The 122,698-nt window shown below is 50.2% G+C and overlaps 6 protein-coding genes, 1 long non-coding RNA gene, 1 other non-coding gene and 1 pseudogene across 10 annotated transcripts in view; 7 read left to right on the plus strand and 2 right to left on the minus strand.

The window, feature by feature from the left end:
• The first annotated feature begins 2,289 nt into the window (after positions 1–2,289).
• On the plus strand, positions 2,290–15,358 carry BATF2 (basic leucine zipper ATF-like transcription factor 2). Of its 2 annotated transcripts, XM_055315009.1 has the most exons (4): positions 2,290–2,366; positions 8,777–9,057; positions 10,311–10,412; positions 13,722–15,358. In XM_055315009.1, exons 2-4 carry the CDS (start codon positions 9,019–9,021, stop codon positions 14,397–14,399), a joined length of 819 nt encoding a protein of 272 aa, XP_055170984.1. In that variant the 5' UTR covers positions 2,290–2,366; positions 8,777–9,018; the 3' UTR covers positions 14,400–15,358. The 2 variants fall into 2 exon arrangements, with proteins under 2 accessions (XP_055170984.1, XP_055170985.1); XM_055315010.1 differs by lacking the exon at positions 2,290–2,366 and having other exon boundaries at positions 7,797–9,057; positions 13,725–15,358.
• Positions 15,359–21,391: 6,033 nt separating this feature from the next.
• Positions 21,392–21,843, minus strand: LOC129498961 (nucleoside diphosphate kinase A-like; annotated as a pseudogene).
• Positions 21,844–29,921: 8,078 nt separating this feature from the next.
• On the plus strand, positions 29,922–57,804 carry MAJIN (membrane anchored junction protein). 2 transcript variants are annotated; one of them, XM_055310781.1, is made up of 11 exons: positions 29,922–30,644; positions 37,319–37,436; positions 46,717–46,762; positions 49,494–49,569; positions 49,740–49,865; positions 50,700–50,731; positions 51,050–51,135; positions 52,340–52,403; positions 56,134–56,206; positions 56,951–57,068; positions 57,673–57,804. In XM_055310781.1, the coding sequence occupies exons 2-11, from the start codon at positions 37,336–37,338 to the stop codon at positions 57,716–57,718; spliced, it is 768 nt and encodes a 255-aa protein (XP_055166756.1). In that variant the 5' UTR covers positions 29,922–30,644; positions 37,319–37,335; the 3' UTR covers positions 57,719–57,804. The 2 variants fall into 2 exon arrangements, with proteins under 2 accessions (XP_055166756.1, XP_055166747.1); XM_055310772.1 differs by lacking the exons at positions 29,922–30,644; positions 56,134–56,206; positions 56,951–57,068; positions 57,673–57,804 and adding exons at positions 32,114–32,537; positions 53,001–54,469.
• On the plus strand, positions 46,246–46,349 carry LOC129503265 (U6 spliceosomal RNA). Its single transcript, XR_008663146.1, has one exon. It is a non-coding gene; the product is annotated as a U6 spliceosomal RNA (small nuclear RNA).
• A 2,204-nt stretch (positions 57,805–60,008) lies between the features above and the next one.
• GPHA2 (glycoprotein hormone subunit alpha 2) lies at positions 60,009–61,417 on the plus strand. The gene is made up of 4 exons (XM_055310793.1): positions 60,009–60,046; positions 60,592–60,694; positions 60,857–61,041; positions 61,153–61,417. The coding sequence occupies exons 2-4, from the start codon at positions 60,598–60,600 to the stop codon at positions 61,252–61,254; spliced, it is 384 nt and encodes a 127-aa protein (XP_055166768.1). The 5' UTR covers positions 60,009–60,046; positions 60,592–60,597; the 3' UTR covers positions 61,255–61,417.
• A 137-nt stretch (positions 61,418–61,554) lies between these two features.
• Positions 61,555–74,340, minus strand: PPP2R5B (protein phosphatase 2 regulatory subunit B'beta). The gene is made up of 15 exons (XM_055310758.1): positions 74,219–74,340; positions 69,619–73,518; positions 68,694–69,148; positions 67,748–67,944; positions 67,052–67,153; positions 66,821–66,913; positions 66,561–66,691; positions 65,445–65,504; positions 65,236–65,344; positions 64,643–64,696; positions 64,520–64,570; positions 64,277–64,396; positions 63,297–63,424; positions 62,970–63,071; positions 61,555–62,261 (listed from the first exon to the last, which is right to left on the minus strand). Exons 3-15 carry the CDS (start codon positions 68,890–68,892, stop codon positions 62,114–62,116), a joined length of 1,494 nt encoding a protein of 497 aa, XP_055166733.1. The 5' UTR covers positions 68,893–69,148; positions 69,619–73,518; positions 74,219–74,340; the 3' UTR covers positions 61,555–62,113.
• A 298-nt stretch (positions 74,341–74,638) lies between these two features.
• Positions 74,639–94,477, plus strand: ATG2A (autophagy related 2A). The gene is made up of 41 exons (XM_055313102.1): positions 74,639–74,889; positions 77,030–77,192; positions 77,317–77,469; positions 77,625–77,727; positions 78,130–78,265; positions 78,404–78,502; positions 78,778–78,874; positions 78,963–79,127; positions 79,234–79,374; positions 79,896–80,133; positions 80,217–80,361; positions 80,458–80,550; positions 80,970–81,128; positions 81,232–81,475; positions 81,866–81,962; positions 82,087–82,246; positions 82,894–83,036; positions 83,142–83,281; positions 83,448–83,608; positions 84,297–84,447; positions 84,542–84,741; positions 84,845–84,925; positions 85,135–85,241; positions 85,323–85,415; positions 86,420–86,490; positions 86,704–86,780; positions 87,314–87,484; positions 87,621–87,747; positions 87,834–88,045; positions 88,589–88,797; positions 89,059–89,194; positions 90,496–90,702; positions 90,888–90,989; positions 91,074–91,158; positions 91,248–91,380; positions 91,466–91,538; positions 91,746–91,828; positions 92,081–92,202; positions 92,352–92,506; positions 93,573–93,725; positions 93,805–94,477. The coding sequence occupies exons 1-41, from the start codon at positions 74,719–74,721 to the stop codon at positions 94,039–94,041; spliced, it is 5,793 nt and encodes a 1,930-aa protein (XP_055169077.1). The 5' UTR covers positions 74,639–74,718; the 3' UTR covers positions 94,042–94,477.
• A 3,059-nt stretch (positions 94,478–97,536) lies between these two features.
• Positions 97,537–98,649, plus strand: LOC129502859 (uncharacterized). The gene is made up of 2 exons (XR_008663061.1): positions 97,537–98,166; positions 98,400–98,649. It is a non-coding gene; the product is annotated as an uncharacterized LOC129502859 (long non-coding RNA).
• Positions 98,650–108,867: 10,218 nt separating this feature from the next.
• EHD1 (EH domain containing 1) overlaps positions 108,868–122,698 on the plus strand; it is a 20,417-nt gene continuing 6,586 nt past the window's right edge. Inside the window, exons 1-2 of the mRNA XM_055314995.1 lie at positions 108,868–109,430; positions 113,124–113,221. Of these exons, the coding sequence (XP_055170970.1) occupies positions 109,027–109,430; positions 113,124–113,221 (502 nt within the window). The 5' untranslated portion in view covers positions 108,868–109,026. The remainder of the gene's footprint in view (positions 109,431–113,123; positions 113,222–122,698) is intronic.

The following is a 122,698-nucleotide window of genomic DNA, read 5'->3' on the forward strand; positions in this document are numbered from 1 at the left end:
TTCCCCAAATCATTTACTTAGCTCTGGATACCCCAAGACACTTAAGGCCTTCTACCAGCCCGTATGTGTATGTGTATGTGTATGTATGTGTGTGTGTATTTTTTTTTTTAAGATTTCATTTATTTGGGGATCCCTGGGTGGCGCAGCGGTTTGGCGCCTGCCTTTGGCCCAGGGCGTGATCCTGGAGACCCGGGATCGAATCCCACGTCGGGCTCCCGGTGCATGGAGCCTGCTTCTCCCTCTGCCTGTGTCTCTGCCCCTCTCTCTCTCTCTCTCTCTCTCTCTCTCTCTATCTCTGTGACTATCATAAATAAATAAAAATTAATAAAAAATTAAAAAAAAAGATTTTATTTATTTATTCATGAGATACAGAGAGAGAGGCAGAGACACAGGCAGAGGGAGAAGCAGACTCCATGAAGGGAGTCTGATGTGGGACCCAATCCCAGGACTCCAGGATCATGCCCGAAACCAAAGGCAGATGCTCAACCACTGAACCACCCAGGCGTCCCTGCCAGCCTATATAATTTCCTTAAGTTGTTACATTTATTCTCCCTTACCCCTCCTTCCATCCTAGGATGGAAGCTTCACAAGGACAAGGATATGGATTTTTTTCCAGTTTTATTGCAAAAAATTGACTATATATAATAATAATTCACAGTGTTTCTGGTATATAGCATGAGGGTTTGATTTATGTATCTTCCAGAGTTAATAATATCCATCTAATATCTGTCTTCTCATATAAATACAATAAAAAAAAAGAAGAAAAGGGAAAAGGAAAAAAATTCTTCCTGTGATGAGAACTCTTAGGATTTATTCTCTTAACTTGCCTATATCTCATGCAGCACTGTTAGCTATAGGTCTGGGGTCACACATTACATCCCTAGTACTTAGTTATCTTGCAACTGGAAGTTGGTATCTTTGGACCACATTCCTCCATCTCCCCCTCCCCTGATCATCCACATCTGGTATTGGATCTAGATTTTTTTAAATGCTTTTTTAAAAAATATTTTATTTAGGGGGTGCCTGGGTGGCTCAGTCGGTTGGGCATCTGCCTTCGGCTCAGGTCCTGATCTTAGGAGTCCCACATCAGAGCTCTCTGCTCATCAGGGAGTCTGCCTCCTCTGCCTCTTACCCCTGTACCCCATCATGCTCGCTCGCTCTCTCTTTCTCTCTCTCTCTCTCACACACACAGAGAGACAAGCAGACTCCCTGCTGAGCAAGGAGCCTGATGAGGGGCTCAATATCAGAGCCCCAAGATCAGGACCTGAATCCAAGGCAGATGCTTAACCATCTGAGCCACCCAGGTGCCCCTATTTTTTTTTCTTTAAACAAATGTCTCCCAGAACCTAGAGCAGGGCTGCCACATAGTAGATGCTCAGTAAATATCTGCTGAGTCAAAGAGACAGAGGTGGAGGTCCATTAAGTGCTTCCTAGCTGTTGTTAGCCTTGTTCTTAACTATCAGGCTTCTTGGCCTCCAGACCAAGGCAGGCCTGGCCCCCACCTCTGCTGCTGAGATCTGACAGATACCAACTCCCAGACCAAGCCAACACTGAAAAGGGCATCTCCTGTGTACCTCCCTACCCCCAGTTGTACAGCAGGGGAGCTGAGGCCTACAGTGGGAGCCGGGCAGATGGCAGGGCCAGGAGAGGGCCAAGGCCTCCTGTGCCTGGATACCCACCCTCAGTTCGAAGTCCCCTTGCCTGATAGAAAGCTTCCTCTGTTGTCTTAAATGGCAGTCTCCTCTGGCTACAAGGTGATCATCTCCCGGAAGGCCTCAGGCTGGCCCCAGCCTCCAGCCACAGCAAGAGGGGCCCAGGAAGATGGGTTATCACAGTCTTTCACTGGCTATATGGGAAAATTGGGCCCCAGGGCCTGAGTGGCTTAGATGTTGAGCGCCTTCTCTTGGCCCAGGGTGTGATCCTGGAGTCCTGGGGTCAAGTCCCACGTTGGGCTCCCTGCATGGAGCCTGCTTCTCCCTCAGCCTGTGTCTCTCTCTCTGTGTGTGTCTCTCATGAGTGAATAGATAAAATCTTAAAAAAAAAAAGAAAAAAGAAAACTGGGCCCCAGAGAGGGCACCTGGCTGCCCGAGGCCTCGTGCCTGTGGCACGTGAGCTGCGGATGGATCCGGTTTTCTTGGGAGCCTTTCCTGACCATTGTTCTGCATGGGGATCCCCTTTCAGCCCAGGACCTGTGGGAGGCCCCATCTTCATAGGTGCCTCATTTTTCCCCCCGCAGGGGGGAAAACCATAGCAGGTTTCCTCCACAGGAAGGGGGAACGTGCGCTGTCCTCCCAAGGGTGCTCTGTGCCCTCATTATTTCTGCTCTGGAGCCAGGAGCCGTGAGTTGGATCCAGAGGAGTGTGAAGGTAAGAGAACCTCTCAGCCTGATTCCGCCATGTCCTTGCCCCGGGCCGAGTCCCTTCCTCTCTCCGAACTTAATTTCCCCACAGATAAAGCAAAGAGGCTGGATGGCCAGTCTAGAATCTTCTGACCATGACTTGTCAAAGATCTTGGTGCCCTTGGTGCAGCACCTGGGATGGGTCAGCTAGGCAAGCACTCTCTCGTCTCCTGTTTGGGAGACACCAGCCACACTGAAGTGGGCTTTTGTGTCCTACCCCTCTCCAGCCCTCCGGGCTCTTGCTCGTTACCCTGGCTGGCTGTTTCCCTCCACCAGCCTCCAGGTAAGGCCTTCTTGCCTCTCTGAGCCTTTGTAGGAACCCACACCAAAGCAAAAATGAGGGAGAGCCATTTGAGGAGTGAAAAGCCTCCCTCAAAGGTCAAGGTGACAGTCCTTCCTCTCCAGTATCTAGGATCTTAGCAGGGTACCCAGCCTGGGCTTCTCTGCCATCTGCAGTGGACAGTGGAGTGGTAACATCACAAGGGAGAGCCAGCCAGGGACACTGGGCCAAGAGGGAACTTGCTGATGGCTGCTTTCTCTCTTTCTTTTTATTTTTAATTTTTTTAATTTTTTAAATTTTTATTTATTTATGATAGTTACACACACACAGAGAGAGAGAGGCAGAGACACAGGCAGAGGGAGAAGCAGGCTGCATGCACCGGGAGCCCGACGTGGGATTCAATCCCGGTTCTCCAGGATCACGCCCTGGGCCAAAGGCAGGCGCCAAACCGCTGCGCCACCCAGGGATCCCTCTCTCTTTCTTTTTAAAAAATATTTTATTTTTATTTATTTTGAGAGAGAGAAAGAGTGTGGGGGGGGTGTTGGGGGAAGGGCAGAGAGAGAGAGAATTTCCAGCAGACTCCTCTCTGAGCACAGAGCCTGATGTGGGGCTTGATCCCATGATCCCAAGATCACGACCTGAGCCGAAACCATGAGTTGGACACTCAACCCACTGAGCCACCCAGTGGGTGACTGCTTTCCATATGTGGTTTCATCGAGACTGCTCTGGCAAAAGAGGGTATTATCCTCATTTTACAGACAAGGAAACTGAGACCCAAAGAAACCATGGGCCATGTCTAAGGTCGCACAGCTGGAAGTGGCAGTGAAGGGATTTGAACCTTAGACTGCCTGGGACTAGGACCACCTGGAAAACCCAGGAGCTGTGGTCACCAGAGTCACATCCTGCAGAACCCTGGGCGGCTTGCTGACTCTAGACTCTAGCACTCAGTTGTTTATTATTTATACTCCCTGATCACTTCCAAAAGTTTGAATCAGTTTCCTGGAAAGATGTGTATGTGAAAGGAATAGCCGAGAATCAGCAGCACAAAGCTTTGGGGGCAGCCGAGGGCCCGGCAGGACGAAGGATGGACACATATAGCAGCTCCTACTAACAACCGATCAGTGACAGCATCACAGAACCCTGGGGAAGTCACCTGGTTCCTGGGAAGCCTGGATATTTGCAGATTGCAGCTTGTGGAGCACTCACAGGGTACTGTGCTGAAATGAAAGTCAGTCCTTTCCTCCCTCTGCCCTGGGGAGTCCCCACAATGTCACGGCCCTAATCCCTGCACAGCATTCATTTCATCTGGAGTCTTCCCCTTGCTCAGCCTCTGCTTTCTCACCCATGGGTCCCCATGAAACAATGGAAAGAGGGTGTAGGGTCGGTGTCAGAGACACATGGGGGCATTGAGTCCATCCCACCTGGGGATGCGACTCTGCAAAGGGATATACTGCTAGTAGCAGCTTCCTCATATCCGAATTTGAGCCAAGGTGGTGGCATCAGCCCAGTATCCATTCCCTCTTCTCCTGCCAACAGCCTTTGGGGGTTGCCCTTCCCTCACCCCTAGTCCCTAGGGCTGACCCTTCCTCCTAGGCTCCAGGATGGGCCAGGGACCCCAGCCTTGCCTATCTTACTTTATCTCCTGGCCACAGTAACTGATCAGGAATAGCTACATGATTTAAGCCAAACCAAGTTCTGGCCCTTTGTTGGGAAAGTGGCAGAGGTGGAGGGATGCACTCTCCTCATGGTCATCTTACTAGAACAGTGAGGATGAGACACTGGCTCTTGAGGAAATTGTTTGGGCATTGTGATCCAGCTGTGCATGAAGCTGGTACACTCTAGACTTGTCTGTCAGTAACTTAAGCTTGAGTTTAGATCATTTAGAAAACCAAGAATTCTCCTATTGATGATACTCCTTTATAAGCATGAGAAATTTTGAGCAATTTTCATCAAATATTAAGTGCTTCTGCTTACACATGGGCACCAACACTTTTTTCCCACTAAAAATATATTATATTGGAAAAAAAAAGTCATCCATCATGTACTCCACCATTTTTTTCTTAAATAATAATGAAATAAAATACAAGCCTTTGGTTGGGTGAACAAAAATTTATCAAATATTTATTGAGTGCCTTTGTTAGAAGTTTAACAGATGTTTATGTGACTCTCTGTTGCCGGGCACTGTTCTAGCCCTTTGCAACTATTACTTCATCAAATCCTTATATTATTATGCCCATTTGACAGAGGGGCATGAAGAGTTAAATGACTTGCCCGAGATCAAGTTCCAGGTCCCAGGATGGAGCCTGTCCATCCTCTGATGTCCTTGCTAAAGAGTTTCTTCAGTGGAAAGATCTCCCCAGTAGGAAGTGCCCTCTGCGGCCATAGACTCCCTGTCCCACCCTGCCAGCTGACCTGCTGGGTGTGTGTCTTACACCCCGGTGGGTTGTGGGCTTGTACCAGCTGAGGTTTAGCTCTTAAGTTGCAAGTGGGAAGTCGATAGCCTCAGTCCCACCAGCAGCCTCTTGGCCTCTTTCTCTGCTATCTACCAGCTGAAGCTCCCCTGAGAACACCAAGCCTCAAATAAGGGGTACACAGGGTGGGGAGACCTAGAAAGAGAATCCTCATTCCTGGACATCTGGAGATCCCCAGCATCTCTCCAAACCTGGAAGGTGTGGAAAGGAACTGGGATGGGGCTTCTCCCAAACCAGCTGTGTGACTGCCTCCTCACTGTGCCTCAGTTTCCTCACCAGTAAAATAAGGAGGTTGGTCAAGGAGAGTTCCCCCCCACCCCAGGAAGCCAGGGCAGGCCCAGTAGGAATGAGTAATTCAGAAATTTCTTTACTCATCAAGAAGGCTTTTGGGGTTTCTGGCAAGCTGTCTGCAGGACTTGTATTCATTTATTCATTAGCTGAACACCTATTATGCAGAGGCAGTGTTTGAGACCCTGGGGATACTTCAGAGGGTAAGAAGGGTAATGACTTTGTTGCCCAAGAGCTCACTCTGTAACTCTGGTTTAGGGAGGCCTCCCAGCCTTCACCCTTGGGGGCTGCTGGCTTTAAACTGGATGATCAGGAGCACCTGGGTGGCTCAGTGATTGAGCATCTGCCTTCGGCTCAGGTCATGATCCCTGGGTCCTGGGATCGAGTTCTGCATTGGGCTCCCTGCAGGAAGCCTGCTTCTCCCTTTGCCTATGGCTCTGCCTCTCTCTGTAGGTTTCTCATGAATAAATAAAATCTTAAAAAATAAAAATAATAAAAAAAATAAACTGGAGGATCAGGCCCTTCCTCACTGCCTGTGGACAAGAGAGGTGTGTCCTCCCTCCAGCCCTGCCGCCTCCCTCCAGGCCACCTGGCATTAGTCTCTCCAGGCATTAGTCTCATCACCTTCTAAGTAAGAGGTTGGACCGCATGACCCCGAAGCCTGCCCTGCCAACATGGGAGGCCGTCCACCCCTTGGGGAAGCCATGCACAGCCATTCATGGTTAAACATTACCCATCCCGTGTCCCTCATCCCTGCCACTCCTCAGGGAGAGCAAGCCATAAACGCTGCCTCCTCCAGACTTCCTCCAGGGCTGTAGCCTCCTGAGAGGGGCCACAGGCACACTTGCTGACTGTGTCCTTTCCACCCAAAGCTAGAGTCTGCAGAGGAAAAGACGGGAGGTCCAAGCCTGGGGCTGGGGGCTGAGGTGGAGAATAATTGGGCCCTAGCCACTGGCCCCCTGCCACACAGATTCTTTTTTTCTTGGTTGTATCCTGTGTGTGGCTTCTCCAGATCCTTCCCTGTGGAGCTCATGGACTGGTTTAATGAGTCCCATAGGTGCCTGCCTCAGGCAAGATGACCTGGCCCTCTTGGTTTCCGAGAAACAAAAATCATCCAGAGAAATCGAGGCAGCCCACTGAATGGGGGTGCTCCACTGTAGTCTCTGCTCCCAGGCTCCTTTCAAGCAAGGAGGGCCAGGCCCAACTGTTATGCCAAATCCACCCACCTGGGCATTTAAAATGATGAGCCTTCGTTAATCCTGTGTTCCCACAAATCTCACTACTGGGAATGGATTCTAGGGGGAAGCACTTTACAATATACAAAGTGCTTCTTAGCTCATTCTTTTTTTTTTTAAGATTTTATTTATTTATTCATGAGAGACACAGAAAGAGACAGAGGCAGAGACACGGGCAGAGGGAGAAGCAGGCTCCATGCAGGGAACCCGACATGGGACTCGATCCTGAGTCTCCAGGATCACTCCCTGGGCTGAAGGTGGCGCTAAACCGCTGAGCCACCGGGGCTGCCCAGCTCATTCTTTTCCATCTTCAAAACAACTTTGTAAAATGGGTACGGTCTCTTTGTCATCTACAGTGTACATGTGACAACGTTGAGGCTCCTGGTCATCGACCTTTAAGTGCCAAGTATCAGAGTCAAGTCTGATTCTAAAGCCCAGAGCAGTTGCCTGCCCAATTCTAGGCAGAGCAAGCCGGTGGTCACTCTCCATGCCCTGCTCAGGACAGACATCACTAATCAATCGTGGTATGGCAGATGCTGCCACTCACCTGCAGGGCTCTTTCCTAAGAAGCTCGGACACAGCAGCTGTGAACTCCTCCACACAGCATTGCAGGACACCATTACCTATTGGAAGATCACATCTACACTCTTTGCCATCCCTGTGATCTCACAGCATCAGCCATGAGCCCTGAGGACTCAGGCACTATCCCCAGGTGCTCTAGTCACCAGACCATGGAACCCTGGGCACTGCACATCTAGTTACTATGTTCCAACTGGGGTTACTGGCTCCTCTGTCTCCCAAACAGATGTCCCGTCCAAGCATGGTCTCTGTTAGAGAAAACACCATGCGGGTTTGCCTGAGGTTTCAGGCCTTGCTAGGTCGTTAATAGAGGTTTTTATTAGGAAACAGTTCAGGTATACCCCAACATGTGGATAATAATATTACCATAGAGTTTAAGCTACAAAACACCACAGACATAACTGAAATCCCTGTGTGTCCCCCTTGGTGCACCCTGCCCCACACCACCACATTCTGAATTTTGTATTTCTCATTCACATGCATATTTTTTAGGCTTTTATTACATATATACATATCCATATTATTAAACATATTATTACAGAAATGATGTCAAAAAAAAAAAAGGAAATGATGTTGTTCAGATCTCGTTGCAGCTTGTGATTTTCCAACAACTGGACATGACAGACTCTCAGGCATGATGCTAAGTGCACCTTTGAATTGCCCACCAGATCAAAATTGCAAATATTTGTTGAATTCTTTTTTTTTTTAATTTATTCATTCGAGAGAGAGAGAACATAAGCAGGGTGAGCAGCAGAGGGAAAGGTAGAAACTGACTCTTCGCTGGGCAGGGAAGCCAATGCAGGGCTCCACCTCAGAACACTGGGATTGTGACCTGAGCCCTTTGCAGGTCTAGACTGCAGCCACCCAGGCGCCCCTGTTTGTTGAACTTTTATTTTGCACCAGGCATAGTTGCAAGTGCCTTGCCTGCTCAACTAACTTCATGTTCACGACAGAATTATTTTCATCCCCACTTTATAGATTTGAAAACAAAGGCATAGAAAGGTGAAATTATGTACCCAAGTCACATAGCTTGGAAGCTGTTCTCCTAACTGCTAGACATCACTCTCTCTACTGCTGCGTGGTCTGTTGAATGAAAACACAGTAATTTATCCATCTGTTCTCCTATTTAAGGGGCATTGCTTATTTTTGCACACTTGCCTCAACATGGGCTCAGAGGGTTTGGAGGTGGTTGTATTATCTTGCTTGGTTCCTACATGAAGCTGTGAGTAGATATTTGTGCCATCCCCCTACATCCTTCAGAGATGAGGAAACTAAGACTCAGGTTGAATCACATTCTCAAAACAGCACAGCTCCAACGGGCCAGAGATGGGCTGTGAACCTGGATTCCTATAATTCCAGAGCCCAGAGGCTCTCCCATGTCCCACATGAGCCCTGGGTTTCCCATCAGCTTTGCCTCTTGGCTCTGCACCTGGCAGCCTGCCCTCCCTCCCCCAGAACACCCTCCTGGTAACAGGATTTTGGTCTCCCCTCCCCTGGCCATTCTCCCTTGTTGTTCTCCTTTCAGAGAAGGGGCCCAACCGGAAGGCCAGTTCGTGTTAGGAAATTCCAGCCACGTGAGCCAACCCGAGCCAGGGATTCTGAGCAGCCAGTGGCTTTAGAAGAAACTGAAACTGGGTTTGCTGGGGGCGGAGTGGTCACCAGGGATTTAAAAGAGCTGCCACTTCCTTGGGCCCCCAGAGGGCATTGGGAGGTCACAGTGACAGAGGGATACCTGAATCAAGCCTCTGCCCACACCCTGCCTGAGCCATGCACCTCTGCAGGGACAATGAGCTTCTGCCCAGGACAGTGAGTACAGGGAACCAGGGACAGGGGATGAGAAGGGGCCAAATATCCCCAGTTCCCAGGCAGGGAGGGATGTGGTCAGAGCTTCTAGTCCCTGCTCTGTACATAGAGGCGGTGTGATCGTGGGCTCCACATACCCCCTTTCTGGGCTTCAGTTTCTCCAGGTGATTGAAATGAGGGCTTTCTGGCTCTCAAATTGCATAGCCAGCCGCCAGTTAGAATGCAGCCTCCTGAATAATGTGTCTCCTCACCCTAACCCTTCCTGCATTGCCCTTATGGGAGCATTCTCTCCCCTCCCCAAATTCTCCATCTTGGCTCCCCTTGGAGGCCCTGCTCCTCATCTAGGACCCAAGGACCAGAAGCCCACCCCTTGCTATCCACTGCAAGTCTTTCCCCCAGGCTTTAGTGTCTTGGCACTTCCAGCACCTGGAATGGGCCTGTTGTGACCATGAGCAGCATAGGGTTTTCAGCCAGGGAGGGCAAGGTCTTGCCTGAGCTCCCTACAGTCAGAATACAGCCCCAGAGTGACATAGAGGAGGGGGATTTGGACTGTGGGGTCTCCAACATTCTCTCTTGCCTGACCTTCCAAAACTTTGGGCATTTAGGTTAAATATTTTGTGTAAGTTTCATGGATCTCCTAATGTGGGGTCCAGGGAATCGGGAGGGCACTGCTGGGAAGCTCTGAGTCCGCTCATGCATTTTTGCCTGTTTTATTTGCTCTTCTGTCCCCTTAGCTCAGCACCTGGCACATAGTAGTTGCTGAATAAATATTCATTGAGTAACTGAATATCAGCTTTGGGTCAGAGCTGAGCACGGGCTCATGGAGCTGAACCAGACCATGGCCCTACCCTTAATGATAAGCTCGTGGCTGCTTTATGGCCCGTGAGGAAGGCACCAGTGCCTCTCTGTACAGATGAGGCAGCTGGGCTCAGAGAAGGGAGTAATTTTCCCAGAGCCAGATGGCTGCTAAGGAGAGTGTGGGTGTCAAGTCAGTTCTGTCTGCGTTCCCATTGAGGCTTTGTCCTTCCCCATCATGAGCTGTAAGCAGGACGTGTGGGTGAGGCAGGTGTTTCCACAAAGGTGTGCCACGCGAGCGATGCTGCATGTGGGTGCCCAGGGAGCCACCAGAGGAGACCTCTAGGAGAAAGGAGACCTTCAGGGAATTGAACTGGGAAGGGTGTAGCTTTACAGATGGCTTGGAAATACGGTGCAAGCACCTGCCAGGACCCCTGAGCCCTCTGCCTCACACCCTGCAGGACCCTGAGGAGCATCAGAGGCTGAAGAAGAAACAAAAGAACCGCGCAGCCGCCCAGCGCAGCCGGCAGAAGCACACAGACAAGGCAGATGCCCTGCACCAGGTGGGGTCCTTTCCCTACCCTGTCTCCCCTTACCTGGCCTGGTCCCCTCTTCTCCATCCCTAATTCCATGTGAGCAGCTCCCCCTCCATTGCTGTATGTTTCAGGTCACCTGAGTTTGAGAGAGGTGCTGACATGCACTGGGTTCTGGGGACACAGAGGTGTGTCTGTGGCCCAGCCCTGTACTTGAGGCGCCCCAGATCTAGGGAGAGGAGACAAGCACGCACCCTATGAGAAACTGGTTCAGGTTAAGATGGGCTGGCTTTAGAGTCCCAGCTGTGGCACTTGTAGCTACAAGTCACTTCCTTCGCTGAGCTTCACTGTCCTCATCCAAACAACCAGAACAATAATCCTTGCCCACTGGAAGGACCCTCATGGAGGCTAAAGGAGGTAAAAGAGCCCAGTGGGGGCGCAGGAGGGCTCCACTATACTTGCCTCTTTTTTTTTTAATTTTTAAAATTTATTTATGATAGTCACACACACACACACAGAGAGAGAGAGAGAGAGAGAGAGAGAGAGAGAGAGAGGCAGAGACTCAGGCAGAGGGAGAAGCAGGCTCCATGCACCAGGAGCCTGATGTGGGATTTGATCCCGGGTCTCCAGGATCGCGCCCTGGGCCAAAGGCAGGCACCAAACCGCTGCGCCACCCAGGGATCCCCTATACTTGCCTCTTAACCTTGGATGGTAACTTGACCTTGGATGGTAACCTGACCCTTGGAGCTTTTCTTCTTCCTCTGGGCAGAGAGAAAGGACATCACTGGTTCCATCCCAGGGAAAGGATTAAGAGCTGGGCTTAGGACCTGGCCCTTGGGAAGGCTGCATACGCCTTAGTGCCTTAGCTTATGAGTGAAATTCCCAGCCCTCCATGCCTAAGGCTCTGCGCTGTCTGCGAGGCCCCCCATCCACCCTCCTCCCCTAACGGCCCACATCCTCTTCTCCCTGTTCTTTCACTGAGCAAGCACATCCAGCCCAGGGCCTCTGCAGAGACTCTTCCCTCTATCCTCAGACCACAGTCTGGCTAGATCCTCCCTTCTTTCCAGCTGTTTGGTTTAAACATTACCTCTGCAGAAGTGCCTTTCTAAGCCACGTGATCTAAAGAGCTGGGTACTTATTACTCTGCTCTACTTTTCTTCTTAGGCCTGAACTTTGATTACATGTGTAGAGGTCCGTTGCTTGTCTTCCTCCCGGACTGGAAGTGCCATGAAGTCAGGGAACTATCTGCTCCTGCTCTTTCCTTTTCCCCATCACCTGAAACAGTGCCCAAAAAAGAGAAGGAACTCAGTCATGCCCTGTGGAGCAGATGCTGGTGTCAAAAGAAAGTGCTCTAGGAGCACATAGGTGGGGCAACACACAGGTAGTGGCATCAGAGTGATGACAGAGAGGGAGTCTGAGCTGGTCTTGAAGGATGCATAGGAGTTTTCCAAACGATTGAAGGTAAGAAAAAGGATTGCCAGCAAATGAAGTAGGGTTGGCCTGGACACAAGGAAGCAGCACCTAGTACACTGTATGAGTGAGGACCAGGATAATGCCTGCCTGACAGGGGTAGAGACTTCATGCATTCATGTGTTCATTCCTTCTGGAAAGGGCCTATTGAGTGTCTCCTGTGTGACAGGTACAGTTCTAAGCATCCGTGATACATCTGTGAACGCAGCAGACAAAAGCCTACCCCACACTCTCTAGGGCTTGTATTTTCATTGGGGAGCCAGACAGACAAATAAATTATCCATGAGGGATTGGGGAATGTCAGCTGGTGATAAGTGGTGTGGGGCCAAAATGCAGCAGGGACGAGGCAAGGGAGGGGGGAGTGATGGAAACCTAACTGGGGAGGCCTTCCCTGAGGAGGTGATCTGTGAGCAGCCTGGAGGTGGCAAATGAATGAAGGAGGGAACCATCAAGTGATTCCGTTTCTACAGGTAAATTGAAGCCTTTGGAAAATTTAGGTGATTGGTGACCTACTGATAATGTTTTAAAAACATCATTTCCCTTGCAGAGATCAGCCTGGAAGTTGGGCTGCTAGTGGCTTTGAGGCCTGTTAGAACTTTGAGTTAAAAAAAAAAAGAACTTTGAGTTCATGCCCTAAGCAACATTTTTACGTAAAACACCCTTGTGGGTTCTCTGTTTAAAAACTGTCCTGGAAGGGCTCAGTCAGATAAGCATCTGGCTCTTGGTTTCGGCTCAGGCCATGATCTCATGGGTTGTGAGGCAGAGCCCCGCATGAAGCCTGGAGTCTAGGGCCCTGTGCTAGACAAGGAGTCAGCTTGAGACTGCATTTCTGCGCCCCCCCACCCACCCACACACGCACACACGCAGTCTCTCTCTCTTTCTCAAATACATGAAAAAAATAAAAAAATAAATAACAATTGTCCACAAAAGGGATGAGGTTGGGAAGGGAACCAGAGGAAGTCATTCAGCCTTAGTTGCTGTGGAAAAAAAGTTCTTTCATTGCTGTCAGTATAAATGGTTGTTTTGAGCTGCATGCTAACTCTCAGTGGGTTCTCAGAACCTGGAGTCCAGAAGAACAGAGCTTACCAGATGCTGATTCAGGGGTGCCAAATAGAACATACCAGTGCTGCCACCCTGTGAAATACTACTCTGGGCTCCTCCCACAGTGCCTCAGTGAATAAGTTCTGGGCACTGGGGAGGTCTGATAGTGGCATGAAGCAGCCTAGAGGTGTGCAAGACAGAATGACCTCTAAGTTGCCATGACAAGGTCAGGATTAGGCCAGGGGAGAAGGTGCTGGCAGAGTGTCCAGGCAGAGGAGATGGGAAATATGGTGAGGAAGCAGAGTTCATTTGAGGGACAGAAAGTTAAGGGGAGCTGGAGAAATCAGAGAGATCAAGCTGGTGGTGTGAGCTGGGGCAGCTGTGCCCAGGGAGGCGGGGAAGCCTTTAAAGGACTTTAATGTTCAGTTGATGATATAATTGCCAAATGGTTCCTCTGGGCCAAGAAAACAGAGTGGTTTCAGAGGCACCCCAGGTAGGAGGCTGATGGGGTTCTCAGGTGAGTGGAGTTGGCTGGCTTGGTAGAGACCAGCTGGCTTAGGGAACTGGTGGCAAGGATGCACAGCAGGCCAATCTGAGCCCTGGTAGAATGGCCTGGTAGAATGGCCTCAGGGGTAGAATGGACAGGGTGGGCTGGGTAGTTGTGCAGAGTTGGCCAGAGAGGAGTCAAGGGGCCCTAGTTCAGACATTTGGATGGCAGCAGTATCTTTCCCCCTAAGTTAAGGACTCTGGAGACAGGGGACAGGACTCATGCTGGGCTCTGGATGCTGGCTGACATCCCTTTCCCCACCCATCTGCTTCTTCCCCCAGCAGCACGAGACACTGGAGAAACACAACCATGTGCTGCGGAAGGAGATCCAGGCCCTGCAGACGGAGCTGCTGTGGTGGAGCCGGACCCTGCATGCCCATGAGTGCCGGTGCCGGATGGACTGTGCCACCTGGTTGGCTCCAGTGACCCCTGGCCGCTGGGCCCAGACCCAACAGCCCCCGGACCCTGTGCCCCACGGACAACATGGCTGCCAGGAGCAGCTGGGCCTGTTTCAGACCCCAGTCTCTTCTCCCTTGGCTCACCGGCTCTCTCCAGACCCACAGCCTCATAGTTCACCTAGCCTCCCCCTGTCCCCTTTGCCCTCTCTGTCACTTAGCTCCACTGAGCTCACCGCACCTCCTGCCCAACTGTCCCCTAGCCCCATCCAGTCAGCCTCACCCATTGGCTCCAGCCTGCTGAGGCCTTCCTGCAATCTCGACACTCTACTGCCCAGCCCCTCAGCCCAACCCTCCCCTCTACAGCCCCCTGTGATGGAGCACCCCACCAGAGGGAAGCTGGGCCCTGACAGCCTCTCAGCTGCCCTGGGGCTGGCCTGCCTGGAGGGTGGGGAGCACAAACCAGCGTTATTGGCAGCAGACCAACAAGGGCTGGGTGTGGATCCCAGCCCCCACCTACTCTTGGCCTTCCCCCTGCTCTCCTCTGCTCAAGTCCACTTCTAAGGCATCCCTGGGAGCTGAGCTAGCCCCTTCCTTGGGCTGAAGTGGCAGCCTCAGCACACAGGCATCTCCTCCCTTACCATTGGCAGTTGCCTTTCTTGGCTGACCAGCTGACCCGGCATTTCACCAGGAAAAGAAAGTCATCGCTGCTGCCCAGCACTCTACCAGGCCCTGTCACAGCCATTATCTTATTTTGACTTCATGGTCATTCAAAATCCGGATTATCACTCTACTTTTTAGATAAAGGAGACAGTGGCCAGAGAAGCCATGTGACGTGCCCAAGGTCACACAGCCTTTTTTTGGACCTGAAATACTACCATCTCCTCCTCCTCCTGGTGGGATACCCTAGGAGTATCTCCTGGTCTAGGCACCCTGGGAGTTGAAGTCCTAGAAATTGGGGGCTGGTGTGAGAAGGTTTAAGTGCTGGGCATGGGGAGGAGCTTTTTCTTCTGGTTTGTGATTCCCAGGGCCACAGAGCCCTGCAGTTCCTGAAACCTCGCCCTAGCTGGGGCTAGTCCAGAGTTCAAGCCTGGGTGGGGAGAGGCCAATCAGGAGCCCAGAAGTGGACTCTTTCTTCCCTAGCAGTGCTTTCAGTGCCAAGGAACTGAACCTGTGGGTTGGATTTGCAGAGAAGCCTGGAACAGTCTCCCCAGGGATTTCTGCAGGAGAGGCACCCATAGCCATACCAAGACCTCTGGGAGATTCTCCAGGGTCAGCTCTGAGGGCTATTCCCAAAGAGCCCCCTCCTTCTCCCAGGCTAGAGGTCAGCAGCAGTATCTGGTGGGGTGGGGGCATGGGGGACTGAGTTCTATATAAGGGACCAGAGATGAGAAACTCCAGTTCATCACCCAGATTTTCATACACCTGTAAACAAACACTATGCTAGTATTTGATACACTCCAGGATGCTGAGGACACGTCTCAGCACACATGTTATAGCAAATAAAGTGTTTTCCAATTCTTTTTGCTTTGGTCAGTTCTTTAAAGCTCTGGTTGTACTCTGCACGGTTGAAACTGAAGAGCCTTTGAAAAAAGAGGGAATAGTCTAGAGTTTAGAGGTGGGCAATCCTTCGTGGGCCTCCCAATCTAGCCCTCTCCTCATATTGCAAATGAGGAAGCTGAGGCCCAGAGACGGGATGGACATGCCCAGGGCCACACAGCTAGAGCAGGTGTGATGGTTGCAGGATTGTGGAGGAAGCCAGAGCCAGGGTCACCACAGGTTCTTGGAGAGCGGACTCATGGGAGGAAAGCCAAGGTGCTTTTGATTGGAAGTCAGCTGGAGTCTGGGACAAGAGTTGATATAATGTACCATGGACCAGGACCCAACGAGGAGCAGGGTGTGTGTGTGAGGATATTGTGGTCTGGCTTGTGTCCACATACCCTAAAATTTATCAGATACTGTACTGTTTTACTTGGATTAACTCCAGGTTATGCCTCTAAAAACTCTGTGAGGTAGGTGTGGTTACTATTCCCACTGTTCAGGAGGGGAAACTGAGGCCTAGGAGTGTTAAGCAACAAGCCTAAGGACACATACCTAGGAAGTGGTACAGACTTGATGTGACATCAGGAGACTTAGACACAGATGATCCTGCCTTCTACCTACCTCATACTCCTCCTGTAAGCCCAGCTTGATGCGGTCAGGAAGTGCTAATAGACATGACCCAAGGAGTTAAAACCCTCCCTTAAGCTCAAAACATAAGAGAGAGGAGTGACTAAATTAACGTGGGTACACTCCTATAAGGGGCTGCTGAAGAGGTGCTAGGAATAAAGAATGCTTTGAAGAATAGTTAATGAGATTGGAAATGCTCACAACACAGGAGGCAGAATAAAATAGAAAGTGTAACTGTCACTATAGTTTGATATTATGTTTCCTTAAAATATAAAAGGAAAAGGAGTGGGAGGAGATGTTGTAGGTTCTTGAGAAAGGATATGAGCTAATATCTGTGAATCCTCAAATTTGTAAATAGCATGAGGCTTCCACATGGTTGAATATATCCTAGGAATTTATATCTGAGTGTATCTATCACTGCAAAACAAATTGCTCCAAAACTTAGTGGCTTAACTGACAAATGTTTTACTATCTCACAGTTTTTGTCGGGGAAGATCTGGGTACAGCTTAGATGGGGGCATCTGGTTCAGGATCTTCTTCCACAGGCTCCAAAATGTCGGCCAGGAAAAACGACAGCAAAAACAATAAAACAAAGTGGTGGCCAGAGCTGCGTCATAAGAAAGCTCAACTAGGGCAGGGAGGTCAGCTTCCAAGCTCACACATATGGCTGTTTGTGGGCCTTAGAAGGTCCACTTCCAAGCTCACACACAAGCTTGTTGGCAGGCTTCAGTTCCTTGAGGACTGCTGGACCAAGGACCTCAGGTTCTTGTAGGCTATTGGCTGGAGAGATTAGTTCCTTGCCACATGGGCCTCCCCACAGGGCAGGTTGACATAGGAGGTGGCTTCCCTCAGAGCAAGAAATCTAGAGAGTGAGAAAAGATGAACAATACAGAAGCCATAGACATTTCCGAAATAACACCTTGACACTTTTACTGTATTGTATCCCTAGCCCATGCCTGAGGGAAGGGGATGATACAATGGCATAATAACCAGAAGAGGGGGCTCACTGGGGAACACACATTGTAAAGGCTGCCTACCATCCTTGGTAAGAACCAGCACTTTCTTGGATCCCTTCTTTTTCCTTTTGTCACCAGCAGAGCAAATAGCTAGCTAGCTAGCTCTCTTTGGGGAGGTCATTTTTCAGAAGGAAACTATTTGACCCCTTAGTAGCAGTGGCAATACCTCTATCAATGATCTGGTGGGTTTGAGGTTGCAGCAAGGTCGCTGGCTAAACTCACAGCCCCAAGTTAGCCTTGCAGCAAGCACAATGCAGACACTCCCTCCTCCGAATGACCTTTGAAGTGACGCATGGACAGTCAGTGCTGAGAGAGCAAGTCTGTGCGGGCCAAGAGTCTTCTATGCTTTGAAAAGTAATCACTCACTGGAGGACTAAAGTTTAAACTCAATTTAAACTCTTTCAGCTTCTGAGATTCACCTCTGTACCCAGTTGAATGATGATTCCATAAAAGATATGTCCACCCAGGACCTATGAATGTGACCTTATTTGGAAAAAGGATCTTTGCAAATGTAATTAAGTTAAGGATCTTAAGATGAGATCATTGTGGATTATCCAGGTGGATCCTAAATTTAATGACCAATAAAAGGAGGTCATCAATAATGGGAAGAAAAGGTGCAAGAGGAGGCCTTGTGGAGACAGAGGTAGAGATTGGGGTTAGGAAGCCCTAAGCCAAGGAACATCTGGAACCACCAGAAGCTAGAAGAGGCAAAGAAGGCTTCTCCCTGTGGCCTTCAAAAGGAGTGGGGAGGGGATCCCTGGGTGGCGCAGCGGTTTAGCGCCTACCTTTGGCCCAGGGCGTGATCCTGGAGACCCGGGATCGAATCCCACGTCGGGCTCCTGGTGCATGGAGCCTGCTTCTCCCTCTGCCTGTGTCTCCGCCTCTCTCTCTCTCTCTCTCTCTCTCTCTCTCTGACTATCAAAAATAAATAAAAATAAAAAAGAAGCTGAATATAAGGAGCATATCACAGTCTCTGGCACTTATTAAGTGCTCAATAAATGCTAGTTATCACAAACGAATGAATGAAATAACCCATGCCTTGCCTTCCAGTGAAATCTATTAACAATCAGAACCATGGACAGATCAGAGTCTGCTCTCAAGGAAAGCTGAAGGGAAAGAAAATTGATCTTAGGTCAACTACAAAGGACTGGAAGCAGGAGAAAATCTGATACCTTTCCTCTTGGATTAGTGCATCAGTGCCTTCTGGGTGGGGGGCATCTTACAATGCAGAAAGGAGACTATTCTTAGGGGACTGTGGGTATCTGTGTGTGTGCTCATGCAGAATTTTGTTCCATTTTTAAAGGTCTGCAGCCTCCTGCTTTTCTAAGCCAGTGAATACTGAAATCTCCCTAGAAAAGACATTCCTGGATCTAGCATATCCAACGGCTTGCTCAGACTCTACAGGCTTTGCTCACTGTCATGGGCTTGTGTTTACCTGGTTAGGGGAGACAGGGAAGAGACCCCAGGCAGGGTAAAAATAACTTATGACAGAAGATCTTCTCTCAGTCATGCGTAGGCTCTAGGAAGAAAGGCACATTTTGTTATCAATTTAATGAGCTGCTTTATTTGATAGTGAGTTCTCTGTCACTAGGAATATCCACACAAAGGCTGCACAACTACCTATCAGGATATTGCAAGGAGGACACCTGCAAAATGAAAAACTTACATAGGTGACTGCCAAACCTAAAATTCTGTTATTTAATTCAACACAATATTTCTTTTTTTAAGTTTTTTTTAATTTTTATTTATTTATGATAGTGATCACAGAGAGAGAGAGAGAGATAGAGAGAGGCAGAGACTAGGCAGAGGGAGAAGCAGGCTTCATGCAGGGAGCCCGACGTGGGATTCGATCCTGGGTCTCCAGGATCGCGCCCTGGGCCAAAGGCAGGCGCCAAACCGCTGCACCACCCAGGGATCCCTCAACACAATATTTCCTTGAAGGCATGAATTGCTTCTCTATGCATTGCACTCCCCGTCCCCTGTCAATACTTTTCTTTTTTCCTAAGAATTAAAATATTTCATGCTTAGTAGGAACTTTGAAAATTGTGTGTGTGTGTGTGTGTGTGTGAGGGGGGGGGATTATCCATACTGTTGAATACTACTCAGCAGTAAAAAGGAATGACTACAGATACACCTGATAACTTTGATGGGTCTCGAGATCATGATGCAGAGTGAAAAATGCCAATCTCAAAAAGCCACATACTGCATGATTCCACTTATGTAACATTCTCAAAATGATGAAATTATAGAGATGGAGCACAGATTAGTGATTGCAAAGGGTTAGGGATGGTGGTGGAGATGAATGTGGCTATAAAGGGTTGCATCTTTGAGGATGGAACAATTCTGTACCTTGCATGTGATAATTACATGAATTTACACACCTGATAAAATTATTCTGAATCACACACACAATTTATAGCAATGACGTTTTTCTAGTTTTAATATGGTACTAGGTCATGTAAGATGTAATCATTGAGGACAACGGATGAAATGTATAGGACTTCTTTATACTACCTTTGCAACTTCTTGTGAATCTATAATTATTTGTAAAAATAAATAATATAAAACTAATTAATAAAAACAAGGTTTTAGAGCATAGCAAAGCTCACTTTAACATTTTAGCATATTTACTACAAATTATTTTCTTCACACAGTTAGGATCATATTGCATATAAATTTTGTATCATGAAATGTTTTCTTAATAGAATAGCGTAGGCATTTCTTATGTCATTAGCTACTCCACAATGCAATTGCAGTAATAGTTATGGCTATCAATTGGAAAAATGCACAAATGAACTGTAGTGTATTCATACAATAGCATATCATTTAGGGATTAAAAGGAACAAACTGCACTGATATGAATAAAGCTCAAAAATATGCTGAGTGGAAAAAGCTTTATGCAAAATAGTATACACTATATGCTTTCATTTATATAAAGTTCTAAAATAAGCAAACAATTTATGATAGATAAAAATTAGGATAGTGGTAACTTCCAGGGGTGGTGGTGGTGGTGGAAGTGAGGGCAGGGATTGACTGGGAAGGGGCATGAGGGAGTTTTCTGGTGTGTTGGTAGTATTCCATAGCTTGATAGGGATTTGGGTTATTACATAGGTGTATGCATTTGTTAAAATGTAGCAAATGTACACTTAAGATTTAGACATTTCATTTTATGTAAATTTTATCTCAAAAGAAAAAACTCATAAATCAATATGATTCCTATTTAATGAAGTACATGATAAAGTATTTATGGGAAGTATACCAATATCTGTAGCTTCTTTGAAATTCTCAAAAAATAATGGCTTGATAGATGGCCGAAGGATGGGTAGATGAAAGGGTATGAGATGAAGCAAGTAGAGTTAAATAAGAATGATAGTCCAGGAAGGTAGGTGTACAACTTTTCTATATGTTTGAAGATTGTCATAATAAGTATATATTTTAATTTAGACAAAACCCACTTAGAATCCTTGGTACAGGAGCATCTGGGTGGCTCAGTGGTTGATCGTTTGCCTTTGGCTCAGGTCATGATTCTGGGGTCCTGGGATTGAGTCTTTTATCAGGCTCCCTGCAGGGACCCTGCTTCTCCCTCTACCTATATCTCTGCCTCTCTCTCTCTCTGTGTCTCTCATGAATAAATAAATAAAATCTAAAAAAAAAAAAGAATTCTTGGTACAAATACAGAGTGCTGCCCAGCCCCCAGCAATGTGATGCCCTGGACTGGGCCTGGGACCTAGTGTCTAGATTAGGTTCTCTGGAGAATTCTTGGCACACTTGAGCATCTAAGGGCTCAGTCACCCAGCTAGGTCCAAACACAAAGCCTTTCCAAGGGTAAGTCTTCTAAAGGGGTCTCTCCAGAGTCTCTCTCAACTCCTTTTTTTTAAAAAATATTTTATTTATTTATTCATGAGAGATACAGAGAGAGAGGCAGAGACATAGGGAGAAGCAGGCTCCATACAGAAAGCCTGATGTGGGACTCGATCCAGGGACTCCAGGATCACATCCTGGGCTGAAGGCAGCCGTGCTTAACTGCTGAGCTAGCCAGGGGTCCCTCTCTCTCACCTCCTTGCTGGAGTTCTCTGTTTCTGTCTTGTGGCAGCCACAACTGGCAGAAATCAACTCTCTTTACTAAATCCACAAAGGCCTCCAAGGTCTAAGCTGAGCCTAGAAATATTCTCTTATTTTGGGGTGAGGGGCTGAGGGGGATGAAACATTTTAATCTGATGGTAGCACATAATACTGAACAGGGAGCACTCCCAGTTACCCTCCTGTTTATAAGGAAGTTCTCAAAAATAACTGGATTTGTTAGAGCCTGGCCCCCTGCCCATAAGAGGGAAAGGGAACAGAGTGGGCAAAGCACTAAGGTCTGCTCTCTTGTCACTCATAGAACCAGTTCTGTGCACAGTTCTTCTAATCCACCAACTCTTCAGGCCGAAACCATAAGCCAATCTCCTTTTCTGCACTCTACATGGAATTGTTGCCGTGGGTAATGTTCTTGACAACTTGGATGCAGAAGTCCCCAGGGATGGTCCCAGGCTTGGAGTACGAAGGGGTGGTCTCCCTGAGCATCACTTGGCCTGTCTTCAACACATTCAGCCCTTCCCAGGCCATGGCAACCACAGACTCTGACTGCAAGTACTTTACCAGGACGGCAGAGAATGAATGGTCCTTCAAGTCGGTGTTCTTTGAGAAGGTCTTTCGAAGCCTGAATTAATTTCATAGCAATGAGGAATAATCCCTTTTGCTTAAAATGCTTGATGATCTCTCCAAAGAGGCTGCACTGGACTGATAGTCTTGATGGCAATGAAGGTGCATTCACTGTTGGCCATGGACCTCGAGATAGACAGCCCACCAGCTGCTTGGGTTGCAATTCCATCTAGGGCTGCTGGCACTGGAGGAGCCAGGAAGGATTCTGAGGCCTCTTTGAGCAGACCTAGCCCAACGCATTGCATCCCTGAGCTCTACAAGGCTCACGCTTGAGTAGTCTCAGGGTTTTACAGCCTTGCAGAGAACCTAGACAACCAAAACGCAAAGCAGAGAAAACCAGCCGATCAAATGAGTTTCCCTTAGGAAACCTCCCTGCTCCTACCCCTAGGACTGCCTCTCTGCACTAGTCAGTTTTCCTGTGGCCCTGCCAGGCCAGTCTCTGGCCTCCAGCCTTCCCCAGCTGAGTGTTGAAGATGTCACCTGGCTCTGGTAATTGACTTGGGAAGCCCAAAGAGCCCAAAGGGAGGTGGCAGGAGCTCAGGGGAGGGGAAGCCCCAGGTGCTGCAGGAAGTGGAGCTGTTAATTAAGCAGCTTCTTCCCACCCAGGAAGAGGGAGATGGGGAGCTGCCAGAGGCCCAGGAAGCAGGGCTCTTAAAGGGGACAAGACCCCTTTCTGAACCTATTAGGAAGAGCCATGATATATCCCAGGCTTCTTCACAGGTCACACTCGGGATTTGTCCTGTCCTCTGGAGCTCACTGGTGAACTACTCAGTGGGAGAGAAGACTGTTAAGGAACCCATGTGATGCCCTGGGAGAAAAGGAACAGGAGAGGGCACTGTAATGCCCAGCTCCAGCTCTAAGGGATGGAACAGAGTCAAGACTAAGGAAATCCTGTGAAGGGATCGTCTGAAAGGTCAGGTGGTCAGACAACTGTGATAAACAGCAGCGATGAGGGCCCCATGACAGTGCCTGGCTTAGGGCTTGGCTATGAGAAGCATGTGAATTGTAACCACAACCACATCAAAGGTTCTCTGAGTGTGGTCCTCTCCAGCAGCATCATGATCACCTGGGAACTTACTTGTTCAACATGCAAATTTTTAGGCCCCTGAAATTTAGAGACTAAGCTTAGCAATCCACAAGCCCACTAGGTGATTCTGACACATGCTCAAATTTGAGAAGCACTAGTATAATCTGACAGATTCTGGAACTGGGCTGCCCAGAAAACTTCCTCCATTCACAAATTCATTCACATTCATCAGATATTTATTAGCACCTTCTATGTGTTGCCCTGTGTCAAGTGTCATGAGGAGCCCGAAGTAGGATAAATCATAGTCCCACCCTACAGGCAGACTGATTAGTAAGTACAAAGTGGGCAAAGAGCCCTAGGAAGGAGCCAATCTTTCTGGTTAGGGGGATTGGAGAGGACTTCCCAGAGGAGGTGGACTTTGAGATGTGCCTTGAAGGATGAGTTAGCAAAATAGAAAAGGAAGGCACTTCTAAATCCAAAATCTAAATTTTATTTTAATTATTATTATTGGTGGCTCAGCGGTTGAGCATCTGCCTTTGGCTCAGGGCCTGATCCCGGATTCCCTGGATTGAGTTCCACATTGGGCTCCTTGCATGGAGCCTGCTTCTCCTCCCTCTGCCTGTGTCTGCCTCTCCCACTCTGTGCCTCTCATAAATAAATAAAGTCTTTAAAAATAATAGTAATAATAATTATTATTTTTGAGAGAGAGAGAGCTCATAAGCGGGTGGGGTGGGGGCTGAGGGGGAGGGAAAGAGAGAATCTTAAGCAGGCTCCACATGTGGAGCCCAATACGAGGCTTGATCTCAAGACCCTGAGATCATGACCTGAACCGAAATCAAGAGCCAGACGCTTAACTGACTGAGTCACCCAGGCACCCCACGCCAAATCTAACTTTCAAAAGTACCTTACAGCTTTGGGGATAAATTCAAGATTGTCAGCACAAGCTTCTCCATGATCTAGCCCCTATCACCTTCATTGTCCCCATCTCCTGCCATGCCACACCTCCACACAGAGATCTGAGGAAAGCTGAACTTCTCACAAAAGTGCACACACAGCTTGCTATTTCTTATTGCTAGGCCTTTGTGCAGCCTGTCTTTCCGCCTAGAATGTCCTCTTTGTGTCTCTTAGCCCAAGAGCCACCCATCCTTCAGGACTCCTTGCAGCTGTTTTCTCTTCCAGGAAGCCCTCTCAACTCCTGGCTGGTTAAGAATCATCGTCTAGGTCCCCAAAGGCCTGGAACACTGATGTATCAGTGCCCTTACTGCACTGCATTTACAAATCTGCTTTATGTCAATCCCCCCATTAGAATGAGAACCTACTGTGAGTTGGCATCTTCTTCAACTTTGTGATCCTAGAGCCTAGCACAGTGCCTGGCATGTAGTGAGCTTCCAATAAATAGTTATTTAGCAAAGGAAAGAAGAAAGGGAAAATGTTAAATAGGAGGCCCAAGCAAAAAAAACCAAAAACAAAAAAACTCATAAAACATTGCAGTGATGATGTAGAGTCTGACAAGGAGCACATCCCAAAGGCAAAGGCAAAAAATATCTTCCTCTACTTAAAATCTGGAACAGAGGAGACAGTGCTAGCAGCCAGGAGCCTCTTGCCGCCTGCTTGTTGGCTTGACAGATCTGGCATGTGTGCTTTCAAGCCAATTGTCATCTGCTAAGCATTGCTGCTAAAATGTTCCAGTATGCCAGGCCAAATACGAATCCATATAAGTCTCTGGGCAGCCTGGGTGGCTCAGCGGTTTAGCGCTACCTTCAGCCCAGGGCATGATCCTGGAGACCTGGGATCGAGTCCCATGTCAGGCTCCCTGCATGGAACCTGCTTCTCCCTCTGCCTGTGTCTCTGCATCTCTCTCTCTCTCTCTGTCTCTCATGAATAAATAAATAAAATCTTAAAAAAAAAACAAATATGAATCCACATAAGTGTCTTTAGCACTGTAGGTTGGTTTGTGAGTTGGGGTACAGGTTTATCAATTCTCAAGAATCCCAAGAACACATGAAAAGATGCTCAATGTTAGTAGTCATTAGGGAAATATGAATTAGATCTACACCAGATACCATTAACATCTATTACAGTGGGCAAAAAAAAAAAAAATTAAAACTAACATACCAAGTGCTGACAAGGATGCACAGCAATGAAAACTCTCATACTCTGCTGGTAAGAATGCACAACGATACAGCCAATCTGGAAAACAGTTTGGTAGTTTCTTATAAATCCAAACACACACTTGCCATACAACCCAGAGATCCCCATCCTAAGTATTTACTTGAGAAATATGAAGACTTAAGTTTAAACAACTGGTATGTCAATCCTTATAGAAGCTTTATTCAAGATTGCCAAAAATTTAAAACAACCCAAATGTCAAGAGGCAAATAATAAAAAAGTGGTGGAATATCATGCAATAGAATACTTCTCGGCAGGGGCGCCTGGGGGGCTCAGTGCTTGACTGTCTGTCTTTGGCTTAGGTCGTGATCCTGGGGTCCTGGGACGGTCCTGCATCGGGCTCCCCACAGCGAGTCTGTCTCTCCCTCTGCCTGTGTCTCTGTCTCTGCCTCTCTGTGTGTCTATCATGAATAAACAAATAAAATATTTAAAATTAAAAATAATAAAAAAGAATACTTCTCGGCAATAAAAAGGAATGAGCTATGGATATATACAACAGCATGGATAAATTTAAATGTGTCACCCAGAGAAAGAACCCAACTCCAAAAGGTTACATCCTGTATGAATCCATTTACGTGACATGCTGGAAAACTAGGAATGGGGGAACAGGTTGCCAGTGGTTGGGGTATGAGAAGGGTTTGACTACAAAGTGGTAACCTAAGGTAATTTTTTGAAGTGACAAAACTATTCTTTCTCTCTCCTGATCTACCCTTGAATTTATGCATATGTTAAAATAACAGACTTAATACACCAAAAACAGTGAACGCTACTACAGGGAATTTTTTTTTAAAGATTTTATTTATGGGGATCCCTGGGTGGCTCAGTGGTTTGGTGCCTGCCTTTGGCTCGGGGCGCGGTCCTGGGGTCCCGGGATCCGGTCCCACGTCGGGCTCCCAGCGTGGAGCCTGCTTCTCCCTCCTCCTGTCTCTGCCTCTCTCTCTCTCTCTGTGTCTCTCATGAATAAATAAATAAATAAATCTAAAAAAAAAAGATCTTATTTATTTATTCATGAGAGACACACACACACAGAGAGAGAGAGGCAGAGACTCAGGCAGAGTGAGAATCAGGTTCCATGCAGGGAGCCGATGTGGGATTCGACCCGAGGCCTCCAGGATCACGCCCTGGGCTGAACGCAGGCTCTAAACCACTGAGCCACCCAGGGATCCCGAATTTTTCTTTTTAACGTAATGCCAGTTTGGGGCACCTGGGTGGCTCAATCAGTTAAGTGTCTCCCTTCAGCTCAAGTCATCATCCCCAGAGTTTTGGGATCAAGCCCCACGTTGGGCTCCCTGCTCAGCAGGAATCCTGCTTCTCCCTCTCCCTCTGTTTACCTCTCCCCCTACTTGTGCTCTCTCTCTCTCTAATAAATAAATAAAATCTTTAAAAAAAATAAATGCAATACCAGTTTAAAGTAAAAAAGAATATCAAGGTACAAGGCAGCCCTCAAGCCCACAAGCATTGCCCCTTCCACTGTCTTGTCTATGGTGGCCAGTGAATGGGCCACCTGTAGCTCTTTAAGCAAGGTCAGTCATACAGCCCTCCTGGGTAGCTCACGAAAGCAAGCTACGATTCTCCCATCCAGTTTAATCTCAGGGTTATCTCCATAATGACAGTTAATTTTGTCTTCTTCACCAAGGTATCCCCAAAGGGCTAGAATAGTGCTTGTTAATAGTTACTCAAATAAGTATTTGTTGATTAAATATTTGTTATCCCTTTATCTGACTGGCTCCAAATTCCTGAATCCACTCTCTTAATGGAAATACTCACTGCAACCTCCCTTCTCTAATAATATTACTTGCTCTAAGTTCCTCCTGAAATTCTGGGCACTTAACATTCCTGCTCAGGTGTCAGCTCTGCCCCTTCTCTGGGCCTTCTCTGCCCCTTCTCTTCTTAATTCAGGTAAGAATTCCTCCCTCTAGCTGCATCCCATTAAGGGCCCTCAGCCACAGCCCCAGTGGAAGCAGCCTTGGCCTCATCATAAAAGAAAGTGCCCAACATGTAGTTGCTACCCTGTGCAAACAGGAAGGAAATAACAGTGGACCACGTAGGCTGGGAAGCCACCTCTGGCTTACCAGGTGCTGCTCCCAAGCCTCAACAGCAGTGTGTGGGTCTGCCAGGAGACACTTCAGTTCCATCTTACTCAAAGTGTCAGTGTGTTCCTTTTATTTCATTTGGCACCTCATAATTGTAGATGGCAAGAAGTGGGATGTTTGGTCATTTGGGTTGTAATAAGTAAGGCTTTTGGTTAGAATCCCCTGGGTTTCTGCCTATTTCCCTTCTGGCTGGTTGTAAATAAAGAGTATTTGTGTCCAGTGATTATTTCCTCTGTCCTTCACCCTTGACCCGGGTCTTCCTCCATAGGAAATCATGTATATCACAAGTGGCCATTTAAGACTCACAACCTTGTTTACCACAATCTTAGGTACAAGTAATATCCAGTTAGGTGGATTATAAGTAAACAGCACAGGTACAGAATAGTTTTCTCCAGCCTCACCAGAATCCTGATTCCTTTACCCTGCAATGGACCCCATCCCCACTCTGCCCAAAGAAGGGTCTTTCTCTTGGTTCCCCAGCATGGATTGTGCAAGGGATGTGTTCACAACAGCTGTCAGAAGGCTGCCCTTCTCTGGGGCTCACCTCCAACTAACTTGGTCAAACTACTCTTTGCCAAACAAGGTCAGAGTCACAAATGGGTGGCTTAAGACCTGTGCACACAAATGTGTTAGTTTCAGTCCACAAATCAGCTGCCAACATTTTTAAATTGGGAGATTTCCCATGAAAATCAGATCTGGCATTACCAGTTCACACTTCTCAAAAGGCCTCCCTTCAGTGGGACACTGGGTAACACATGCCTTATTTAGGTGGGGCAAGTGCCTCTTCCCCCTGCCCTCCATCCACTTCTTTCAAAGAGTTGGGCATGTGAAATAGTTTTTAAGTGGGGTGAAGGAGGCATTCCAAGCATGGGAACAGCAAGAGCAGTGAAGAGGACCATTCCCGGGACTTTTTAAAATTAGGATATATATATATATATATATATATATATATATATATATATATATATATATATAAAGATTTCATTTATTTATTCATGAGACAGAGAGAGAGAGAGGCAGAGACACGGGCAGAGGGAGAAGCAGGCTCCATGCAGGGAGCCCGACGTGGGACTCCACCCGGGTCTCCAGGATCACGCCCTGGGCTGAAGGCTGCGCTAAACCACTGAGCCACCCGGGCTGCCCTAAAATTAGGATATTGATGACTGCTTTACAACATGGCGGTCAGGGTAGAAGGAGAGCGAGTATGGAAGTGCCTGCACGACGTTTGACACGTAGTAGGTGCCCCGCAGGAAGCAGCTCCCGACCGGACCACGCAAGGGACAGAGCGTGCGCTAATCCAACAATTGGTGGACAGGCTGCGTAAAAATAACAATAGGCAGACAGGCTGCGTAGAGACCAAAAAAAGCGCCCGGGGCCGGTGCTCCGACGGGGGGGGCCGGAAGGCCTCTCCCAACCCCGGCTTCGCGCCACGCAAGGGCGGTGTCGCCACGCAGCGCACGCGCACATCGTGGCCAAGCCTGCGCGCGTTCCCGCCACGCGAGGCGAGGAAGCGCGTTTGCGCATGTGCCGAACGCCCGGCTGGCGGGGAGGGGGAGCGCAGCTACGCGTGCGCTGAAGGCCTGGCGGGCGCGCGGCAAAAGCCAAAGCGCCCGCGGGGGTCTGAGAGAGTTCCGGAGTCGCGCTCCTCGGGCTGTGGACGCCCGGCGCTTTTGGGGGCGCTCTCTAGTGGCAGCTTCGGCTGAGGCCACTTTTACGAGGCGCGAAGAACTCTAAGCCTGTGTAGGAGCCTGGCCGGGCCTGGGAAGTTCTTGGGTCTGAGGTAATGGCCCACAGCGGCCTGGTGCTCCCCTGAGGTTGGCGCTTTCTTGCCTTTATTTTCCGAGGGAGAGTTTGAGGCCCGGCGCCACCGTCCCGCAGATACCCCCAAGGGCCAGGCGGGGTGGCCGCTTGCGGGCCGCGGGAGTGCGAGAGAGTCCGGGGTGGGTGGGGGTGGGGGGCGCCTCGTACAGAACCGCTTCCCGGGCTGAGCGCCCCGGGGCCCCAGCAGTCAGTCAGACCCTGGCCGCTCGGCGCCTTAGAACGCCTCCGCCTCCCTTTTGCCCCCTCCCTCCGCCTCCCCATCCCTCCCCCCCCATTCCCCCTCCTTCCCCTCCCTCCACCTCCGTGCCCTTCTCCCCTCCCTGCCCTCCCTCTCTGTCCCCCTTCGCTTTCCCCCACCAAGGAAAACACTTGCTCTGGTCTGCAGCCTTCCCTGGACCCAGGCATAGCGGTTGCCACGAAAGCAAGGCTAGTCCCTTTGAGACATTTCTTGTCCCATCATGTTTTAGTAATCTGTGAGTTTCTGCTTTTGAATGCCTGACTGAACCTCGGAGCTGAAGAGTTGAGTCCTGGTCCTTGATGAGGCTTCTCCGGGTTTTGAACCTCGGCGTCTGAGAAAGCGGGAAGATGCACACGGGCATCTTGTAGATGCACATCTACACATCTACATCCTTGGTTTTTCTGAACTAAAGTTCCTTCATTTGCACCTGTGCTGGTAGTAAATCTACCACAGTATCCCAACAGTCTACCCAAAATCTTTCTCTGGGTATCTCATGGGGCACCTTGAAATTGAGCATGTCCCAATAAGGACTTCATATCGTCCCCTCAAAAATTTACTAAGGCTACCTTTTCCGGGAAGTCGCACTTTTAAAAGTTTTATTTAAATTCCATTTACCGGGCAGCCTGGGTGGCTCAGCGGTTTAGCGCCACCTTCAGCCTGGGGTGTGATCCTGGAGACCTGGGATCAAGTCCCACGTAGGCCTCCCTGCATGGAGCCTGCTTCTTTTTCTTTCTTTTTTTAAATAAATTTATTTTTTTATTGGTGTTCAATTTGCCAACATATAGAATAACACCCAGTGCTCATCCCATCAAGTGCCCCCCTCAGTGCCCGTCACCAGTCACCCCCATCCCCCGCCCACCTCCCCTTCCACCACCCCTAGTTCCTTTCCCAGAGTTAGGAGTCTCTCATGTTCTGTCTCCCTTTCTGATATTTCCCACTCATTTTTTCTCCTTACCCCTTTATTCCCTTTCACTATTTTTTGTATATTCCCCAAATGAATGGAGCCTGCTTCTTTGTCTCTGCCTCTCTCTCTCTCTGTCTCTCTGTCTCTCATGAATAAATAAATGGAATCTTTAAAAAAAAATAAGTAAAAATAACTTCCATTTGCCAACATATAGTGTAACACCCAGTGCTCATCATATCACCTGCCCTCCTCAATGCCCATCACCAGGTTACCCCCATCCCCCCACCCGCCTCCCTTTATGCAACCCTTTGTTTCCCAGAGTTAGGAGTCTATGGTAGTTTGTCTTCCTCTCTGATTTTTACCCCCTCTGTTTCCCCCACTTCCCTTAAGGTCCCTTTCACTATTGGTTCTATTACACATAGGAGTGTCACCAAAGGATAATTGTCTTTCTCTGATTGACTAATTTCATGCAGCATAATACCCTCCAGTTGCATCCACATTGATGTAAATGGTAGGTATTTGTCCTTTCTGATGGCTGAGTAATATTCCATTGTCTTTATCCATTCATCTGTCAAAGGACGTCGTGGCTCCTTCAACAGTTTGGCTATTGTGAACATTGCTGCTATGAACATTGGACTATTATGTCATTGCACTACATCTGTATCTTTGAGGTAAATGCCCAGTAGTGCAACTGATGCATCATTGGAAAGCTCTATTTTTAACTTCTTGAGGAGCCTCCACACTGTTTTCCAGAGAGGCTGCAAAGTGGCACTTTTTTCTCTTCAGTAAGTTGCTCAAGCCACTAGGAATCATCTTTGTTCTTTCTCCCAACCCCCCATCAAGTCACCAAATCATAACTAGACAGCCTCATAGGCATCTTCCAAACCAGTCTACTACTTATTAACTTCTGCTTCATACCACAGGCTGGTCCTGGTCCTTTTTTTATCTGTTCTTGTTCTGGGTTATTTCCCACATTACAACCAGAAGTATAAATAGTATACTTTAACTCACAACTGTGTGGTAATTTACCCTTCAGTACCTTCCCATTGCTCTTAGGATAGACTCCACAAATCATAACCTGGACTAGAAATAAGGCCTTCATCCCTTCTCTGGCTATACCTTCTTAGATGATCTCATCTGTTCACTAGTCTTAAATACTGTCTAAACACTGATGACTTAAATTTGTATTTCTGGGACCCCTGGGTGGCTCATGGTTGAACATCTGCCTTTTGCTCAGGGCATCATCCTTGGATCCAGGATCGGGTCCCACATTGGGCTCCCCGCAGAAAGCCTGCTTCTCCCTCTGCCTGTGTCTCTGCCTCTCTCTGTGTGTCTCTTAGGAATAAATAAAATCTTTAAAGAAAATAATTTTATATTTCCATCCTGATTTCCATCCCTTGCATACTAGGTGACCATCCTCTTGGTATATCCACTGAGATGTCTAATGGACTTCTTGGACTTAACCAAAACAAAATGACTGAGTTTCTCCACAAATCTTTCTCTAGAATCCTTCCTCATCTTAGTAAAGGGTATGTACCATTATCCACCTAATATGATAGCAAGGGCTAAAAACATAAGAGTCATCCTTGAATCCCACACTTAGTCCATCAGTCTCAAATATACCCCAGATTCAACTATTTACTAACCACTGAGACTTTCCAGTCAAAATCAGCAGCATCTTTCTCTTGGACTACTACAAAAGCTTCCTGAGTGGTTCCCTGCTTCTACTCTTAACCTTTGTACAGTTCATCTTTCTTTTTTATTTCTTTCTTTTGTTTCTAAGATTTTATTTATTTGAGGGGGGGGGGAGAGAGAGGCAGACTCCCCACTGAGCAGAGAGCCTGATATGGGGCTCATTCCAGGATGCTAGGATCATGACCTGAGAGCCAAAGGCAGACGCTCAGCCAACTGAATCTGCCCTCCCAACTTCAATAGAAGTTTTTTGATCTTGTGAGATAGGGATAGGAAAGCATTATATACACTGAATGTGCTTTTAAATATGAGGTTTTTGTTAAGGCCTGTTCACCATTAGATCCCAATGATTTTGATGGTTTTTCAAAGTACAAAGCTTTATGTTTCTTAGCAGTTATAATTTATTTCATTATTTTAGAGCTAGGCTTAGGTGGTAAAATATAAAGAATTGAAGCTAATATGGAGTCTAGGCCAGTTCATAGTCAGCTGGACTATCTTGCTTTAGCAATACATGTGAGTTTTAATCTTATCCTGATGTATGACCTTTGCCAAGATGATGATCTCAAGTCAGGTATATCTTTTTGTAAATACAGTTCTTATCTTCCCAGTATCTCAACAGAATTGGATTAAAGTTAGTAAAATATTTCAAATTTCCTGTGTGAAATTTTCTCTCTTTACATAAAATGTAATTTTTTTTAAAGATTTATTTATTCATTCATGAGAGACAGAGAAAGGGGCAGAGACAGAGTCAGAGGGAGAAGCAGGCTCCTCACAGGGAGCACAACATGGGACTCGATTCCAGATCCCGAGACCACGACCTGAGCCAAAGGCAAATGCTCAACCGCTGAGCCACCCAGGCATCTCCATAAAAAGTAATTTGGTTTTCTTATTAACTTGATTTCTTCAGAATCTGCCATTGTTTCATGGCAAGAACACAGCTGTATATTTTAGAAGCTTTCTTTTCACACTTGCCTGTATCAGTCTTCTGTCACTAAGACCCATGACATATGTACATCATGGACTCAGAGTTTTTAGCTCAAAATTGTAAAAGTCATTCCTTTCTCTCTAAGGATACTCTCTCCATCATTTGTCCTTCTGAAACTACTGATGCTTTTTACGCTGATTTAAATTTTTCTTCCTTACATGTACTGCTTCAGGGCAACTCACCCAGTGGTATAACCGAAAAATGAAACGTCTTTTATTGCCTGCAGTTTTACATCCAAATGCTTTTTGGGTTCCTGGGGGCGGTAGGATGTTTAGAGTGCTGCAAAACGATGTGAATTCTAATAGGTTGGTTGTCATTAAACAAGCCCTACTACTGGGCAGGATGGTAAGATGAGATACCATGCTACTGCTTTTCTAGAATAAGGTGCACAGTTCTGGACCTAATGACCAATGGTAGTTTTTCCAATAGCTTTTAGGATGGTTAAGATGTAGGTGGAAGAGGTACTTAGGTGCAAAGGGTAGCTTAAGAGATTAATGTAGTCTCCTTTCTGGTCTGTTAAGTTGTCCAATAGGCCTTTTGGGTTGATTTTAGGGCATCTTCTTACCTGTTAGGTTTAGTTACTTTTCTCTCAAACAAAACAAAACAAACTCTGATACAGTTCCAAAGGCAAATCTATTCCTGAACAAATGCCAAGAGCATTTTAAAGATTGTATCTAAAGAGTAGGAAGAAACCTAATGAGAAAGAATGACATCAATAAGCATTGAAAGTGTCCTGGGTAGTCTTGGATTAGTCTCTTCTTGTCCCATATCTTAACTCTTTGTTTTGTTTTTAAATAAAGAATAACCTATGTGTAGAGCACTACAATAAGCAGTTATACCTGCATTATTTCATTAGCCATACTAGTCACCCTGAAAGGTGAAGAAACTGAGAATAGTTCCTTTTGAAAAATAGAGCTTGAAGACAAACAAATGTGAACGTAACCCTTTAACCCTAAGAAGTAATTCTAAAGCTTACGTTTTGGGTTTGTTTTTTTTTAAAGATTGTATTTATTTATTCATGAGAGACACACGGAGAGAGAGAGAAAGGCAGACACAGGCAGAGAGAGAAGCAGGCTTCATGCAGGGAGCCCGATGTAGGACTCAATCCCAGGACTCCAGGATCACACCATGAGCCAAAGGCAGACATTTTAACTGCTGAGCCACCCAGGCGTCCCTTACATTTTGGTTTGATGCCTTTGTACCCAGATTGAGTTTGTCTTGAATTATCTTGAATTACAAGAGTGACCAGGGTTACTATTTAATAAAGTGACTGACAGGGTGCTGTGTTGTAATGGAAAATATGTGGGCCAAAGGAATCAACAGTCTTGAGGAGTGCTAAACCTGGTTCCATACTGAGTTACATGACCTTGTGGAAGTTATTTCCTCTTTGGTGAAATCAGTTTCTTCTCGTACCCTAAAACAAAGGGCACTTCAGGCTATAGGCAACCATGAATCTCTAATTGGAAATATTCTCTAGTATAGAATCTCTAGTCTAAATATACTTCAGTAGACCCAGGCAGACCTCTGAGACCAGTCAAAGATTTGTGAAGGTGGAAGGAAAAGCTAGTCATGTGTCTTCAATCTCAGTTCTGAAACTTGGGTAGTAAATTCATAGTATCAGTGAGATTTCTCTATGTTGTTGCCCATACTCAGTGGTCACAAAGCCTGTCATATTAGATCTGCCCAGTAAATGTAATTTGAATAAATGCTTATGAAAGTTTTTTATTCTTTAACTGTGGAGGATTTTTGCATCAAATGTCACCAGATATATTTAGTGACAGTACTTCCTCATCATCTCCTTCCATCTCAGTAGTCAATATCATTATCCTCATATAACAATCAGCCCTGGTTTAGATTCTATGCACTGACCCAGATATTTCTTTATGTGAAAAAAATTACTAAAAAACTTTAAAAATTTAACATCATTGCCTACATGTCATTTAAATCTAATTATTGGGAATTTTCAAAGAAAGGTTCTTGATTGGGATTTGCAGACTTTTTGCACTGAGATTAAATATAGTTTTCTTCTTAAATTTGCTTTTTTTAGTGAAGCATTAAGAGAGAAACATCAAATCTATCAAAACAGCTAATGTTTATACAATACTCTAGAATTTATGAAGTGCTATTTACAATGTAATCTTATTTAATCCCACAGTAACTCCAGGGGTAGATGGGATCCCCATTTGTTAGTGAAGAAACTGAGAAATGATGAAGCTAAGTGACATGCTCAGGGTCTAATGACGAATAAGAGGCAGAGCTAGGACTCACACCTTGATCCTCCAATTCCAAATCTTATGTCTTTCCAACTGTTGCGTATTGCCTCTACACTTTTCTTTTTTGTTTTAAACCCATCTTGTTTTTTGATCACCTAAAAATGGGTTGAGAGTCTGACCCTTCATCTGTTAAGATTTCATAGTGTCATCATGACTACAGTACTCAAGTTGGAAAATAACCTTGTGAAACCTCTGAACCACTACTACTATGTGGTTCTTTTGGATTATGCTGTCTAATCTTTATTTTCAAATGAGGTAATTAGTGTGTGGTGTTTGTTTCTGAAGCAGGCAGCCAGCAATTAACAGGCAGGCCCCAGCCAGAGAGGACTGTTTTTACCTCTTTCAGACAGCCAGCTGTGGCCCAGTACATGAAGTTTCCTTGCTGGATTGTCATTTCCAGCAAATGTTCTTCATTTCCTTTGCTATGATCCCCCAGACTTCAGTCTGTGGTCAGAGGTGACTGCATTTTAGGAGAACCCTCTGAATAACTGAAAGCTAAATTTTTGTGGCAGCAACCTAAGTCTCACCAGGTGGGCTCCTTTCCTGCTACAAAATCACCCTGGCAGCAAAAACAATCAAATCTAGCTGGGTTATTGCCATGCTTTGGGCATGGGAAACAGCAAGCTTTTTTTTTTTCTTTCAGGATATGAACAATATTTCCCCTCTGGTAACTTTGCAATTGGCACCAACTATTTCTTTTCATTTTTGACTGCAATTCTAGTCTAAATAGTCTCATGGGTTCTGGCTCCAACCTCCTGTCATTCTAATCCCAAGTAGCCGAGATCAGACACTGGGATATCTCTTTACTGGCAGCCCCAGACATGAACTTTGGAAATTATGGGAAATTCCATTCTTTGGGCACATAGATCTCCTGACTCCACCATACAAGAGATTTCCCTCCTGAGTAGAAATGGGACTAGGGTAATATGAAGGAAAGAATAATGAAAATAGTCCTTTATTTGTATATAATATTTTAGTACTTACAAAATGATTTTATATTCATTGTATTATTTTTTTGTACTAACCCCCCCCCCATAAAAGCAGAGTGGAAAAGTGGATAAGAGCATCAAATCTGGCCTTATATTACCTCATTTTGAAACCTGATTCCAACATTCATATAGCTATGGAGAGGTTACTTCATCTCTCAGTACCTCAGTTTCCTTATCTATGAAATTTAGACTATTGATTTCAGGCTTATTGTGAGGATCGAGTGAGATAATATATATAAAGCACTTTAAATAGGGCAAAACAGTTGTGTTGTTATTATTGTATAAGCAAGAAAACCAAGGTTCAGAGAAACTAAGGGATATTTGACCTTAAGTTCAAACCTAAATTATTCTTTGTGTCTGTTCTGTCTGCCCCATCTTAGCTGTCTCAGAAACCAATACTTTGTGTTTGTGTGTAGGTAGTTTTTATCCTTGGGAACTCTGGATCTCTAATCTCATTATTTATTACTCAAACTTTCATATGAAGAGACAGAACATATAGGGTTTATTATCTCTTCAAGTAAAAAGGCACAGAAAAGTCCTAGTGACTTAGAAAATCACGAATCACTGTGCTTGATTCTTTCTTCTGAGTGTACCAAATGCCCTCTTGGAGGAGAAGAGACATGCCATTCTTCTTTTTTCATCTTTCCCCTTTCCTGAGTTTCCCTCAGAACCTTAAGTGAGCAGAGATTCTAGAATAGGAAAAGTAAAACTAGTAAGCTCTAGGAGGATGGTAGGCACTCTTGTGGCACAGGGCAGTCTCAAGTGGTGAAGAGGAAGAGTGGTTGAGAGGTAGGAAAGAGTGTTCCTCAGCAGAACTGGGAAACATTAGTGTACATCCTTATTTGCTGTATTAGCTGTGGTAAGAAGTTATGTTTATCCCTTAACTTTATCTAAAATTAACAGCAGAGGTCTTCCTAATTGTGCCACCTATTGGTGCATTTGGATTGTTTCAGTATTTGACCTGAGATCTCTTCACATTAGCCTAGGTTCCAGGGAAAGTGGGGACAAGGGAGGAGAATAGATTCAAGAGATATTTGAGAGATAGATTTAATCCTAACAAAAACCTTGTGAGTCGTCAGATGTTAGTATCAGTAGTCTTATGGAGAGAAGTGATTTGCCCAAGGTTGTAAGATAAACTACAAACTTGAACTCAGGTCTTTTGATTTCAAGTAGAGAGATTACCCACCATATATCATCCCCAAGTAGGTAGGAAAATGGCCCAGGTGATTAATATAGATGATTAGTATAAAAACTGAGCCTAGGACATAGGCAATGGTGCTGAGTGTTGGACATTTTACTCATGAAGAGAAGCTACAGATTGGGCAGGCTGTCTTTCACATACCATAAAGTTGGTAAGGAACCATCTTAACTTTTTAATAATTCTCTAATATTTCTGTTTTATTTAGGCTATCATTTGGGAGCAATGAGTTTAAAACCCTTCACCTACCCGTTTCCAGAGACGAGATTTCTTCATGCAGGACCCAATGTGTATAAATTCAAAATTAGATATGGCAACAACATCAGGTAATTTTAAGGCTAGGAGAGTAGTCTTTTCAAATACAGGTTAGTACATTTCCACAGGTCATCCCTTCTCTGCCTTCACTCAGTCCATGAGACTGGCTAAAAATAGCATCTTGAAGGACTCTCTTTCCCAGGTATTTTATATTCCATACGTTATTATTCATGTAAGTTTCTAAATTAGTGATGGCATACCTCTGGAGTAGTGGTTCTCAAGATTTTTTATCTCAGGATCCCTTTTTACTCTTAAGATTATTGAGGATCCCAAAGAAGTTTTGATTATGTGGGTTATACCTGTCAATATGTATCATATAAAGATTTAAAAAATCAAAATAATATACTTATTAATCTAAAATAATATTAAATATTAACAAATAACTCATTTTATTAAAAATAACTATATTTCTAGGGGCACCTGAGTGGCTCAGTTGGTTAAGTGTCTGACTCTTGATTTGGGCTCAGGTCATAATCTCAGGGTCATGAGATGGAACCCCAATCAGGTTCTGTATTCAGTAGGGAGTCTGCTGGAGATTCTTTCTTTTCCTCTCCCTCTGCCCCTCCCCTTGTTTGTTCTCTCTCTCTCTCAAATAAAAAATCTTTTTTTTTTTTTTTTTAACGATAGTCATACAGAGAGAGAGAGAGAGGCAGAGATACAGGCAGAGGGAGAAGCAGGCTCCATGCACCGGGAGCCTGACGTGGGATTCGATCCCGGGTCTCCAGGATCGCGCCCTGGGCCAAAGGCAGGCGCCAAACCGCTGCGCCACCCAGGGATCCCTCAAATAAAAAATCTTTAAAAAAAGAACTATATTTCTAAAAAAATTAATTGGCATTAAAACAATTGGCATTGTTTACATGCCTGGGATTTACCCCAGGAATGCAATGATGGTTCAACATACAGAAATCAACCAATAAAAAAAAAATCAATCAATATAATACACTGCATTAATAGAATGAAGGGGGAAAAAAACACATGATCATCCCAATTGATAAAGAAAAGGCATTTAAGGTAGATGGCTTCTCCTTTGCTGTCCTGCCTGCTGCTCCCTTTTGATGTATTCAGTAAACTCCTGCCTACTTAAAAAAAGAAAAAAGAAAAAAAAAGCATTTGACCAAATCTAGAACCCTTTCATGATAAAAACACTCAGTTAACTAGGCATAGAGGGGAACTTCTTCAATATGATAAAGGCCATATATGAAAATCCACAGCTAACATCACTCATTTATGAAAAACTTCAAAAGTTTTTCCCTTAAGATCAAGAACAAAACAAGGATGCCCCCTTTTACCACTTCTCTTCATCATAGTACTGGTTTCTAGCCAGAGCAATTAGGAAAAAGAAATTAAATCATACAAATTGGAAAGGAAGAAGTGCAGCTATATCTGTGGAAGACATGATCTTACACATAGAAAACCCTAAAGAATCCACATATGCACAAAAAAAACCCTGTTAGACCTGATCAATGAATTCAGCAGTTTCAGGATACCAAATCAACACACAAAATCAGTTGTATTTGTATGCAAAACAATCTGAAAAAAAATTGAGAAAATTCTGATTACAATAGTATCAATAAGAAAAAAAATAATTAGCAATGAATTTAACCACAATACAAAACTTGCACACTAAAATCTGTGAAAAGTTGCCAAAAGAAATAAAAGCCTTAATAGATTTATGTTTGTGTATTGGAAGACTTAATATTATTAAGGTGACAAAGCAATCTACAGATTCAGTGAAATCTCTATCAAAATCCCAATGGCATATTTTTCAAAAATGGACAAGTGCCCTCTGAGGAAGATGTGGTTGCACCTACAGTGGAGCCTTGGACACCCCACTCCTGCTCCTAACTCACCACTGTTCACTCTGGCCAAGGAACAAGTCAGTCAGGAACCACGCCACAGCCATGGCTTTTAAAAACACCAGGGAGACACTTGTGGAACCAGAGGTGGCAATTCACTGAATTAGAATTACACTCACCAGGGGAACCTGGGTGGTTCAGTGGTTGAGCATCTGCCTTTGCCTCAGGTCGTGATCCGAGGGTCCTGCTCGGGGAGCCTGCTTCACCCTCTGCCTGTGTCTCTGTATCTCTGTGTCTCTCACGAATAAATAAATAAAATCTTTTAAAAATGCCAGAATTATGGACGCCTGGGTGGCTCAGCGGTTGAGCATCTGCCTTCTGTTCAGGATGTGATCCCACAGTTAGGGATCGAGTCCCACATCAGGCTCCTTGGGGGAAACCTGCTCCCTCTGCCTATGTCTCTGCCTCTCTCTGTGTCTCTCATGAATAAATAAATAAAATCTTTTTAAAAAATTACTCTCACCAGCTACAACAAAAAATCTCTAGAAAAGGTATATGCTGACTTGATCAGAGGTGCAAAGGAAAAGAATCTCAAAGTAGAAGGACCAGTTCAGATGACTACCAAGACTCTGAGAATCACTACAAGAAAAACTTCTTGTGAAGGTTCTGAGATTTGGGATCGTTTTCTGATGAGGATCAGCCCTTCTGAGATTGTTAAACAGATTACTTACATCGGTATTGAGCCAAGAGTTAAGGTTGAAGTCACCACTGCAGATGCTCAAATCAAACTTTTTAATAAATTGTTTATAAGTTACTTAAGAAAATGGATAAGCCCATCTAAAAAATTGATAGGGAATTTCAAGAGACCCTGAATAGCCACAATAATCTTGAAAAAGAACAAAATTGGAAGACTAATACTTCCCAATTTAAAAACTTACTACAGGGATCCCTGGGTGGCGCAGCGGTTTGGCGCCTGCCTTTGGCCCAGGGCGTGATCCTGGAGACCCGGGATCGAATCCCACGTCGGGCTCCCGGTGCATGGAGCCTGCTTCTCCCTCTGCCTGTGTCTCAGCCTCTCTCTCTCTCTGTGTGACTATCATAAAATAAAAAAAAAAAAAACTTACTACAAAGCTGCAGGTAATCAAAAAGTATGGTAATGGCATTAGGACAACTTTATAGACTGTAGAATAGAATTGAGAGCCCAGAAATAAACCTTCACATCTATGGTCAGTTGGTTTTTTACTAGAATGCCAAGACCATTCAATAGAGGAGGAACAGTGTCTTTAATAAATGGTTCTGAGAAGAGTGGATATTCACATTCAGAAAAATGAAGTTAGACCCTTAACTATACTGTATACAAAACTTAACTAAAAATAGATCAGAGATCTAGGGGTACCTGGGTGGCAGAGTTGGTTCAGGGACCAACTCTTGGTTTCAGCTCAGGTCATGATCTCAGGGTCGTGAGACTGAGTCCTGTGTTCGGGTCTGTTTTTCAGCAGGGAATCTGCTTAAGACTCTCTCTCCCTCTGCTCCTCCCTCCTCTAAGTAGGTAATAAATCTACCCCCCCCCTTTTTTTAGCTAACCTTTTGGCCTCTTTATTGATCTTGGGTCATTTACTTGACTTGGAAACAATGTACAACAAATAGTTCCGATTAAGATGCCACAAACTAAATTTTTCTTCCAGATTTCTAATTGCTCATGGAGAACCAACTTCCACGGTACATGGCATACAGCATAGACTTGAGAGTCAATCCCACAGAAAATATTCATGTAAGCCAAACAAGAAAAATGCTATTTGTTTCTCAGTACATAAACATCACCTGAATTTATCTAACCAACAGACTTATTTAAAAAATTTTTTTTTAAGATTTTATTTGTTTATTCATGAGATACACAGAGAGAGGGAGAGGCAGGCTCCATGCACCGGGAGCCCGACGTGGGATTCGATCCGGGGTCTCCAGGATCACGCCCTGGGCCAAAGGCAGGCGCTAAACCGCTGCGCCACCCAGGGATCCCTCCCTAAAATTTTTTTAATTTGAAAAGAATAACAGGAATTACAGGATTCTTCTTGTTTTCAAGAGAACTTCCCAGAAGGAGGTGGAGGACCAAGAAACCACCTGCCTGCTTGGTGGCAGCTCATGAAGGGGCAGGACCAAGAATCTTCTGGATGTTCTGTCGAATTGACATGGTACAGAAAATATACAGAAAGATGAAGGAACAGTCTGTGGTGTCATCCCCCAGCAGGTTTTGATAAGGTAGACCTTGGATATAGGAGAGGGGGGTGAAAAGTAGTTTTGCTGCCACTCTACCATCAAATATGGAATTGAACATTCCCATTAGGGCAGTAAAACAAAAGCCAATTGCAAACATGGATTTCATTCGGATAGGTCCCTGTTGTTATTTTTCAGTTTTGTGTTGTCTACCAAATGACTGTCATTGTTTCCTTCTTATTTCCATTTTTTAAAATATTTTATTTATTTATTCATGAGAAACGGAGAGAGAGAGGCAGAGACACAGACAGAGTGAGAAGCAGACTCCATGCAGGGAGCCCAATGTGGGACTAAGACTCGATCCCGGGTCTCCAGGATCACGCCCTGGACTGAAGGTGACGCTAAACCATTAAGCCACCCAGACTGGCCCCGATTTTTTTTCTTTCTTTCTTTCTTTCTTTCTTTCTTTCTTTCTTTCTTTCTTTCTTTCTTTCTTTCTTCTTTCTTTCTTTCTTTCTTTCTTTCTCTTTCTTTCTTCTTTCTTTTTCTTTCTTTCTTTCTTTCTTTCTTTCTTTCTTTCCTTCCTTCCTTCCTTCCTTCCTTCCTTCCTTCCTTCCTTCCTTCCTTCCTTCTTTCCTTCTTTCTTTCCTCTTTTCTTTTCTTTCTTTTTAATTCATGAGAGACACAGCAAGAGAGGCAGAGACATAGGCAGAGGGACAAGCATGCTCCCCGCAGGGAGCCCGATGCGGGACTTGATTCCAGGACTCTGGGATCACCACCTGAGCCAAAGGCAGATGCTCAACCACTGAGCCATCCAGGTGCCCTTCTTTTCCAGTTTTTTACTCTGTTTTTCCACCTCCGCTTTTAGTGTCTTGTACTTGTCTGTCCTGTAAACCAGGACCCAAGTGATAACCTTGGCGAGAAGAGCCATACACACAGAGATAAAAACGATGAGCACTGTGTCTGCAAACATGATGTTCATCTTGGACTTTCTGCAGTCTCACCTGTCGGGGGGGAAATGCTTGAGAGCTCCCAAAAATGAAATGACAACTTCTCTGGATTTCTGGACCACCAAAGAACATGCTAGCAGACTGGGCAATAATAAAATCATTTAAAAAATAGATCAAAGAGGGATGCCTGGGTGGCACAGGGGTTGAGTGTCTGCCTTTGGCTCAGGGCATGATCCTGGGATCTGGGATGGAGTCCTGCATCCAACTCTTTGTGGGGGACCTGCTTCTCCCTCTGCCTATGTCTCTGCGCCTCTCTCTTTCTGTCTCTCATGAATAAATAAATGAAATCTTAAAAAGAATAGATCAAAGAGCTAAAACTATAAAACTGTTAGGAGGAAACAAATCTTCATGACTGAATTTGGCAGTGGTTTCTTAAAATACAATACCAAAGGCATAGGCAACAAAAGAAATTAGATACATTTGAACTTCACTAAAAACTGTGCATCAAAGGACACTATCAATAGAGTGAAAGGGAACCCACAGATGGGAGAAAATACTTGTAAATCATATATATGATAAGAGTTTAATATATAAAATACAGAAAGAAGTATAACTCAACAGCAAAAAATAAAATCAATTTAAAAATGGACACGGGACTTGAATAGACGTTCTTCAAAGGAGATATTTGAATGGCGAACAAGTACATGAAAAGATGCTCAATATCATTAGTAACTAGGGAAATGCAAATCCAAATCACAATGAGATGCCACTTCACACCTACTAGGATAGCTATATTAAAAAAAAAAGCAGAATAGCAGCTGGCAAGGATGTGGAGAAATTGGAAGCCTTGTATAGTGCTGATAGGAATATAAAATAGTGCACCTGCCACGGAAAACAATTTGGCAGTTCCTCAAAAAGTTAAACATAGAATTACCATATGACCCAGCAATTTCATTCCTAGGTATATGCCCAAAAGAATTGAAAATGGGGACTCAAGCAGATGCTTGTACAAACAATGTTCAAGCCTGTATTATTCACAGTAGCCAGAAGGTGGGAACAACACAGTGTCCATCAAATTGGTGAATGGATAAACAAAATGCAGTTCGTATGTGTGGTATATACATATATACAATAAAATAGTATTTAGCCATAAAAAGAAATTGCAAAAGCAATGAAGTTCTTTTGGTACAACATAGATGTTCTTCAGGTACAACATAGATGAACTTTGAAAACATTATGCTAAGTGAAGTAACCCAATAACAAAAGGAAAAATGTATGACTCTGCTATGAAATATTTTTTTGCTTCTATGAAATATTAAATAGGAAAATTCATAGACACAGGAGACTAGGAGTCACCAGGGGGGAGGTGGAAGGCAAAATGGGGAATTATTATTATTTTTTTTTATTTATTTATGATAGGCACACAGTGAGAGAGAGAGAGAGAGGCGGAGACACAGGCAGAGGGAGAAGCAGGCTCCACGCACCGGGAGCCCGACGTGGGACTCGATCCTGGGTCTCCAGGATCGCGCCCTGGGCCAAAGGCAGGTGCCAAACCGCTGCGCCACCCAGGGATCCCAAAATGGGGAATTATTGACTAATAATTACAGTGTTACTGTTTGGGAAGATAAACTTTGGAAATAGTGGTGGATGGTTGCACACCATAGTTATGAGTGTAATTAATACTATTGAATTGTATACTTAAAAATGGTTACAATGACAAATTTTAGGTTATATGTATTTTACCACAATTTAAAAATAATAATGCATCCATTAAATATTAACACATTTTAATTTTTTTATTTTTTTAAAATTTTTATTTATTTATGATAGTCACAGAGAGAGAGAGAGGCAGAGACATAGGCAGAGGAAGAAGCAGGCTCCATGCACCGGGAGCCCGATGTGGGACTCGATCCCAGGTCTCCAGGATCGCGCCCTGGGCCAAAGGCAGGCGCCAAACCGCTGCGCCACCCAGGGATCCCTTAACACATTTTTATTAAAAATAACCATATTTTCTAAGAGAAAATATTAATGAGAAGATTGGCATTGTTTTAAATTTTTGCAAATTTCATTAGTGTCTGGTTTAAAAGAAGGCTGCTAGATTATATCTGCTTCTGCATTCAATCTGTTGTGAATTTTTTTTTGGTAGGGGGTTGAGTTATATGAAAAAAATCCAGCCCCACATAGATTTGTAGTTGGGAAGCATAGAGATTTGGTAATAGATTTCACAAATCATTGTGAATATTCTTTTGACCCTGCATCAAAACTTAGCAAATGGTAGTTGTTTTGTTTTAACATAGGTTTTTTTTTTTTTTTAATTTTATTTGAGAGAGAGAGCAGGTGGAGAGGTGGAAGGAGAGTCTTTAAAAAATTTATTTATTTATTTATTTTAGAGAAAGAGAGAATGCATGCCCATGCATGAGCAGGGGGAGGGGCAGAGGGAGAGAGAGAGAGAGGCAAAGAATCCCAAGCAGACAGCATGGAGTCTGGCTGGGGGGCTCTATCTCATGTCCCATGATATCATGACCTGAGCCAAAAACCAGGAGTTGGACACTAAACCACCTGAGCCACCCAGGCTTCCCTAATGCAGTAAGTGTTTGTTTGTTTAAAGACTAGAGAGAGAGAGAATGGGTGATCAAGGGGGGGGGGCAGAGGGAGAGGGAAGGAAAGAGAGAATCTCAAGCTGACTCCACGCTGAGCAAGGAACACAAAGTCAGGAACCCAAGGTGGAGATTTATCCCAGGACCCTGAGATCATGACCTAAACTGAAATCAAGAGTCAGTTGCTCATCCAACTGAGCCACCTAGGTGCCCGTTAATGTGGTAATTTTTTAAAGGTTTAGTTGCAATATGGAATCTGAATTATATCAGTGAACTTTTTGAACTCTGCTACATTAAAAGCCATCGATCTGTCTTGTTCTGTGAATGAATCTTTACCGAGAATGATTTTGTAACATGATGTGATTTGTGGTCATTTGGAAAATACTGGTTTACTGACATATAGATCATTTAAATGTCAACACATTTCATTATACAATATCAAAAAATCATATTTGCTAATATCACTACCAATCTTAGAAAAACATTAAAATATTTGAAAGTTGTCAACCTCAGTGTGGTGGATAGAAGTTTTTCAAAGTTTAAATTTTTGCTTGAAATCTCAAAAGTAGGGATGCCTGGGTGGCTCAGTGGTTGAGCCTGAGCCTTTGGCTCAGGGTGTGATCCTGGAGTCCCAAGATCGAGTGCCACATTGGGCTCCCTGCATGGAGCCTTTCTCTCTCTCTCTCTCTCTCTCCTCTCTCTCTCTCTCTCTCTCTGCCATAAAATCCCAAAAAGTTATCATTGACACAAACACTTTCAGTTGTTTTTCTTGAATTGATAAGGTCACTGTTCATTTTTGAGAAAATGTCACATTCCTAAATCCAAATAACAACTATAGTTTGTCTGTTAGCTGGCCATTGAAGTAAAATAACATTCCATGAAAAGACCAGCTAGTTCAGTTTGCAATTTAAACAGTTGCACAAGTGCTTTTCCTCAAGACAATCATCATATTTCAGTATGCAGCAGAAGTGCTTTATGAGTACTTTCCGCTTTATCACGTAATGTACTTAAGGGTTGAGATTTTATAAAATTATTAATATATTTGATTTATTTTTATATTTATATTTAATATTTTTCCCCGTGTGGCAGTAAGGATTACCACAACTGCTAGTACAGTTTAGTGCAACTGGCTAGATTTGCACAAAGGCACCAGCAATTTTGCCCCCCATTGCTTTTGCAGTAATGATTGAAATGTTAACACAAGGAAAAAAAGGGCAAATAACATCTACTATAAATCTACTATAAATTACTATAAAAATAGTTTTAGTGCTCGCTTTGGCAGCACATATACTAAAATTGGAACGATACAGAGATTAGCATGGCCCCTGCGCAAGGATGACACGCAAATTCGTGAAGCGTTCCATATTTAAAAAAAAAAATAGTTTTACCCTTCGAGATCCCTTGAAAGGGTCTTGAGGATACCTGGTGGCCCACAGACTACACTTGAGTACGACTAGTCTAACAAATTATTAATTCTCACAATGGGAATTTCAGGTCTTGGCTGGTTAAAGAAGATACTTTGGTACAGCCTTCTACCAATTCTCAGACCACACCACCTAGGTGATCTCTTCTTCCTGTGAGCCCTGTGTCAACACACACAACTGTTACTTAGTCATGTTTCTGTAGCTCAGTGGAAGTGTCATTTTTGCTCTGCTGTCTTCTCTACTGACAATAAAGTCTACTGTCTTCAGAGTTTTCCTTCTTGGTTTACTTATGTCTTGTCTGTTTACCTTCTAGAGGGGAAGAAATAGAGGATAAGGAAGTCATCGTCCAGGAGCTGGAGGTAGGGAAAGAAGCAGATGACTTCTGGGAAAGTTATTCTTTAAGCCAAGGATATGTCCATATTCAGATTTTAATTATTTCCTGTGAACTGAGTCACAACCTCCATTTGATCACTTGGCTTCTCCCTGCCATGTTTTCTCTGCAAAGAAACTTCACTGTTTTTCCAGGGAAATTAAAGCCTGTATCTTTTCTCAGTTCTCCTAGTTGAAGTGTCAGCATCTTTGAGGCTGAGTTCTATTGTTTCCACCAGAGTTCCCAGCCCTCTGCAGCTCTCTTCTGTGGCAGCTGGCGTAGAGAAAGCTTCTGGAGGACTGCTGCCTTCCAGGGCCCTGGGAAACCTCACCCTCCCAACCACTGCCTGGTACTTGACGTTCAGGAAACTCAACTGTAAATAGACAAGACTGCTGTGTCTTCACTTTAATTGGAAACATTTGCAATTTGCTTTATTCCCACTTCATTTTCATTCCTTTTCTACCCAGCTTTAGGTTCTCCCACAGGAAGAAGACTGAGCAAATGAACAGCTTTGTAAATTGATAAAAGCATTGCCCAAGGAGTTAGAGCTCTGAGTGCTGGCTCTGGATTCCATCTGTGTTGAGCCACTGATTAGCCATGCGACCCCTTGCAAATAATTCTCTCTCGTGGTCTTAATTGCTTCATTAGTAAAATGAGAGTGCTAAACGAGTTTATTTCTTTTCTAACTTCACAACTCAGTGATTTATGACTGTTCTAATTTATGAAGACATATACTGCTGTATTTCAAAGAATTTGAATACAATGACATATACAAACAAAACTCCGTGAAACTAAAATTTTGAGTCATAGCCTTAATGGTATTTATGTATAGCTCTTTGGTTAAGTGTTGAAAGATGCATTAGGTTCTTACAGGAGCTCACAGACATTGTTATAAATAATAATTATTTTAATATAAGACCCTAACAGTTTTCTGCTTATTTTAATTGTGAGTAGAGCAGAGTTTATTTCACTTTGCTTCCATTAATTTGGGCAGAGAAAAGCTCAAGGCACCATAGTAAAGTGGAAAGAGTGTAAACTTAGAGCCAGTCACACCTGGATTTAAGTTCTGCCTTCACACTGGGATTTTGGGCAAGTCACCTACTTTCTCTGAGCCTGTTTGCCTACCTGTCAATGCGGTTGATAAATAATACCTATTTCCAAGATTCTGGTGAAGATTAGAAATAGATGTGTGCAATGCCTACCACACAGTAAGTAGCTCAATAAATAGTAGCATCTGTATACATTTATAATCCTACCAGATTTTTCAAAGAGCTTTTTATACATTCTTACTCTCAGTTTTGAGTCAGATGTTATCATCCTCTTTTATTTTTTCAGAAAAGGTTTGTTGATAGGCAGTGAGCCTAATGGTTAAAAGAGTAAGCTCTGGAACCCCACTGGTCCTGGGTTTATATCTTGGCTCTACCGTTACTAGCTGTGTAGCCCTCAAAAAGTTATTTCACCTCTCGTTGTCTCAATTTCATTGTCTGTAAAATGGAGATAGTAGAAGTGCCTATTTCATGAGGTCTCTGTGACTGTTAATACATGTAAAAACAATAACACTTGCTATTGTGATTATCAATAAATATTAGCTATTAAAATTATAAGCCAGGGGCAGCCCTGGTGGCACAGCGGTTTAGCGCCGCCTGCAGCCCAGGGTGTGATCCTGTAGACCTGGGATCGAGTCCCACGTCGGACTTCCTGCCTGGAGCCTGCTTCTTCCTCTGCTTGTGTCTCTGCGCCCCCCTCTCTCTATGAATGAATGAATGAATGAATGAATGAATGAATGAATGAATGAATCTTTAAAAAAAAATTATAAGCCAGGGGCTCCTGGCTGGATCAGTCAGTGGAGCATACAACTCTTAATCTAAGGCTCATGAGTTGAAGCCCCATGCTGGACATAGAGATTATAAATAAATAAACTTTAAAATTATAAGCCAGAGATTATAAATAAATAAACTTTAAAATTATAAGCCAGGTACTATGATAGTACAGAGAATACAAAGATAAATAAGGCACCTTCTGTGAGCCCTAATACAAGGAAATTGAGGCTTAGAGAGATGAAATGACAAAGCTAAGACTGAAATTCAGATGTTTTCCCCATAGAAATCCTGTAGTCTTTTTATGATACCAAATTGTTTAATTGATATATACTAATAAGCATGGATTAATTAGAGACTAATCAAGATTTTAAAAGAGTGGAAGAAAAGATTCGGCTTAAGCTAAAGTAAAATTATATATCAATAAATACCAGTATTATTCATTCATTCAGTATACATTTACTGAGGATGCTAAAATAGAAAGGATGCTAAAATAAATCAGGTATATATTCTAGCTCAAGGAGATTTCTTCATAAAAAAATAAACATAAAGTATGGATAGAATGTAGTAAAGATTCAAGACTAACTACTGTGAAGTTTGAGACTAATAGTTAATTTCCAACTTGGGGAATCAGGGAGAACTTTCTGGAGGAGATAGTTTTTGAACTGGACCGTAAAGGATAGGTAGGATTTGGACATAGGCTGATTAGTAGAAAGGGCATTTCAGGCAGAGGGAACAGACTATGCAAGAACACAGAAATGAAGAAGCAGAAGACATGTTCAGGAAACAGTAAACAGTTCAGTTTTAATAGAATATAGAGCATGTGAAAAACAGTGACAGGTATAAATGGAAATATTGGCTGGGACCAAACAATATTAAAGTTATTTCACTTTTTTTTTTCAGGATTCTATTCGTGTAGTCTTGGGAAACCTGGACAATTTGCAGCCATTTGCTACAGAGCACTTCATTATATTTCCCTGTATCCTTTCATTTCTGGATAGAAATGAGCGGCAAGCCACATTGTAGATTCAAATGGAAGAAGCAAACCCACAGGGCAAACCAGGGAAAGGAGAGGGCCTTATCCCTAAAATAGTACTGAGGGATTCACATGACTAACTTCTTTCCTCATTCCTTAGCACCATTTCCCAGATAAAAGCAAATGGGAGAGCATATCCCACCTGAAATTCAAACATGGGGAAATTGTCTTGGTCCCCTATCCATTTGTTTTCACTCTGTATGTGGAGATGAAATGGTTTCATGAAAGTCTGTCACCAGGTAAGTAGAATGTTGGAAGTGTGAGTGGAGAGAAGAAATAGGGAAGGTTGAATGTCCATGGGTTAGCAATGCAAGCTCAATATGGCAAAATGGTCAGCCAGACTGGGCCCCAATACCACACAGTGCAGAGGTTAGGAGCAAAGTGCTCCAAGCCAGACTGCCTGGTTTAAATCCTGGTGGATTTTCCACTTAATAGTTGTGTGATCTTAGATGAATTAGTTCATCTTTCTGTGTCTCTTGTGAAATGGTGAAGAAGAATAATAGTACCTATCTTGTTGGGTTCTTAAAAGGATTAAGTATATATAAATACTGGTAGATGGAAAGTAGTAAAAAGTCTGACAGTAATCACTCAATGAAAGTGATCTATTATATAAAAATACTTCCATTTTAGAGTGTGCAGTGACTTTCACCTTATGGGTATCTTAAAGGTGTCTCCCAGTTTTTAATCTCTGAAGGCTATGGCTATTTTTATTCATAGAGGGACAAATAGATGCCTGCCAGTTTGATTTGAAAAAGTGCAAATGCCTTGCCTCAAAATATCTCCCCAATTCATTTGTCACTGATATCTGAAGTTCCATTCCCTTTTAAGTGGCATATCATTAGAATACAGTATGACTGTAATACTTCTGAGCTTGTAGATGACAATAGTTCTAAAATAGGGGAGGAAGAGAATTTGAAGACACTGTATCTCTAGCAAAAGTGGTACCAGACAGAAAGGAGAAGGGCAGACACAGAGGTTTTTGTCTAGAACCAGTTCTGAGAAATAAATGATAGCCAGAAATCCAGGTGAAACAGCATCTTGATTCATTATGACATTCAAATTTCCTGTTGTAGGGAAACCAATAAAAGACAGTCCTCTTGGATTGGTAAGTTTGCCTTTTCTGTACAAGATGAAGATTGCCTTTATTGCCTTGTATTGATCAAAAGGTCCTGCTCTTATCTTTTCCTCTTACTTTGCTCTTTGGCCGCTGCTCAGATGCAGTCAGAATTGTATATATGAGACCATCTTTTTCTTCATGGCCAGAGTTCTGAGTTGGTCTCTAACAGAATATCTATTCTTACTTGAAAAGCGGGTGTTAAATGTTGCTCTTGGCAATTTAAAGATGGGGAGTTGTCCTCACTGCCCTCATGAACTGTGAGCAACTCTGGAAAAGGAGTCACAGGAGTGTGGTTCTTCTCTGAAGGTCCTCACAGAGAGGAAAGCAGCAGGAGCCAGGAAACGAAAACGAGTGGAAGTGCTCAGCTCCCCCAGCAGGCCAGGGCTGGACAGGTCAGTGGTGTTGAGAGAGTCTAAATCCTGCACCCTCGTTAGGCTTTGCCAGCTATTGCTGCCAGTTGATTTTATCCTTTAGTGAGTCACTTTTTGTCTTGGGGCTTCATTGGTACCTGCCTGTTTCTCTGGGGTGGACTACAATTTGAACACAAATCTTTCCTCAGCAAAGTAGGATTCTTCTGTTCATCAGACAATGGCTGGGAAGAAATGCAATCATATCTATACAATTGAATCCAATCCATATTCAGTGAGTATTAATATGGTCATACTACCAGAAGGCATATGACTTAAGAAATCCCAGTATATTATACAAGAATATAGAGAAACCCTCAATAGAGTGGGAAAAAATAAAGTATAATCCTACTTTAACTAGTAAGCTACTTACTAGTAAGCTTACTTACTAGTAAGTAAGTAAGTTTTGGAACTCTACCTTAAGAGATAGAATAGGCTAAATGTAAATGTCTGCAAGATTATTGCATGGAATGCTGCAATATTAGGGGCAATGTTGAACACATCCCTAACATGTTGAAGTTGCTATTGTGGAGGCTACTTATTTTCTTCTTTTGAATCTCTGTCAGGGACAGAGTGAGTCAGTCAGTAAGGTAATTCAGTCATTCTCATTAGCCCCAGAGAAGGCAGTTGGAATAATCCAAGATGTGGTTTGCTCCCTAGCCCAACATGCTTTTAGCCCATGTTCACAGAGCAACTGCTCCTTTCCGAGGACCATGTGGGCACACAAGAGCAGTGAGTGTGAACCATGAGGGAGCTGACCCCTCTACCCTCCAAATGCACATGTCAGGGAAGAGTTAGGAAATTTATTTCCCAGCCAGGTGGAATGTGAAGGTACTTGGAGGTGTGAAGCTTTGCTCAGTTCTATTTGATTGAATTTTCCATGGGGATGAGGCCTCACAGCTTTTCTTTCTATGGGTTTTGATGTAGTCAAATATTTCAAAATCTGATTACCTGATGTCCATCACATTTTCCCTTTCTCAACCCCTAGATCGCTAAATGTCTTAAATTGGGATTCTGCTGTGAATTAAAGCAGCACCCAAAGAGAATTTGGCCACACAATTTATTCTGCAGGCCAGGAGTGGTATAAAAATAGCTAACCTGCTGAAATATTCATTTGGGCCATATTTGCTTAAAAGTGGTGATGTTGCTGCTGCCAGTAACATTTCCTGGGCTTTTCCCCCCACTTCAGGGCTAAGATCGGGATTTCCAGCCAAAGCCCCAGCAAAAAGAAGCCCCTTATGGAAACCAGGAGGGTAAGCACCAAAATGGAGGCTTCAAGGCTTCTGGCTGTTCCTGCTCTGTTACAGTCAGGATTTCCATTACCAGCACATCTTCATCCTATGTACAGCCTGAACTGACTGAATTCATTCTCAAGTTTCACCATCTGCAGAACATCCAACCATTCCATCCTTGCCACAACCTGTCCCAAAAGTGGCCACGTACTATACACATCAATGAATCCTTTTGTCGAAAGGTCTTTTCTTCTCAACTTAAAAAGCTGCTTCTTATACTCTGCAGTAAGATAAGAAAACAGGTCTGTTGAATTGTGGTGAGATCCAGTAGAGAATTCCTTCATTTTAGAAACATTTTTGCTATCATCTACACTGGGGTCTGAGCCTGGGAACATGTAGTGTGTGTGTGTGTGTGTGTGTGTGTGTGTGTGTGTGTGTGTGTGTTTGGAACATGTAGTTTTTATAGATGAGGTAGGCATGTATCAGCATGGGATACTGGTAAGAGAAAACTTCATTTAGGGCAGTGATGGGCTGGCCCCAATAGTATTTTATTTCATTTGTGATATTTATTCCCCTTTTATTTTTTTTTTAATTTTTTTTTTTATTTATTTATGATAGTCACAGAGAGAGAGAGAGACGCAGAGACACAGGCAGAGGGAGAAGCAGGCTCCATGCACCGGGAGCCCGACGTGGGATTCGATCCCGGGTCTCCAGGATCGCGCCCTGGGCCAAAGGCAGGCGCCAAACCGCTGTGCCACCCAGGGATCCCTTATTCCCCTTTTAGATATTCCTGTATCTGCTGCTTCTCCATTTCAGAGCTGCTTTTCCAAAGTAGGCTCTAAAAGAACACTTTTTAAATTTTCTTTTCCTCTTGAAATAGCTGTTATTTGTGCCTTTTTCATACTTATTACTTACCTCTCTAAAGTATCTCTGACCTTAAGTATTTAAACATTCCCAGTTAGCCTCCCTCACCTTCCCGAGACCCATAACATGATCAGTTACAGAGCAAGCATCTATGTGTGCATTTATTTATTTATTTATTTAATGATAGTCACACACACACACACAGAGAGAGAGAGAGAGGCAGAGACACAGGCAGAGGGAGAAGCAGGCTCTATGCACCGGGAGCCCGACGTGGGACTCGATCCTGGGTCTCCAGGATCGCGCCCTGGGCCAAAGGCAGGCGCCAAACCACTGCGCCACCCAGGGATCCCCCTATGTGTGCATTTATTCAACAGACTTACTGTGTGCCAAGTATTAGCAATACCATGCTCTCCTCCAGGATGCCGACGGTATGAAACTAGGCAGACAGTTATTGATAGATGTGCTCTGTGTGGGAATAAAAGAAGCACCAGGAATGAAGGGACCACAAAGGAGAGCCTCACCTAATTTAGGTGGTTGTGAGGGAGAGTTCCCAGAACAGCTCAGACAACTAAGGCCAAGAGGAAAGAGTACATACAGTGAGTACATTTGGTGCCTGCAAGCCAGGGCACCTGGAGCTTAGTTAGAGTCCAGTGCTCAGACATGTTACTGAGGAGGTCAGCACAGGCTGGATCATGAAGGACTTAAGGCCACCTTCAAGTTCACAGGATTTCCCCAAAACATTTTTTACATAGAAATATAAAGCAATTTTCATTTCTAAGTGATTTTTCTGCCTCCTCTTTGCAAGGTATCATGTTAGCTGCTGAGGTACATGCTAACACATAGTTGGGGGAAGAGAGAACCCTCAGGGACTCACACTTCTGCTCCTGTGGGTAGAGGCAGGGTAGAGGACCCATTGTACCAAGGCCAGCTGGCCCACTGAGTGGTTATAGGCTGATGATTGCCCTCTACTATACTCCCATCCTTTCAAGAAGGAAGATAAAGAAATGAGAAAGTACAGGAGTACATGAAGATCTGAAGAACAAAGACACTTTATACAACCAAGATAATTACTATTAAAAGAACATTTCCCTCACTTTCTATCCTTCATACCTTCCTATTCTTAGTTTGACACATCATTTCCCTGAAGAACAGTACCCACAGTTTCTTACTCAACATAATTACCTTTCAACCTGATACTGGGTTTAGAAAAAACTGAGAAAAAAAAAAAGGAACATGTTTATTGATTTTGACTCAAAGCCCAGTGATGGTCTCCACCGTAGACCCTATTCCCAGAGAGAGGATTTCTCCTGAATTAAGTGATCACAGTGACTCTCAGTGTAAGTCACTTGAGCTGGAAAAATTGAATTTCCTCCTATGGTCCAGTGGTTAATATTTTCTCTCCCCTTTGGGGAACTCCCGGTATAGGTTCACAGTCAGTGTGGACTGTCATGTCTGAACATGACACCACTGGGAGCTGGTACAAGGAAAGCTTAGAAGAACACAGCACATATTTGAATAAGGTCTCTGTTTCATAAGAGGTGTTTTGGGGAGAATGGGAAGGAAAGGCAGACCCATTCCTTTTATTACTTCAGGCTTCAGACTAGAGATCTGGACTTTGTAAGGATAAAAAAGTGGGGGAGGGCAGATGAATGGTTCAGAAGTAAAACAGACTGTCATGTGTGTAGTTTTTTTGTTTTTTTGCCACCTCTCCCTGAACTGTACTTCCAAGCAGATCTGGCTCTGAACATACAGAGAACAACCTTGTGTTGGGTTGTAAGTTTATAATGTCTTATTGGATGTCCCAGATGATACTCTCAGTCTTATTTCAGGCTGTGTTTTTCCTTTCTTATGACACTTGTCTGAAAAGACACCTGTCAAGATTTCAGAAGAGCACAAACGCTAGACTATTTTGTGAGGGGAATCTACCCTGGTTGGGAAATCTTTACCTCTGCTCTGGGGGGCCTCTGCCCTTCTGTTTCCTTCTGCCGACCTAAGTAGAAGCTTTCATTAGGGCCAATGCAGCAGAATTTAAGCTCTAAATCATAGTTTCATTAAATTTGTAAGAATCATTTCTTCAAACCACAAATCAGAGCTATACCCCTGTAAGCCAGTACACCTGGAGACTTAGAGGTAAGAGATGGTTTCCTTCCTCCCCAGAGTTCACTTTCACTTTCACAGGAATCTGGCTTAGGTAGCAGCCGATGTGTTCTGAAATTTGAGGGTTTGTGGAAAATCTTCTCTTAGAAATACAGCTTTTGCTTTGGATGGGGGATATATCCTAACTTTCCTAGAGGCTCATCATGCCTCTGCCTGCTGACCTACCTTGACAGTCTGTAATCCTTTGCTATAGAATTCTTCACCAGCACAATGGCTCAAGGAACTTCCCAGCACTGCTGGGTAGTCAGGCCCTCAGGTTCTTTCCAGGGGAAGGTAGTGGCCAGTTGGCAGAGAATACTAAATATATGAACCATGATTCTGAATATCAGGGTGTCAACTGAAAATGTTGTGGGCTTGGAACCAGATTATAGGATGTCCCCTTCACAGTACAAAAGAAGTAGCACAGGGAGAAGATTGAGTTGTACTGTGCTGGTTGCTTAGGCCATAGTCATGTTTCCACCACCCCAGCTCTAGCCATGCTCATCACATTTACTTGTTAATGGTACTTTGCCTTTGTACATTATATCCCTATCAAAAATGCCCTGTTCTCTCTGACCATCTCCCTGCCTGGAGATTATGACAAAATCTCACTCATCCATCAAGGCCCCATTCAAATACTACTTCCCCTGTGAAGTCTTCATTGACTAACCACCAACCATCAAATAGCATTCAGACCACCAAGCTATATAGGAGTAAAGTTTAAAACTTTTCTTGATCTTCTTTTAATCAGAACAGGGAAGGAAAAACCCATCAGGAATGGCAAGAGACCCCAGCATTTAATATCACTGATGTCCAGGAACAGGGTAGGTTCTGAGAAATTTATTCTCTTTTAATAATTGTCCTGTCTTTAGTTCTCTGATGAGCAGAGCAGCATAGAGCTCTGAGTCTGGGCACACTTGCTGGGTGATGTGCCTTGCTCCCGTGGAGATGCCTGTTGGCCATCCTCTGGTCTTGGGGCCTGCCTTTGAATAGTAAAAGCTGACCCAGCACCCAAGAGAAGTGAAGGGAAATAATGCATGTCCTTCCCATGTTTCTAATGCTGAAAATGATGCTCCTGCTATTTGAAATATTTCCATGTGGGGTAATAAGTTTAACACAAAGGTTGGGAGGGATGTACTTCACTTGTCTTGTTGGAGAATAATCTTCCTACAGGGCATTAGTGTTAATATTGAAGGTGCAGTGGATATTTGGCAAGGGCTAGGAATGCATGTTAAGGTGTTGTCTAGCATAAGGCTTCAGTATGGACTGTAGATATCAGATTCAGGGATGTAAGCACATGACTTCTTCAACAAGTCATCATTCCATGATAAGACACCATCCGTGGCAGGTGGCTAGGACTTGAGCAGTGTAAAAATCTCAGGGGCCCAACTAAAAATACTCCAAGGTCAGAATAGCATCTCAGAACTGAGCTGAGATGAAACTGGGAAGGTCAGAACAAACAATTCACCTGGCTTCAAACCAATCTTGGTATGAGGCTGCCCTTGGCTCATTGGATGTCACATGAAAGTAGCCCACAGACTAATACTTTTCCCCTGTTTTCCTTGCAGATTCTAAGTCAGAGGACAGCCCAGCAGGACAGATCATCCCCCCACTACAGCAAAACAATCCACTTCCACCTAAAGGACCCACAGAGCTGGTAACTGGTGGCTTCTTTGGGTTTCTAAGGTAGGACAGATGTCTCTCCTACCATCAATCTGAGACTCTGGCTCCAGAGTCTGCCTCATTGAGTCTCCCAGGGAAATTAGAAAAGAAAGCAGATTACCTGCGTAATCTCTATTTTCCCCAAGACACATGACGGAAATGAGACTCAGCACAAGGGCCCTAACTGAATTTAATAAAGACTATGTATGTCTTGTTCATTTTTATCCAACCCACCCCAGTGTGCCTAGCAATTGGACCTCGTTCCATAAATACTGCTTGGGCAGAGACTATTCATATTGTTGGGTCATTCAGATGCTTTGGTTATCAAATGCTTCCATTCTCCCCTCTGAATCTTGGCTGTGTTTTCATAGTCCTTTTTGCAAAAGACAGTTAGCAAATCCCTTTATCTCTCTAGAGCTCAGCCCCCCCCCCCCATTGCAGTTCTCCTTCTTCATGCCCCACTCCTAAGTATAAGCTAATTTGGGTACCTTTTCAAATGCTACTCCAGACTTGAATCCATTCAGTGGTTTCCCCAAAGCAAAAATGCCCCAGGTAATGGAGCCCTAATGGGACTGGGAGAAGGGAGGGACCTTTAGAAACTTAACCCATTCTGCTCTCCTTCCCACAGCTCTCTCTTCCCCTTTCGCTACTTCTTCAGAAAGAGCAGCCTGTGAGCTTTCCAGATGCAGCAGTGGGAGAGTGTCCTCTTGCAGTGACTCTTCCCATTCCATCCTGTGTATGACATTTCAGTCATGGGCAGTGTGGGCCCCAAGCTCCCAGAGTCCTCTTGCTGATTTGCCCTGTTCTTTGCCCCTTTACAATGGATTTTTTTTTAATTTAAAACACTAAGAAAAGAATAGAACTTCCTAAAATGTTCTAGTCTGAGAACTGTACTGCTCTGAAGGCCAGTTTAGGTCTTTCATCTCCAGCACTTAGGATCTCAATGAAAATAAATTATTTATGAAGAATTATTGACTGAACTTCATGAAGTAGAAAGAAAGCAAACTCTTTCCTGAAGATACAGGGAAGCAATGCCTGAAACCTCCCATGGGTCTACCTGGTTATTGTTGGCAGGATGCTTTGGGAGTGTGGGATCTGTACTTGACCTCAAACCTTAGTCTTAGCCTCCCTGCCACGGCTTAGGGAATGGGGTCTTATAATGGGGTCTTTCCTGAGCCCTGCTGACCCTCAAGATATCATCTATTCCCAATTCACCCAGTTTGGCCCCAAAGCACACTCTCAGTAGGTAAATGCTTTCCACTCACCTATCCCTCTGGCTTTTAACAGTAACTTAGTTTAGATTCTCATATTAACTGCAAGTCAGCCCAGGTTAGGGCCCCTAGGGAGAAGACCAGGGCACCTGAGCTCTGACTTCATGTAACCCAAGGGCTGACCTGGGACAGACAGGTTAGACTTCTGTTGTGTGGCCACAGAAGATCAAATAGGTGGGAATTTAGGGAAACTCAATTTAGCTCAGAACAAAGGAATCTGTTATAAATGTCCAGTATTAGAATGGGCCACCTTGTAAGATAGTCCTTGTCACTTCTAGTCTTTAAACAGAGCTGATGGTCTGTCACATGCTGGAAGGTTCCCATGATGAATGGCAGAATTGGGGCTGGGATGTTGAGGTCCTTGGAGTCCCCTTGTTTTGGTTGCCTTACCCTGAATAGGGAGATGTGGCTGCTGTAGACAGGCCCAGGTCCTGAGAGGAATTGGGCTGAAGGGGAACTGGAGGAATAAGGACAAGTTGGGTTCATTGCCTTTGTCCTACTGTCCCGAACAAGGCCTGCTTTACAAAGCCACTGAAAGGTTCAACTCCAGAATCTAGAGATCTGCATGCCATTTTGACTCTGACTAGCTTACAGTGAAGCCTTGACAAAGTCACTTTCCTCTCTGGTTCTGATTTTCTCTTCTCAAAAATGAAGGGGTAGGATTCAATGAGCTCTTAGGCACCTTCAAGCTATAGTGGTGTATGTGGCGGGCTCTGCCTCTCTGAGCAAATCAGTGAGGCAGTGGCCCTGGTGTGTGTATGGGGGGGGGGGGTGGCAACTACCATAGAGTTCTTTCTGATCTGATCTCTGGCCTGCCCTAGCCCATGCAGCTAGTACTGACAAGGGGAATCTTTTCCAACTTGCCACATTCTTGCCCCAAGTGTAATTTAGCACCATGTATGGAGAACAGATTTGGCCTGACATTAACTCTGTTACCTTTAGTAGCTTTCCTTCTCTAAGCCTTAGATGCTTTACCTGTAAAACCAGAGCCAGAGCTAGATGAAATAATGGGATTTGCTGGGGTTGACAGCTTCAGACAGTTCTAGGAGTCAGGTCCCTGTTATTCCAGGGACTAGGAGGAGCCCCACTTTGTGCCTGACCCCCACCCAGGATGAGTCATCTGCCTAACAGTGAAAATGAAGCTCTGAAATGGACTTAGAACCCTCCATTCTCCCCAACTCCGCCACTAAGCTTATCTCAGGAGGCTCTTACTAGTGTCATTTCCCTTGTCTAAAAAAATATCCTCCCCACACTTTTCCTATATAGTGGATAAGGGACAAGCAGGAATGAGTTTAGTAGCTTCAAGGTTGGGGTAGCAAGGCCCTGAACAGGGGAGTGTCTTGGCCCAAGGCCACACAGCAAAGAAGGAAAGAGCCCTGGTGGCCAAAACGCAGCCCAACTGGGGCAGTCTCTTTCCCCAGTCACACATATGCTACCTGCTGCACCAGCTCCTAGTTTTTTTTTTCCACATCTCACTTCCTCCAACCCTGGACCTCAGGCAGCAGAAAGCAGAAGCCTCTGAGGACCACACCTCAGAGAAGAGCTGGATCTCCCAGGTGGGATTGCTCTGAGGCCTCTGGCAGGGAGGCAGGCCTGTAAGCTGATCTCCAAGAGGGCGTGGCTCCAGAATGCTGGCAAATAAAAATCCAGAGAGCCAGCACTGTCTGGAGACCAGCAGAAGACCTGAGGAACCCATTCAGCAAACCATTCAGTTCCTGGGCCTTGGAAGTGGTAAGCCCCCTGAGGAGGGAGAAGCTCTGGGAGGCCCTGGGGCCTGCAAATGGGGGAGATGGAGGCAGATGTTTGTGCTTCAGATAGTAGAAGAAATTCCAGGGAAGAATCACTGCAGTGGGCTGACAGCTGCTCACACTCACACCCATCATGAGAGATACACAGGCAAACACAACATGCACCCAAAGGCAGACACAGGGAAAAGACATCCCCACTCACAGGCTTGCCTCACCCCAGCCCGAAAGACCAGCCTAGGGGCACCTGGGTGGCTCAGCGGTTGAGTGTTTGCCTTTGGCTTGGGTCGTGATCCCAAGGTCCTGGGATCGAGTCCTACATCCGGCTCCCTGCAGGGAGCCTCCTTCTCCCTCTGCCTGTGTCTCTGTCTCTGCCTCTCTGTGTCTCTCATAAATGAATAAATAAAATCTTAAAAAAAAAAAAAAAAAGATAAGCCTAACCCTGGCTCATTCACCTGGAGGCACACAGTAAGGAACTCCCCCTCCCACCTGCACACTTATCTAGAGATAGGTATCCACCCACTGTTTCAGATACCCATGGCATCTCCCCAAACGCTGTTCCTCTGCCTGCTGGTCCTGGCGGTCACTGAAGGTTGGGGTCGGCAGGCGGCCATCCCAGGCTGCCACTTGCACCGTGAGTAACCCTGAGAGCAGACAGCTGGGTGGGAGCAGAGAGCTAATGGACAGGTCCAGAAGGGCAGGCAGCACCCTCAATGGACCTACACTGAGATTCCAGTGACAGAACTAGGTGAGGCTTCGCAGAGGCACTGTCTCCCACTCGCCTGTCTCCTTTTAGCCTTCAATGTGACAGTGCGAAGTGATCGCCAAGGCACCTGCCAGGGCTCCCATGTGGCACAGGCCTGTGTGGGCCACTGTGAGTCTAGTGCCTTCCCTTCCCGGTACTCTGTGCTGGTGGCCAGTGGATATCGACATAACATGACCTCCGTCTCTCAGTGCTGTACCATCAGTGGCCTGAAGAAGGTGAGAGGGTCCAGCCCAGCAGTGGCTCTTTGGCGGTGGGGAGACAGAAGAAATGGGAACCTAAGATGGCCCAAGGAAGGTGAGTGAAACACGGATACTTTTCTCCCACAGGTGAAGGTGCAGCTGCAGTGTGGGGGGGACCAGAAGGAGGAGCTGGAGATCTTCACAGCCAGGGCCTGCCAGTGTGACATGTGTCGCCTTTCGCGCTACTAGCTCATCCCTTCCCTTCCTCCTTTGCCTTGGTCAGAGGGTTTGAGTTGGAGTATATCTTGTATATCCCAAGCCTCATTCAGGACAATTCCAGCTTCCTTAAGATTCTGTGATTGTCCCCAGTTTCTGCCTCTCTCCTACCTCTGCCTGGCCTCCTAACCAGACTGTCATCATTTCACTCCCCTCTTTGTACCTACCCCTGAATAAAGCAAGCAGTTCTCAAGTTTCTCTCTTTATTAAGTCTACCCCCAGCCAGGGGAAGGGGGAAAGACCATGGTAACTGTGACACCCCCCCACCCCAGGACACGGGGAATCTCTTCTGCCTGTGCCCTCACCCCTCCCCCTGCCCAATAAATAAAAAGGGGACAAGGAAGTACAGGGTGAGGGAGAGGAGGGAAAGAGGATGCCCCAGGCCCAGGACAGTGTCTGTGTTGGGGGTGAGCTGGGGAGAATAAATAGACCATGGATCCCATGGTAGGGTGAGGAAGGACCTCATGCTGGCACGAGGCGGGGCAGGCAAAGGGCTGAGTCCCCTTGTTCTAGGCAGGAGCATGGTGGGAACCTGCCTGCAGTCTGGAGTCCAGCTTTTCAGGGCAGGTACAGTACCCAGTGGCAGCTTCCTGGTCAAGCCTGCCCTGGTCAAGTCCTGCCACATAGGCCTGAGAGTTCTGTTGCCAGGACCACCATCTCCTCTCCTCCTCTCCCCACAGTGAAAGCTGCCCACAGTGGGCCAAACAGGGTGCCCTCCAAGCCCACTCTGGCAAGGCCAGGGGTAGGTGTGTGTCTCTCTGGGCCCCTGGGTAGGAGAGGGGATGGAGGAGCTGATAGCTCTGGATTTAGCTCCTCCCCTTCTAGGGGATCTCTAGCTCTGACCCCCACTGGTGGCCACCTGGGGTGTAAGCCGTTGGAGGGGTGCCTCTTTGGCCCCTTGGGTCCCCTGTAACCGGCGTAGCCGTAGCTCCTCCAGGCCTTGCCATAGTTCCTGACGCTCCCGGGCCTTCTGCTGCTCCCTGGGGAGAGAGAGTGAGGCAGTTCCCCTGCCCGGGCCCACCCACAGTCCAGCCTCCCTCACCACCACCCAAGTATAAACGGACTTTAGGGCAGCCCTGGTGGCCCAGTGGTTTAGCACCGCCTTCAGCCCGGGGTGTGATCTTGGAGACCTGGATCGAGTCCCACATCAGGCTCCCTGCATGGAGCCTGTTTCTCCCTCTGCCTGTGCCTCTGCCTCTCTCTCTCTCTCTCTCTCTCTCTCTCTCTCTCTGTCTCTCATGAATAAATAAAATCCTTTAAAAAAATAAAATAAAATAAATAAAATAAAATAAAATAAAATAAAATAAAATAAATAAAATAAATAAAATAAAATAAATAATAAAATAAAATAAATAAAATAAAATAAAATAAAATAAAATAAAATAAAATAAAATAAAAAATGGACTCTATGGGATCCTCCACTTAGGAAAGAGAGCACAGGGAAACTGTCCCCTGACCGCAGTCATGAAGCTGAGGGGGAGGAAGTTCCATACCTGTAAGAAGACTTGGGAGCATGACTGGAGGGTGCAGTGGGGAGCCGGGCATGGATGGCCCAACAGGAACACAGGGAGAGACTAAACTTCTGATCACACAGGACATGGGCCATCCTCCTAGGCTCCTTCCAACCCCAAGGAGCCAGCTCCTCCCTGCCTTTTCCCCTCTCCCCCCATGCCCAGCCCAACACTCACTGCTGCTTTTCAAGCTTGTAGGAGGCTGTGAGCTCATCAAACAGCTTTCCATTCATCTCCATGAACGTCTTGAGCACATTGTAGATCAGAGACACGATGGTTCTTGGCAAGGTCCAGGGAAGGGTGAGGAAATGGGAACCACTTCAGTTTGGCGCTGCCTCCCTCCCTTGCACTCTGCCTACCCCTGTTCCCCAAAAACACATGCAGCTCTGAACACCACAGGCACTGCTCTCTCCCTGCTCCTTTCCCCTCCCTGATCCTCCCAGGTCTGAACTGCCTGGCCCTGGACCCAGCTTCTGTGGGTTAGGCCAAGGCCTAGGCACTCACTGATTCCAGTGCTCCTTAGAGACTTGGTAGAGGGTCCCAAACACAGCAGGCAGCACAGTGTGGCAGTTGTCCTCGATGAGGCTCAGGATATACTCATTGTTCCAGAAATACAGAGCCCGCTCTGCAACCTGAGGCAGCAAGATGGCAAAGGGAGTGCCTCGTAGGGGCTTCCCTGAATGTGCAAGGCCTGGTATCCACCCCCACCCCTAAACCCAGGGTGCCCTGCCCCCAATCCTCAGGGCTCATCTGACCCACCATAGGAGGCAATGTAGTGAAGAGAAAAGAGCTGGATTTGGAGTCCAATGCTCAGGGTTGAATCCTAGTTCCACTACACACTGGACATATGACCTAGGGTGAGGCATTTTAACTTCCCAGCCTCAGTGTTCTCAGCTATAAAATGGGCTAATAGTAGCTATCTCCCTAGGGCTATTGTAAGAATCAAACAAAGTGTTTAATAAATGTAAATGCCAGAGTCACCATGAGGAAGACCTGACTTCCACCACATTAAGGCCCATAAGAATGGGCAAAAGTCTGCACACATGTATAGGAATATAGCAATTACAGCCAGCCTGAGGAAGTGGAACCAAAGGCTGGGCACTGGAGGGGGACTAATGAAATCAAAAGCCACTAAGAAGAGGGGAGCAGAGTTAACAGCTCCTCTGGAGCACACCTCAGTTTACCAAACAGGCTGGCACTACACTCATCACCACCTTGTGAAGAGGTCACTGTGGTCCACTTTACAGACAAGGAAGCTTCTATCAGATTGAAGTGGCAAAGTGATTGCCCAGGGCCCCTCAGCCCATGGGGAGCATGTCTGAGGCCTGACCCTAGGTCTCCTGATCTTAAATCCAGCATCTCCCCCATCAGACCCTGGTGGGTCCAGAGGAGAAACTGAAGGTGAAGAGAGCTGCGTTAGGTGGACTGGCCAGCCCTCCTAGTCCATACCCCAGCTCCCACCCTTCCTTCTTCCCACCCCATACCTGGAAATGGGGGCTGGAAACACAGCGGGCCACCTGCTTAAAGAGGGGCTCCTGGATCTTCACAAACTGGGAGGGCTCAATGACATCAAGAATCTCTTCCATCTCCCCCAGAAACATCACCTGGGGGTAGGGACACAGGAAACAGCTGTTCCCATTTCCCCCACACACACACATTTGACTCCTCTCCAGAAACGGAGCCCTCCTGACCCCCCCTCTGGAGGACATCAGAGCCTTTCCTCATACCTCTTTCTGGGTACAGGTTTTTGGCCAGTATTTGAGCAGCCCTCGGATCACCTGTGGGAGATGAAGTAGAAAAGAGTCAGACCTGAAGGGGTGGGGCCTGCCTTTCCCCCCAGAGGTACTCACATGCTCTGTCAAGGTGGCATCCTTCTCCAGGAACTGCACCACACAGTATGCCAGCTGAGGGGGGGTGGGGGTAGGGGGAGAGGAAAACCAAGGTCAGGAGGGGACCTTGACAGGACAGATGTTTGCTCACTTACTGTGTCTCCTCTCTCATTCACTGAACATTTACTGACTGACTACCTAGGATGTACCAGGCACATGCTCTGTGTGCAGGGACACAACCATGTTCTCCCAAGGGGAATATTCAGCAAACTAGACCTTGTAAATTTTACAGAAGTTTCCATAATTGAAATCTACATCACAATCTGTGGGAATATGGAAAGAGAAGAGTTTAATCTTGCCTAGGGCAGGTCAGGAGGGAAAAGGCTGGGAAGGCTTCACAAAGCTGATGTCCAAGATCAGCCTTAAAACATCATGGAAATTCTCTAATGTAGATGATGTTTATGGAACAGAATTAGCAAAGAAAAAGAAGGTGAGGGAGGATCCTATGAATTCATGACTTAGTGTGGCTTGGAGCAGAGTGTTGGACTGACTGAATGGATGCCCTAACTCTCTCAGGATCTCTTTGCTGTGGCAGGGCCAGGCCTGGGCCTTACCTGGGCATGAAAAACAGACAGTGACTTGACAGAGTGTAGGGGAATCAGGACCCGGACCAGGAACTGCTTGTGCTCAGTCTTCAGGGGCAGTGCAAAGCCATTGATGATGCTGAGAAGGGGACAGAAAAGAGGAGGAGGGCTCAGATGACTGGGCCTCAGTCTTTTCTCCCAGAATCTTGATGCTCCAGCAGAGGCCCAGAGACAGTCACCTTCCTAAGATCTCCAGCAGTTCAGCCACACCATTGAAGTGTTCAAATTCATAGATGAATCTGTGAGAGGAACAGGAGGATGTGGAAAGGCTCAGAACAATGATAGCAGGCCCAGGCTCCTCTCAGCCATCCTGCCTGCCACCCCACCCTGCACAGTAATCCAACTCTCTCCCCACCCAGAGACTGAGCTCCCTTCCCAAGCCAGGCCCCACTGAGATCCACACCCACCTCTGAATCACCCTCCTCAGCCTAGGCACTGGTGCTCAAACCTCTCTTCTATGAGGCATTCCAACCTCTTTCTCCCCTAGACCCTAACTCTCATTTTCTGGCCCCCATCCAGTCAGCAGACACCTAGCCCGCAACCTTTTTTTATGCCTCTCAACCAAAAGAATGACAAACATAGTATCTATTCTGCATTACGAACTTCCGAAAATTATCCTGAAAGATATGGCTTATTAGATCCATTATACAGATGAAGAAATCAAGGCTCAACAGTTCAATGACACCCGCCCCAAAGTTAATAAGCAGAGGATTTAATGGACTCTGAGATCCTGGAGGACAGGGATCATGTGTCACCTATTTTGTAGCTAACAACCACAAGAGCTAATGTTTCGGAGTCCCAGCCTTGGTCAAGAAGCTACATACTGTATACTTTGGAGGCACTGTCTCATTTCACCCTGATGACTGTCCCTGGGTGAATACAGCTATCATTCCCATTCTAGAGATGAGAGAAAATTTGCCCACATTCCCCTAAACATTTGAACCAAACTCAAAAAGGCCAGTGAGCTCCAAAGCCAATCTCAACTGTAAGGCCATATGAGCCCCTATGCCCATGGGGCACTGCTGCTCAATACACACCTGCAGGAAGAATCTCTTTCTTTGGGTTTTTACGGCCTGGCACATCAAGGGTCAGAAGATTTGATCCCAGGCCCCCAGGACTGACCTAGTTAGTCTCTGAAAACCAGTTCATCACCCTCAGTCTATATTTCCTCATCTAGAAAATGGAAATAAATACCCTTCCCCTGCTGACCTCATGGGAGCCTCTGGCTCCATCTTCTCCCCTCCAGCTCTCCCCTCCCTCCCCAGAACTCAGCTGGGCAGGCAGCAGGCACCCACCGGAGAAAGATGTGGCTGCACTGTTTGCGGATGTAGGCCCGGAGCCCCAGGAACTTGCCATAGACCCGGTGCAGGATGGTCTTGAGGTACTCACGCTCCCGGGGGTCCTCACTATCAAATAGCTCCAGGAGCTAGGGGACCCAGGGTCAGGAGGTCAGGGGAGAGAGGCCAAGCCCAGGTCACTTCCATCCTAGCCCAACACCCCTCAGAGAGCTTGCCCCTGTCCCATGGCACCCCCCAGCCTGGGCTCCCCACTTCACCATCAGGACAAACTTTTGATCCACATATCTCTTGGCCACGGAGGGTTGGAAATCTGGACTTTCCAAGAAACGCAGGAAAAACTCATATACCAGCTGGGAGTGGGGACAGACAAAAAGGTGAGTTCAAGAACAGCCTCCTTCTTCCCCTTGCCCTACTGCCCCCCTCCTCCAGTCTAGAGACTCTCTCCCATCTCCTGAAATCCAGCTCCCTGCCTTCCCCAGTCCCCATACCTGCAGATGTGGCCAGGAAGGCTCAAGGTTGGGTTCATCCTCTTCAGGATCAAATTCAGGGTTCTCACTGGGTGGTAGGGTCCGGAAGATATTCACTGAGATCTGAAGAGCAGGAGCAGGGCTCGTTTAGGAAGAGTCCTCAAAGGCAGAAGCCAGGAGGTCCCTTATCCAAAGTTCTAATGAGCCTCAGCACCTGCCCTAGCAAGCAATTCACTCGTCAACAATCACTACCTGAACACATGGAAGCCCTGGGCTGGGGGCTGGGGACCCAGGAGTAAACAGGATACATCCTTGCCCTCTACTGGGCACAGTCCAGCAGGGAAGACAAGATGTTAAGTGGTAAGGTCTATCGACATTCTAGTCAGCAAAAAGGAGAGTTCTAGCTTGAGCACAGAGAAACTTCATGGAAGTGGCAGCACCTGAGCCAGACCATTGAACTAAGGGATGTGGGGTAGTGCACGCCAGGCCTTGGGAGAGCATAAACCAAAGTGCAGGGTGGGACAGGCCCAGCAGGCATGGAGGTGCCTACTTGGGCCAGATGCAGTGGGGCTGGGGGCAGGAGGAAGAAAGATGCAGGCCTTGAGGCTAAGCCAAAGAGTGTGGGGTTAGTCTTCACGGAAGAAGGGAGCCCTGAGCAGTTCAGTGGGGTTCCATGTCCCCCAATCCTCCCCCAGAGGTCAGGGGCCAGGTGCTTACCATGCGAATGATGTCTGGGTAGACAGGCTCAATGAGGACTCCCCGGGTGCTCCCCACACACTCCACCAGCTCATTGAGTGCTGCCCGCTTCACCTCCTTCCCCTTCAGGTCAGCCACACAGTCCAAAAAGTCAAACATCACCCCACATTGGGCCAGCTTCCGGCTCAACAGCTCATGCAGCTCAGAGGCTGGCACATCTGGGGAGAGGGAAGGGGGCTGAGCCTGTGCCCTGGTGCCAGAGCTCTGGGCATGGGCGTACCCTCCTAATCCATAGAGCAGCCTCCCCTGCCCCCAGGCCCACTGCCCTTGTGTCATCCCCCACTCTCTGCAGAGACCAAATCTTCCATTCCTGCAGGGTAAAGGAGCTGCGTCTCTTCTTCCTAACCCAGGCTCAGAGAGCATGATGGCCTGATTGAAAGCAAGGTAAGAGACCCCAGATGCCCGGGCTTTCCACAGGTGCCTGAAACAGCCGTGCCTCCCTCTCAGAGCTGGCACGCTATTCTAAGAGCCAGAAATGGGAAGGAGGTTGGGGGCTGAGGATCGCTTAGGTGCTCTTTGACTCAGCCGGTTGGGGGCCCTGTGGCTCAGAGATGGGGAGACTACATAGCGATCCACAGGGAGCCATGCTGAGTACCTGCTCCAGGACCCAGGCAGTGGCCTCCTGGAACCCAGGCTGTGAGCCCCACCCTTGGCCCTAGTCTGCCCCCCAGGGTGGCGCCACTTCCACATGCCCCACCTCCAAGGATGACAGGCCAGTCAGGCCATGCGTCAGCAGAGAGGGCTGGAGGGCTGGGGGTGGGGGTCATCTCCAGTGCCAGAGTCCCTCATCTGGAAGGGGCCATCTAAACCTTCTAATTGCAACTGCCAGCTGCTGGTCACCACTCACTGCAGCTTTGCTTGCCTTCCCTGGGACACAGGTACCCTGGTAGCCAGCAGCAGGGCTCACCTTTGAGCAGGGGCAGTGGAGTGAGCTCTTGCTGGTTGCTCTGATAACGGAACTGAGAGGAGCTATGGGAGCGCCGGGGCCGGGCTCTGCGAAGGGAACGGCGGGAGAAGCCATCCACCTTGTCGGGTGGGGGCACAGGCGATAGCCCTGGGGAAGAAGGGCTGGTGGGGGTGCTTGCAGGGGGCAGTTTTGTCTCCATGGTGGCCAGGTGGTGGGTCAAGCCTTCAGAGCCCCAGGGGTTCCCTCTGGGCCTGGAGGATGCCAAATGAGGTGAAGCTGACTAACTTGGGCCCATCCTGGAGGGGGAGTGCACACAACCACAGTCCGCCCCCCCCCCCAGGGCCTTTGGCAACTGCCCAGGCCTGGGGGGCAGGCAGAGTAGAGAGAAGGATGGCTCAGGTCTCAGGTCCTTCCTGGGGGTCCCGAAGAGTCCAGTTAGGGTTCTCACCCTGGACCTTTTGAAAATGAAGTCAGGGAGAGAGACCAGCAAAAGAAACAGAGAGAGCCTATCAGTTCTTCCAGGAGAGACTGTGTAGGGCTGCTCAAGTCTGAGCGCTTAAGTCTTCTTTTTCCTCCTACCTGCACCCAGACACTAAATACAGGCACAGCCCCTTCCCACAGAAGCATGTTCCACCCTTCTCCCAGACTGAAAAGCCCCAGGTTCCAAAACAATCCCTCTTGGAATGGGGCCTATTCCCCAAACCAGCCCCTACCTAGAATGGGGAACCTCGTCCTCATCCCTGGCCCCTAACAGAACGGCCCCCTTCGGCTCCACTAATCCAAGCTAACAGCGACTTCCCCAAGAATGGGGGGCTCTATCTCCAAGCACCCCTCCCTCCTAAAATCTAGCAACCTCCCCCCACCTCAGCTCCTCCTTCTTGGCTCCCCAAATCTTATCTGCCTCCCGGTGGGGGGGGACACTCACTTCTCAGAAGCCCAGACTTCCGTCCCCAACCACCGGGGGCTGCGGGTGGGGAAGGGGCGGCTGGCTGTTCAGGGCTCTTTCGCAGCGGTTCCGCTCCGGGCGCTGGCGCTGGGTGGCGGCGCTCCTGGGTTCTCTCTCCGGCTCCGCGGGCCCCGGAGCATGCCCCCAGGTCAGTCCCAGGTCGGGGTGCGGGTGTCCGGGGCGCTCTAGGCTGCCCGGGCAGCGTGCGGACCTCTCAAGTCTTGGGGCCAGACCGAGCGCGGCGCGGCGCCGCGGGAGCTCCGGCTCTGTGCGCACCGGCACCCGCCGCCCAGCAGCTCAGGATGACATCAAGTCACCTCCCCCCGCCCCCCCCCCCCCCGGCCCGCACCTCCCCGAGGGCTGGGGGGGCGGAGGCGCTGCGTCAGGAAGTTCCTGGGGCCGCTGGGAGATGTAGTTCCTTCGCCGCTTAAAGGGGGCTGTCAGACCAACGAGGTAACCCCTGCAGGGGCCTGGGGTCAAAGCTTAAGCAGAGTGGGATGGGGTCCACTGGGGCTAGGCCCCCGCGTTCTAGAAGGGAGACGGCTTGGAAGAGAGGACTCAGGACTCTGCACCAGGAAGATGGGGGTGATGCCAGGACCCTGGCAGGAAAGAAGCTCAATCCTATACCAGGCCAAAGATGTGGTCGGCTTCATCTGTGCCCCAGACATTCCACCCGCAGGGGAATCCCACCCTTACCCCAGAACTGTGGACACTTCAGAACCCATTTGGACACTGGCGCGGAATTAGTTAATAGTCTGCAGTGAGCCAGTGTCTGCTGGGAGAGGTGTGGTGCACCCAAGACTGCTGGGAAATGCAGTCCGCCCTCCGGCCTGCAGTCCCCCTCCCATCCTTCGCTGTCTATGGTGACATCATGGTCTGGGGTTTAAAGAGCCAGCCTTGGAATGGCAAAGCATCAGAGCAGGAGGTGCTCCCTGGTGGTGCTGCCATTCCACCCCAGGCAAGCTGGCCTCTCTGGACCTCCTTTAGCCCCTCTGGGCCCTCAGATGTGATAGTGGGGTTTCTTGTTCAAAACCTTACTGCAGGGTATCCAAGGTACAGGTGGAATTCCAGGAGTTTGGCATTCTGGACAAAAAGTTCCTGGCCTCAAGTCGTGGGTCTCCTTTATAGGACCCTAGACCTCAACAACGGTTATTTCTCTTAACTCCATCCCCCACACTACACTGTGAAATCTCCACCCACGACATTGAGGTCAGGGAGGGGTCTAGGGCCATTTTCAGAATCTTCTCACTCTGCCTTACACCTTCGTGACCACTCAGCTATCTTCCCCGCTACAGAGGGAACCTGGGTGCCTCAGTGATGCCCACCTGCTGTAGCAACAGAAAGCAAAGACCATAGTTTAGCCAGGCTGGTGTACAGGGCTATACGATTAAAGAGCTGGCCAGCAGCCTCCCTGCTCAGAAATCTTCAACATGCCTTGTCCACCTGACCCTTGATGTCCTCATCTGTCAAAGGAAAACCCATAATTTTCTCCTTGCCTACATCCCAGGCTCAGAAAGTGAAGCCCATCCTGCATCCCTGCAGAAAAAGCTGGGGTAAAGCAGGCCCACAGAGCCTTCTACACCCAAGGTGAGGACCCCCAGGCCCAGAGAAGAGAAGTGCTTTGCCCACAGTCCCAAAGCTGGGGCCATAGGCCCTCCAGCCTAAGTTAGGAGGACACCAGCTCCCACCTCTACCCTACACTCCCTAGGGGCTAGTGCCCTTAACTCTGAGTCTGAGGGTCTCCAGGCCAGAATGACTGTGGCGAGTTCCTGTTTTACAGAAAGGGTGTGTTCTGTTTGAGGATTTGGGGGCCTGAATGGTGGAAGACATAAAACTTCCTATAAGTGTTATTGGAACTGGGTCTCAAAATAGATACAATGTCACCTGGGGGGTACAGGGTAAAAATTCTTTTTTAAAATCATCATTATTGAGATGTCATTCACTTACTATACAGTTCACCCATTCTGGCATTGTTGTTTGATGATTACAGAGTTTTGGTTTTGCAAGATGAAAGAAAAAATTCTCGAAATTGGTTGCCCAACAATGTGAATATCCTTAACACTACTGAACTGTACACTTAGAAATGCTTAAGATGGGCAGCCTGGGTGGCTCAGCGGTTTAGCACCGCCTTCAGCCCAGGGTATAATCCTGGAGACCTGGGATCAAGTCCCACGTCAGGCTTCCATATTCCATGCAGGAGCCTGCTTCTCCCTCTGCCTGTGTCTCTGCCTCTCTCTCTCTCTCTCTCTGTGTCTCTCACGAATAAATAAATAAAATCTTAAAAAAAAAAAAAAGAAATGCTCTTTAAAAAAAAAAAAAAAGGGAGGCCCGGGTGGCTCAGTGGTTTAGCGCCTGCCTTCAACCCAGGGCGTGATCCTGGAGTCCTTGGATCGAGTCCCGCATCAGGCTGCCTGCATGGAGCCTGCTTCTCCCTCTGCCTGTGTCTCTGCCTCTCTCTCTCTCTCTCTCTCTCTCTCTCTCTCTCTGTGTGTGTCCCTCATGAATAAATAAACTCTTTAAAAAAAAAAAGAAATGCATAAGATGGTAAAATTTGTTATTTGTATTTTGCCACAATTTAGACAAAATGCAAAACCCAGGCCCTCCACCATGGACCAAGTAAAAAACCACAGCCCCCAGGCTATCTTCCATGATCCCTTCCACACCTATCCAGATGCCACTGAAGGAATTCCCAGAGGAGCTTCTGGGAGGGCTGTCTCTGGGAAAGGGACAGCCCCTGCCCCCTCAGGACCCTTGAGGCCTACAGTACCTGGTTTGCCTGATGAGTTTCTACCTAATATAATAAGGAGAGGCCCCCAAGGAGCCCCACAAAGCCTGACCCTCCCCCTTTTCTCTCTTTGGAATGGAACCATAGCCTGAGCCTTCATACCAGAAATACCCCTGTGGGACCCCCACACCACCTTCCCTCCCAAGAGTATACCGTCTTCTTTCCTCTGTATTTTTATTCTTCCATTCAGCTCCTGCTCCAAGGCCCCGGGCCAGGTTGTGGAGTGACTATGTCTTTGGAATTGGTCTTTGGTGGATCTCATGGTGCACTGAGGGACGCAGTGAGAAGACTTTTGTGCTCCCCTGAGTCCTATTTATTCCTCTACTGTGATGCAGACACAGTGGTATGTCACAGATATGAGTACAGCCTCACTGGAGGGAAGCTGATCCAAGAAGCAGCTACCCCAGATTGGGGCCTGGATATTGGGAATGGCTCTGTGTTCCCAACTTTTATACATAATGCACCCTGTTTTCACAGCAGGGGAATGACTGTGTCTTAGTCTGGACATCAGGACAACTTTTCCTAGACTCCAGAATACTAATGCCTTTGGGAGAAGTGATGCTTGTTCGTTCACAACAAGCTCTTGGACACACAGCCTCAGTTTTCCTGTCCTGTAAAATGGGGATGTTAGTAGTACCTCCCTCCAAAGGTGTGGTGAGGAGCAGATGAAGTAATGCCTATAAAGTGACAAGCCTATGGCCCAGGACATCACACAGGCTCAATTCATGGTGTCTATCACTTTAATAAACATGTGATGAACACAACACTGCCCCTGGCCTGTCATGGGGAGAAGCTGATCTCTCAGTTCATTCCATGGGCATTTTCCTATTAGCCTGCCTCCTTTTAGGGAAACTTATTTCCCAGTGCTTCACGAAATTCTTTGAGGCTGTTCCTTAGCGCCCTCCCAGTAAAGAAGTGTACAACCTACTAACCCAACCCTAGGTTACAGGGGATGGCTCCCAGAGGAACCGTGACTTGCCTGAGGCCACAGAAGACTGGAATCCAGGTTCCTGCCCCTCAGGCCAGGATGGTTGCCCTTGCTTCAGACTGACTTTTGGCAGTAGATTGCAGTAGAGGCCACCTCCCTAGTAAAGCTAAAGTAGGATTATAATTACCTGTGGGTATCCTTTAAGTCACCCATGATGCAGAGGGCTTGGGTGACCAACCCTGTTGAGCAGGAGTTGGCAAACTTTCTGTAAATAGCCAGAAAATAATTATTTGAAGCTTTGCAGTCTCTCTCTTCCCCTGCCAAGTGCTCAATTCTGCTACTGTAACAAGAAAGCAGCCCAAGACAGTACTCAATTGAGTGTGGCTGTGTTCCACCAAAACTTTATGGATACTCACATGTGAATTTCATAACATTTTCATGTGTCAGGAAGTCTTATTCTTTTGATTTTTTTAAAAAACTACTTAAAAATGTAAAAAAAAAAAAAGTTGTACAAAAATAACAGACCCCTGCATAAGGGATTTGGAATCCATTCGTTATTAATTTTAGGTTAGAGATAAGAAAAACTTTTTTTTTTTTTTTTTCCAGAGAGAAGCTGGAGGGCTGACCAAATGCAGAGAGAAAGGGTGGGGTGGGGTGGGGTGGTAAATCTCCTGATCAGCACTTCCAGGTGAGGGGTGGTGAAAAAAAGACTTCCCTGGTGATGGACTTACAGCAACATTTATAAATTTGTTTTCTTACTTGTAAGATGTTTTTCTTAATTGTAAAATCGCCACCTTAGAGGGTTATGAGAATTGAATGAGATAAAAGATGGTAAAGTGTTTCGCAAAATGCAAATGCGTACTCACTTAATTGTTTCTACGACGCGCCGGAGCTCTCGGACTCTCTCTCCCTCTGGGAAGCTTCCTATTAAGTTTGATGGGACACTGTCCCTTTAAATCTCCCCAACCACCTCAAGCAGTCGGACGCGCCCGCACCTGCGCGTTCCTCTGCGGGGCTGGCACCTCCAGTCCCAGCCTTCCCAGAGCCCCTCCGCTGGGAGGCTAAAGGTCCTCCCACACAGAATTTTTACGCAGGCGTAAATCAACCTTAGGAGCACTATATCATGCACCGAGCCCAGTCCCTTTTTCATGCTCGAAGACTCCGCCCCCCGCGGCCAATCAGTAGGCCTCGCCCTTTACAATGGCGAATGGCAGTGAGCGTGGGGGGCGTGGCTGAGGGTCCGGGGGCGCGGCCTGGCGCTGAGAGAAGCGGCGGGGACAGCCGGGGGCTCTGTTGAACAGCGTAGCCGGACGGGGATCGCCGGCGGGCGGCGAGCGGAGGCGGTCTGGGCCCGGCGGTCTCCGAGATGTCACGATGGCTGTGGCCATGGTCGAATTGTGTCAAAGAGCGGGTATGCCGCTACTTGCTGCACCATTACTTGGGGCACTTCTTCCAGGAGCACCTCAGCCTGGACCAGCTCAGCCTCGATTTGTACAAGGGCAGCGTTGCCCTGCGGGATATCCACCTGGAGATCTGGGTGAGGAACCAGGCCTGAGATCGGGGAGGGGGCCGTGTGGCGCGCAGAGACCTGAGGATCCTGGCCCAAGGGTCGGGCTGGGGAGACCAGGCGCAGGGTGTGGAGAGGCCGTGGGAGTCAGGCCCTTTCCAGGCGACTGATTGGCTTCAGAGCCAGAGCTGGGTGGGAAGGGGGTCCTTGCCTCCGCTTCACGGTAGGAGAAACCGAGGCTGAGGAGGGGGTGTCACTTGTGTGGAGAATGCCAGAACAAGCACATCGAGTTTGGGGCCTGAGTTGAGAAGTGTGGTCCTCAGGGGCTAAGGAGAAGGTGAAGAGGAAGTGGAGGGATTTGGGGGCTCTGATAGGACCAGGCCAGGGCAGTGGCAGAGTTGGGGCCTTGCAGCTAGCCAGGCGGGCAAGGCTGGTAGGGGGTCCGGAGTCCTGCTGAGAGCACCTGTGGGAAGGTGCCCTCACCTCCTGACCCTCCGATCCTGGGCCAAGTGGGTGGGGTTCACCTCCGGACGTGGATGTCAACAACCGCGTCAGCAGCACCCGTGTTGATCAACACCTCGTGTGACTGCTGCAGCTGCCTACTTCCTGCTTTTGGGAGAGTGGGATGGACCCAGTGGTGTTTGGGGAGGGGCTTGGGAATCCTGTCTCTACCTGCTTGGAAGACTCTGAGGAAAGTTGGAGAGGTTTAGCTTCAGGCAGGGAGGAGGCCAAGGGAGATGCTGGGGAAGCTGGGAGGAATAAGGTCTGGATCAGAAGCCTGAGGCTGGGGGCAGTGAGGGGCAGTGACTCACAACTCAGCCAAACTGGGAAGTTGCAAAGGAGTCACCAGTTAGAGGCACCAGCCCCGAGCTGGCACTGGGTCAGCCCCCCACTCCAGAGCAGCAGGGGTGGGCATGGGGTCAGGGGCTTCTCAGTTTTCTGGCTGGGCAGACAGGGTGCTTGGCCTAAATGCAATCTGGGGCAGGAGGAGCTAAGCTTTAGGGGTAGGCCAGGACTTCCCAAGGACTACCCCAAACATAGGGGTATAGGGGGAGACATCCAAGCCCAGAGGTGGGGACACTTGCTGAGAGCCTCTTGTCTAGGAATCCTAGTAGAGGCCTTTTCTGATCTCTGACTTTGAGGCTGGCCTGAAAGAAATGGCCAAGACCTCTAGGCTGCCTCTTTCTACTTCCAGTCCCAGGAAACACTCCCTGCCCTACCCTGCCCTGCCCTGCCCTCTTGGTGGGGATTGAAATGGCTCCTAGCTAGGCTGCGTTCGGGCTGGCCTCCAGGGAGGAGTTATCCCTGGTGGAAAGCAGGTACTTTCCCCATAGCCAGCCCCTCCCCCAGCTGCTCACCCTGCAGGTCTTGTCTAGAAGACCCCAGAAGAAGCCGAGTGCCTGGGGATCCTGGGATGGGGTAAGAAGAGAGGTCTGTCTCACAGTTACACTGAACCATTAAACTGGTTTCTTCTGTCTAGGCCTCAGTTCCCATCTAGCGACCTCTGGGTAAGGACTTTCAACTTGCTCTCTGCAAGCCTTCTGGTTCTGCCATGTGTCTGTTTATTCTTGGTTCTAACAAGAATTCACTGGGAACTATTCTGGGTGATACCACGCAGCACCTGGGATCACACAGAGCAGGCAGGTGGGCTCCTGCCTTCAAAGAGTTTCCTGGATGGTGCTGGTGCTCTTTCCCCATTTGTAACCTGCGGCTCTCAGCCTGGTACCTCAGAGAGGCACAGCTATATCAAGTGTTTGGAGTTGGTGGGAGGGGGTCCCCCCTCTCAGATGAGCCCTCTGCCAGCCTCTCCTGTACACTCCCCTTGAACTCCATATTTGCCCAGAGAGAACATGGGTGCTGCCACACTCTGCTGGGCCTTGCCACGTGCTGTTCCCATGCCTGGGTCATGCCACCTTCCATCCTCTCCGCTTGGCTCCTTCTTTTTCATCCTTCAGCTCCCCCCTTCTCTGGCATTAAGGATGGAACACATTTGGGTAGACCCCAAGAGTAGGAATCAATTAGAGCAATGGTAGCACTCAGGTAGCATGGGGAGGGGCAGGGAGAACCAGGGAGCTCTCCAAGGTCAGAGCAGACCAAAAAGTGCGGCCGCCAAGGAGACAGCCACATTTGGAGTTTCCCTAAGCCGGATCTGTCCCTTCCCTGCTCCCAGTCTGTGAACGAAGTGCTGGAGTCCATAGAATCACCCTTAGAGCTGGTGGAAGGCTTCGTGGGCTCTATCGAGGTGGCCGTGCCCTGGGCTGCGCTGCTCACCGACCACTGCACCGTGCACGTGTCGGGCCTCCAGCTCACCCTGCAACCTCGTCAAGGCCCGGGTGAGGGCAGGGCAAGGCTGGGGTTGGGGGGTTGGGGAGCAAGTGGTAGGAGTAGGCCTACTGACTAGGCCTGCCTAGTTGCTGACTAGACCTGCCTCTCCTGAGACCCTCTTCCTACTCATAGGGTCAGGGGCTGCCGACTCGCAGACCTGGGCCTCATGCATGACCACCAGCCTACAGCTGGCTCAGGAGTGCCTTCGGGACGGGCTGCCTGAGCCCTCTGAGCCACCACAGCCCCTGGAGGGACTGGAAATGTTTGCCCAGACCATTGAGACAGGTAAGTGGGCCTCTAATGGCTACCCTGCTCTCTATACCTCCGTCGCCCACAAGACAGGCCCCAGACGACAGGATGGCCACACTGCTGCCCCAGTGGGGAAACTCTGCCTGCCCCTTGCTGTTCCACCTGGCCTGAGACCCCTTTCTACCACTTAGTGCTGCGAAGGATCAAGGTGACCTTCCTGGACACTGTCGTGAGGGTAGAGCACTCGTCGGGTGATGGGGAGCATGGCGTGGCAGTAGAAATCCATGTACAGAGGTAGGGGCATGCCAGGCGGGGTGGGCTAGTATGAAGAGGAAGGGGAATGAGGGACTGCTGAATGGTGTTGGCCTTGCCCCTGCCCCTTACCCCTGCTCAGGCTCCTGGGAAGTAACAGGGCAAATCTTGGGTGGGCCTGGGTGATAGTGGCTATGGTGGTAGAGAGACCATATTGTGGGAATGGAGTCCAGGGGCCGAATTGTTGCGGCCCCAAGGATCAGGTTACACACTGAGGGTCTGAAGAGCAAGGGCTGGCCATGGGGGTCCATGATGGCCTGGCTATGGTGGGGCAGCTCTGCTGGCCAGACCCTCTGACCCCAGACCCCTAAAACACAATGCTGAATAGGGAGAGGGGCTCCAGCCTGGGGTGGCTGGGGTAAGGGCTGATCCTACACTCCCCAGACTGGAGTACTGTGATGAGGCAGTGCGGGACCCAAGCCAGGCACCTCCAGTGGATGTGCACCAGCCTCCTGCCTTTCTGCACAAGCTGCTGCAGCTGGCAGGAGTCCGCCTGCACTTTGAGGAGCTCCCCCCACAGGTGGGCTGACTCTGATCCCTAGTTTCTTTCTCCTAATCCCTGTCTTCTCTCCTGTCTGCCCCACTGCACCCCATCCCTTCTGACCATCTGTGACCTCATCTTCTCAACCCTTTCCCTCCTGTATCCTCTTGCCTTCAGGAAGAGCCTCCGAAGCCCCCATTGCAGATCGGCAGCTGCTCAGGGTATATGGAGTTGACAGTGAAATTGAAGCAGAATGAAGCCTTCCCAGGCCCAAAGGTGGGTCCCCAGCTCCTGTGGAGGAGGCAGTATGCCCCGTTTCAGAAAGTCCTCAGCAGTGGTGATCCCCACTACAAAGCAGGATCATTGTGTGGAGGAGATTACTGACTTCTTGGCAATAGAGAACCAAGCTCAGTGGACAAGTTTTGGCCAGGGTCACACAACTAGTTAGTGACAGAGCTTAGCCTGGGAACTGGCATCCCGAGGAGGTGAGGGCAGGTGGGTGGTGGCTCTCAGAAGGCCACATTGTTGCCCCCTGGTCCCTTTTATCCCAGCTGGAGGTGGCTGGACAGCTGGGTTCCCTGCATCTGCTCCTGACCCCTCGGCAGCTCCAGCAGCTTCAAGAACTGCTCAGTGCCATGAGCCTTGCAGGTGAGGCCTCTGGGTGCTGCAGGGGATGGGATGGCCAGGGAGGGGCCACCCAAGCTGGTCTGACACAAAGAAGTGTCCTCCTCCATAGACCCAGAGGGCCTGGTTGGCAAGCTGAACAAGAGCCGCCCACTAGGTGCTGAAGACCTGTGGCTGATTGAGCAGGACCTGAACCAGCAGCTGCAGGCAGGGGCTGTGGCTGAGCCCCTCAGCTCAGAACCCCTTACCAATCCTCTTGTCAACCCGGACAACACTGGTGGGTGTGGGGCCAGACCTGGCAGTTGACTGGGCAGCTAGCCTGGGTGCAAGAGTCATGGGGGCCAAGTACAGCTTTCCCTGACCTCCCTTGCCCTGGCCCACAGACCTCTTCTTCTCCATGGTGGGTCTCACGAGCAGTGTGGCCTCAGCCCTCTCTGAGCTCTCGCTCTCGGATGTAGACCTAGGATCCTCTGTGCACAGTGACATGGCCCCCCGCCGGCTGTCTGCTCATGCACACCCAACTGGTGAGTGCTCCCAGGGCAAGAAGAGCTGGAAGAGGCCTCAGTGCCCACGTGATGGCATGCACATGCAGGAGGCCTCCATCGATGCTTTGAGGATCACTGTGGTGACTTGGTTCCCTTGGGATGCTTGGGGAACCTGATGGATAGAGGCTAGGTTTCAAAGTCAGTGATCCTGGGCCACGCGCTTAAATTCTTAGAGACTCAGTTTCTCCTTCCATAAAAAGGGCATAAGATCTGACCTTGCCAGGCTATATGTTTCTGGCCGATGTTTATCGCGAGATTATGTATGTCAAGTGCTGGCCTGAGTGCTTTATCACCCCTTATTCTTCCAGCTCCTTGAGAGAGTGGAATTGAGCCTAGGCTCAGTATCTGGCATAACGAGGCTCTGCATCACCCCTGACCAGCCACGCCCCATGCCAGAGTCACATAGTCCATCTGGGCCAGGGCTTCTCCCAGCCCCCAGCCCAATATCTGGGGTACTCATGAGCTCTGGGAAGTCCCTGGTGAAACCTCTGTCCTCTCAGGCAAGATGGCCCCCACGCCCCTCCCGGACACCCTGCGCCCTGACTCGCTGGTGAAGATGACCTTGGGGGGCATGACCCTGACTTTGCTTCAGACGACTGCCCCATCTTCTGGACCACCTGACCTCACCACCCACTTTTTTTCGGAGTTTGATGCCACCAAGGATGGGCCCTTCGGCTCCCGTGACTTCTACCATCTCCGACCGCGCTTCCAGAGGGCCTGTCCCTGTAGCCATGTCCGGTACAAGCCCAAGGCAGGGGCCCAAGGAGAGACTCCCTCAGCCCCACAAGCCCAACCTCTGATGCCCAGCTTCTTCCTTGCAGACTAACGGGCACAGCTGTGCAGCTGTCCTGGGAGCTGCGGACAGGCAGGGGCCGGAGGACTACCAGCACACAAGTGCACTTTGGTCAGCTCGAGGTGCTGGAGTGCCTGTGGCCCAGGGGTACCTCAGAGCCTGAGTACACAGAGGTGAGGGTTGAGAGCGAGTGTGTATGTGGCAAGGCCTGCAGGTACAAGTGGGTGTGGAGGCTCAACCTGACTTTTGCCTCCTGTATCCCATCCCAGATCCTGAGCTTCCCCAGCAGCCTAGGTTCCCAGGCCTCAGCTCGGCCCTGTGCCCACCTGTGTCATACACAGACTCTACGCAGGATGTCCAGGGTAATCCACCCCCTCCTATGCCTGACCTTTGGCTGTTTCCCGTGGTACATTTACCCCTCCCCACGTCTCGGCCTCTGCTGGTACCTCCCTGTTCCTACCTCCTTCCCCCTTTGCCTATGCTCCAGGTAGAGCATACCTCCCAGTCTGGGCCCTACATAAGGCATCCTCTTGGCCTGGTGGTCTCTTCCCTGGCTCATCTTGGCAAATCCTTGCCAGTTTCCAAATATTAGGTGGCTTTTATTAAATTAACATGGTCCTCTTTCTCAGACAATGTGGTGAAGATTTCCCGGTCCCCTGTTCAAATTTCCCTTCCCACCACCACGGAGGACTATGTGTTCTGTTTTTGCTCCTTCCCATCCTACCCTCACTGACCCCCCGCCCCCCACAGCCCTCACTGACCTGAACACCTTCGCCCCCAGAGCCGAGCCCGGCGCCCAGCTGCCTGCCATTGCCACTCAGAACTGGCCCTAGACCTAGCTGACTTCCAGGCAGACGTGGAGCTGGGGGCCCTGGACCGGCTTGCTGCCCTGCTGCGTCTGGCTACCATATCCCCTCCTGAGCCACCTGCCGGCCTCCTGGTAAGATACCCAGCTGGGACAGGGATCTGGCATGGCCCCTCTAGCTCACAGCCACGGTGTGAGGCCCCTGGCAGCAGCTCTGATGACCACCATCCTCTCACAGACAGAAGCCGCACCAGCTGCTGAGCAGCAGACAGTGGTGCGGCTGTCAGCACCCCGGGCCACACTGCAGCTGCGCTTCCCCATTGCTGATCTGCGGCCAGAGCGGGACCCCTGGGCAGGCCGGGCTGTGCGGACCGAGCAGCTACGGTTGGAGCTGAGTGAGCCCCAGTTCCGGTCAGAGTTGAACAGTGGTCCTGGTCCCCCTGTCCCCACCCGCCTGGAACTTTCCTGCTCCGACCTACATGGTGAGAGCTCCCCAGGGGACAATACCCAGGACAGGGCCCCAGGCCTCTGGGAGAGGTGGGCTCAGGGTTACAGAAGGGACTGAGTCGCAGTTAGGACAGACTCTGGCCCAACCCTCAACAGCTCTGTGAGGAGCCAGCATTGCCTGTCTCCAGGCTTGTCTGAGAATGATCAGAGTGGACCCTTTTTCGCTGGACTGCTACAGATTGTGTGTGTGAGCGAGGGCACGGGCCTGTAAGCGATAAGGACAGTCACCACAAAAAAAAAAAAAAAAAAAAAAAAGGACAGTCACCACAAGGGAGGTTCCAGGCCCCTACTAACCCCATCTGACACTGGGGAAGAAATGGGGAAAAGCAGCAGTGACAACACCCCATTCCTCCTTATCCTCCCAGGTACCTATGAAGATGGAGAGAAGCCACCCATCCCCTGCCTGCGGGTCTCCAAAGCCCTGGATCCCAAGAGCCCTGGGCGCAAATACTTCCTCCCCCAGTAAGTGGGGGGCTCTAGAAGGGAAAGACAGGAGAGGAGCACTTTGCTACTGAGAGTGGCTACTGAGGTGGGATCAGGGGCTAAGGGGGCCTTGTAGGCCAGTGACAGGCCTGTGCCCTGGCAGGGTAGTGGTGACCCTGAACCCCCAGCTCGGCAGCACACAGTGGGAAGTGGCCCCTGAGAAGGGAGAGGAGCTGGAGCTGTCGGCTGAGAGTCCATGTGAGCTGCGGGAGCCTGAGCCCTCACCCTTCTCCTCCAAGAGGACAATGTACGAGACGGAGGAGGTGAGGCCCTGAACCAGGGGAGCCACTTGGTAGCTGTGGGACAGGAGGACAGGACCACCTGGGGCACCAGCAAGAGTTTCATCTCTTCCATCATCTTAGACCAATGGAGAATCAAAAGCACACCAGCTCATGGGGCTTGGGGGTGAGGACACTGGTGAGGGTCAGCCCCAGGAGGCATAGGTCCCTGGTTGGGAAGATCAGGACCCCACCTATTGGCTGTGTACATTTGAACATCACCTTCTCTGAAGGTGAGGAGGTTTGAGTGAGAGACAGTTAAGGGCCTGGCCTCTGGGGCAAATGGTCTGGGTTTGAATCCAGGCTCTTCTATTCAGTGGTTTCATCCTCTTAGAAGTGGTCTAATCTCAGAGAATTAGACACAAATGAGTTTCTTTGTCTTGAAAGTGGATACAATGACCTGCATCAGAGGCTTATCATGAGGATAAAGGAGTTAAAATATGTGAGACTCTCATAGCAGGTTTGGCACGTGATCAGCGCTTCACATGAGCTGGCTGTCATATATCCCAGCAGAGAGAGGTTCCTATGAATGAATAGATGATAGGAAGTCAGGATGTAGACCAGGGTCTGATTCCTGAGCCAGCAGCAGACCCTGACATCTCTCAGATGCCTTTCCCTGCTCCCCTGTCTAGATGGTGATTCCTGGAGACCCTGAGGAGATGAGGACCTTCCAGAGCCGGGCTCTGGCCCTGTCCCGCTGCAGCCTGGAAGTGGTCCTGCCCAGCACCCACATCTTCCTGCCCAGCAAGGAGGTCTATGAGAGCCTCTATAACAGGTGGCGCCTCGGGCGGGTAGGGGGAAGGCAGGCCTCCTCACTGCTGCTGTCCATCTGCCTGTGCTGGGCCAGGCCACCCTCACTGCTGCTGTCTATCTGTCCTAGGATCAACAACGACCTGCTCATGTGGGAGCCTGCGGACCTGCTTCCCGCCCCTGACCCCGCTGCTCACCCCCCTGGCTTCCCAGGCCCCTCAGGCTTCTGGCACGACAACTTCAAGATGTGCAAGTCAGCCTTCAAGCTGGGTAGGAAGGCTGCCCCAGCAGGGGTCCCAAGCACCACCACCCCACAGAGCTGGACAGGGCTGGGGCAGCAGGGAGCAGGGTTGGGCAGCCCCCCCTAGTGCTGGGCAGGGCTGGGGCAGCCCTCTCAGGTCTCCTTCCCACTTCCACTCCTTCCATCTCACCCCAGACTCAGACTCGGATGAGGAAGATGCCCACTTCTTCTCAGTAGGGGCGTCAGGCGCTCCCCAGCCCCCTGCCCCTGAGTCCCCAAGTCCTCGCTCCCAGAGTACCGTCTCTACATTGGTAACAGTGCTGAAGGGTCGGATCACAGCCTTCTGTGAGACCAAGGTGAGGGCAGCCTGGGGAGGTGAGCCCCGCTGACTGCAGTGCCCCCCACCCACCACTGCAGGAGAGCAAGACCAGTATGAACAGCTCCAATTTGGGAAACTGGGAAAAGAAGCCCCAGTGTGACTGAGAGTGGTCTGTTTGGCGGCAGCACCCACCCACCACCCACGGACCCACACATGCCACTCCAATGATCCCATCACACCCCATTAGTACCTGTTGTGTGTAAGGCGCAATGCTAGGGATCCAGATGGGCACTGTCTCATGCTGGATGGCAGATAAGGCAGGGATGACTTCCCTTCTGGCAAAAGAGACAAGTGATGGGGTGCCTGGGTGGCTCAGCCAGTTAAGGGTCTGTCTGACTCTTGATTTCAGCTCCGGTCATCTCAGGGTCGTGAGATTAAGCCCCACATCAGCCTCCACACTGCATATGGAGCCTGCTTAAGATTCTCTCTCCCCCCAAAAAAAAGATTCTCTCTCTATCTCTCCTTCTGTCCCTCACCCTCTCCCTCTCTAAAAAAAAAAAAGAGAGAGAGAGAGAGAGAGACAAGTGCTGCCCTAGGCCTTCAGTGGAGTCCTGATAGAGCTAGAGCTGGTCCTAGTCAGGCCAGGCCTCCAGGAGACAACCCCTCTGAGGGAGTGGGGGCTGCTGAGTGCTCTGGTGAGGCCACGCCACATCCTCTTTCCACAGGATGAGCTTGGAAGGCGGCTAGAGACTTCACACGGGGAACTAGTGTTGGATGTGGAGCAAGGCACCATCTTCAGCGTCTCCCAGTACCGAGGCCAGCCGGGACTTGGCTACTTCTGCCTAGAAGTGGAGAAGGCAAAGCTCTACCACCGAGGTGTGAGGGGAGGGGGCTTGAAGGAGGGATATGGGCCCTGGGTGGAGGGGACAATAAGCCAGCTCAGCAGGGGGCTCACCAGCTGCCTCCCCAGCGGCTATGGATGACTACCTGCTGCCCAGTCACCTGGAGCTGCCCAGCTTTGCTCCTCCGGCCCAGCTGGCCCCAACCATCTACCCATCAGAGGAAGGGGTGACTGAACGGGGAGCCTCAGGCCACAAGGGCCAGGGCCGGGGTCCCCACATGCTATCCACTGCTGTGCGCATCCATCTGGACCCCCACAAGAATGTCAAGGTACAGCAGTGTCTGCTTCTGATCTACCCGCTTGGCTGGGGCAACTGCCTCCCTGGTGCCTGGTAGGCTGCGCCCCACTATGCTGACTATGCCCCACCTCCAGGAGTTCCTCGTGACACTGAGGCTCCACAGAGCCACCCTGCGCCACTTCATGGCTCTGCCAGAACAGAGTTGGCACTCCCAGGTGAGCATAAGTGGTGTGGGCAGGCAGGTCTCTGAGCTGGGGGGAGGCCAGTGTGAGGGACCTGGGCTGGGCCAGAGCTGACTTCCAAGTGAAGCCCCTGAGCAAGGGGTGCGTAGTGGGGGGTGGGGGGCATGCTGTGGTGGAGGCAGGGGTTACAGGAAAGAGGAGGCCCCTGATCCTCACTGCCCCTCCTGTCGTGGCCCCCAAAGCTGTTGGAGTTCTTAGATGTGCTCGATGACCCAGTGCTGGGCTACCTGCCCCCAACCGTCATTACCGTCCTACACACTCACCTGTTCTCCTGCGCCGTGGACTACAGGTACCCAGGCTAGGTGGGCTAAGAGCGAGGGGTAGGCTCTCATGTGTAAGGAGCCTGCCCTAGTGCATGTGTACCCCTCAGGCCCCTCTACCTCCCTGTGCGTGTCCTTGTCACCGCTGAGACCTTCACCCTCTCCAGCAACATCATCATGGACACCTCCACCTTCCTACTCAGGTATGTACCACCCTCACCTGGCACAATTTCCATTCCCCCTCAAGCTGAGCTGCAGCTGCTACTCCCCCAGGGTCCCACCTACTTGCTGTATGTTCTCAGGCTGGTCTCTGAGCCCTCTGTACACTTGGGTGATGATCCCTCTCTCAGGAATGGGAATTGCTTTCACCTTCCTGGATGACAGTTGTGCCTCTGCATCAGAGCCTTCAAAGCGCTGGTGCTCTCTAACCTGATGTCTCACGGAGGTACCTGTTCTAAGGATACAAGGAAAACAGGTGGAATGCGATGCCTTTGTAGTATAATTTAAAATTTATAAACAGTCTAAATGCCCCCAAATGACAACTTGAGTCAGTAAACATGGCTTACCCAATGATGAAAGTCAAGTCAAAGAGTGACATTGAAAAATATGGGAAATGCAGCAATGCAACACATCCTGAAGAATCTAAGATACAAAGTTCTATGGAGCGTTGTTTTCTTAAAGATTTATAAGGGTTTATTTGTATATATGTCTGTGGCTTCACAGAAAAGTTGAAGAAAATATATATGATGCTTTTCTCAGAATTTGAGATTAGGGAATATGATAAGAGATTATTTCTTTTTTATTTTAAAATGTCTTAAAGGAGCTTGTGTTGTGTTGCCATTAGAATAAGGACCTAATTTGAAAGAACAATGAATGCTGTAGCAGGGAAGCAGGACACTTGCCTCCTGGGGCCACTGTGAGGCCTGGATGAGGTAGAGAAGCGGGAAGTACTTGGAGAGCACTACCTGCCTTCTGACCTAAGCGAGCATGCACTGTTTGGGGCCTGCAGCACAGGAGATAGGACCAGTCTCCCCAGTGTACAGACAAGAACACTAAGGCCAGAGAGGACCCAGCGCTAGTTTCCTGTGGGCTCGGGACCTCTTGTGGCTTCCCCTCTGCCTGTCTCTAGGAGCCCCACCCTTCTGGCTCCCATGGAGCTGCAGCCTGCAGCGGCTCCTGGGCCCTTCTCAGCCCTGTTCCCCACCAGGTTCATCCTCGACGACTCAGCCTTATACCTGTCCGACAAGTGTGAGGTGGAGACCCCGGATCTGCAGCGAGGTGGGCAGGGCCTGGACTGGGCTCCCTCCCCTCTGAGGGAACACAGCCCCCGGCCACACTCAGAGCAGCCAGGTGTCCTCACCTAGCTGCACCCACACATTTGTGCACGCACACAAGGGCTATACTCAGATAAAGCCCAGATTCTCCCCTCTGGTGGTGGGCCAGGGGCTGGGTGTGAAGAAGCAGTTGGAACTTCTCTTGCTTCCTGCTCAGATTACGTCTGTGTCTTGGATGTTGACCTTCTGGAGCTTGTGATTAAAACCTGGAAGGGGAGCACCGAGGGCAAATTGGTGAGTGTTGCCCAGAATCCCCTGGAGCCAGAGCAGAGCCAAGGGCCGAGGGAGCCTTTCCCCTTGCACTCTCCTCCCTTCTGCTCCCTGGGCCTGGGCTTAGGTTACAGTCACTACCTGCCCTTTGTGCTGGGCTCTGGTTAGTGGCCCTCCTGGAAAGGGCCCGGCCTACCCTGGGTGTCCCATAATATGAACCCCACCACTAGAGGGCGAAAGCAGGGCCTAGGGAGTCAGATAGCCTTTGTGGGACCTGCTTCCTCCTTTGTAAAATAAAGATAGTAGGCTCCACCTGGCCAGGCTGAGGTGAGCAATAAAGGACTGGGCACTTGAACACTTTCACACGGGGAGTGCACTCCTGCTTCCTTGAGTGACTCTGGACGAAGTCCCTTTCACCCTCTGGACTCAGTTTGCTCCATAATTCAGTGGGTTTGTTGGGCAGCAGGCTGAGCAGCCTGGGGAAGACCTGGCCAGGTCCTACGTGTGTGTGGCATGGATAGAGCCTGAGCTGATTGCGCCCCATCCCTGCCACCCAGAGCCAGCCGCTGTTTGAGCTGCGTTGCTCCAACAACGTGGTACACGTGCACAGCTGTGCAGACTCCTGCGCCCTGCTGGTCAACCTGCTCCAGTACATAATGAGTGAGGGCGACCTACACCCCCCTCCCCGGCCCCCCAGCCCCACAGAGATCGCCGGCCAGAAAGTACAGGTGAGGCCTGGCCCTACAGGCTGCTAGAACTCTGCCAGGCCCACTCCTCTGCCTCAGCCCCCAGGGGCCTGCCTTTGGGGGAGAGGCGCCCCTTCCTCCTGTGACTCATTCATCACTCCTCCTCTGCCTGGCCCAGCTCTCCGAGAGCCCTGCCTCCCTGCCCTCCTGCCCCCCAGTGGAGACAGCCCTCATCAACCAGCGGGACCTGGCTGACGCCCTCTTGGACACTGAGCGCAGCTTGCGGGAACTGACCCAGCCTTCAGGTGGGGTGGGGCGTGCTTTGGGGCCAGGGGACACAATCAGGCACCCAAATCAGACATCCCCCCAAAACTGACATCTCTCTCCACAGGTGACCCTCTCACTCAGGCCTCGCCCGTGTCAGTCTATCTATTCCCAGGGGAACGGACTGGGGCCCAGCCCCACTTGGCCCCTGCTGTGACCCCTGCTGGCAGCTTGGGGTCCTGCTCAGAGGCCAAGGAAGGTGGAAAGGAAGAGGGAGATGGAGACACTCTGGACAGTGACGAGTTCTGCATCCTTGATGCTCCTGGCCTGGGCATCCCGGTGTGTGGGGGGCAGGCTGGGCAGGGCCACAGAGTGGTAGGAGAGGGTGGCTCCTTTCTATGCCCCTTCTAGAGCTCCTGCTGTTAGAGGAGCAGGTGCACCTGGGTCTGTGGCAGAGTTTGGGGGTGGGGTGGGTCTCTCTGACTCTGGGCTTTGAAGGAGCAAGTTGATTTTCAGAGGAAGAGAGAAAAAATGGCATCCAGGACAAAGGGAAGGACATCAAGGGGAAGGAGAGGGAGGAGCAGGGTGGTTAGCAGGAGCAGGAGGAGAACTATTTGACTGCAGGGGTGATGACCTGCTGGCCTCCAGGAGCCAATGGAATGTCACATGCAAGCAAGACCCAGGGAGATAGGGCTGGCGAGAGCAAGGGGCACTTTGGTCCCCCCTGGACAGAGCACTGTGATATAAGTTCAGGGGAGGGAGCGGGCAGGAGACTCATCTTTTGTAAGAAACAGGAAGGGAAGTGTGAGGATGGGGAAGAAATTGGGCCTAGACTGGGAAAAGTATCTGTGCACATGTGTTCACTTGGCCTCCTGCCTACAGCCCCGAGATGGAGAGCCCGTGGTAACACAGCTGCATCCAGGCCCCATCATCGTGCAGGATGGGTACTTCTCACGGCCCCTGGGCAGCACAGACCTGCTACGGGCGCCTGCCCACTTCCCCGTGCCTAGCAGCCGTGTGGTGCTACGTGAGGTCTCCCTTGTCTGGCACCTCTATGGGGGCCGAGACTTTGGGCCCCACCCTGGCCACAGGTGAGTAGGACGGGTGCAGGTGGCAGCTATGGCAAGGGGGCCCACCCACCTGGGAGATGGGACACAGCCCAAGGTCCAGCTCTGACTTCAGCCACTGATAACCTTGAGCAGGATCCTTGCCTCAGTGGCCTCCGTTCTTTCTCTTCCCCACCCACCTCCCACGGCTGAGGCTGGAGAGGGTTTCCTGCCTCAGGTAGAAGGGTCTACTCTGAGGTGAAGGGGGTTCCCCCGAGTCACCTTGTCCCCTGTCCCTCTTTCCAGGGCAAGAGGCAGCTTCATGGGCCCTAAGGGCTCTCCTTCTCGCTGCTCTGGCCCCAACCGGCCCCAGAACTCTTGGCGTACACAGGGGGGCAGTGGGAGGCAACACCAAGTCCTCATGGAGATCCAGCTCAGCAAGGTGAGCTGGGGGCTCAGAGTGCAGAAAGCCACCTGGGTGGGGGACAGGGCAGGCTATCCCATCCCTGGCACCCAGCCAGCACCTCACCATGACAACTTCCTTCACGGTCCCTAGTCATGCACCAAGTTACAAGTAGTGTTTGCAGAGTGGCTGCTGTTCTGCACACTAGGTGCTGTTGTAGATGTTAGACATAGCAATGAGCAAAGCGGACAGAAGCCCTGCCTTCCTGTCACTTGTGCGGTAGTGAAGGGAGCCACAGATCTATGCTGTGTGGAATGCAATAAATGCTTGGGGAAGGTGAGCTGGGGAGGATCAGGAAAGTCTTGAAAAGATGTCATTGGTACAAAGATCTGAGGAAGGGGGCAGGAGGAGGGCAGTCGAGGCCACTGGGAACTAGGCCGCATACAGCCCTGCAGACCACGGGACGGTTTTGGATTTTCCTGGAGTGAGATGCAGTCAGCAGGCTGTTAGCTGCAGAGCCAGTGACAGCAGTCAGATTCTGGAGAATGTGGATAGGGAAGAACCACAGGTTGGGTGGGCTGCTGGGCCGACCTGAGATGGTGCAGGCAGAGGTGCTGCTGCAGGCAGAGGTGCTGCTGACTGGGAGTGAGTCCATGTGGGTCCTCTCCTCAAGCACACAGGGCTGTTGTGCCAAGAAAACTGGGGCTCTCTGCAGCCCACTGGGCAGGGGAGCCAGCACTGGGTGTGGGAGAGAGGGGAGGCCAGGGCAAAGTTCTGAAGATGAGAAAGGCCTTGGCCTGTTTAAGGAGCAGAAGACAGGCCAGTGGGGCTGGCAGGTCAGAAGCAAGGTGGAGGATGGGCTTTGGAGGGAGAGGCTGGGCCTCACCAGGCCAGGGGGAGGTGTTTGCAAGGTGCAAGGTGGGTGGGCATGTGCTTTATGAAGATCCCTCTGGGTGTGTGGAAAAGGGCCTGAGGGGCCCAAGCAGGGAGGCCATCCAGGGGAAGAGGGAACAGCAGCCCTCAGACCAGGTGGCAGCAGTGGAGATGACACAAGTGTAGAGGGATTGGAGAAATGTGCCGAGGAACCAAGCCAGATGGCCTTGGTGATGGAGAGGCTGGAGGGCAGTGTTGGTGCTTGGTGACAGGCAGATGGTGCCTCTTAAGTGACAGGAAGGGAATGGGAGCAAGTAGATGCAGGGGAGGTCAAGAGTTCAGTATGCCAAGTAGAGTTTGAAATGCATATGGGACAACCATGGGGAGGCAGCCAGGTGGGGGGCTGAGGTGTGGCTGGGAGAGACAGGGCCCTGCCTATCTGGCTTAGGCCTCCATCCAACCCGCAGGTGAGCTTCCAGCATGAGGTGTACCCAGTGGAGCCAGCCACAGGCCCTGCAGCCCCGGGCCAGGAATTGGAGGAGCGGCCGCTGTCCCGTCAGGTGTTCATCGTGCAAGAGCTTGAGGTCCGAGACCGGCTCGCCTCCTCCCAAATCAACAAGTTCCTGTACCTACACACGAGCGAGCGGATGCCACGTCGCGCGCACTCCAACATGGTACCGGCTGCCCCCACTGCCCACCATGTGTGCACATAGCAGGTGGTTTGGGGATGCTGGGAGAATGCTGGGGCTCAGGCAGGCCCAGCTGGGGGAACAGTGTATGCAGATGCAACACCAGCTGGGCACAGGGTGGGGCAGGGCTGAGGCCCAGCAGCTACCCAGAGCTTGCCCTCTGCCCCCAGCTCACCATCAAAGCACTGCACGTGGCCCCCACAACCAACCTGGGTGGGCCCGAGTGCTGTCTCCGTGTCTCTCTGATGCCCCTGCGGCTCAACGTGGACCAGGTGAGTAGGCCAGGTGGAAGCAGAGCCTACAGTGAGCCCCACTGCCACTGGGCCTCTGAACCTGACCTGCACCTTCTCCTGTAGGACGCCCTTTTCTTCCTCAAGGACTTCTTCACCAGCTTGGTGGCTGGCATCAATCCTATGGTCTCAGCAGAGACGTCCGCTGAGGGTGAGGGGCTGAGCTGGGAAGGGAGGGCCCAGGCCTCCCGCCTCCCAGCCATCCCTGGACCCATCCTCCATCTATGTCCCCCACCCTAGCTCGCCCTGAAACCCGGGTCCAGCCCAGGAGCCTCCAGGAAGGCCAGCTTGAGGACACAGAGATGATTGGCTCCCGGGAAGCCGCAGGCGGTAGACACAGCTCCTCTGCTGAGCAGCAGCCTATCTACTTCAGGTAGGGCTGAAGACTGGGGTCTTTGCCCAGGCTGCAGGGGGCTGGGTCAGTGACCAAAAGCCCCATCTCCCAATTCCCCCTCCAGGGAGTTCCGCTTCACATCTGAAGTACCTATCTGGTTGGATTACCATGGCAAGCATGTCACCATGGACCAGGTGGTAAGTGGCGCTGTCAAACAGAGTTGCTGCATGTGCCATCCCTCTTGGGGGGCCCCGTTCTGCCCAGGTGTGGCTTAGTCTTTTGGAGGCTAGGGCTTGCGTCCAGGCAATAGTGGCTGCTAGTCGGCCTCCAATGGCTCCTGGGTGCCGGGGCTGGGCCAATCCATGTCCCAAATTGTGAACCCCAAATACCTTCTCCTTCCCCAGGGCACTTTCGCTGGCCTCCTCATCGGCCTAGCCCAGCTTAACTGCTCGGAGCTGAAGCTGAAGCGGCTTTGTTGCCGACACGGGTGAGCCCTCCATGCCCTCCAGCATTCCTAGCCTCTCTTCAGGGTTCCCTGTCTTCCCTTTACTGCATTCCTGACCAGTTGTGTGGCCTTGGCCACACTTCTGGTGCCTCAGTTTCCACTCCATAAAGTGGGCACAAACATCCTTCACACTGGGCTGGGAGGCTACTGTGGACAGTGTTGGGGTGCCTCCGGTCCTGGCCCTGTGACCCCTCAATGTGTGGCTCTGCCCCTGTACCCTCCTCTCCTTCCCAGACTCCTGGGTGTGGACAAGGTGCTGGGCTATGCTCTCAACGAGTGGCTGCAGGATATCCGCAAGAACCAGCTGCCTGGCCTGCTGGGGGGCGTGGGCCCCATGCACTCAGTTGTCCAGCTCTGTGAGTGGCTGGCTGGCTCTGGGGGCTCTGGAAATTGCTCTTACTCTTGGGAAGCCAAGAGGCTGCCCTGGAAATAGGGAGAAGGTCCTAAGTCAGGGTAGATGTGGGCAGCACAGCCTTGGGCTTCTCTGAACTCCCTGTTCCTGCAGTCCAAGGGTTCCGGGACCTGCTTTGGCTGCCAATCGAGCAGTACAGAAAGGATGGGCGCCTCATGCGGGGGCTGCAGCGAGGGGCTGCCTCCTTTGGCTCATCCACGGCTTCAGCTGCCCTGGAACTCAGCAACCGGCTGGTGCAGGCTATCCAGGTGAGTGGGCATCTGGTTCCAGGCCTAGTAGGGCAAGGAGAGTGCTCCACAGCACCTGATCTGTTCTCAAAGCTCTACTAAGGATGGACAGTCTGGGTCTGCGGTCTCACTTTTATGAGACACAGTCATGGACAGGAGACGCCAGTGACTGGCCTGGGGCCCACAGCAACTCCTTGGAGGATAAGTGCTCTCCAGGCTCTACAGCCCACTGGGTGACTGCTCATGGCCACCTCTTAAAGAGGAGAGAAGGGGGGCTGTGGCTCTGTTTACAGACAAGAAAACTGAGGCACAGACTGGCCCTCACTCATTTAAGCCCCATACTTTGCTAGGCCCAGACAGATCCCCAAGGAGGCCAGGGAGTTGTCCTGTAAGCAGCTGTGGTTCATGAACTCTAGTAGAAGGGCTAGGATGGGCAGGCCCTCGTGGGGCAGGCATGACAGAGGAGGGTGAGCGTGCAGATGCAAGGGGAGCTCACTGCTTTCTGGGATCTGCAAGCCCACCCCCTTACAGGCTGGAGGCAAGATCTTTAGAGAGGAGGCTAAGGATAAGCAGGCCCCAGAGAGTCCCCCAAAGACACAGCTAGGTGAGGCAGCTGGGTGAGAAGTGAGGGGGCAAAAGGAACAGAGACGCCAGAGTCATAAAGTAGATCAGACTCAGAGGGGGTAGCCAGGGGAACCCAGCACTCTGCCCGGGCTTCCTCTGGAGCTGGCAAGGCCAGACCAGGTGCCGGGTGGGGAGACGGCACAGTCTCAAGAACGCTGCACGTGGGGCACCACACAAATGGGACAAGGGTGTACATGTGGTCCACACAAGGAGGGCTTGGGGTCCAGAGGACATTAGGAGAATCCCCTCAGGAGGCATGCACTCCACCTGACCTGGGTGCTGGAAGCCTCCCCAGGACCCCAGGAGTAGCACCATAATATACAGCTGTGGGGGAGGCAGAAGCGTGATGCCCCCTGCCCCCCGCCATCCAGGCTGGCTGTCTGGGGCTGGCTTGGGGGCCATGGGGCTGGGTGTGTGTGCCCAGACTGGCTGTCCTCATTTGGTGTCCTCTGTGTCCCCTCAGGCCACAGCGGAGACAGTGTACGACATCCTGTCCCCAGCAGCGCCCATCCCCCGCTCACTGCAGGACAAGCGCTCTGTGCGAAGGCTACGAAAGGGCCACCAGCCTGCTGACCTCCGGGAGGGTGTGGTGAAGGCCTACGACACAGTTCGAGAGGTGATGAGGCCCTGCCCTCCTTCCAGTCCCACACCCACCTCCCCACCCAAACCCCTGCACTGACCTCCGACTTCCACAGGGCATCCTGGACACTGCTCAGACCATCTGTGATGTGGCATCTCGGGGCCATGAGCAGAAGGGGCTTACAGGCGCTGTGGGGGGCGTGATCCGCCAGCTGCCCCCAACCGTGGTGAAGCCCCTCATTCTGGCCACGGAGGCCACGTCCAGTCTACTTGGGGGGATGCGAAACCAGATTCTTCCTGATGCACACAAGGACCACACTCTCAAGTGGCGTTCGGATGAAGGCCAGGACTGAGCACCAGGAGCCCAGGACCCAAGGCACTGCTGCCCGCCTCGCCCAGCCAGCCCCAGTGGCATCATGGCTCGTGCGCCTCCCCAGAGCTTTGGCCTACAGCTGGGTGGGCCCTCAGGGGAAGGACCTGGAAGGACCCCGTCTGGCCTACCCTGCCAATCGCTGTGAGAATGAGGCCTCCCTGCCAAGGGCCTCAGCCCCATCTCTGCACTTTTCTTCTGGGGAGAAAAGACACTGCCTCCACTGCTACCTGGGCCCACACTGCCGCCTTGTCCCAGGCGGAGGCTTTTGGACCCTCAGACCCCAACCCCACTCAGCCGAGTGTCTCTGTGTCTGGGGGAGGTGGGGGGCAGACACTGTGGTTCAATGTATTTCTAAGCTCCTTGAGCGTGTGGGTCAGTGTCTGCATGGAGTGTAGAATAAACTGTGCCCACCGCCAGCCCCCTTGTCCTGTGTACCTGTGCTGCCCCGGCCTCCACCTTAACCACATCCCACCCATGTGCCCAGCACCTCTGGTGTTACCACCAGGGGTCACTGCACCCACCAGCAGGTTCAAGCTGGCCTCCAGCTACCTGCCCACCCTGTACTCCTTCCCCTGGCTGCCCTGTCTCTGCTCTGTGCTCCTGGCCCTAGTCTACTGTGGCAGGAGCTGAGTGAACTGGGAGAGGAGGAGGCCTGGAGCTGACTTCACCCCCCACAATGTTTCTTGGCTCTGTCCCTGCAAAGCCCAGGATCCAGCCTTACCTGGGGCCAGATGTGAGGGGACAGCTAAGAGGAATCTGGACCAGAGCAGAGGGTTGGGCTGTGGAGTGCCCCAAGAAGGTTCAGACCCTGACCATGTGGTCTGAGGCTGTGCCCTTGGTTTCTGAGCTTTGGGTCCCTCCTGGTAATTCCTACCTGGGATCTGGAGGGTCAGTCCAGGCCATTCCTGGAAGGCTGCCTGCTGCCTGCCCCCCACCAGAGGCTGCTCCTGCCACCTGTAGCAGAAGGCTTTTCAGGTGACTAGAGCCTCTGCCCTGGGGTCCCAGCGCCAAGGTACTAGATGGGGAGGGTGCTGGGGGTAGCACTTGCTAGCAGGGGTCAGGCATTTGCACATAGGGGGTAGGGAAATGCCCGTTGTAAAGCACCCCCCCCCCATTACACACACACACACATAACCTGTTCCTTCAGAACAAGGGACTAATCTGTTCATCCCCCACCCCATCTTGTTCCTCAGTAGCACTGCACTGAAACAGGTAGGCCTGTGGGGAAACAGGCTCAGGTTAAGAGGCAAGACTTAGAGAACCCTCACCTGCTGGGGTCATCGGCAGACCTCTTCCCCCTCCCCCAATCCCCTCTGTGTCCTTGCTGTCCCCTTTGGGCACCAAATAAACAGCAAGAGTTTTCCCGGTGGATCCTGGGGTCCTGGCTGCCCAGGGTTGGTCACCTGGGGCAATAAGCCAAACAGAGAGAGGGGGAGTGGAAGAAGACAGACTGCAGGTGGCTGGGGTCTGATGCTACCAGAAGGAAACATATGGAGGCCCAGCCTTATGCTTCCTAGAAGTGCCCCACCCTGCCTGGGCACAGTCCAGGGTTTCATGCCCTTCGAACCACACTTGTGATCGGTATTGACAAGCAGCAGGATAATCATTAACCACCACCAGGGGCTGGGCCAACGGCTCAAAAGGCACTGGGCCCAGGGCGTCCCCGCTTCCTCCTTGTGCCCAGAGGGCCAGCCAGGTGCCCAGGTAAGAACCTGCCCAGACAGTCAGACCCCCGCAGCCCCCCTGCCTCAGGGCTCTCCTGAGCCTGGCCACCTGCAACAGGGACCCCAGCCCTTCTGACAGGGAAAGGAAAGGGCCGAGGCAGCCGCTGGGTAACCCAAGCAAGTCCCTTCCAGCCCGGGGCCTCCATTTCCACCTGTGAGATGAAGGAGCTGGGACTCCTGCTTGGGGGGCCACCACCGCTGCCTCCACCAAGTTTGGTGCTTGGCCTTGCCTGGTGTCTTTGGGAGGGCCTTCTGGGCTTTGGAAGGGGGGAGGTGTCACCTGCTCTGGTGTCTTCATTCACAGGCCTGTCCTCCCGGGCAAAGGACTCCTGCCCAGGGACCTCCCATCCCGCCTTGACTGCATCCCAAGAGGAAGGAGGCCACTTCAGAGAAGCTGCCAGACAGAAACAAACCTCACGGCCCTGCTCTGTGACCTTGGGCAGCCTCCTTTGCCTCTCTGGGCATTTCCACTGCCAGGAGAGGAAGGCATGGCCCAAGTCTACTCTCGAAGCTCAGAATCCTAGGTCCCCTTCCTTTCCAGATGCATGGGTTCTCTAAAGTGTCCCCTTGGTGGGTAGGACTGGCATTGGAGCCTGTCCCTGAAGCCTCTTGAGCCAGATCCTATCTGTGGGATGGGAGGGTAGGTGAGAACACACTTTGCAGGAGAAAAGTCTGCTCCCTCGGGGGTCCTGAGCCAGCTCAGGGACCAGAAGCAGAAGTCCCTTCCACTCCCCACAGCAGGAAGGGAACCAAAGGTTGAAGGGAGGGTGGCTTCCCACCAGTCAAGGCCAGAGTGCAGGACAAGCCCATATTTGCATGTGAGGAAGCAGCAGCCACTCAGAGAGGTTAAGCCAAGTGCTCAAGGTCACTCAGCTCTCAGACCCCTGCTGGCTCTCAGGCCACAGAGGTGCTAAGTGTTCCTCCAGATGGCGGTTGCTGACAGCCCTGTTCTTAGCACTCTGCCAGCAGGTTTGTGTATCAGCATCTTTTCATGGTTCCTGTTCTCCCTCCCCCCATGGCTTTTTCTGTCCCTCTTTGCTCTGTTCCTTTCCAATCCTCTCTTGTTCCACATCTGCTGCTCTCCTGGCCTCTCTGCCTCACTCTCCTACTTTCTGTGTACCCCCCTCCACAGCCTCTGTCATGTCTCCAGCTCCTCATCTGGGGCCATCCTCGGGAATCTGAGTAGTGGAGTGGGGGGTGGGGGTCCCTGCCCTGGAGGCCGACCGATGCCCTGCCATCCCTTGCTGTCCCTCTGTCCTGTGTCTGCGGCAGGAAGGGTGGGCAAAGGGCAGAGGGTGGAGGCTGTGGTGGCCCAACCTGGGGCCCAGCTCTGGTTGGGAAAGAAAGGAGGAAAGAAGGAACTTGGGGACTGAGGGTGTGGGGGTGTCAGTGGGCAAAGGCTGCCCAGGAGCTGTAAATTGGAGCCACTCCCGGCTTTATGAGCAGAGCTGGGGCTGAGCCCGGACTTCACCCAGAGAAGGGCTGGTGTGGGACTCTGGGTGTGGGCCCTGGATGATAAGGAGCTTCAATAAAAAGACCATGGACCTCGAGGTGTTAGGACCCAGGAAGCCCAGATGGATGGGCATGAGGTCCTCCCAGACTTCTGCCCAAGGGGAGATACCAGGCAGGCAGGGCCAGGCCTCCAGTTGGTTCCTACCCCCTGTAACAGCAACTCCATGTGGAAGTGCCCACTGGTTCCAGTGGGGCTGCTGTTATCGGGGATGGGGACCTGTACCCACGGAGGAGGAGAGGTAGCTGCCACCCAGCAGACCAGCAGGGACCTCCATGGCCATGCTCCCGGGCCCAGGATGGCAAAGGGTGGCGGGCTGTCAGCAGGCTGCTGAGATCGAGTGCACAGGGCTCTGACCTATGAATTGACAGCCAGTGCTCTCATCTCTCCTCTGGCTGCCAATTCCATAGGTCACAGGTATGTTCGCCTCAATGCCAGCCACCAGGATCTGTGGGGGAAGGGACGGGGCTGGGGTGTCCAGAGGGCAGTGAAGACTTGCTACCCCAGTGCAGCACTCAGGCCCAGCTCCCTCCTGTTTCATTCCTACCTTTCCTCCTGTGAGCCTGCACTGCTTTAGGTCCCCACCTAGACGGACTGTGTGTGACATGCCTCTGTGCTTTACCCATCCTGTTCCCTCTGCTTGGAACACCCTTCTAGCTTTTTTTTGCCAGGTTCACCCTTACTAACTGTTCCAAGATCTGCCCAAGCATTTGCTGCCTCCAGGAAGCCTTCCTGAAGCCCACCCACTTGATCCCTACTGCCCACCTGGGCACCCCCAGCACCCTGGGCTTCCCCAGAAGACTGAACTCCCCCGGTGTTTCCACCCTCCCCACCACCTGTGAGGTCAGCTTCCAGCCCACGCCGAGCCCAGGTGCGTGCTCAATAAATGTCTGAACAGATCCTAAGCCTTCATCTTGTACCCCAAGGAAGCACCACCAATGTCCTGTGTGGCCAAGAGGGGGCCAAGGGCCCTGGGCCCCAGTCTGTGTCCTCCCCCCACCCCCGGACAGGGACCCAGAGCTGCCTCCCGTCCACTCACCCCCTTTCTCTTCCTTCTCTCCTCCCACTCTCCTCTGTCTCTCTCTCTCTTTCTCTCTCCGCCAGTCCCCAACCCTGCAGGCTCCCCCAGCCCAGCTAGCAGTTGTGGTGGTAGCAGAGAAGGCACCTTAGGGGGCAGGACTCCGACCTAGCCCCCGCTCCAGCTTCCCACACAGCTTCACCCCTGCCTGGCTTTAATATGATGCAGTTCTGGAGACATCCTCATTGGAATAAGAAGGCTTCTGCTGCTAAAAGATAAACTTTTCAAACCTGGAAACACAGACCTAAGAATAAAGTTCGAATTGCTTAATAACAAGATCCGGTTCTTATGTCCTCTCTGTGCACTGGGCACTTGCACACATTGGTCACGTGGAATTAACTTGACAACCTTGCAAAGCAACTGTCATGAGCCTGTGCAGGAGATGAAGACAGACTCAGAGGGTGAGCATCTTGCTAAAGTCACAGAGTCGTTGAACCTTCCCTCTCCATGGGCTATGCTGCTGACAAGCCTCTGGCCACCCTCTCTGGCTCTTGGTGACGCTGTCACTTATCCCAGTGTGGCTGCTTTGCTCACGCTGCCCCAACGGCTCCGGATCCCTGGGCCCCCATCCCTATGGAGGCCCAGCTCAGATGTCCCTCTCATGACTGCTGGAGCCCACACCTTGGGCTCTGTGAGCCTCTCCCACCACCCCCTTATCTTATTTCTGCGGGGTTGAGAGCTCTGTTGCACTTATCTTATCCTTGTGCTGGTCTGAGACTCCTTGAGGGCAAAAGTCCACTATTCACTCATCCTGCCTGAGCCCCCCCACCCCTGCCACCGCCCCTGCATGGTAGGTGTTCAAGATACACCAGCCAAATGGCAAGGAGTTGAACTCTGACCCTCTTAGGGGTTGTCAGGCCCCAGGCCCAGAGTACAGGCTTAGGCTGGAAGGTGGTGGCAGGCAGCCACCCCTGCCTTGGGGGTCCACCTCCATTAGCCTCCGCAGAGCCTCTGCCAGCCCCAGCTCCAGCAGATCAGGTCCCAGGTCCCAAGCAAGGCAGACCCAGCTGCCTCTGACTGGCTCCTTTCTCTTCACTGACTGGTAGCCGCTTTTGGACAGGCCCTGGGCCTGTGCATGTCTTGCCTAGCCTAGGTCCTGCTCCCTTTCTCCTGAGCCCTCCAGGACAGGAGGGTTCCATCCTCTCCCTCGCTGGCTCCCAGGATGTTCTGTGACCTATCTCTTTTTTTTTTTTTTAAGATTTTTTAAAAAAAAGATTTTATTTATTTATTCATGAGAGACAGAGAGAGAGAGAGAGAGAGAGAGAGAGAGAGAGAGAGAGAGAGAGAGGCAGAAACACAGGCAGAGGAAGAAGCAGGCCCCCTGCGGGGAGCCCAACATGGGACTCCATCTGGATCTCGGGTCTCCAGGATCAGGCCCTGGGCTGCAGGCGGTGCTAAACCGCTGCGCCACCGGGCTGCCCTCTGTGACCTGCCACCGAGCCTAGCTATTTCCCGCCCAGCTCTGAACCACCCCACCCCACCCCCCCCCCCCCCGCAACACCCCGCCGCAGCCTTTTTGTTTCCTGTGGCCTCAGACTGGCACAGAGTAGTAGCGTCTTAATAAATGCATGCTTAAGGGCTGACCCACGGGGGGCGGGGGAGGGGGCAGGCGGGAGGCCCGCAGTAATTGCCGCCCGTGGGCTCCATCTCCAGCGCCACATATTTGTGAAACAACAGGATGCCCACCAGGCATCCTGAGAGTATATGCAAATCCACTGTTCAACAGCAGAGAAAGGCTAGGGGATGGAAGGGTCAGAGTACCGGCTTTGAGGCGGGAAGTCTCCCTTAGAGGGGAGTCTGAACTTAGCGTTTGCTGAGGTGAATAACGGGGAAAAGCGCAGAAAGGAGATGGGGCTGGGGGCTGCGGGCAGGGGTGGGGGGCCTGGGGGCCTGCTCTTCTGCCAACCTCACTCCCTGCGGCCACCACCAGGGGGCGCACTGGGCCGCATCCCTGCCTCCCGAACAGAGTGGGGCGCGTCCTCCCCATCCTCCTCCCCAGCCCTTCCGGGAGCAGGCCCCAGGCTGGTGAGGCTCTGTCTCTGTCTGTCTGTCATGAATAAATAAATAAAATCTAAAAAAAAAATTATAAAGTAAATTATAAAGTAAGAAAGAAAATCTCTGGGGGCGCCCGGGTGGGGCAGTCAATTAGGCATCGGACTCTTGATTTCAGCTCAGGTTAGGATCTGGGGGTCCTGGGACCAAGGGGGGGTTGGGGGACTCCTTGCTCAGCATGGAATTTGCTTAAAATTCTTTTTCTCCCTCTTCCTCTGCCCCAACCCCCCTGTGCACTCTTGCTCATTCTCTCTGAATAAATAAATAAATCTTGGGGCACCTGGGTGGCTCAGTGGTTGAGTGTCTGCCTTTGGTTCAGGTCATGATCCCAGTGTCCTGGGATCCAGTCCTGCATCTGGCTCCTCCTCGCAGGGAGCCTCCTTCTCCCTCTGCCTGTGTCTCTCTGCCTCTCTCACTCTGCGTCTCTTATGAATAAATTAGAGGCAGAGACACAGGCAGAGGGAGAAGCAGGCTCCATGCAGGGAGCCCAACGTGGGACTTCATTCCAGGAATCCAGGATCATGCCCTGAGCTAAAGGCAGACACTCAACGGCTGAGCCACCCAGGGGTCTCTCAATCAATCTTTTTTTTTTTTTTAACATTTTATTTATTTACTCATGAGAGACACACACACACACAGAGAGAGACGGAGACACAGGCAGAGGGAGAAGCAGGCTCCATGCAGGGCGCCTGATGCGCAGGACTTGATCCAGGCATTCCAGGATCATGCCCTGGGCCGAAAACAGGGGCCAAACCACTGAGCCACCCAGGGTGTCCCTCAATCAATCTTGAACAAAGAAAATCTCAGTGCTGCAGGGCCCCGTCACATGGTCTTTCCAGGGGACCTCTTCCCAGGTCAGCTCAATGGTACTCTTAATGATAATCATTTCATCACCCTTCCCTGCAGTTCACCACCCGTGTACACAGCCTAAAACAATATGTGTTCATTTTGCCTGCATTTGTTGTTGCTGTCGTTGTGTGTTTACCAGACAAGTGGAACCCTGCCCCTGGGTCCAGCTGTCCGCATAAGGTGGCTGGAGCCATCGTTGGTTCCCATTCATTCACTGCTGTGCGGCATTCCATTGTATGAAAACAGTTGGTTTCTCCATCGTTTTACTATAAATGGACTTTGGCACCGCTGGATGGTGCACGGGACAGCAAATAACACGGGACCAGGCTGTAGGGTGCCTGAAGGAGGAGCACCTAGTCACAGGCCTTTTGTTGTTGACAGTCCTGAAATCTTCAGAAAAGTTGCAAGAAAAGAGGAACACCCACATACCCTTCACCTGGATTCACCAATAGTTAACATTCTGCAACATTTACTTTCTCTTTCTCTTTCTCACACAGCTCAGGAATTTCTTCTGAACCATTTGAGAGAAGGTTACATGTGTTATGACCCTTCACCCTTAAATATTTCAACATGTATCCCTCCCCAAAATGACATCTCTTACACAACCACGATACAGTTACCAAATTTAGGCCTGGCAACAGTGAAGCAATTCTGTGATAAAACTGAACGTGCTACCCACTTAAAAAAATTAAGATTTTATTTATTTATTTGAGAGAAAGAATGAGTGCAACACTTGAGAGCAGAGGGAGGAGCAGAAGGAGAGGGAAAGAGAGAATCTCAATTGGACTCTGTGCCCAGCCTGGAGCCTGATGTGGGACTTGATCCCATGACCCTGAGGTCATAACCTGAGTCAAAAATCAAGAGTCAGATGCTTAACCGACTGAGCCACCCAGGTGTACCTGCCATCCACTTTCAAATGTCACCAGCTGTCCCAATAAACTGAGATCACACTTCACATGTGGTCGCCAGGTCCCTTCAGGCTTCTTAAGTCTGAAACTGTGCACAACCTTGCTACGTTTTTCATGATCTTGACATTTTTGAAAAAAAAGAAAAAAAAAAGATCTTGACATTTTCGAAGAGTACAGGACAGTTGTTTTGTAGTGTGTCCCTTAGCTTATTCCCTCCTCCCCCCAATTAAAATCAAATATGTCCATTATATCAAATTTGGGCAAGAGATAAAAATAAACAAAAATTGCCCCAGGTTCTATGATGCAAGCATAGCTCTGTAGACATTGCCTGTAATCACTCAAGGTAGCTGACTGTCATTCTATGCACTCTGTACATTAACTCATTTAAGCTGAGAGGTAGGTGCTTTCCTTAGAGCTTGCCCCAGAGACCTTAAGTCTTGCTGAAGATCACATGGTTGGTAGGACTCGAGTCTGTCCTTGTACTTGGCCCTTATGGTGCATTGCCTCTTGACAGTGGCTGGGTGTGAGTGGATGAGTCTCAAACTTCTATCAACTTTTGGAGCTGGATAAGTCTCTGTTGGGGGCCGTCCTGTGCATTGTGGAATGGTAAGCAGAATCCCTGACTCTGGCCTGCTACATGCCACCAATGCTCCCCAAGTTGAACCACCAAGAATGTCTCCAGATGCTGCCAGATGTTTCCTGCGGAGCAAAACTGCCTCTGGTTAAGAATTTCGCGTGTGGGGCACCTGGGCTCAGTCGGTTAAGCATCTGCCTTCAGCTCAGGTCATGATCCCTGGGTCCTAGGATTGAGCCCCACATCGGGCTCCCTTCTTAGTGGGGAGCCTGCTTCTTCTCCCTCTGCCCCTATACCCTCGTACCCTCATTAGTTTCTCTCTCAAGTAAAATTTTAAAAAAAAGAAGAAGAACAACCTCGTGTGTGTGTGTGTGTGTGTGTGTGTGTGTGTGTGTGTGTGTGTCAAGCCGGGCCACACTGTGTTCAGTTCAGTCTTACAATCTGCTTTTTCAGTTATTGATTCCACCATCACTTTAGTTTTCCTTCCTTTTCTTCTCATCAACAGTTCAATGGCCACCAGGTCCAGGTGCTTCCCATCAAATAAATCATCAATTGACCAAAAGACACATCCATTGCCACAATAGTCCTTCATGGCTGTGCAAAAAAATACCACAAACTTAGTGGCTTTAAACAACCTGCTCATGGTTCTGCAGGTCTGAAGTCCAGAGTCTCGGATGCTGAAATCTTGTGTTAGCCTGGCTGAGTTCTCAGCTGGAGGTTCAGGGGTGGAGGAAGTCTCCCTCTACCCTTATTCTTGTCCCTTGGCAGGGACTGGGCTTCCTTGCTGGTCGTCAACTCTAGATTCCTAGAGCCCACCACATTCCTTCCATGGGACCCCCTCTGTCTTTAAGCCAATAATGGCATGTCGAATTCTCCTTGTGCTTTGAATTTCTGACTTCCTTCCTCTGCCACCAACTGCAGAAATCTCTGCTTTTCAAGAGCTTATTTGATTACATCAGATCATTGGGAGAATCTCCTATTGAAAGTCAACTATGGGGGGCACCTGGGTGGCTCAGTCAGTTAAGCATCTGCTTTTGGCTCAGGTCATGATCCCAGGATCCTGGGATCAAGCCCCATGTTGGGGTGGGGGGGTGTCCCTGCTCAGCAGGGAGCCTGCTTCACCCTCTCCCTCTGCCCCTCCCCCCTTATCTCAAATAAATAAAATATATATTTTTTAAAGGTTTTATTTATTTATTCATGATAGACACACAGAGAGAGGCAGACACACAGGCAGAGAGCCCAATGTGGGACTCGATCCCAGGTCTCCAGGATCACACCCTGGGCCAAAGGCAGGCACTCAACCGCTGAGCCACCCAGGGATCCCCTAAAATCTTTAAAATAAATACACAAACAAAGTCAACTGTGCCATTGAACATGACCTATCCCAGAGTAAACCCATCGTAGTCACAATCGTAGGCCCTGTTCCAGGTATGTGCACCAGAGTGGGGAATCCTGCATACAGCTGAGAATTCTGTCCACCATGAGGACTAAATGGTGATTAGGGTGTTTCAGGGCAAGCTCTTAGAACCAAGGAGCCAGAGGCCAGGCTAGCTGAGCAGGAAGTGGAGGCTCAATGCCAGCTCTCAGGAGGGTCCTGCTGCATATCCCTGCCCTTGGAGAAATCCCAACATGTATTTCTGGGAGCAAGCATGGAACTTGGGCAGACCTGGGTCCTCTCATCTCCCCAGCTGCCAGTCCCTTTTCAGATGACTCATTTTCACTGCCTGTACTTAGGACAGAATGAAGACAAAGGGCAGGGGAATGTTCCAGCTGGGCTGGAAGGGAAGTGAGAGGCTGACTCTTGGCAGAGTAGGTCACCTGGGGCAGCTGCATGGACCCCCCAGCTCAGTGGGACTTTTGCGGATACTGATGTGGGGAAAGGAGGGAGCTGTAGGCCAGTGGAGGGGCCTGGTGGGTGGCGTTGGGCACAGTGTTTGACCCCCACACTGAGGTATGGGTGTGAGGGGCTGGGCCAGAAGCCAGAGGAGCCAGGCTTGTGCCCCGGTAGCCAAGTGTGACACACTATTGAGCACAGAATTGCTCCCCAGCCCCCAGCCTGTGAGGCCCACAGAGTGGCCCAGGGCAGCCCCCAGCCACAGGGGAACAGGAGCTCAAGACTATGATGAGAGAGAGTCAGCTGGAGCAGAAATGCCTGCCTGGAGGGGACGTGAGGAGGGCAGCGGCCTGCACTCCCACAGTGACCAGTGGTCACTCAGCAGCCATCTCGGAGCCCCTATGTGTACTCTCCAGCTGCTGAGGCCAGACCTCCCAAATCTCATCTTGTCTCAAACTTTGCCACGAGCCCTGGGAGCCTGTTGACTGGCGAATGGATCCACATCCTGTGTCCCCCGCTGATCTCAGCATCTTCCTGCCATTTGTCCTCCCACACCCTCCATTTCCACCAGTACAGAATAAGGAGACCCCAAGACCCTGCCATAGGACTCCTGACAGTATCACGCAGAGGGCAGAATTCTCACGTGCCAAATAATAAATGACCACTGGGTTCCCAGACCCGATGTGTCCACCACAGCAAAGACCTGGAGGGCAGCACAGGGGTGGTGCCTGAGCGCCCCAGGGAGCTGAGGGTAAACACTGCATCCTGAGCTCAGCTGCAGCTCCTGCCTCGGCAGCCCCTGCAAGACGGGGCGCTGGGAAGCCCTGCAGTGGGTAGAGTTTCTACCACAAGTACTCAAGAGGCTTCTGTGGCTCAGCTCTGCAAAGCACTTTCAGGTTCTGTACACACAGCACCCTGGTCAATATGCAGGCTGGGCTCCCAGGCTGCTGAGCTTACGGGTAGAGTTCACCCCGGGCCCGCACCTGGGAAGGTGCTGGAAACCCCTCCCTCTGAGTGGCCACTGGCCCGACCTTGCAACTTCAGGATTTGAGCGTGAAGAGGGCAACGTTAAGATTCCAAAGGCTCAGCTTCTTATTCAGCCTGAGTGACTCCAAGCAATGCACTCACCATCCCTGTGCCTTGGGCTCTTCTCATTGAGAGTTGAAAGCAGAGATCCTGAACAGCCCTGACACTCTGTCACCTCCAAGCTGGGCCTATCCTTGATCCTGGACAGCTTCTGAGGCCCCTGAAACACAGCAACTGTCGCCAGGACCCTCCCCCGTGGCCATGTGCCTTTTAAGGAGAGAGGCTTCTTTGGGGTGCCAAGGATCCCCTTGTGGCTGGTGCTGGAGACCCCAGGCTACTGAGGAACAGACGTTCTCCTTTCTTTACTTTGATAAAACTCATCTGTTGGCCAAATTTATTCCTCTTGACTGCAAGAAAAGCTGCATCTGCACAGACTTTCTTTATAGTCTCATCCCAGGGACAAACCTATGGGTTTTTGGTTTTGCCCAGCCTGACTCTTCTGCCATATTTGAACAGAAGTTATTTTCTTCTTCTTTTAAATTCTATTTATTTATTCATGAAAGACATAGAGAGGTAGAGACATAGGCAGAGGGAGAAGCAGGCTCCATGCAGGGAGCCCAGTGCGGGACTTGATCCTAGGACTCCAGGATCACGCCCTGGGCCGAAGGCAGGCACTAAACTGCTGAGCCACCCAGGGTCCCCCCCCTCTTTTTAAAGTTGATTTTAGGGGCCTTGTACATAGACCCTTCTCTAAACCAGGCCATTATGGGACTGAGCAGACCGCCTTGAGAGAAAGCAGGTGACCCTTTTCTGCTGAGAGCAATCTCTGTAGAGACCTAGTGGCACAAGGCCAGGTTGCGCAGGTGTGCGTTTCTGAATCTGAAAGAAGGAAACACTGGGAGTGGGGCATGGTTATAATTTCCACAATAAAGGAAAACATTTGAACTCTTAATCTTTTGTCAGTGCCCTGGGCAAAGACAGTGAAACAGAGAAACCAAAAGTGAAATGCTTCATTCATGTTTTACAAAACTCCCACTGAAATCAATCTACTCTGCTCCAAAAACAAGAAGAAAATTAGGACACTTTTACAATCTGGGAATTACTAGATAAGGAAGCTCCCCAGGACCTGAGTGCCAACTCCGTGAAATTGGGAAAACTAATTTCTGTCCCCTTGAGCCTCATGAGAGAAAGAGAGATCCCTTCTTTCAGTCCTTTGCGCTCCTTGGAGAAAGTCAAGTGGCCATATAGAAGAAACAGTGGCTGAAGTTTCATGTATAAATAACCCAGGAACATTTTGTTTTCAATTTTATTGGGCTGGCTATTCCCAGCACAGAGGACTCTGGGGAGATGTGAAGACCATGTGAAGGCGGGTCAATGTGAATGCTGCCGAGAGGGAGCTCCCTGAAGCCTCATTCAGGCCATTGAACAACCACCTCTTTCAGGATCCTCAGCCCCAAGCCCTTCCCTGGAACAGCAGAAACTACATCTCCGGGGTGGACCCCTCAAAGTGTCACAGAGGAGGCAAGTTCTTTGGCTTCTAAGGCTGGCCCAGGAAGTCTGGACTGGGGCCCACCCAAGGCTCCTGATCATCAGCTGGCACACAGCCTCTGGTGACAGCCCTGCCTAGGAGTCTCAATATGTTCTTTTGAGGAGTCCACCAAGAAAAGTCTTGCGGCTTCTGGTATACTGGTATTGATGAAAAGAATGCTAATGAAATCCCAAATAAAAGCAGTAAGTTGGAGATTTACAAGAGTGCCAGCTGGCCGGGCTCTCCAATGATCAGGGAGGCAGAGGGAAGAGGGGAAGGCAACTGACTTAACATTTTATTTCTTCAGAAAGAACTGAGCCTCATCCTACATGAAGTGGCAATCGAAACCTCCCATTTTGCCCTCTCTGGCTCCCACTTGACCCAGCTCCCCAAGTAACTCTCCTTGTTCTCAGATTTGAGTTCCCGCCTCCATCGTCTTAGACTGCCAGCCTGCTCTCTTTTCAAGTATAGGCATCTGGTCCTCTGGGCTCTCACATTTCCCAGAAGCCAGAGGTTTGGACACTAGGCCTTCAAGTTCTTAAGTGCAGTTTAGATCTAACTCCGAGGCTCCCCGCCCCCTCCTACACTTTGGTGTCCCGATACTGGTTACATAACAATCACAGTCCCCAAAGCTCTGACATCACCCACTGAAGATTCTCACCAGCCTGGACAGCCAAGGGGGTCTAAGTGTGGCTGGGAATGATGGTGGGGGAATGAGCCTAATGGAACAGCCAGGACCTGGTAAGGGGGGGGGGGGCACAGGTCAGCATAAAGGTTAACTAGTAGTGACCCTGAGAGGAAAGCAGAAGTATTTGGGTTTTTTAATTTCCCCTAAGTTCCCACAAGATTTCATTGTTGCCCCACATTCCCCCCCCTCCCCACACGGGGAATTTCCGATTTCACTTCCTCAAAACTCAAGGGGCCAGAGGGCCTCCACTTCCTTTGTACCCCCACCCACCCTCCCAGACGCAGCCTCCTCGAGAACCATCTTTTCTTCCCACGTGTCAGCTGTCACGTGTCTCCCACTGCCGCGTCCACCTCCCAGTCCCCAGCACCCGGCCTGAGGGGTCCGGCCGCCTGCGGCACCGCCAGATTTCCCCAGGGGCCGCCTTCTCCCGCCCAGTTCTTTCCCCAGTCACCACCCGGCCTGGGACGCTCTACTCCCTCGGCCTCCTCTCTCCACTACCTCGTTCCTATCTCTCCCTCTCCCGAAGCAGGTAAAGCAGAGGGGCAGGAAGGCGGATCAGGAGGTGAGGGAGAGCAGTTGGCGGGGCGAGGCCCCGGGGTTCTGAGCCGGCGGGGCAAGGACGACCGTTCGCGGGGCGACCGCGGCTGGGGCGCGCAGTCGGGGCGCGCGGTCGGGGCGCGCGGTCGGGGAGCCGTCTCGAGGGCTCCGGGAGGCACGTAGGCTCCGGGACCGCTTCGCGCGGGAGCCTCGCTTCGCGCCTTCCCAACCGCAGCGCCTCCGCGAGCCGCCCCAGCCGAGGACCGACCAAAACTGGTGCGGTTGCCCCGGCACCCGGCCGGGGGCGGGACGCGGAGCAAGCGGCGCTCGCGATATTTGGAGCCGGCCAATGGGAGGCGGGGGAGGGAAGGACGTGGCACGGGGTTCGCGGGGGAGGCTCCTGCCTCCGCTGCCCTCCCGCGGCCCCGCGCCGCTGCGGCGAGGCCGGGCCTATAAAGGCCGCACGGCGGGGCGCGCGCTCCACCCCGCAGAGGGCGCTCCGCGGGCCGTGCCGGGCGCCTGCGCAGTGCGGGCCGCTCCCCGCCCCCTTCCCTGCCGCCCCTCCGCCGGCTGGCCCGGCCCCGCCTCGGCTCCGCGCCCTCGCTCGGCTCTCAGCCGCCGCTCTGCCCCGCAGCAGCCAGCCCCGTCCCCGGCAGCATGTTCAGCTGGGTCAGCAAGGATGCCCGCCGCAAGAAGGAGCCGGAGCTCTTCCAGACGGTGGCCGAGGGGCTGCGGCAGCTGTACGCGCAGAAGCTGCTGCCGCTGGAGGAGCACTACCGCTTCCACGAGTTCCACTCGCCCGCGCTGGAGGACGCCGACTTCGATAACAAGCCCATGGTGCTCCTCGTGGGCCAGTACAGCACGGGCAAGACCACCTTCATCCGGCACCTGATCGAGCAGGACTTCCCGGGAATGCGCATCGGGCCCGAGCCCACCACCGACTCCTTCATCGCCGTCATGCACGGCCCCACCGAGGGTGTGGTGCCGGGCAACGCGCTCGTCGTCGACCCGCGGCGCCCCTTCCGCAAGCTCAACGCCTTCGGCAACGCCTTCCTCAACAGGTACCCGCCCCCGCCCCCCGCGGAGCCGAGCGGGACCCCGGGGCCGCACTCCGGTCCGGACCCTACCGCGGCCGCGGCCTGCCCCCAGCTCCCGCCGGTCCTTTGTCTCCGAGGCCCTAGCGAGCCCCTCAGCGACCGCTCCCTGGGACCAGGGCCCCTGCCGCTCCGCACAAAAAGCCCATCCGGAGGTCTCCGCCCCCTCCCCCGCTTTTATCACCTCCAGAATTTTCCAGGTTATCAGTTTAACTCCCAAACCTTCCAGCAGATCTCAACCCCGCTTCCCTCAGGACCGGGGTCAGCCTTGGGAAGGTGAGAGAGTCCTGTCTCCACCTCCTCCTAGGGTCGTCCCAGACTGGATGCACCTAATTCATTCAAACCAACCCCTTCCCCTCTCTCCTTCAAGTGCCTGCTGCCCAAGTGTCATGGAAAAATACGTGAAACTTTTAGTTATTCCCTTTGCTGCTGTGCTGTGCTTCCCCCGTGACCGCTGGTTTTGCGTGGGAAGGAGGGACAGAGAGGATCTGCTGTGGCCTGCTGTATTTGGGGCAGCCCATGAGGTCTCAGACAGAGGGAGTGTGAACACTTCTTCTTGGAGGTCAGCTCTAAAGGGTTTGTGCTCCTTTAGGGGTTGCAGGAAGCAGCCTCAGGCTGTACCACTGGGAGCCCTGGAGTGAGATCTGGGCCCTGAATCCCTCACTAGAGCCTCAGTTTCCCCAGTTTCCCCAATTAGATGGGTGAAGTCTGCCTCATGATCTGGGTCCTCCTCCCAGAGTCTAACCCTCCTGATGCTGGGAATGAAATACTTTGGCCTTCTTTCTTCTTTCCAACAATCAAGTTCACTCCTCTGGAAAGGAACTTGTCCCCACCCTTACCCCCAGCAACCAAAGGACTCCACAGATCTGCTTTTCCTGCCACCACCCCCACTCCCCATTCAAGGAGTGACTCCACATGCCTTTCAAAGTCTGTGTTGGGGGGAAGAGCCTAGGAAAGAATCCTGGACTCCTGTCTTCCAGGTCTCCACCCTGTATGATCACATTCCTTTCCAGACACTGTCCAGCTACACAGGGTGAACCAGCTTGCTCCTGATCCAAGCCAGTGGCCAGCCTGCCTCTGTGCACAAGAGCTGACTTTTAGCAGAGAAGACAGGCAGACTTGTGTCTTGTTTTGTTTTTTTGCCCCTTGGAGGCATTTAAGCCTGTCCACATGTTTGATGGCTGAGGGCATTTGTGTGTCACAGCCGGAGCTGAGTAGAGCCCTTCATGTGAGAGGCATGGCCCTCTTAGCCTTGAGCCCTCCTCTGGAGAATACCTGTGTCTGGGAATTACTGTGCTTATAGATAGGCGACTGGCCCAGACTGTCAGCTGGTGGGCGCCTTAGGATCTTGTGCACGGTTTGGCTGCTAGGCTGAGAATTCCAAACATTATTAGGTCTTGACTTTCACATAGAACTTTGGAAAACTAGAAGGAAGGGTAGCTACACTTCCTGTCCTTGGGCCTCCACTTTTGATTGTGAGAGCAGACTGTTTTTGAAAGGAGAAACGGGATGTGCCACTTGTTTCTGAAGTTGGAAACCTAAAATTTCATAGTTGGAAGGGATCAGAGACATCATCCAGGCAACCCCCATCTTGGTGGTTCAGGAAACCCCAGCTCGGAGGACTCTGCTGATTTGTCAAGCTCACTGGGGCTGCTTAATGCAGTGCTGATTGGCCTTTAAGCATCCGGTTCCCACCTGCTGCTTCTGGCCAAAGGTGCAGCTCTAGGATGCTGGGTTTGAGCTAGGCACTCTGGTGATGGTGCCACAGGATTCAAGAACCACACATTTCTTTCCTCCTTTTTTTTTTAAGTAGGCTCCACACCCAACATGGGGCTTGAACCCATGTCCCTGAGATCAAGAATCACGTGCTCTACTGACTGAGCCAGCCAGGAGCCCCTTATTTCCGTCTTGCCACTTCATCTCCAGAGGGCTCCTGATCACTAACAGCCCTGCCAAAAGGGGCCTTATCAGCTGAGGGTTGGGGGGCCATGGGTTTGCAGTGGAGCAGGGGCCCCAAGCTGTGTCAGCCTATGGAGTACACTGAGTGCTGGCTAGCTAGCTAGGGCACACAAAGGGGGCTCTTCTCTGGCTGACACAGCCTCTCCCTGCTGTTTAAAAGACCCATTGAGACATAAACTTGACTTTCTGCCCTTTTTACCCTAAGTGGCTGCTCTAAAACTAAAATCCAATGGAGCAGACCAAGGCAGGGTACAATCAGGATGTCCTAAGTGCATCTTTGAAAACTCAGTTGTGTAGCTGGCACCAGCCACTTGTCGGGTGAGATGCAGTCGGTGTATATCCTTGTTGGTGAGAGATGAAGCGTCTGTATCTGGACTGTTTGCTCCCTTGTTTCCTGCCAAGCTCCCCAGGCTCTGTGGGGCCTCTTATCTCTGTATCTTACAGATGTTCACTTACTCAGAGGTCTCCTTTACAAGGCATTTTTATGTATTGTTACTTCTCAGTCAGTTCTATTCAGATTCTTCTAGTTTGGTCTTTTCTCCGTGACCCTTCCCCAGCAGGAGCCCCAGACCTGGCATGTAGTTAATCATGGCGTGGGTGCTCTGCTGCTGGCACTGGCAAGGCCCAGGTCCAAGGTCTGCGGGTCAGCTGTTTTTGCTCTGTTGTGCTTGCAGGCAACACCTCTCACCTTGGCCATTTATCCTTAGCCTGGCCACTGGTCACTTGGGAGGTTGAGCCAAAAGGAGAACCTTATCAGCTCAGATTCCCCCCACAATTGGAAAGGCAGTTTAAGCCTGCGTCCTACAGACAAAAGGTCAGTATTTTCTTTGCTCACAATATCTTTTTCAGAGAAGTTTAAAGGAGCCTGTTCTGGGCTGTTCTAAGCTCCGTGAGAACTCAGGCACACATGGCTAAGCACTTGCTCATGAGTTGCCAGCCTCTCTGCTTCACTCGTCCTTCCTTGGTCTGCTCTGGCTTTCAGAGAATGGTGTCTGTACTTCCCCGCCCCACCAATCAGGCCATGTGTCCCCCAGCTTTTACTAGCCGCCCACCGGCAGCTGGGTGGAAGGGGTGGGCTGGTCCCAGCAGCAGGAGGAAAGCTGCTCCCCGCCTTCAGACTGGGAATTTCACCAAGTGGTTGAACATTTTAATATGGAATTCCAAGGTCCCAGTATCCCCTTTCTGTTTTCCTTCTGGAGTTGAACAGTGACCTAGGCAGGTGCAGTTTTCACTAACACATCAGCAACTTGAAAGCTGAACTCTTGAACTCTTGGGGGAAAGCTAACGTGAGGGAACTGCTGATGTAGGCCTGTTTGAGCTGCTGCTTGGATTCCTGGTCACGGAGTTCAGCTGCCGCCCCTGGGAAGAAGAGAAAACCTCCTTTAAATTCCTTGCTTCTGGGAAAGAAGGCAGAGGTGGAGAAGAGGGTATACAGAAAGCCCCACGTTGCTTCCGGAGCAGTGATAGCTGAGTCTATTTTTTTTTTTTTTAAGATTTTATGTATTTATTCATGAGAGACACAGAGAGGCAGAAACACAGGCAAAGGGAGAAATGGGTTCCCTATGGGGAGTCTGATGCAGGACTTGAACCCAGGACCCCCAGATCATGCCCTGAACTGAAGGCAGATGCTCAACCACTGAGCCACCCAGTGCCCCTGATAGCTGAGTCTTGATGTCTCTTCTGGTTCTTGCTCTTGTGCAGGTTCATGTGTGCCCAGCTGCCCAACCCGGTCCTGGACAGCATAAGCATCATCGACACTCCTGGGATCCTGTCCGGAGAGAAACAGCGCATCAGCAGAGGTAAACAGGCTCTGACACCGTACAGGGTGCCTCTGGTGTGATGTCTGTGATGTGGACCAGATGCTGCCTCTGAATCTTTCCCAGCCCAAGTGAGAACCCACTTGACATCAGACCTGGGTCCACCCTGTGCGCTGAGCCCTGATGGGACAGGAGTTGCTCTTTCTCCTTGGCTCTCTTTGTTAAGGTTACTAAGAGCTGTCCAGGGCCAGAGCACAGCCTATTTCAGGGCTCCTGTGCTTTCTGACCCCTGGAGCATGCTGGGAAAGAGGGCAGGCTTGTGAGATGGCACCCTGGGGCCGGCCGTGAGGTCACAGGAAATCACTGGGCTCCAGGTACCTCAGCCAGCATTGCCATTCTGAACGGGCCCTGGGCTCCCCTGGGGCACCCTCACCTGAGTTGGGGTTTAACAGCTTTTCTCCCTGGTATCATATAAATTCCTGGCGAGCCCAGGAGGCCTGTGAGAGAACACTTGACTCGAACAAGACAGCTAAGAGGAGAAGCTGCGGAGACGTGTTAAATGTTTAGGGGCTAGTGGAAACGTGTTTAATTTTGCTTCGGGGGTGGTGTCAGCAGCTTCCCTGGGTGCTGTGTGTAGTGGAAGGTTTTTGTGCAGAGAGTCGGTGTGCCAGGACCCTAGTTGTGTAAACTCCTGTCTCGGCTTTGCCAAGCTTTCCTGAAGATCTGGTAAAGGAGGGGCCTGAACTGGGCGATATTTCTGCCACTGTTCCTTTTGCAGATGGGTGGGGGAACCTTGGGGCCTGAATATTTTCTGGCAGGGGCATGAGGGTTGGCCAGGAGTGGAGCCTACAGCTGCAAATGTGGAAATGAAATAAGATCACACTCAGGGGTTGAGGATAAGCTGCTGGATTTGTGTATCATTAACTTGCAAATCTTTCCAGTGTTCCCTTTCCCCTTGGGCTGCCCGGCATTGGCAAGCTTTGCATTTGAAGCCAGCAGCCTGATATTTGGGGGATGTTCGTGTCTGCTGTAGCTCCAAGGGGGTGGGGCCCCTGTTCTTGGTGCTGAGAAACCTTGCTTCTCCTTTTTTCTAGGCTGTGGGCCCCTGCCAGTAACGGCTTGCATCAGAGCATCCTGAAACTGCTCTGTCTCTCGATCTGGTTTAAGCTTTTAGGTTCTGCACCCTGGTGACACTCTTGGGCGTTCAAGGAAACAGCTTTTGGACCCCTTCTAAAAAGGCAAGGGCTGGGCACCTGCCTGGCTCAGTCAAGGGAGCACGTGACTCTTGATCTCGGGGTTGTGAATTTGAGTCCTACATTGGGTGTAAAGGTGGCTTAAATCTTTAAAAAATAAAAAGGCAAGGTCTAGTTTTTCCTCTTACTGCTATTATTGTTCCAGGCTGGTCTTAAGATATGCCTAGTAAAGCATTCAAAGAAAGACATACAATGGGGAATTGATTCTCTCTTCCCTTCCTGGCCTGAGTTATCATCCTAGGTGGACTTTCTTTGAGGCTCTATAGCATTATCTTTGTAATGACCTGGAAGATTGGGTGGAGGGGCTTCTTCTCACTGGGGTTATGGGATAGAGAACTAAGTTACCCGTGGGGTAATGTGTGCAGTGCTCCCAGCCCAGAGTCAGTTGATGTGTACACATCTTCAGATAGGGACAATAGCTCACGAGGAGAGGCTTATCTTCTGTGCAGGCTGTGTTCACTTTGGCTTTCAGAGCTGGGAGTTGTGGGATTTGAGGGAAAGGGAAAGGGTTCTTGTGGGACCCCGCGATCTGGTGAAAGGGAACCCAGATGCCACCGTTTGCCACCAGTGCTGGGAGAAGTCTCCTCCCAGCTGGGAGGAGTCTTTGATCACTGAGCCTGTGTCCACAGAGTCTAGCAGGCTGACTGGTGAGGAGTGTAATGTTAATGTCTTGCTGCTTTGGGCACCTCAGCCCTGTCTGCTGGGATGTTTCCCTTCCCTGCCTCCTTTCCCAATTGGCAAACAGGTGGGCAGCGGTGTCCAGACTTGCTCTCTGCGACAGGCACCACCAAGGTGCCGTCCTGCGCTCCCCAGTCGGTGGATTGGCAGATGTAGGGTACACTTTGATTGGGGACCAGGGGAGGATGCGGCATGCAAGGCAGTCAGTCCCAGCCCTCAAGTCATCCGTGCAGTTGGCAGATACTTGGAGGAGGAGGCCAGTGAGAGGCACCAGGGCTCACCCCTGCTTGCCCATGCCCCCTCTGTCCTGGGGCAGCTGCAGAAGGCCTCCCTCACCCCATCATGGCACAAAGGAGGAGGAAGGCTTCTTCTGTGAAATAGCAAGATTAAACTGATTTCACTAGATAATTTCTCTTTCCCTCCATGACCCTAGGTGTCTTGGTTTCAAGTACTTTACCAAAACTTATCCAGTTGGGATTTGCTCTGCAATGTTTGGTGTCAGTGTTTTATCATTTTATCAAACAGAGAGAGATCATGGCACAGTACCTGTACCTCTCAAGTATGCTAGCTGTGGTCCTTAAGGGGTGACTGCTGGGTGGGTGGGGAAGGAGTGGATCTCGGCTTTGAGGCCCCACCCATCAGTGATGGGAGGCCCCATGTTGCCCTGTCCAGCAGAGGAAGTCATGGTAGGGCAGCGCGTTCCAGACTCCCTGGCTAGCGTGCCTGTCTGCTCCCTTTGCTGACAGCGTGGAAAGCAGGTGTTTCCCTCTCAGAAAGATAGGACCAATAGAAAACACGGGTCCTGGGCAAGCAGCGAGAGTTTCTGTGGTCTGCCGCCCTTGCTCTCTGGAAACAGAAGGTTCTTCAGGAGGTCACATATGTGTTAGAGTTGTTAATTACGTTTACTTCCATTTCCCACCCTATCTGCCTGGCCCCTCCTGGCTTTTTTCCCCCTTTCCCCATGGTCCCTAATGTGTGCAGGAAATTCCATCTGGAAAGATAACATAGGCCTAGAGCAGTCAGGCTATAGGCCAGGCTGTGCAACAGGCCACTGAGAATTTTTCCGGGAAGGAGATGGGGCCTCCATGGGGGTCTCCAGCTGAACTTCCCTATCATGCTAATCTGAGCAACTTTATTTTTCCTAACAGTTTGATTTATTTTTTAAAATTTTATTTATTCATGAGAGACAGAGAGGGGGCAGAAACACAGGTAGAGGGAGAAGCAGGCTCCCTCAAGGGAGCCTGATGCGAGACTGTCCCAGGATCCCAGGATCCTGACCTGAGCCAAAGGTAGACGCTCAACCACTGAGCCACCCGGGCGCCCCTAATCTGAGTAGCTTTAAAGATAAACGATCTCCTGTGTCAGCAAAGAAAGGTGCACTGTAGGGACAACATTTATTCTTGAGTGCCGTGTGAGTGACAAAGGGCATTCCAAAGGACATCCTGGACCTGGTGGGGCTGGTACCCTTGGCTCCCGGGCTGCCGCCTGCCTGCGCAGTCTCAAGCTGGAGCAGGGATCTCCCACAGCAGGTTCCCAGGAGGCACGGGCACACTCAGGTGGAAACCCCAGGCTAAGGGTCAGCGGCCTGCCCAGGGCACTCCCTGCCATGTCACTACGTGGCTGTGAGCTGGCCATACTATTGTGCCTTGGTTTTCACCATGCGAGTCATGTCAGCAGGGAAGTATTACTTAAACTTGCGTTTGGAGACTGATGCCCGGCCGGCCTTGTGCCTGGCTTTCCACAGACCGCCCGTACTGTCGCCATATGAACCGGCTCTACTTAGCTGTCACACAGCCACACCCGTGAGGACGCTGCTGCTTTCCAGATGAGGAGGCCAAGGCTTGGGAAGGTTGAGTAGTTTGTGCAAGGCCTCGCAGACTAGTGTGTGTCTGTAGGCCTGGCAGGAGCTGTGCATATGCCACCCCGTGCTGAGAGGGATGCTCCCGCTTGAAGGAGTGTGGGGGGCGGGGGTGCAGATCGGGCAAGTCTTTGACCCTGTTTGGTGGACTGTGCAGGGTTTCTGAGCTCTCCTGACAGGCGCAGGGACCACTTCTGGCTTCTCTCCCCGCGTAAAATCAGACTCGGAACCAGAAATGGACCTGAGGTCCAGGGCTTGACCATGCTGGCATCTCTGCCTTGAGCAGAAATTGGCCCCCAGACCCCTTGGGGATGGGTACTAGGACCCCTGGCCCTAGTTGGCTGGTTCCCTAGCTTCTCACTTGCCCTCCTGCTGACTGTCCCTGGTTCCCAGGCCCCATTTAAGCCTGGAAGCCACCTCAGGAGGTAAGGCAGGGCCTTCCAGGTCCAGACTTGGGGTCCTCTAACTCCGAGGAGGGCCTGCACTGTGGACAGCCCTCCCTGCCTACCAACCATTGTGCTGACTACCTCCTGAGATGCCCCCAAGCATTTTCTGCAGCCCGTAGAATGCCCCATGAGGTTGCCTGCCAGCCTTGGGTCAGGCCAAGGGCTACATCCCTCCTGGATTCTTCGTGCCCTCGGTACAGATGATGACAGAAGCTTCAGGCCCCAGCGCACTACTTTGGGAGCTGGGGACCCCAGGGAGTTATTGCATCCTGTGTGTTTACCCCTTGCCCTGTTACCTAGTGCTCAGTTGCATGTTCAGCACATGTCAGCTAATTCTAGATAACACCAAAAAATCCAGGGATTCCCAGACTTTGATTAGAAAGACCTTTTTCTGACTAACATGCCAAAGAGGCCAGAGGCTAGGGAAGCACTGACTCAGCTGGAGTTTCCCTTCTCAGGGCCCCGGGCTGCCTCCAAGCCTGCCTCTCACCACCGCACCCCCTGCCATTCCCCGCCCCCTGTTCTGGTCCCCTGGACAGCTTTTGGCCGGAGCCTTTGGTGGGAAGGGTGCAGCTCTGCCTAAGGGCGTGGGCCACCACCCACGGAGGAGCCATACCAGTCTGTGCCGGGGCTCAGCACCTGTTGGATCGAAGGCTGCGAGCCGGCAGGCGGCCCCGTAGTAGCTGGTGCGAGCGCCTGCAGACATTCCATTTATATCTGGTGAGATGAGGCATTCTTCGAGCATTAGAAGTGGTCAGCGCCCACACACCCCTGAGAATCTGAGCTGCTTGAGCCCAAAATACAGTTACTGTGTGTAAATAACAGCAAACATTTACCAAGTGCTTACAGTGTTCCAGGCGCTCCCTCGCTGCCCACAGCAGCTAGACAGTCACACCTTCACATTATAGACAAAGAAACGAGGCTCAGAGAGAGGCCATGGTGCTGGGGTCACTTGACTGGTTGCCAAGGAAGGGGCTCCAGAGCCCGATGTCAGCCTGATGTCAGAGTCCACCTGTCTTCCCCTGCCCTTTGCCCATTTACTGGTCAGATTTGTAGAGGTTTTCACCCTCATTAGGTGCATAGCTCTGTGAAGCGGTCATGTAACCATCGCCACCACCATCAAGATCTAGTCTTTCCATTCAGCCCAGAAAGTTCCCTGCTCCCCTTTGCGGTCTCCTCTGGTCCCTGGCAACCACTGAGCTGGTACTTATCCCTAAGTTTTGCCTTTTCCAGAAGGTCCTATATGGGTCTTCCATGCCTATCCTCCTCCACTTAGCATGTGCTTTGCGGGTCATCATGTGTGGGAGAGCATTGATCCATTGTTCCCTTTTGTTGCTCTCATTCTTCCCGTCACGAGTCTGCGCTCTCATTTCTTACCCTTCACCTGCTGAAGAGCCCTTGGGTTTCCAGTTTGGAGCGATTTTGAGTAAAGCTCCTACAAATATTGGGTATAGGGTGGATTTCAGTTTCTGAATTTCTCTTGGCATCAACCTAGGCATCAGGAGGCCCCCTGTCTCCTCGCTGTTGGGTGACCCCAGCAGAGTCCTTTCCTGAAGAGCGTGCCCCGGGAGAAAGCTCGCCAACCATGGGGGTCCTCTCCGTGCTCCTTAACCTTCGTCTTGGGGTCCTGTGCCCCCCCCCCCGGGCCCAGCACCCGTTGGAAATGTGTGTGGTAGGGGCTACAGCAAGAAATACCGAGGCCCACGCAGCTTGAATGGCAGGAAGTGAAAGTCGATTGCAGACAAACCCTGTATTGTTGATGTTCTAGAAACTTGGAATGTATGAAAGCAGCTTTTCCCTCAGCCACTGGAACTACCTGTGTTTGGAGGGTGCCAGGATTGGCGAGGACCTGTCATAACTTCCCCTCTTCCCACCTTTGTGCCTGTGGTGGGGAGCGGGACTCTTGTTGGAGGACAGACCCGGTGAGGAGGCCAGCAGGTGCTCCCGAGAGCAGGAGGGGCCCAAGGAGGCGTGGTGGGAATGGACTGGAGACGGGAAGCACGTTTGGACCCCCTGTCCACATCTCCCTGTGTGCTTATGTCCCCAAGTCTGAGCCCAGCCCTCAGCCTGGTATAATGTTTCCAAAGTTCCAGAACTCTTTCTATGTGAGAGCTTGTCCCTTGTCAGAGATGGCACCGGCTCTTCCTTACACTGTGGGGTTGGCCTTCTCTTTCCAGCGAAGCCCCCTTGGACTGTGTTGTCCAAGGGACACAGGTGTCAGCGCCCTAACTCCTGTCTGCACCCAAGGCAGATGAAGCTACAGCAGGTCCTGTCTCCACTGGTGAGGATGTAGTTTGCTCTTTTACCAGGCGTACCAGGAACTCCTGCTTTGCAGAATTGCTGTGCATTAAGCCCTGTCTGATGCCCAGTGCAGGGGCCAAACGTATCCTGTCACTGAGGCTGACATCTAGCATGTCCCGAAGCCTGGAGGCTCACTGCCTTGGGCAGTGCTGCGAGTGGGAGCCCTGGCTGGCACACTTGTCCATGTACTTGTCACCTGCTCCCCTGGTGGCTACAGCCACCCTGCTGATTGCATGGACTTGATTGATGTTTTGGTGCTGCTGCTGTGAGTCCGGCCCTTGGTTCCTTTCGAGACACCATCACGGGCCAAGTGACAGTTTGGTGGACAGATGTGTGCTGGGTGGGCCTGGAGGTGGCTGCAGCCACATGGTTGTGTGTGGTCATACACCTGTGATGACATCACACACGCCTGTGTATTATGACCTTTTTCATGACCCGTGGACATACTTGGCCAGCCATCATGTCTCCCTCACTGAAAGTGTGAGCATTTTTCATAATAAACAGGAAATTTCATTCACCTGCAAAAAAAAAAAAATGGACTGAGCTCTCTTGGCTCCAACTGGAGATGTTGGCAGGTAACTGGGATGCAGGTGGGGCAGGAGGGGCCACTTGGGGTCCTCCACTCTGCCTGTAGTGACTCTGGTGCCACGATTCAGAAGCAACTCCTCCCCCTCTTCTGTTTGTTCTTCCTGGAGTCATCTTGGGCCCCCTCCATTGGGGAGGGGGTATGAGGCCACATTGGGTAGAGTCTGGGGGGTGAGCTCAGCTCCCTGTGCGCCCTCCTGACTCCCAGGCCAAAGCTAACTTGGGCTGGAGCCCAGTCCGTCAGGGCGCCCCCATTCCTAGTACCTCGCCTCTGGCACTGCTGCCTTCCCAGCTATGTGAATTTGTGGTCATTCAGCTTGTGGCGGTCTGAGGACGAGCAGCTTGACCAGGGGAGGAATGGGGCCTCATATTTGCTGAGAGGGAGCCGTCATTCAGTCCTGAGTCATTGCTTTTCCAGCACTGACCTGCCGCTCCCAGAATCAGCCATAAAAGGCGCTGGCCGTGCAGCCCAGGCAGGCACTGCAGCCTCCTTGGCCGCTTCCTTCGCCAGCCCCTCTGCCTTCCTGTTCTTGTTTTCTGCTGGTGGCATGCCGTCCCGTGGCTCTTGGAGCCAGCTGCATAGTGTCCAGGGACTGTGGGGACCCTGTCCTCTGGACCCGGCAACCTGTGATATGGGCTGGCTGCTGGCACAGGGGTGACCATGCCTTCCCACACTCTCTGAGCACAGAGAATCAGGTGGTCTGGCTGATTCTGACCATCGGCATGGGCCTCAGGAAAGTTGGTGGCTGCCCTGCTCAGGCTCAAGTTCACATTCATGGGGGCTTTATTGCCCTCCCCTTCACCCTGTTAGAAAGTCCGGCCTTTCAAGGGGCTGCTTCTGATCAGAATGCTCCGTTTGCCTGGGTTGCTGTGGCAGGAACAGGCTGCATGTTGCTGCCATCCCGAGGCTGCTGCGCTAAGTCAACAGAAACAGTGAATTGGGGGTTTTCCTTTCAATGTCTTACCCCAATGACGAAAGCTGGCCTCTAGCCTCAGAACCAGGCTAGACTTTTGTCACTGTTCCTGACCAGTAATGCTGTCCTAGGCCAGTTAGCCCCTCCTGCCGTGGGTGCTAGGAGCCTGCTGTGGTGCCTGATCTAACCCTCCCCATGGTCATAGGAGGAAGAATTGTTATTTGAATTTTACCGAAGTAGAAATTAGAACTCAGAAGTTAAGAACTTCAGATCGCAGTCAGTAGCCAGTGCCTGGAATTGACTCCAGAGCTGTCTTGTTTAAGAGCCTGTGTTTTTTCTGAGCGCTGAAGTGTGGGGAGAAGCTTGGAATGCTGTGCATTCGGGTACACAGACAGCTCTGAAGCACTTAAACCTGGGGGGCTTTATCCAGAAGGTTTATCCAGCCCAGCAGACCTTCACCCCCTAGACATGCCCCAGTGTTGACTGTTGGTCTTAAAGCCCTTGTGAGTGAGAGGGGCCTAGTTCTGGCCCAAGTGGAAGCAGCCTCTCAGGGACTCTCCTGTGGACTTGTCTTCAGTCTGGGAGGCTTGGCAGGACCAGGAGCAGCTGAATACCACTCTGATGACCAACTCAGCAGGTTCCTCACCGGCAGGGTGGGGAGGGCTGCCCTCCCTCCTCACAGCACTGTGGTCGCTCTGTTCTTTTATTTGTTCTCTCCTTCTACGTGCTACTTTCCTGTAACCTGCGGTCTAGAGAGTATGTCTCCATCCCAGTTTGGTCAGGAGTAGTGGCGTGTTTTGTGAAGGATGTGAGCTAGAAGCAGGCTGTCAGGGGGAGGAGGTTGGTCTGGTCCCGTTTCTGGGCAGCGTCTCTGGGCTCTTCTCTATAGGAGCAGCTTCTCTGGCTTACTTTCAGGAGCCTGACTGCATTCTGGGATGAATTTGTGCTGGTTAAGAGGGCTGGCCTATGCTTGAGGTGGCCTGTGGGTAGTGGGTGAAGAACGAGGAGGAGCCCAAGGACGAGGAGGCTTGCCCAGAATTACCCAGAGAGGAAATGGCAGCTCAGGGCCTTTGAACCAAGCTTCCCTAAGACTCTCAGGCTGTGGCCATCACATGATCTTCCTATCTCTCCTCATCTTTTATTCCTAAAAGGTTAGAAATAGAACCATCACTTCTTCTGGAGGCAGTGGTAAGAAGTAGAAACATTTTAAGAGTTGTGATTGTAAAACAGGATACAAACTAAACTGCTGTTAGAGAGACCCAAAAATCCATGGGCTTAAATCAGTTACATGGAAAATAACAGTCCAAGGCCATCTCTGAACTCAAGGTGGTTGCTCCAGTTCCTACCATCACATCTGCATTCCATTCTTCAGGAAGGGAGAAAAGCAAAGGGCACATAAACGTCTTTTGTTCATCTGCTGCAGGAGAGGCTAGGGAATGTGGTCTTAAAAGGAGGGGCCCTGAATTCAGCTGGAACTAGGCTGT

The sequence above is a fragment of the Nyctereutes procyonoides genome, unplaced genomic scaffold (genome assembly GCF_905146905.1).
Source record: "Nyctereutes procyonoides isolate TBG_1078 unplaced genomic scaffold, NYPRO_anot_genome, whole genome shotgun sequence".
In the NCBI taxonomy this organism is placed as follows: Eukaryota; Metazoa; Chordata; class Mammalia; order Carnivora; family Canidae; genus Nyctereutes; species Nyctereutes procyonoides.

Excerpts from the sequence above, each read along its gene's own strand:
- BATF2 (XM_055315009.1), top strand. The coding sequence starts at position 9,019 with ATGCACCTCTGCAGGGACAATGAGCTTCTGCCCAGGACA. Across the intron at positions 9,058-10,310 it reads ATGAGCTTCTGCCCAGGACA|GACCCTGAGGAGCATCAGAG; the intron begins GTGAGTACAGGG and ends CACACCCTGCAG. Across the intron at positions 10,413-13,721 it reads AGGCAGATGCCCTGCACCAG|CAGCACGAGACACTGGAGAA; the intron begins GTGGGGTCCTTT and ends TTCTTCCCCCAG.
- MAJIN (XM_055310772.1), top strand. The coding sequence starts at position 37,336 with ATGAGTTTAAAACCCTTCACCTACCCGTTTCCAGAGACGAGATTTCTT. Across the intron at positions 46,763-49,493 it reads TCATCGTCCAGGAGCTGGAG|GATTCTATTCGTGTAGTCTT; the intron begins GTAGGGAAAGAA and ends TTTTTTTTTCAG. Across the intron at positions 51,136-52,339 it reads AGCAGGCCAGGGCTGGACAG|GGCTAAGATCGGGATTTCCA; the intron begins GTCAGTGGTGTT and ends CCCCCACTTCAG.
- GPHA2 (XM_055310793.1), top strand. The coding sequence starts at position 60,598 with ATGGCATCTCCCCAAACGCTGTTCCTCTGCCTGCTGGTCCTGGCGGTC. Across the intron at positions 60,695-60,856 it reads CCCAGGCTGCCACTTGCACC|CCTTCAATGTGACAGTGCGA; the intron begins GTGAGTAACCCT and ends GTCTCCTTTTAG. Across the intron at positions 61,042-61,152 it reads CCATCAGTGGCCTGAAGAAG|GTGAAGGTGCAGCTGCAGTG; the intron begins GTGAGAGGGTCC and ends TTTCTCCCACAG.
- PPP2R5B (XM_055310758.1), bottom strand. The coding sequence starts at position 68,892 with ATGGAGACAAAACTGCCCCCTGCAAGCACCCCCACCAGCCCTTCTTCC. Across the intron at positions 67,154-67,747 it reads ACCCAGACATCATTCGCATG|ATCTCAGTGAATATCTTCCG; the intron begins GTAAGCACCTGG and ends CCTGCTCTTCAG. Across the intron at positions 63,072-63,296 it reads TCTAAGGAGCACTGGAATCA|AACCATCGTGTCTCTGATCT; the intron begins GTGAGTGCCTAG and ends GACCTTGCCAAG.
- ATG2A (XM_055313102.1), top strand. The coding sequence starts at position 74,719 with ATGTCACGATGGCTGTGGCCATGGTCGAATTGTGTCAAAGAGCGGGTA. Across the intron at positions 77,470-77,624 it reads TGCCCAGACCATTGAGACAG|TGCTGCGAAGGATCAAGGTG; the intron begins GTAAGTGGGCCT and ends TCTACCACTTAG. Across the intron at positions 78,266-78,403 it reads TTGAGGAGCTCCCCCCACAG|GAAGAGCCTCCGAAGCCCCC; the intron begins GTGGGCTGACTC and ends TCTTGCCTTCAG.